Source organism: Martes martes, assembly GCF_963455335.1.
Source record: "Martes martes genome assembly, chromosome: 17".
Classification (NCBI taxonomy): domain Eukaryota; kingdom Metazoa; phylum Chordata; class Mammalia; order Carnivora; family Mustelidae; genus Martes; species Martes martes.
This window is the reverse complement of record NC_137905.1, coordinates 50,383,734-50,523,765: the sequence shown is the minus strand read 5'-3', so window position 1 is coordinate 50,523,765 and position 140,032 is coordinate 50,383,734. Positions and strand designations below refer to the sequence as shown.

General features: G+C 55.4%; 4 protein-coding genes across 7 annotated transcripts; all 4 read right to left on the bottom strand.

The window, feature by feature from the left end:
• Positions 1–1,689: 1,689 nt before the first annotated feature.
• SELENOW (selenoprotein W) lies at positions 1,690–6,096 on the bottom strand. Its single transcript, XM_080829306.1, has 6 exons — positions 5,735–6,096; positions 4,288–4,312; positions 4,128–4,181; positions 3,876–3,950; positions 3,662–3,760; positions 1,690–2,093 (listed from the first exon to the last, which is right to left on the bottom strand). Exons 1-5 carry the CDS (start codon positions 5,779–5,781, stop codon positions 3,680–3,682), a joined length of 282 nt encoding a protein of 93 aa, XP_080685432.1. The 5' UTR covers positions 5,782–6,096; the 3' UTR covers positions 1,690–2,093; positions 3,662–3,679.
• Positions 6,097–19,901: 13,805 nt separating this feature from the next.
• On the bottom strand, positions 19,902–28,410 carry NOP53 (NOP53 ribosome biogenesis factor; the record flags this gene model as incomplete). 2 transcript variants are annotated; one of them, XM_080829430.1, is made up of 13 exons in its annotated part: positions 28,162–28,410; positions 27,626–27,690; positions 25,854–25,965; positions 25,028–25,227; positions 24,593–24,663; positions 23,369–23,464; positions 22,075–22,179; positions 21,782–21,985; positions 21,344–21,519; positions 21,125–21,191; positions 20,435–20,511; positions 20,273–20,329; positions 19,902–19,981 (listed from the first exon to the last, which is right to left on the bottom strand). In XM_080829430.1, exons 1-13 carry the CDS (start codon positions 28,383–28,385, stop codon positions 19,975–19,977), a joined length of 1,461 nt encoding a protein of 486 aa, XP_080685556.1. In that variant the 5' UTR covers positions 28,386–28,410. The 2 variants fall into 2 exon arrangements, with proteins under 2 accessions (XP_080685556.1, XP_080685557.1); XM_080829431.1 differs by lacking the exon at positions 19,902–19,981 and having other exon boundaries at positions 20,269–20,329.
• A 1,951-nt stretch (positions 28,411–30,361) lies between these two features.
• Positions 30,362–47,161, bottom strand: EHD2 (EH domain containing 2). 2 transcript variants are annotated; one of them, XM_080829252.1, is made up of 6 exons: positions 47,053–47,161; positions 44,800–45,265; positions 44,203–44,300; positions 40,101–40,513; positions 33,995–34,159; positions 30,362–32,189 (listed from the first exon to the last, which is right to left on the bottom strand). In XM_080829252.1, the coding sequence occupies exons 2-6, from the start codon at positions 45,201–45,203 to the stop codon at positions 31,638–31,640; spliced, it is 1,632 nt and encodes a 543-aa protein (XP_080685378.1). In that variant the 5' UTR covers positions 45,204–45,265; positions 47,053–47,161; the 3' UTR covers positions 30,362–31,637. The 2 variants fall into 2 exon arrangements, with proteins under 2 accessions (XP_080685378.1, XP_080685379.1); XM_080829253.1 differs by having other exon boundaries at positions 44,800–45,230.
• A 6,252-nt stretch (positions 47,162–53,413) lies between these two features.
• On the bottom strand, positions 53,414–128,332 carry BICRA (BRD4 interacting chromatin remodeling complex associated protein). Of its 2 annotated transcripts, XM_080827882.1 has the most exons (15): positions 128,167–128,332; positions 77,593–77,693; positions 76,387–76,432; positions 76,258–76,300; positions 74,330–74,395; positions 70,502–72,493; positions 69,754–69,930; positions 59,841–60,473; positions 59,481–59,661; positions 59,061–59,170; positions 58,111–58,172; positions 56,673–56,821; positions 56,400–56,494; positions 56,053–56,155; positions 53,414–55,495 (listed from the first exon to the last, which is right to left on the bottom strand). In XM_080827882.1, the coding sequence occupies exons 3-15, from the start codon at positions 76,425–76,427 to the stop codon at positions 54,408–54,410; spliced, it is 4,740 nt and encodes a 1,579-aa protein (XP_080684008.1). In that variant the 5' UTR covers positions 76,428–76,432; positions 77,593–77,693; positions 128,167–128,332; the 3' UTR covers positions 53,414–54,407. The 2 variants fall into 2 exon arrangements, with proteins under 2 accessions (XP_080684008.1, XP_080684009.1); XM_080827883.1 differs by lacking the exon at positions 69,754–69,930 and having other exon boundaries at positions 59,841–59,903.
• Positions 128,333–140,032: the final 11,700 nt, after the last annotated feature.

Sequence of the window (140,032 nt, the reverse complement as noted above, 5' to 3'; positions counted from 1 at the left end):
TAGAAATCACCTAAGTGCCCAGCGGCGGAGGAGCCGACAAACAAAAGGGGGCGGGTCCCTACCGTGGAATATTATTCAGCCGCGAAAAGAAAGAAATGCTGATCCATGCTACTAAGGGCATGAGCCTCGACAACGTTACACTAAAGCGAAAGCAGCAAGACACAAAAGGCAACGCCTTGAGAAACAGAAAGCAAATTACTGGATGCTCGGAGCGGGGAGGGGAGGGGCTTCCCTCCGGGGTGTCCATATTCTCAGATGGTGGGTGCTGATTGCTTGTATCTGTGAATATAGTAAAGCCGTCAAATTAGGACACTTTAAAGGGGTGAGCTGGGGGTGCCTGGGTGGCTCAGTGGGTTAAGCCTCTGCCCTCAGCCCAGGTTGTGATCTCGGGGTCCTGGCATCGAGTCCCACATTGGACTCCTTGCTCAGCAGGGAGTCTGCCCCTCCCCCCCCCCCCGCTTGTGCACGCGCGCGCGCTCTAATAAAATCTTTTTTAAAAAGAAGGGGGAACAAGTTAACAAATTAAGCTATTTTTTTATTTTTTTATTTTTTATTTTTCAAATTAAGCTATTTTTAAAGGGAAAGAGTAACATTCGTTGGGCTGTGATCTCTTCTGTTTCTCCGGCTCTTTTCCTCTTGTCTCCACCCCCTGACCAGTCCCTAACATGGTTTTGTGGGTGTCTCCAACTCAACAGCCTCAGAGACTGGGACCTTTGCATCTAGATGCTTCTTTGTGGCATCTAGTGGGGTGGGTGTCCTCACCTCGCCCGTGCCACCCCATGGCCCGGCTCAGATGACCTGAGAGAGGAATTGAGCGTAATTCGGCGTGACCCCGTCTGTTTCATCACGATCCAGAGTTGGGCTCACAGGATTGCCAGAGCTCCCGCTGTCAGCCCACAACGAGGGGTCGAGCAACATCCTTGTTTGGGGGCTTTTGTAAAGATTCTGGTGCATTGTACACAAATGAAATTTTGTTCGCGTGTTTTGGTGATTTCACTTTTCCAGGACACGTACAAACATTTATGGTAGAAATGGGCCTCCATGAAAGGGGTTCCAACATATCAAGTGGGTGGTCTGTTTGAAGCAAGACTGGAGAGCCAGCCTCCCTGTGGGTCTTATAAATGGTCCAGTCCCAGGAGGAGTTCCCAAGTGGGCTTCTGAGACTCCTGATCCCTCCCCCTCCCCCCCCACCCCGACCCCGACGGTCCCAATGCCGTGGTCCGAGGGGCACCCGAGTCTCCAACCTCCCCAAGTGGCCCTAACACCCAACCCAGCACACAGACAGCATGACGGCTGCCCATGGGGTCCTCAGCAAGCTTCGTCCGCCGCCGACATCCGCTCACCTCTCTCTACCAGGGGCTAATCCAACTCAACCAATTCCTAATTCCACCATCAAGGGCGAGAGCCCACTTAGGATCCCAGTCCCCTGGCCAGTGGGCTCAGCCCTGTGACTTGCTCTAAGAGCCAACAGAACAGAGCTCTCTGGGCTCTGCTGTCCCAGGACTCCCCTGCTTTCTGTCCCATCGCTGCCGGAGTCACCAACACACCCAGATGGGGGGGGGGGAGCCCTGGCTCTCATGGGAGCCCCTTCATCATGGGCTGAAATCAGTGCCCCCCACCCCCTGCCTCAAGCTCACACGCTGACGCCCAGGTTCCAAGAGCAAAATGGAAACTCGCAGACACGTTCCATTAAACTCACCCCACGTTTAATGAATAGTGAACCGTTAACAAGTCTGCCGAAATCTGCAACTCACTCACCCGGATCTCTCTCTCGCCACCCCTCCCCACCCCAAGAAGGAAGCCAGGAGCAGGACCACCCCAAACGCCAGAGTAGCCAGGGGGCTGGGGGATGCGGGGAATGGGTAGGGAGAGGAAGGAGCAAGACAGGGTTCGAAGTTACACTCCCGGGGGAGGTACACGCGCGCGCGCACACACACACACACACACACACACAGGCAAGGACCAGGGGCATCAGTCTCGGCCCCCACTCAGCGGCCGCAGGGACATCAGGGAAAGACCAGGCGTCCACGAGACATTTCAGTCCTTCCCATCATAAAGCGTCTGCCACCAGGGGCTGGGCCAAGGTCACTGGACTGTGCAGAGAAGAGGTGGGGGAGGGGTGAGTTGACAGGGACCAAGACCAGTGGGGACCCCAAGATAAAGAGAAACAAGTGAGAGGCAAAATGCAGTCCCAGGGAGAAACTGAGGCACAAGGACAACGGGATGCCCGTGAGAGAGAAGCTGTAATCCAACGGGCAAGGTGGACCAAGATTTTGACCTTAATAAATCTGGGGGTAGGGATGTGCTTCTGGGCAGCCACTAGCAGAGGTGAGAGTACACGTGTCACCTGTGCCCCATGGGGACACAGCTCTCCAGACAAGCTGCCCACTAAAATGGGGTTTTGGGATGCCCGCGCCAGCTGCAAGCCCCAGAAAGACCTCTTCATGGCCCCCGACCCACAAGGAGGATCCACCTGGCCGCAAGCTCCTGAGAGGGGGGATCTCAAAGCACCGGGAATCGAATGTCCTGCCTGGGTGACATCCCGGTTCACCTGGGGCCCTGGGCTGTGGTGCCCAGCTACGCTAAGGACATGATTTACAGTGGGGGGCCTTGGACCACAAGATAGCAGCTCCAGCTTCTGGTGGGGCCAGAGGCCAAGGTCAACCAGGGAGGGTGAGCTTCCCTGTGGTGATACTCCCAACCACAGGGACAATGAGGTGTCCTGGTCCCGCCCCATACCTCTCCTCTTCACTCACTTTCAAGGCTACCCTGCTGCTATGATCATCCATACCACCCTTATAACTTGGTGAGTCCCAAGTGTCCTTCTAGCGAATCCCTGAACCCGAGGGTGGTCTCAGGGACCCCGGAAACTGCACCCACAAAACACGTGAACAAGACCCACTGCTCCCTCTCTCCTTTCCCTAATGTTAAGTCCCATGTTTGCTCATGTGGGAGGAAAGCATCCACTGTCGGCCCTCTCCGGAACCCCAGACAACGGCGGGGTGACGCCGGGAGCCACCTGCCAGTTCTCATTTCCAGCTTGAAGAACTGAAAGCCCCACCCCCACCCTCACAGCCGCCAGCACGAAACTGAGTCAGCTCAAGCCGCTTTGGAATTACATAATTCTTGACTTTCTCTGCTTAGGGGAGCCCTCCGTTTCAGAGCTGCACGGGAGGCAAGATGCTGCTCTGTATCGCATGAATTCAATCTTCATGTTCAAGTTCACAGCAAAGGTGACCTCGCTCTGCGAGGAACGGAACTTGAGTTTCAAGCATTTGAAAACCAGTTTTCTGGATCCAAGTCTCCTGGGGACAGGAAATTGGGTCCACTATATACTGACAGAAGGCGGGGAGTAGGGATTGATGCTCAAAGATAGAGAAGGGAGAGTGCTTCCAGGCTCTGGGGCGTCGGGAGCCAGAACCTGGTTCTGGAGCGGGCTAGCATGGGGTGCCCAGTTAAGCGGGGCGGGGCGTGGGGGGCTCATCTGGAACACACTGGCTTGGAAATGGGAAACCAGACTCAGGAAGTTCTGAAAAGCAATTCCGTGATCTAGAGAATAATACGGACAACGCTACCCATTCTGGATGGTATCGGGTTGGAAATGAGTCTTAGGTTCGGGGTATACGCGGACCACATTGTGTACGAGCCGGGACCCCCTCACCTCTGCCTTCAGGGCACATTAGCCCTGAGCCAAGGCGGCCTTGACGGCGGCCACCAGCTTCAGAAACTTGCTCTCCGTGTCCACGTAGCCATCACCTCTCTGGGGAGTGAAGAAGAAGGAAGAGGTGAGATCCCAGTGCCCAGCCAGCCTGAGAGTAAGACGAGAAGGATGGATGGATGGACGGACGGACAGACAGACAGACAGACAGCCATACCTTCTTGGAGTGAACCAACTTCCCGGCTACCATCACTTCAAAGAAGCCGGTGGCCTGGGGAGTCCCCTCGCCACACTGGGGAGAGAGATGATGTTGGAGGGGTGGAGCGGCCCACCCGGGGACACCTGCACCTATGGGGTGAAGGGTGGGGCCAGCCCGAACCACCTGAGATCCTGGGATCCCGCCCCCTCTGGGCTGAGGGACACACAAGGAGACCCATCTCTGATTCTCGTCCCCACCACCAAGACTCACGATGTCCAGGCATCCCGGGAACTCATCTTCTAACTTCTTCTTGAGCTGAAGATACTGGGAAGGAGGTGCGGGGGTCACAACAGGGGTCAAGAGGGGCCACGCTGGCTCGCCCTCCTCCCTTATCTCCAAGGGACACCCTGGGGCTGGCCAGTCTGCTTACCTTGGACTTGTAGCCTCAAGCGCCACTGGTGGGAGGGAGTCCAAGGGAGTCCAAGAGAGGGAGTCCAAGAGAGTTCCAGAGGAGAGAGGGAGATGGTGGGGATCCAGGAAGAAGGAAGTGGGGGGAAGAGGCAGGTGGGTGGCGGGGGGAGACACAAAGGGAAATGGAAGGGGGCCCAGACAGACAACAAAGCCAAAGAGGGGACAGACAGAGGAGAGGACAGACGCACAGAGAATGTTGGAAGTGGCACGGGGACAGGGAACAGGAGGCGGACACCCACACACACAGAAAACCGACACCGAACAGAGGAGCCAAAAGACAGAGAGGGGGCGCAGAGCAAGGGGGTGACAAGGAGAGACCACAAGCATGAGACGCAGGCGGGAGGAAGAGAAACAGAAAACGGGGTTAGGATGAGAACCAGAGAAACAGCATCCCCACCCACAGCCCGCGGAGAAGGTGTCCTGAAAACCTTTACTCCTGGATCCCCAGGTCCTCCCAGCCCTGAGGCCAGAATCCAAACGCCTCCCCAACCCCCACAGCAGGCTATTTCAGGAGTGGAGTCTGGCACAGGCCTCCCGGGGGCCTCAAAATATCACTCCTCTCTCCGTTTTGCGGAGGGTGAGGGGACATTTCTAACGCGCCAGCAGATCTGAGCCTTTCAAAACCAGCCGCTGCCCCAGGGCATTTGACTCACGCTGGGACGTGACCCACCCCCCACCCTCCCCTACAGCGAAGACGGAGCTAATATTCTCCAGCAAGCACTTTCTGGGAGGAGAAAGGCGCCCACAGGCAGGCCTGCCTATGCAATTCGGGCGGGGGGTGGGGAGGTGTATGGAGCAGCCAACGAGAAAATCCCCTGTCCACTCGGGACGTTTCCACGCTAGCGGGGAAGCTGGATCGAAACATGCACTCCCTCCGCGGTCCCTACCGAGATCACTCTCTCTCCCTCCGCAGATGGGGAAACCCAGGCCCGAAAGGGAGGAGGATCACTAACGATGGGCACCCACAGTCTTCATTCCTTTCAAACCCACGCTGGAACCTTCTCGAACCTTCCCGACTCTCGCCGTCCCCACCCCATGACTGTTCATGGTACTGGGGGAGGGGAAGCCTAAACGTTCAGAGAGGTTCCGCTCCCGTTACAAAAGTGACCGCCACCCCCCGGCTCCGCAAACGGAGCCCCCCAGAGTCGGGTGTCTTAAATGGCCTCACACGTGTCTCGGTTCCACCTTCGGACACCTGAGCTGTCCTGAATGCCACGCACCCGGGAGGTGGACCAACGCCCTTCCTTCGCGCCAGTCCCCTCACGCCCACCCCACCCGCAAGGAACCCCTTTTCTCGGGCAGGGAGCCCCGTGGGTCCAGCCCCCAGTCCCCAGGGCCCAGCACCGTCGGGCCGAGGAGGGGTCCGGGCGGGGGTCGCGGAGGGGGCCCCCGGCCGTCGTGCTTACCAATAAACGACTCGGATGGCGAGGGCCATGGCTGGGGACCGCAGCATGGGCGGGACGCGGACGGCGACCCACCTGCGGCTGCGACGGACGCACTCCGCGGCTCGGGGACCGCCGCACAAAGGTTGTTACTTCGCTTTCCACGGCGCGAACCAACGCGGGGGGGGGGAGCGGGGCCGGCGGGGGCCGGCGGGACCCCACGGCGGGAGTGCAGGGACCCTGTGGCCCGCCACCCTGAGCCCCCACGCAGTCCCTTCCCTTCCCCCACTGGGGTCAGGCCGCGTCCGACAGAAGCCGCCGGGGATGCCTCTGCGCGACCCCTCCCGGTCCCCCCTCCGGGCCGGGATGGTACGGCCCCGCGGGGCGGGGTTGGGGACCAGCGGATCCGCCAAGAAAACTGAATTGGAAAGGCGGGTGGTGGTTTTCCAGTGTGGGCCGGGAGGGGGCGGCTCTCGGGCCCCTTTTCTCCCTGGGAGAGGGTGGGAGGGCCGAGCCCGAAAGCACTGGGGGTGCGCAGGGACCCGCCCGGGAGGCCCAGATTTCCTGCGAGCGCAGAAGGGCCGCCGCTGCCTGATTCCGGCCGGGCCGCTGGACCCGGGCCCGCCTGAGCGGCGAGGCGGGGAGTTCAGGAAAGTGCTGGAAGCGGGCAGCTAGTTAAGGGATTAATTAGAGCGTGGGCACCTCTCCGAGCCTCAGTTTCTCTGTCCGGAAGATGGGCGTAATCGCCTTCAGGGACGACTCATTCATTTGCCAAATATGTAGTGCGGACCCACCTGCAGTCCGCGACGAAAATATAGACAAAATCCCTTGCCTACTGGGAGTGATTTAGCCTGCGGGCTGGAGGAGATAAGGGGGTTGATGTGCGAGTGTCTGGCACGTGCAGAAGGCTCAGTAAAGACCAACTCGGCTGCGATCTTCCTGCCCCCACTTCTGTCTCTGCCTCTTGGTCTTTGGTCCTCGCTTGCTATAACCCTGGCTCAGGGAGGATGGCAGACGAGGTTCAAGTTCCACCCCCCCTCTGTTGTGTGACTTCTGATCCCCCTGGTCTTGGAAGGATAATAATGAGCCTGGGATACAAAGCACCCAACAGGGCGGGTGCAATCAATGGCCCCTAAACAGAGCTCTTCCAGAGCCGTCAGAACAAAAACCCAAATCTTGGCACCGTCTGCCCCCTGTCTGGTCCCATCCTTCCCTCCTTGCCCCATCTCCCAGTGCCCTAGCCACACCAAATCACCGCAATCCCATTGTTGGGTCCCCAATGTTGGGTCCCCCAATAATGGGTCCATGGTCAAAGGAGCGAAACTGATACAAAGCGGAAGGTCAAGAAAAGCTTTATTTTGCACCAAGCATCAAGAATCAAACCGACCGTCAAACAGACCGGTGGGGGCCGCCCCTTACAAAGAGGGCGACCTCTCCCTGTTTCACAAACTAGCTTTTAAGGGCAAAAGCCATGTGGTTGGGCCTGACCACACACAGGTGGCCAATGAAACTGTAACACACAGAGAAAGATGCACAGTCATGCTAGGTCACACATAAGTGACCAATTGAATTACAATTCGCCCCATAGTAGCTATTTGAACTAGCCTATCACCTTAGTCAGAATTGGCGCCCAAAAGGCGGGGCCCACACTCCTTGGTAGCTAGGGAGACGGTATGCACGCTTTACTGATTGGATGTCTCCACCTGACCCCACTCATCCCTGCATTCTGGCTGTTATCTCCACCTGACCTGACCCACCCTTGTATTTGGTGTATTTGGGCTTTGTTACCTGGGACTGGTTTCCTGGACTTGCTTTTAAGTAAGTTGGGGGGTGGGGGGCAGGGTCAGATTAAGTTTTACTGCATAAACAACAAAATGGCCGTTCAACCAAGGTGGGGCCGCTCTGGCTAAATAGGTCCTTACACCATCTCAGACCTCACCTGCTTTCCTGCCTCTCGGCCTTGGCACGGGCTGTTTCTACCCTCTCCTGCTGCCAGAGTCGTGCTCATCGACAGGTATCAGCTCCAATGTACTGTCGACAACTAGAACCCAGGACCTGACCTTGACTGCCCACCTGCTGGTACTCATCATGGACCTTTGTTCCACATTTTTTCCTAAGCTCCTCTTTTCAGCTTGTCTCTTAACTCAGGCAGATGGAAAGCAAAGCCCCTCCACCAGCCATAGCAACTGCCCTAAAAAGACCTCCAGACCCCCCAGACCACCTGGGGTGGGGTTAAGCTCCCCAGACTCACACCTGAGCAGACGGTCGGAGGATGGAATGATCCCTAAAATGGCAAGTACCTTTATGTCATTATAATACTGAAATCTACGCGCAAGGAGGAGCACAAGCCTCATTTACAGAACAGCCAATGCGTGTTCCGGCAATGTTGCCTTAAAGCGCATGCGCGACCTTGTGCCCGCCTCTAGTAGGATGAACTGCTCATCCTAACCCTACATAAAAGGAACCCACCCAGCCTTGCCTGGGAGTCCCTTTTGGAAGCCCTTCTCCGTGATCGTCTCTTATTTGCTGCAAATAGACTTGTCCTTGTCCTAGTATCGTTTCTGACTCACCGAGGAGAGAACTCAGGTTGGTTCTGTTACAATATCAAAAGGAAAACGTTGTGCTTCCGTGGAAAACTGTGCCTTCTCCATAGTACATCTGTATTTGTTTGTCTGTCATCACAACGCACGTGGCTTAAGCCACTGAGAGTTGGTTCCCGGTTCTAGAGGTCGGAAGCTGGGAGATCCAGGGGCGTCTGTCTAACTCAGTTTGTGGAGCGTGGGACTCTTGATCTCGGGGTTGTGAGTTTGAGCCCAATGCTGGGTGTACAGGTTACTTAAAAATAAAATCTCCCGCCCCAAAAAATAATAATAATGAAATAAAATAAAATCTCCAGGCGCCTGGGTGGTTCAGTCACTGAGCAACTGCTTTAGACTCAGGTCGTGTCCCAGGGTCCTGAGATCGAACCCCGCAACAGGCTCCTCGCTCAGCAGAGCGCCTGCTTCTCCCTCAGCCTGCTGCTTCCCCTGCTTGCGCTCTCTCCCTCTCTCGCTGACAAATAAATAAATAAAATCTTTTAAAAACTTTAAACATTTTAAAAATTAAAAATCAAAATAAATAAAATGAAAATCTAAAAAAAAAGAAAGAAAGAAGTTGGAGATCAAGGTGTCCATACAGTTGATTCCCTCTGAGGGCTGGGAGAGAAACTTAATGCTTTTTTCCTTGCTTGTGGTGTTTTGCTGGCCATCTTGGTGTTCCTTGTAAAAGCGTCACTTGGCTCTCTGCCTTCATCTTTACATAGCATTGTGTGTGTGTGTGTGTGTGTCTCCAAATTTCCCCATTTTATAAGGACATAAATCATGTCGGATTAGAGATACAACCCCACCCCCCCCCACCCCCCCCCCCCCGGTCCAGTAGGACCTCATCGTACCTACTTACATCCACAAAGAACTTATTTCCAAATAAGATCACATCCTGAGGTCCTGGGGGCTAGGACCTCAGCATACATGAATCTGGGGCAGGACACCATTCAGCCCAGAACAAATCCTTCCAAGCTGTGGGCTGTTTTATAAGCCTGTCCACTGGGGCATTTGGGTGGCTCAGTGGGTTAAAGCCTCTGTTTTCGGCTCAGGTCATGATCCCAGGGTCCTGGGACCGAGCCCCAAGTCGGGCTCTCTGCTCAGCAGGGAGCCTGCTTCCTCCTCTCTCTCTCTCTCTCTCTCTCTCTGCCCGCCTCTCTGCCTACTTGTGATCTCTGTCTGTCAAATAAATAAAAAATTAAAATTAAAAAAAAAAATAATCCTGTCCATTGCGGATACGTGGAAGCAATACACAGTAATTCTCCGTGTGGCTTACAAACGACAAACATTAGTGGGGGGAGGGGGGACACAAATATTCAGGCCATAGCACCTCCCCAAGTGTTCTGCCTCCAATATTGACTTAACCTTCCTGATCTGTAAATGTGTCTGTTCTTCGAGCGTCCTCTGAACAGGGGGAGCCCAGCCTCGAACTCACGTTCAGTTTTAGATCTGCATGCATCATGATTTTCCCAAAACCCGTTTTGTAACAACTGTCCTCCAGCAAGGTCTCCTGAGCCTGGGTCAGGGTCAGGGTCCCCTTGACTCTCCCCCTTCTCTGCTGCCGCTGCCGCTCTGGTTCTCACAGGTCTGGTGACCCCCCCACCCCACCCCGCCAGCTTTCCCAGCGCACCCAGCCAGTGGCCAGGCACAGCACAGAAGCTCTGAGAGTGTTTTGTTGGCCAGGCTCGGGGCTGAGACCTTGCCAGGAGCTTCAGAGAAAAGGAACACCAGCCCCCCTCTTTTGCCCTGAGAACAAAGGGGTCTCTTGTCCAGAAGTTGGGGAGGCTGGAAGAATTAGTGGTGGTTTTGGGGGGCTGGGACTTTCCCTCTCTCTCTCACACACACATGCACATAGACCAATGGTAACACAAGGAATCACCCCCCCACCCTGGTACACAACTGCACAGCCAACCAAACGGCAACCCAGCCAGAAACACAATAACACAACAGCCTACACCTCTCTAGTCGGCCACACAATGACACCAAAGGCACACCAGGACCTCTGTAGACCACAGCCGAGCCCGGGCCACCAAATGTGCCAGACCCAAGGGCAGCCACCTCCACACACACACAGGGGACACACAGCCACATTCCAGACACACAAGAGCGCAACACAACGCGCTCCAGCCAGTGACTCAGCAGCTCAGCCCCAGATCCAGCTCACTGGGGACGTATGACCGCAGACAAGGCACCGCCTGCAGAATGAGGCCCCAGGATCTGACACACATCGCAGGGTCACTGAGGCCGGCTGGCATGGCCTCCCCACCCCCAGCAACACACAACTCCACCCGCCTGGGGGACAGAAACAAATATGTACTACGTGAGGGGTATCGTGAGCGCTGGGAAAGAAAATCAAGCCAGGAAGGGGGGCGGGCAGGGCTGGGGCAGCAAGTTTTATAAACAGAGCGAGGAAGCGGCTACATCCTTCATGAGAGCATCCTGCCCTGGAAGAGGCAGGAACGGTGATGGTCCCATTTCACAGATGGACACACTAAAGGCACTCACCTGAGGCCGGGTGAGCCCAGCGTCAGGCTGCGGAACCAGCTTCCTGTGGGCAAGATGAGAAAGGTGGGGTCAGGTGGAGCGGGGCCCAGGGGTGTTCTCAGGGACCCCGAAAGCCCCGGGGGTAAATGAGGCCTGAACTTCTGAGGGTCCAGGATGCCCAGCCTCTGCCTATCCCGGCCCCAGGGAAGATGTTGCTCAAGGCTTTGTGTCTGATGTGTTCCTGGAGTGTGACACGCCAACCCCTGCCTGTTCTTCGATGTCTTCAACACCGGGTGCAGGCGAGGCCAGCGGCCGGGCCACCTCTGTCTGTCTGTCTGTCGTTCTGCAAGGGGTCAGGGCCTCCCTGGGGCTCCTTTTCATTCCCCTACCTCCATCCAGGGAGAACCCCTGAGCCCCGAGCAGACTGTGCCCCAGAATGGGAGGACCCCGTCTCCTCCATTCTTGGGACCCACATGAGCCAAGGCCCCCTTTTTATTGGGGTTATTGATCTTCTAGGTTATTAGTTTGTAAGAGTTCTTTACATATTCTAGCTCCGAGTCCTTTGCTGGAGATAACGTTTTGCAGACACTTTCCCAGTCGGCGGCATGCCCTCCCGGTCTCACGGTGGCATCTTTTGGAGAGCAAAGGATTTTAATTTTGATGAAGTCCCATTTGGTTTTGCTTTAATCATGCTTTGTCCCTTTTTGGTGTCACATCTAGGGTATCTCTGTCAAACCTAGGGCCACTAAGATTTCCTCCGATGTTTTCTTCTGGAAGTGTTTGTGGTTTTTTTCTCTTCTTTTAGATCTTGTGTTTTCTTTCCCTCGCCTGGCTTTTTTTTTTTTTTTTAAGATCTTAATTTATTTGTCAGAGATAGAGAAAAGAGCACAAGCAGGGGGAGGGGAGGGCAGAGGGAGAAGCAGGATCCCTGCTGAGCAAGGAGCCGGATGGGGGGCTTGATGCCCGCACCCTGGGATCATGACCTGAGCGATGGCGGACGCTTAACTGACTGAGCCACCCAGGTGTCCATCCCTTGCCTGGCGTTTTATCTTGTCCAAACCAATCACTGCCACCAAGCCTCTGAGTAGTATGAGGCGGGGGGGGGGGGGGGGGGCGGGCGGGGGGGGCCGGACCGCCGGTGCTAACCTTCCGGAGTTTTGAGCTGGGGAGCTTGGCCCTTGCCTTGCATCTGGGAAATTGCCTGATAAACATTTCCCTCCGGTGATATAAAACTTCCCTAAATGATAAGTGGGCTCACTGAGCCTCAGCCCTTGTACAAAACAATATGGTTCAAGCTGACACCTGCTGTCCTTCTGGAAGCCTGGAGTTGGGGTACAGGCCAGGCAGATGGTGCCTATGTACCAGTCCTCCCCCAAAGCCTGCAGCTCCGAGGATCTAGTGGGCTTCCGTGGGCAAAAGCATTGCACGCAGGTGGCGTCATGTTCGCCGCTGGGAGGGAGCAGGCAGGTGGATCCCTCCGACCGCAACTGTCTGATGCACCGTGTGTCCTTACTATGTCGCTGTAATCGATCAACTAGATATGGACTCCTACGGGTCCTTCTAGTGATCTTGAGAATGCGGCGCAGGGGTGTGGGGGTTTGGGGCCCCCATCCCCACTGGGGTCCCTGGCCGGACGCTGATGGAGAGGAAAGAATGTGGAAGAAAAAGTCGGTAAGACCCAGAATTTGACACGTTGTTTGACTGTGTTTGGGCTTGAGGGACCTGACCGGAATCACTCTAGGAAATGAAAATTCTAACTACGCTAGGTAGGGAGACAAGGGGCCGTTTGCACAGAGTTGGGATCTAATGCAAATTCCAAATGCCTATCTCCAGCCCCTCATTTCCAGATTTTTACAACCAACTGTCCACTTGGCACCTACAATTGGGTGTCTAACTGGCACCTGAAACCGCGACTCCGGATTCCCCCACCCCTACCTCTGGACACCCCCTTCCCATCTCAGATCGACAGCTCCACACAGGGCATAAACCTTGGCTTTCTCCTTGTCTTCGTACATCAGCTACTTATGGTGGATTTGGTTTCCAAGCGGATCCCGGAAGCACCCACCCTCTCCCCACCGCCACCTGCCTGCCCACCTCCTGCTGGAGGGCAACGCGGGTCCTCCCACTCTTCCTCTGTCCCCTGCAGCCTGTCCCCCTAAAGGCCACCAGGGGGCGCCAGACCCACGTCTGGCAGCTCAGAACCCTCCATGGCTCCCACATTACCTGATCTAACCAGAGTCCTCACTGGGGACCACAAAGGTGCACATGCTCTGACCCCCTCTGGCATCTCCAGACTTACCCCCTCCTTACAGAGTTTTTTGGTTGTTTTTTTAATTTTTAGAATATTTTATTTATTTATCTGACAGATGAGATCACAAGCAGGCACAGAGGCAGGCAGAGAGAGCAAGGGGGAAGCAGGCTCCCCGCTGAACAGAGAGCCCTATGCGGGGCTCGATCCCACAACCCTGAGACCATGACCTGAGCGGAAGACAGAGGCTTAACCCGAGCTTTTTGTTCTCAATTAATCATTTTAGAGCGTGCAATTCAGAGACTTTTAAAGCTCTTCAGAGCTTTTCCCTAATTTTTAAAATGATCCTTAAGATTCTTAAGTTTAAAAGATCCTTAAGGGCGCCTGGGTGGCTCAGTCAGCTGAGCACCCAACTCTTGATTTCAGCTCAGGTCATGATCTCCGGGTCGTGAGATCAAGCCCCACATCAGGCTCCACACTCCGCGGGGAGTCCACTTCAGGGGCTCTCTCTCCCTGTTCCCCTCCCACCATGAGCACGTTCTCTCTCTCTCTCACTCATAAATAAATAAATCTTTTTAAAAAATGAAAAAACAAAAAATGATCCCAAGTCATTATTTCTTCTAGAAAACGACAGTGATGAGGGATGGGAGGTGTGTGTATGTCTTTGGGGGGGGCGGATTTTATTTACTTATTTAACAGAGAGAGAGACAGAGAGAGAGGGAACACAAGAGGGGGAGTGGGAGAGGGAGAAGCAGGCTTCCCACCTGGATCAAGATACAGATCATTTCCATTTTCCAAGAAGTTCGCTCATGCATCTTCCTTGTCAGTTCCCAGTAGCCTGACCCACATCACCACACATCAGTCTGGCGCGTCCTGGGGCTTCAGGTAAATGGAATCGGAGGGCCCGCGCTCTTTATATCCGGACGCACAGGGATGATGCCCTGATGGGTGGGGAAGGGGACGGGTGGATGCGTCAACAGATGGAGAGAGAGACCCACTAATGGAGGGGTGAACTGACGACCGCCGGCCACTGGGGGTTCCGGGTAAGGTCTCCACCTGGCAATAGGGGAAGACAAAGGGCAGGGGAACCGCGTGGGATAGTCAGGCGTGAGGCTTGACGCCCCTTGCCCACAGCAAAGTGACAGGGACCTCTAGAGCAACTGTCTGCGAGCTTCTGGCCTCATCCCCAGTGTGACCTACACACGGATCGGCGGCCGTCCTATCCTCCCGCTGGCTCTCACGCTTTAACCCTGCTCGCCCGGCCGCCCCCTCCAGGTCTGGGACCCCTGCTCACCCCACTCCCTCTCTCCACCTGGTCCAGGCCCAAGTGGGGGTTAGTGACCAGTGTGGACATGTTAATCAAATTTCATCGGCTGACACAGACCTTCGAGCCTCCAACCTCCGCTCGGGGACCCGCAGACCCCCGGGAGCCCCTCTGGGCGGACTTACAGAGACTTCTCGAATCGGCTCCTTCTCATTCGGAAAGCAGCAGCTTTCTCCCACTCGGGTCTAGCTTTTATCCCACTTGTTGCAGTGTGGCTCTTTGAGGGGTCCTGAGTGGGGGTGATGCAGGAGTTAGGGTCACGAGGAAACCCACGGCTGGTTCCAGGCGCAGGCTCTTGGCGCCCCCTGGCGGCCACCGTCTCTGTCGCATCTCGGCGCGCTTCCCCTTTGAACTTGGGAGATGCTGCATTTCGGAGGGTCCTTATCAGTCACTCAGAGGAAGACGTTAACTTTCACTCAGAATCACTGGCGGCGCCACGAGACCCCTCCCGGCGCGGTCACCAGGGGCATCCACCCCCTGCCCTGGATCCCCGGGCAGGTCTCAGCAAATCCAGCCTCCCGAACCCTTCCCTCCCACCTCTGCAGGGCACCGCCATCCATCCAAAAGTTCTGCCTGGAATATCCTTGGTGTTATCCTTGATCTCCCTCTGGCCTTCCCACCCACACCAGCCTCTCACACCACCTGTGCACGCCACCTTCAAAACCTATCAGGATTCTGGCAACTTCTACCTTCACCGATTCCACACCTGTCCGGCAGCAGCGTCTCCCGCCTGGATTACAGCGGTTGCTTTCTCACTGGGTTCCCTACTGCGTCTCTGGCCCCCTAGAATCTGTTCCCCACCCACAATCAGAGGGATCTCTTCTCACGCGGTCCCTATGACCCAGCACAATCCGGCCCCAGGGTGCATCAGGGAGCTCACCTTCCACGCTCTCTCCTCGGTTCACTTGGTTGCAGGTAGATGAGTCTCCCTTGTCCTTCGTGAAGTTCCCAACCTCAGGGCCCTTGCAATGACTGTCCCAGGCCCCTGAAAATTTTTCCCTGCGATGTCCACAAGGCTTCCCCCCGGCCTCTTTTATTCCAGTCTCTGCTCAAATGTCAGCTACCAGGAGAAGACTCAGTATTTTGGCTTAGTACTCAGGTGGCTAAATGGGCCTGGGGACTTTTATAAATGGTATTATTGCTGTTGAAGTAAAGGGAGGAATCCATCATGGTGCCAGGTTTCTGACCTGGGGGGGCTCATGTGTCATTCTAGAGTTCAGGTCATGGGACTTTCAGTCATCATTAAACATTCCCCGCACCCGACGCCCCAGATGCCGTGGACATGTAGAAAAGGTAAGGCACAGAGTGGTGATACTCAGCTGTCTGTGCTGCTGCCTCATTCATGAAAGGCTGGGCTCTCCAAGGGGAATGGAGAAATTCCTGGCTGGACCCAGACTCTCAGCAAGTCTGTGTGGCCCTGGGTAAACCTCTTGCCCTCTCTGGGCCACCATCTCATTTGCTGGCAAATGAACACAGCAAAAATGTCAGCTCTTCACAGTAGTTTACACTCACACAGACCTTAGAAAGCTCTTAGAATTTTAAACATGATTTCCCCGAGTGTGAGAACAACACATGGTTGCGTGGGGCGGGGATCAGAGCCTGGGCCCGGCCCTCAGGAACGACCCCCTGGACGACAGCACGGAACCCCGAGGCCACCGCTGCCGGGAGCGCTGGGTGCAAACATGCCCGGCCCCAGTCGTGACCTCAGGGTGTCTTCTGACAACATAGGAGGAAGCCGAGGAGGTGCAGGAACATGACGGAAGGAGGAAGAACCCCCCGCGATCCACCTGTGGGGGCACAGCCTCCAGCGTCCTCCGCACGTGCGTTTCCAGACAGCTACAAACTGGTCAAGGTCCTGCAGTGCCCTTGGCCCCTTGGACGGTTCTGGGAGACAGATCCTAAGTGTTCTTCCCCGGCTCATTGCACTTCCGTCTGAAAGCGAACTCCTCACGAATGGCAGAGCAATGGCCCGAGTGTAGACACCCCACTCGTAAATACCCGTGTCCTGCCCTTGCTTGTCTGGACTGTTTCTGTTTTTAATTTCCCAAATAGCGCGACAGCAAACACCTTTGTTTGCATCAGGGTCTCTCTGTCTGCTTCTGAATTCCCGCTTTTAAAAAGGCTTTCGCTATTATGGAAAATTCGGGGAGGCTGGAAATAGAAGGGGAAAGAATCCAAACCAGGGGGTTTGGATCCTGTCGGCTTCTTTGCACAGAGCATCTGCACAGACACAGGGGCTGCTTATCACCTGCGCGTCTGCCCCCTCCATTCCCTTGGCCCATGGCGGGGCCCGCCCGGAGCCATGAGCCGCTTCCTTCCATTCTGCACCGCGCTCTGCTCCCCCCACCCCTGCACACCGTGCCTCTCCCCCAGCTTCCGGCTGCTTCCTTAGGGCCCTTCCCGAGAGAGCAATTAGTCGGTCAAAAGGTAAGAGCATTTGTGAGGAGTCTTTGGCACGGACTGCAAGTTTCCACTTTAAACAAAAAATGTTTTTGTTGTTTTTTCCCTAACATTGTTACAAGAGCAAACACTCAGGGAGTGCTAACTCTGTGCTCCGAACTTTCCCCGGGCGGACTCCCTCAATCCATGTCGTAAGGCACAGTGAGGTATCATTATGCCCGTTTTGCAGATGGGGCCTCGGAGGCACAGAGAGGTTGAGTAACCTTCACAAGGTCACGCAGCCAGGAAACCAGCTCCCACATCCAGGTTCCTGATCGCTCTCCCATTTGTTGGTGTCGGGACGGTCAGGGGCAGATGGAGATTTTGCAGTGCCTGGAGCTTTCACCATTTGGGGGAACCCGCTGCAGGGAAAAGGATGTTGCAGGCTGAAATGCAGGTGCAGGGCCGTGGGAGGAACCCCGGGGGCGAATCCGTGGCCCTGACACTTGAGCTCCAGCATCGCGCTGAGGTGCCCCCCCCTCCCCGCCCAACTATGCCCTTTTCAAAACATGTCACTGTCTTTGTTTTATGAGGCATCCAGGCGTCTGTCCACTTAAGCCCCCTATTGTTCTACGTGTTTCGAAGGAAGTGGCAGACCTGAGCGTGGCCTTCAGCTTGCAAATCTTCAGGAGCTCAGAGTTCAGCATTTTTTCCACCTTTGATGTAAAATTCAGATGCGGAGTGTAATTTACGTGCAGAAAACCGCCCCCATGTACCTTTGCCACAGACCCGTGTTCCGTCCGCAGGGGAACAGACGCATTTCCCCAGGCGATGGAGGGGCGCGAGCTTCCGGAGGGCTCTGCCTAGTCAGGGCTGCGGGGCGCGTCCTGGAACAGCGGTGACCAGCCCACCCCCAAGTTCCCTCTATTTGACACAGGAGCTGGTGGCCGGCTCTGGGCATTAAGAGTTTCCTCCCCAGAATGGGTTTCTGGGATTTCGGGGTCAGAGGCTGAGGCTTAAGGCTCCCTTCGCAGAGTGGCTCTCGTGCTCCCCGCAGCGGACCGTCCCCGGCGCCCTCCCCAGCCAGGCGCGCGGACAACCACTCTCCTGTCTGCACATTCCTTATTTTTACGAGGGGATGCAGGGGAGTAGCTGCTCCTTGAAGCCGTGAGGTTCCCCGGGATGTGGGAGGAAGTGGGGAGGTGGGGGCCCTGGCTTTGGTCTCTCCCTTCCACCCACTTCTTTCATAAACCGCTTGCTCGACTTTTATAAACATCGTGTCCCCGTGAAACGTCTCCAAGGGCCACAACAAAAAACAGGGAAAGGCAAACAGAACACGACACTGTCTTCTGACAGGTGATAACCGGATGCAAAGTAAAAAGGCAACGGCCTGGGGGAAACGTCTGGAACGTGCAGGACAGACTCAAGAGCTGTAACACACAGAGCTCCTCCAAGTCAACAAGGAAAGGACGGTCTAGGAGGAAAATGGTCCGAAGGTTCGCGCCAGCAGGGAGTGCCGGTGAGGGATCCGGACACACAGACTCAACCTCACGGACAGCCAGACGGGGTAAAAAGAGAACCGGGAGACCCAACAGCTGGAGAGCTCCGAGCCGACAAGTGGGCTGTTGCGCTGCTGGCGGGTAAAAACCAGCCCGTCGTACGCGGAGAGGATTTCACGGAACCTGTCACATGAGCTTTGCCACGTACTCTCCCTCACAGCCCAGACATCCGCTCCCAGGTTCCCGTCCTCCGGATACATGTGGCGCGGCCCGGTACGACCCTCCTTCCCGTTTCCTTAGATGGGCCAGTGGGAGCCAGAGTCATGTCGTGACACACTCACACCCTCCAGTTCTAAGCAGCTGTAAGGAAGTAAGATAGAGGAGCGCCCTGCACAGACACAGAAGTTCTCCCAGGCACGCTGAAAAAAGCTGAATACAGACCCACTTACAGTGTGATCGTTTCCAAGACACAGAAAGATTAAAGAGCCGTTTGTTCGATTTTTCCATGTACATGTATGGAGTTCTATGGACTCGCACACGGAACATACCAGAATCGTTCAGCCTGAACTGCAGGGACAGTTACTTCCGCAGAAGAGGGGACGGGCTGGACTGGCACACTAAGGCTCCGGGCAACACGGTGCCGCGGTACCTTCACACATGGCGTCAGTGACACAGCGGGAATGTGGGCCTTTGTTACTTGAAGAAAAAAGGTTTTTAAAAAACTCCCTTTTAGGGGCGCCTGGGTGGCCCAGTGGGTTGAACCTCTACCTTCGGCTCAGGTCATGATCTCAGGGTCCTGGGATTGAGCCCCGCATCAGGCTCTCTGCTCAGCAGGGAGCCTGCTTCCTCCTCTCTCTGCCTGCCTCTCTGCCTACTTGTGTCTGTCAAATAAAATCTTAAAACAAAAAAATCCTTTTTAAATTGGTGTGGGGAGGAGGGATCAGTTCCTTCCGATGTGCCTCAGGTCTCTCACCTTTCGGACAGAGAGGAACTGGCCCCCTCTTGGGGGGGAATCCATCCACTTGAAAGTACTATAGGTTTGGGGCACCTGGTCTGAAGCTGAAGCATTTGTCTTTGGCTCAGGTCATGACCCCGGGGTCCTGGGATCAGGTCCCGCATGGGGCTCCTTGCTCAGTGGACAGCCTGCTTCTCTCCCTGCCTGTGCTTGCCCTCTCTCTAATGAATAAATAAAATCTCTAAAAAAAGGACAGCAATGGGGCGCCTGGGTGGCTCAGAGGGTTGAGCCTCTGCCTTCAGCTCAGGTCATGATCCCGGGGTCCTGGGATCGAGCCCCGCATCGGGCTCTCTGCTCAGCAGGGAGCCTGCTTCCTCCTCTCTCTCCACGATCTCTGTCAAATAAATAAATTAAAAAAAAAAAAAAAAAAAAAGGACAGCAAGTGCTCGGCGACCATCAGAACCGCCCGTCGCCTGTGCAGCAGGACGGCAACCGAGATCTGCCTCTCAGTCACCCGGGCAGAGACGTGGGCCATTTCCCTCACCCCCAGCTGTGATCCCCACTCCCCCTCCTCGGCTCCCCACCAGCCGGCGAGCCCCATCTCCTCTGCTCCCTTCCCCGAAAATCTTGCCGCTCCAGGCTTTGGTGGAGACAAATGTTCTGGTACCGGCACCCCCAAAGTGCTAGGGAGGGACAGAGAGACGCTGCCCCCAGGAGGGGGACAAGTCACACGTGAGCCCGAGGGGTCAGCCAGCAGTGATTTATTGTGGGGTAGGGGCTCCGGCATCCGTGGTGGCTACAACCTGGGGACAGAGGAGAGGGGGCTGAGGGTGCGGGGGCGGAGGAAGGGCCCCACAGCCTCACCCCCTACACACCGGCCACCTCCGGTTCGGGCCTTTCCATTTCCCTCTGGGGACCCTCCCCCGCCCGGACTCTGGGTTCAAAGGCAGCTAGCGTGGTGCCCCCTCCCAGGTCGGACCAGGGGTCCCACCAGGAAGGAGGGGCAGACAAGGGCTCCTCCTCAGGCAGCTTAGAGGGGTTCCTGCCACAGCCCGGAGCCCCGTCGGCCGGGCAGGGAAGGGGGCGCCACTCACTGGATCTCGCGGAACGCGCGCTTCTCCACGAGCTTCACTTTGTACTTGCGCTTGAACCTGCAGAAGGGAAGGGAGCGGTCAGTGGCCAGCAAGCCCACCAAGCACAGGGGTGGGAGGTTTCCCGAAGCCCTCACTCCCCGCAGCAGCCCCGGGGACCCTCACTTGGCTCTCTCCCGAGGCTCGATCATGTTTCTCTTCTGGAAGCTCTTGAAACGGTCGCGGAGAATGTTGCCTTCCGGCTGCGGGACACAGAAAGGGAGGCCTCAGTTGGGGGGACCCAGCCCTGGGCTGGTGGGGTGATGTGGAGGGACCCCTGGACTAGGTCCGCAGCACCAGCGGGATGGAGGCTGAAGAGGCGGAGAGCTTGCTGGGCGTGGGGCAGCAGCGGCACGGGCTGGGCTCAGACCAACAGGGCGCCCGGCCGGCCCACAGATGAAGTAGAGTTGGCTGCAGCCCGGGAGCCGGGCCCAAACCGCAAGGCCCACAGCCGTGGCAAGGCGCCCAGGGCCACCGAGCAGGTTCTAAGTGCGCATGGGGCAAGACCCATGCTGAGCTTTAGGGAGACCTGCCTAGCATCAAAGGGGAGAAAGGTGGGGCCGGGACCCCAGTGGCTGCTTTGGGACCCAGCTGGGAGGAAGGGCCTTCCACAGGCCATAGGCTCCAATCATACCAGCGGGCCCCTCACCCCCGAAGACCCCGTGCCCTCAGCCCCCAGGCGTCAGCCCAACCGGCCCAACCCGGGGGCAGCCATGATGTCGCCCACAGCCCCTGCGGGCACGGGGAGCAAGGATGGGTATCATCACCGGGCACGGGGGTCTCCCCTACGGCACAACACCCCAGGCGGGCAAATACCTTCAGGGTCCTGAGCGAGTCAGACAGCTCTGAGCTGAGCTGCACGTCGATGTCGGGGGCCTGGTACCTAGAGAAAACGGACAGGGGTGTTCAGGGGGTCGGCCTCGCCCAGGGCAGCAGGCCTTCCAGAACAGGGGGCTCTGTGGGGAGATGATCTTCCAGGAGGCGGCCAGGAGGGAACCGGGACCCCAGATCCCCACTCCCCACCCCAGGCCTCACTTGAGCCGCCCCAGCCTGCGGGGCCTGTCCGCCTCGGCCAGCCGCCGCGCCCGCCGCTGCTCCCGTCGCCGCACCAGCTCCGCCAGCCGCCGCGCCACCTGGGACTTGATCCCGCGTAGCCTGAAGAGCTCCTGGTGCCGGAGCCGGGCGGCCCGCACCTCGGCCTGCTGTACCCGCTGCAGCAGGACCAGGTGGAGTCAGGGGCCCGGCCGAGCACCATCCCCTGGGAGACCTCCCCCCTGCTGAGGCCCTTCCAATGCCACCTCCGACTCCCCAGCAGTTTCCCAAAATCACCTTCCTCACCTACTGGTGGTCTGTAAATCCCACACCCCCAATATAAGCATCAGGGCAGCAGAGACTCGATCTAGAACATGCCCGGTCGCATCCTGAGCCCACATGCTGCCGGAAAAGCAGCAGGCTAGAGCCCACGGCGCTCACCATCTTCCGCGCCGCCTTCTCCCGCCGCCGCTGTTGCTCCGTCTTCTTCTCCGCGGCAGCCAGGCGCATGGGCGCCGGGGAGGCCTCCGCTCCTTCGGCCGGCTCCCCTCCTGCCTCGGGCCCCCTGTCCTGGCCCTCGCCTGGCTCCCCCTCCCCGTCTGACTCCTCCAGCAGCCCCTGGCACAGCTCCTGGAACGCAGACTCCTGGGGTGGGGGGTAGCGGCGTGTCAGGGGCAGGGTGGGGGGCACAGGGCAGGCAGGGGCAGGGCGGGGGCGGGCAGGTGTGGGCTCACCTGGGTGGCAGGCTGCTCCGAGGCGGGCAGCGCCAGCTGCCTTTCCAGCTTCTCCGCTGCCTTCTGCCGCTGCAGTTCGACCTCGTGGGCCGCCCGCAGCAGGGTCTGGGAGGGGAAGGGGTCAGGGCTGAGGACCCAGGGACTTACAGACAGACCCAGCCTCCCAGCACTGTGCCCCAGGCCCTCCTCCACCCCACCCCACCCCCGCGCTGTTGGGGGTGCTCCCTCCTCCCGCGCTCATCTGCTCTGCCAGTTCTCTTAGAGGACGGCCTGATCCCTGATCTCTGATGGCTGATGCGCGCCAAGTTTCTTTTGAGGGGATAAAGGCATTCTAACATACTGGGGAGGGCCACACAGGCCGCACAACTCTGCAGATATGCTAAAAACCATGACATCGCGCGTGGCGAGCGGGAGAGTCTTAAGGCGTGGGAGCGCTCTCTGTGACACGGTTCAAAGAACAAGAGACACAGACCGATTTTCCCACGTTCTCCCCACACAGCCAAGCCAGCCCGCGGGGGACGGCCTCTGCCTGTGACCGGCCTCCTCCCGCTCCCGCTCGGGGTCGTGGCGCTGGCTTTGCCCACACCGTGTATCGGGCGCGGAAAACTGCTCGCTCCGCTCCAGGTCGGCTAAGGGGCCCATTCGTCATGAACGAGGCGGAAGGGCACTCGCTCGAGCGTCCCGCATCTGCTCCACGATCTCAATCTGTCTCTGGGAACCTGTGCTCCCCGAGGCCAAAGAGTGTCCCCTCTGTTCACTATACCCGCGCTCAACAGACATCACCGGCGTACAGTGACTCTCACGGCCAGGTGCCACTGCCGACCTAGCCTAGACCTTAGAGAAATCTCACCGGCTCAGACTACTAGCATTTCTTTGAGACCTTTTGCATCTAAGCCCGTGGACTCCCTGCAAAGTGGCATGGCATGGTCTCATACACCCCCGGGCCTTTGTACACACTGTCTCTGGCACACGCCTGAAAACACCCATTCCCCTCTCCCCACAGCAAACCCCTCCTCAGACCTCTGGTCTAAGCTCTGATATCCCCTTCTTCCAGGAAGCCCTCCCTGACCCCTAAGGCTAGGCGTGGCAACTCCTGTGGGTACCCTCATCCCAGCCCCCTGGGTCATCACTGTCTGGGAACAGGTCTGTCTCCTCTGCTGGACCATGAGCCCCAAGAGAGGAAGTGGGGGGCCGCCTTAGTCACTGCCGACCCCCCAGCAGCCGGCGGACATAGGAGCCCAGTGAGGCCAAGCCAACCAGGTGGCCAGGCCACAGCTGAAGAAAGGCTGCATACCTGGTGGTCCTCGAAGGACGGGTTGTAGGAGGCTCCGGCTGGTGTCACCTCCACGGCAGGGACCTGGGAAGGCTTGGTGTGCAGATGCGGCGGCCGCTGGAGGAGGACAGGACTCATGAAGCCTGGCAGCCCCATGACTCGAGACCACACACGCTCTGGAGCCGGTTCTCCAGGCGGGGCAGGTGGCAGAGGCCTCGGCAGGGCCCACGGCCTTCCAACTGGGAGGTGCCAGTGGGTCTGGCATCTAGGACAACGGACACCTGCTACCCAGCTGCTGTGCTACCCAAGGGAGCTACAGCCCTAGGACGAGAAAGCTCCCTGCGGGGGCGGGGGGGGGGGCCCTTGCCTGCCTTTCCTGAGAAAAGTCCCCGTGACCCCCGTGGTGGGCACCACTGGTAAAAACACGGGTACAGAGCACCTTGACTCTAGTCCCCATCGGTCATCCTGACACCTGCAGCAGCCTTGGCAGAGGGTGTGAGGAGGTCTCTGTCATTCAGAGCAAAGGACAAGGGACAGAGGGCTGGCAGAAACCCCTGGTGCGTCCTGGCCCCTGCCGGGAGCTTGTGACAAATGCAGAAACCCGGGTCTACCTGGCCCAAATCTGAATCCGATCAAGACCTGTGCCTCAACAAGACCACGACAGGGATGGGGGGGGGGCGGTGGTGGCTGTCCCTCTGGCCTTTGCCCAGAAGCCTGGGGGTAACCCCGGAAGCCCCCAGCCCCCACCCACTCCCCACACCCAACTGCCCACCTGGTCCCAGTGCTTCTGTCCCAGGGCATTGTCTTGGGCCCCCGCCCATCCTGGCACGTCCACCCCACCCCACCAGGATCCCGCCTCCTCAGAGCTGCCACCGGGACCCTACTCTTCTCCTACGCAAACCACTCACGGGAAAACTCCAAAACCCAAGCTCCTTCCCACCAGGCCAGCCTCCTCTGAGCCATTACTCAGCCCCGCCCTTGTATTCCCTAGTTCCCTTTCCCAGCCCGCGTGGGGAGGACCTGTCGGCACAGGCCCCTTCTCGGGGAAGCTTTGCTCATCCCCCAAAGCACCCCCGACCTCCAGCACGCGGCCCTCTCCTCCGGAGGCACCAGCTCGAGGCCTGGCTCCTGTATGCGCGGTCTTGGCCCCTGGCAGAGACCAAGGCCCTAGGGCCCTAGTGCAGCGCCCACCACCCCAGCCCTGCCCCAACCGGTCGCCAAGGACCCCCTGTGCCGCAGTCTCACCTTCACCCCTTTCTTCTTGGTCTGCTCCAGGAAAAAGGTGTCCTGGCCAGCCAGGGGCCGCTCCAGAGGGTCTGTGGAGGCAGTACGGGGTGGCTGCTGGGGGCCTGCCAGTGTGGCCTGAAGGGCTCCCTCCCACCCCTCCCCCCAATAAGACAGCACCAAAACATGGACAAGGGAAGGACAGACTCTCAGACCCCAACAGGTTTTGAACGCCAGGCAAAAGAGCATACGGACAGGTCCCAAAGCAGAAGGGAGCCAAGGCTAAGGGGCGGGGGGTGGCCCTCAGGAAAGGGAAGCCCAAGACACTGAACTCTGCTGAGGATCATCAAATCGCCTGCCAACACCTTAGACCCTGTGCTCTTGTGCAACACACAACCTGTAAAACTGTGCATGGCAGCCTTGTCCCCACCCACAAGTAACAGCAGGGGCACTCACTGTCTTTGGCCCAGAGATCATAGAAAGGCCGCTCGACGGTATCTTGGGGCCCGGGCTTGGCTTTGGTAGCGGGAGGGTTGAGAAGCCGGGCCTGTGCCCTGCGCACCTCCCGGGGCAGCTCGCCCTGCTTGGCCAGCTTCTCCCATAGCTGCTCCTTCCGTTTGAGCTTCCTGGCGTTGGGGACCTGGTGGGCAAGGACGCTGGGTGGAGGAGAAGTAGCACACGTGGAGTGAAGCAGGGGCCTGAGAAAGGGCCCAGCTCCTCCCAGTCGAGCTCTGCACCCCCATTACCCAGCAGCTCCTCTCCCAAGCACTCCGTACAAGGTAAACCTCCTCTGCACTCCTCCTGCCTCTCCCACCCAGCCTCAGAGCCCATCCAGCCAGGTCCTCTCCCCTGACCCAAGAGCCAACAACACAGGAGCCTCTGCAGGTCTCCCTGCAGGTCCCCCACAGCCGCTCCTCCCATCACCCCATCTCAGGAGTCCACCCCGTCACCCATCCAACCTCCCCTCCTTCACAGCTGTCACTAAGCCAGCCTGCTGGGACTCCTGATGGCTCCCAGCCATCCCTCCTCTCCATCCCCAGAGCTCCTGGCTGGGCCAAGACCCTGCACTTGTCTGCCTCGGCCACAACACCCCGGCCCCCACCTCATTTCCTCCAACCCACCCCAAAGCCCCTGTCAGATCCCATCCCTCTCCTCCAAGTGACGCTCACCTGACCTGACCCCCTACCCCCCAGAAGTGAGTGGCGGCTGTTGCACAGGAGGACAAGATGCCAGAGCCCAGCAGGAAAGACGGGTCTGGGGGTGGGGGGAGGGGAACACTCACTCTTTGGGGGCAGGGACCTTGGATGTGTTCTCTAGGATGAGGTCGACACGAAGGGGTTTCTTGAGAAGAAGTGATCTTTTCTGGCTTCTGGTCCTCTTGTTCGGCTCTGGGGCTGGGAGAAAGGAGAGCAGTCGAGGGCTCGGGCCTCCTCACTTCCCAAGAGCAACTCCCCACCCTCTGCGTTTCGGCTCCACACAACCATCAGACCCGCATCCCACGGCAGACGAGGAGGCCCTGGGCTGGCCCCAGGCTTCCACCTGGGGAAAGAGGTGCCCAGGGTGTCCAAGCTCTGCCCAGCCCCCCTCCCCCCCACACCCATTTCCTGGGCCACCTGGAAGCAGCCCTGTACTGGGAACAGAGAGAGGGTCAGACCCACAGCCCTGCCCTCGAAGGCCTTCCAGACAAGGCAGGAAAACCAAGAATGCTAACGAGAAAGAAGGCCACCAAGGGCCACTGAGGCCCAGGGAGCTGGACTCAGGACCCAAAATGGCTGATTCTCAACACGATGCTTTTCCACCTTCTTTCACCTGACAGTGAAAAGCAAACTCCAGGCCCAAACGCGCTAGGACAGAACCCACGTCCTTCCATTTCCTAGGCTACGTCCTAAAGACTTCACTCCTCTGCGCTTCCAGATGAGAACCTTAAACGCCTAACTCACGGGGTTGTCTGGAAAGGTCATGACTGCAACAGCATGAGGCACCGTGATCCCCTGGGAAAGCCCGCAGTCACTGTTACCTTTCTTTTTCCTCCCTGTGTCCCCAGGACCTGAAACTGAGAGCCACGAGTCGGTCAGTCACGTGTCCCTGGAGCTGCTTTGGCACCGGAATGGAGCCCGTAAGCCACGGCCAGACTAACAGGCCACGAACAGTGCCTCTTTCTTTTTTAAGCCAAAAACAGAATCTATCAACTGCTTCTCCTCTGTTCCCAAAGAGACGTCATACTCGCCAAAGCAGGCCTTCGGGATTACCCTACCGGTCCCCTGGGGCAGGTCCTGCCTCCCCCTTGCTGTTCACACGCCCATCGGCTCCCTCCTGTGAAAGGTGACCTCTTCAATCATCGTCTCTCACTCGCTAGCTTAGTCCCCTGCGCCTCAAAGCAGGTCCTTTTCTGCTCACGGAAACAGACCCTCTCATGTTCGTTGGAACAGACCCCTGGACTGAACCCACACACGCTCCCTAAGGGCACCCTGCTGTTCAAGCAGCTTGCCATTTGCTCATTAAAGAAGACCCTTAGCTTGTTTTCTAACCCCTGGTTAAAGCGATCGTCTATTTTTGGTCTGTTCTACTTACCAGTGGAAAACCCATTATTCACTCAAACCATCCCTAACTCACCTCTGCTGCACTGTTTCAGCAGTGCCCCCGCCCCGCCTTTCAGCAAATAAAAGAAACCAAATTAAGACCAGCTTCTTACCTACTCGTTAAACTAGATCTTACTCGTACTCAAGCATGTCTTACTAAAACAGGTCTCATCCCTTCCAGCTTTTCTGCAAGTTAACGAGAGGTCTGCTCATTTCCGTCTGATCTACTCACAGGCAGACCCCTGCTGGCTTCCGTGCGCCAGATGGAGACTCGATGAGAATTGCCAGATTGAAGACTGAGAGCTCGGATACCGCAAAAAGAAAATCTGACTTGTTCGTCTTTCATTCCAGATTCTCTTGTTTATAGTAAAGACCTTTCCTAGCGGATGCCTGCCACCCAAACCCTGTCAATCATAGAGACCAAGACGGACTATACAGAAGGACCAAGCGGGCACCACCAAAAGCTCTTCCTCACCCTTTTTCTTGGAGCCGGTGTCCACGAAGAAGAGTTTCTCATCCGGGGCCTCTGATATCAAGCCACTGGGAGACAGGAAGGAGAATGTCAGCCAGAGATGTGGAGGCTGCAAGCTGCTAGCGAGGGAGGCTTAACCTTTCAGGGGGCCCGGCTTTCCTCTACTACTATGCTCATTCAAGCACCTTCTTCCCGCCATAGGATTCCACCAGGCTAAGGCCTCTCCCTTCAAATCACAGAACTCAGTACTTAACAGATCACAGCGCTTAAAATATCCTAATAATTAATTCTCAGCATTACGCAAAGGTGGGTGCACGGGACGTCCTTAGGCTACAATTACTAGTCACTTGCCTGAATTATAATTTAACACTGGGGGTCCTGTATCTGGTAACGCAACCAAGACCCCCAACCTCACCCCAGAGGGCAGAGGTGCCCGATACAGACACGCGCAGCACCCCGGATGTCCCCCCAAGCACGCTCGGCCTCGCACCCCGCCTCGCCGAACGTGGCCCAGCTCCCGGAAGTCCCGCCCCACGCACCCGCTCGTGCGCTCCTGCAGCCGCACGTCCTCCAGGAACTGGTCAACTTCCAGCCCCAGCGGCTCCTGAGCGAGCCGCCGCCAGCCTCGTTTCCTGTTTCTTGGGCCTCGCCGACGCCGCCTCAGCGCCGGGTCCACCGAAGTGGGACGAAAGCCCAGGAAGCCGGAATCGGCCTCGCTTTTCAAGCACTGCGTGCTGCCACGGCCACTGCCTCCCGGCGCCATCTTGCCAAAGGAAGCTTTCGGCCGCCGGCGCCCCGAAAGCCGGTTTCTGGCCTGCGCGCGCAGATCTCCCGCCCCCTCCCGTGACCTACTTCCGGTAATCGCCATCTGGGTAAAGTGACAGGAGCCGCCAAGGGGCGGGGATAAAGGGTAAATGTCTCCTCCCTCTTATGCAAATTCCCGTGGGCCTCCGGTCGTGGGTCGGCGGCTCCAGCCCTGAGCAAACGCCTCTCCGGCCGCCTAGGAAAATTGTTTAAATCTGCGTATATTTTTAGTCTTTAACTTACTATTTATTATTTTTAATCCAGTTGTCTTAAAAAGGAAAATCAGAACGGTCCGTGGCGGATTCGGCGAAAGACACGCTCCAGTCTCAGAACATTTGGGTTTTTAGTGTTCCGATCCTAGAATCTTGGAAATCCAAGGGCTCTCCGAGTGTCGAGTTGGGAGCACAGAACCTCATATGCAAAGAGTGTTAGAAACATACAGGGTGGGGCGCCTGGGTGGCTCAGTGGGTTAAAGCCTCTGCCTTTGGCTTGGGTCATGATCTCAGGATCCTGGGATGGAGCCCCGCATTGGGCTCTCTGCTCAGCAGGGAAGCCTGATTCCTCCTCTCTTTGCCTGCCTCTCTGCCTACTTGTGATTTCTCTCTGTCAAATAAATAAATAAAGTTAAAAAAAAAAAAACATACAGGGTTGGCAGTGCAGTCTGGGAATCATGAATCCTGGACAAGCTGCATAGCTGTGCCTCACTTTCCCCATCTGTGAAATAGGGACAATAATGGTACATCAGCCTTAAAAATTTTTCAGGAGAAGAAACGAAATAATAAACCCATAACAGTGTAAGATTGTACCTGGCGGGGGGCGGGGGGCGGGGGGGGGGTGCCTGAGTAGCTCGGTCGGTTAAGTGTCTGCCTTCACTGCGGTCATGATCTTGGGGTCCTGGGTTCAAGCCCCAAGTTGGACTCTCCCTCTTCCTCTGTGCTTTCTTTTTCTCTATCAGATAAATAAATAAGTCTTTAAAAAAAAAAAGAAAAGAGTGTGCCTGGTATCCAAATGTTAGCTATTGTTACTGGCTCGCCCCCTGAGGTTTCATCTTAGAATCAACTAATCCTTGCTGTTTACAAATAAGGAAGGAAGCTTGGAGGCCCTTAGGCGCTGGCAACCATTCATAGGGATCCAGGGCTTCCTACAGGCCCTTCTGGAGTCTTAAGGGAAGAAGGCACAGAGAGGGAGGGGGCCACGCCGGGGATCGCACAGCGGGATCCTCGCGATCCGCCCTGGAGCCCCCCAGCCGGGACTGAAACCCGGGATTCAGCGCGCAGCCCGTGCAGCTCCCGAGTGCCCGCCAGGGGGCGCTGGGAGCCGCGAAAGCTGGAGAGCGCGCGTGGGCGGCAGGAGCGTGAGGTCAGCGTGCCCCGGCCGCGGTGGGTGTGGTCGGGGCGTGGGTCCGGGGCTCAGCCCGCGGGGTCCGCAGGCCGAGGCCCCCGGGAGGGAGCGCGCGCGCGTGCGCACACATGGTGGTCCCTGTGGACAGCGTCACCTCTCCTCCAGGAGCCAGCTTGTCTCCGGTGTTACGTGTCAGGGGTGGCGTCCCAGGTGGCGCACGCTGGCGGGCCGGGCGGGGGCGGGGGGTGTTGGCGGAGGCACGATGTGCCCGAGCCCGCGCGATCACAACCCCACGCCCCAGGGCTTGGTTCCCAGGCCCCCGCGGCGGGAGGCGGGAGAGAGGGCTGTCCCGGAGGGAGGGCCCCAGAGTAACTTTTCTTCGGAAAATATGTCGGTCTGGCCCCCAGCCCAGGCCTGAGTCATCAGACTCTGCCGCATTGAGTCATGGCCTCCAACCCCCCGCCCCGCTCCTGGGACGTTGGAGGGGAGACCCCCCCCCAACCAACCTCAAGCCCTGCCCAGGGCTCTCCTTCCCGGGGAGTCAGGGGGAGAGCGATCCCCGCCCCCCCATCCCAAGACAGCGTGACTTCCACGTGGAAAGAAGCCTTGGCTTTATTTGCTCTGTGGGAACGCTGTTCGCTGTTCGGTTCACAGGCCCCTCCTAGGCATGGGGTCGGGGCGGGGGGGATGGCGTGCTGATGGGTGTGGGAATCCCCAAGAGCATGGGGGGGGGCATCATCCCCACCTATGTCACCCTTCCCCATCTTTTCCATGGCGTCCCCCACCAGGGTCAAGCACTAGTATATGGTGAAGGCACGGAAGGGTGGAGGGCGGGGCGGGAGGGGTCCCTTTAGGGAGGAGAGGGGAGGGCTGTAGCACCAAGAGCCTCTCCCCCCAACACATCCCCAAAAAGGGGACTAAAATAAAGCCCAGGCGCCTTTATATCTGATAGGGGTTCTACTTAAATATGGGCTGTTGGCAGACAGAGCTGTGCCTCAGTCTACAATTCAGGCCACCAGTGGTGGGGAGCCTGGGGGAGGAGGCGGCCAGGCTGGGTTTTCAAACCAGGGCCGGTGGGCGGAGGCCAAAAATACCTCAAAGTGGGCACACAGTCTGGGCGAAGCAAAGCTCCGAGGGGCTTTTCTGTCTGCTGAGAATCCTTATTAAAAAAAGGGGTGTGCCCAGAAGTGGGCAGAGGAGCTGAAGAGGGGTCCCTTTGAGGAAGTAGTGTCTCCCCTCTGAGCCCCCAAATCCCAAGGCCTGAGAACAGGGTGGAGTTGGGGGCCGGATGGGCAAGAAGTGGGGAAGGGGGTCTTTGTGTTGGTTATTGCAACCGGATGGCCACTGAACTATGGGGAGAGGTGAGGGGTCCCACCCAGAATTGGGGCTCAGACTGGTTAGGGCCGGGTGTGTGTGTGTGCGCGTTTGTGTGACGGTGTGGGTGCTCTCTCCTGAGGATGTCAGCCCCCTGAGGGCAGATGCATGTGTCTGGGTTGCTGTCTACTGTAAGGCCCGTGGCCCAGAACAATCCCTGCCCATCCAAACGTAGTATGCACTCAATAAATACTTGAATGAACAATGATTGAATCGATGCCTCTGTGTGTATGTGCACGCGCGCACGCACGTGTGAGTTAATTTCCCCGTGATGTGCCTAAGTGTACGTGAGGGTAGGGGGCATGGGCCAGGCAGAGAAGCCTTGCCCCTCCCCTGATCCCCATGGTCTGGCGGAGGGGAGTGGAGAGAGGCCCAGCCGTACAACTGAGAAGGTGGGCAGGTGGCAAGCGTGCAGGCTGGGGTGGGGATGTGCGTGCAGCCGGCTGGCACTCGGGAGCCACAGCAGGGCAGGAGGGAGGGAGGGAGGGCCACTGGCTCACTCCGCAGAGCCCTTGTGGCGCCGCTTGGAGGGCGGCACGAGGCGGCGGGGCAGGTTGGCGGGCAGCCCGTGGCCCTCGAGCTTGGCCTCGATGAGGTGGCTGGCCAGGGCGAACTCCTCGTCATCCAGCATGCCGTCCCGGTCGACGTCGCTCAGCTTCCAGATTCGGCCCAGCACCGAGTTGGGGAGCTTGGTGCCCACCATCCAGGTCTTGGCCTTGGTGCCACTCAGCTTGCCGTCGGCCGGCGCCAGGTTGTAGAAAATCTCATCGTACTTGGACTTGTCCTTGGTCACCACCCACTCGGCCTCGTCGTCCGAGCCCTCCTCGCCGTCCTCCAGGGCCTCATCGGGCCCCCGCTCCACGAATGGGCCCATGTGGGTGCCCTCGAAGGCACCGCCCTGCACCCCCACCTCGGTGCTCTCCAGCTCTTCCTGCCGCAGCAGCGGCATGAGCTTGGCAATGTCGTGGGTCAGCATCTCGTCCAGGGATTCCAGCAGCTTCGGCTTCAGCGAGTGGAACTTGGTGAAGTCGTGAGCCATCAGCATCTCCTGTTGCGGGGGAGGGGGGAGGAGAGAGGAGCCCTGAGAAGTCAGGAGGCTGCGGAATCGTGGGCGGCAGGTGTTGATGGAGGGGTGCGCACCCGTACAACCCGCCTGTCCCACTCGGACACCCACCGCTCAGAAGAGACTGGGGCAGTGGGGTCCCGGGGGCCCTCCCCCTGAGCCAGGCGTGCCCCCAGAATCACTGGACGGTGGGGACACGAGCGGCCCTCTGATGACTTGCCAGCTGGTAGAGAAGGATTTCAATATTCCGATATCGGTCCCAGCTTTCCCGAGCACAGCCCTGGGTCCGCCCAGGCTCTGTGGAGCCCCAGGAGGCAGCTGGCCAGCACCCCCACCCTGGTGCAAATCCAGAAAATTCCATTCCTGCCGTTAGTTCCGTCACCCCACTTCACAGAAACGGGGGAGTGTGGCTTGCTGCCAAGTTTGGAGGTTTAGCCTGGGATGGCGAGATCGTCAGGAACTTGGGGGACACCCTGCCCCCAGAAGATGACTTCTAGAGCAGCCGCGCGGCTGGGTCTGTGGTCCTGCTGCTTCTGTCCCGTGGCCCCTCTGAGTCGCCTGCACCAGGAGACTCACAGCACAGACCGATCCGTTTCATGGACCACACTGATTTCCAGCACCAAGGCGGAGAAGCCCGCTGATCTGGACATAAAGGGGTGGGGGTGGGGGGGTCTGGACTCCAGGGCCTGCCTGCCCAGGTCCCAACCCAGTTCTGCCACCTAGGAGCTGTGTGTCCTCAGGCAAGTGACATCACCTCTTTGGGCCTCGGTTTCCACACGTGTGAAACGGCTCAATAGCATTAGTGCTCCCCTCCCTTGGGGGGTAGGAAAGGCTAAATGAATTCATCTGGATAAAGCGTTCCAGAACTGTCAGCGTAATCATATTAGCTGCTGTTTATCTAGCCCCGTGCTTCCCAACCACAGGAGATGGTGCCCTTCCCCAGTGGACGCTTGGCAAGATCTAGAGACATTTTTGATTGTCACAGCTGGGGGACGCTACTAGCACATAGAAGCCAGGAAGATATGAACATCCCGCAATGCCCAGGACACCCCAGACCACGAACGCTCTGACCCCAAATGTCAGTAGTGCTGAGGCTGAGAACCTTGACCTAGCCCCCCCAGCTCGGTGCCACACACGGGTCTCTAGAATTGTCCTTTCCAGTAGAGGAGCTACGTGTGGTTATCTAAATTTAACTGAGCTAAAACTAAATAAAACCTAATGGGGCTAGCGGCTACCATACTGGAAGGCAGAGTACAGAACATTTCCACCATGGCAGAAAGTACTATTGCACAGCACCATTCTAGAAAGTGTCCTTAGAGAGACTAGACCAGTAGCTTTCCGCCCCTTCTCCCTCATCCCTTCTTGCTGGCTGGAAGGCATACAGAATGGCTGGAGTTTTGGCAGCCGTTCTGTACCATGCAGGGATCTTGGAACTGGAGGCCAGGTATGGGAGGAGAACCGAGATACAAGGGGACGCTGTCCCTGGCGCTGGAAGGCACCAAACCCGACCACCTTCTAGGACTTTATGGAGAGAAACAAACTTCCATCCTAAAGAAGCCGCAGTTCCCTGGGGTTTTGTCTTCATTCCCTTGTCCTAACACACAACACCGTGCCCTCAGGGAACCATTTGCAGGAGGTGCTTTACAGAACCTGCCCTGCATCCCTTCTGTTTTCAAGGTCCCACCCTGAAGCCCACAGAAGCTGACCCCTTCCGCCTCCCCCCACCTCCGACGCCCCCCCGCCCCCCCACCCCCTCCCCCCCCCCCCCGCTCCCGGGGACAACCTCCCACCTGCATCTTCTGACAGTCCGGAAAGTCGCCGGGGGATATGTGATGCTCCAGCTGGATCTTGGCAAAGATGACGGGCAGCTTGAGGATCAGCTGCTTCTTCTTGTTCTCCTTCCCGAACACGGAGGGCATCTCCTTCTTCAGGTAGCTGATGATGTACGCGTGGACCTGCGGGAGGACAGTGCCGTCACCCGGGGCCCCACACCCAGAGCTCCTGATCCGCGTGGCCCGGCCTGGAGTGGGGCCTGAAAATGTGCATTCTGACCCTTCCAGGTGAGAAGCTGCTGCAGGGGCAGAAGGACCCCCCCTCTCCCAGGCAATCCACTCCCCACCCGCCATCTACATACCAGCCCGAGCCTCTGCCTGGATTGCCTTGTCCACATTCCTGGACAGCTCCGCCTTTTGACGCCCAGCAGAATCCCGGCCCAGACCCCATCTGTTTTCACTGCTTCCCACCTCGGGGGCCAGCAACCCCATGGCCCCTGGCAGCACCGCCTGGCTGGGGAGACACAGCAGGCCCCCCACTGGTATTCTGGCTTCTCTTGTCCCTACCATGCCTTCTCCAGGCAGCAGCGGCTGCAGAGGTCTTTCTGATTTTTAGGAACAAACACCAGATCATGAGACGCTGCTCCAAAGTCTGCATCTGCTTTTTATCCAAGTACAAAATTCCGACCATAGCTGACAAGTCCCTACGGCAGCAATTCTCAAAGTGTGGCCCGGGGAACCCCAGGGATTCCCTCCCCTCCCCAGCCTCTTTCAGGGGTTCATATAGTCAAAACTATTTTAATAACAACACCAAGGTGCTATGTGTCTTTTGTGCTCCCATTCACCCTCCCTGGGTGGGGGGCAGTGGAGTTTTTAAAGGCAACAATTCGTGATACTGTAACCAACTGAGTGCACGAACAGATGTGAAAATGCAGAGGTCTTCTCAGAAGCCAGACATTTAAGGGACTTGCAAAAATGTAAAACCAGGCCACCGTCCTCTGTAATTTTTTTTTTCTGGTTTGGAGATAATTTTCATAAAATGTATGGGACTTAGCCCATGTCCTGGGCTTATGGTTATTTAAAAACTGATCTTCTGGGAACCTGGGTGGCTCAGTGGGTTAAAGCCTCTGCTTTCGGCTCAGGTCATGATCCCAGGGTCCTGGGATCGAGTCCCGCATCGGGCTCTCTGCTCAGCGGGGAGCCTGCTTCCTCCTCTCTCTCTGCCTTCCTCTCTGCCTACTTGTGATCTTTGTCTGTCAAATAAATAAATTAAAAAAAAAAACTGATCTTCTAATATCTACTATCCTTATTAATTAATATAAATTGAACTATCATAACTCATCCATTACATTTATAATCCACAAACTGGTACTTACTAATAGTCAATGGTTATTGTTGGTTCAGCGATAATACTAGATGAATATTGGGGCACCTGGGTGGCTCAGTGGGTTAAAGCCTCTGCCTTCAGCTCGGGTCATGATCCCAGGGTCCTGGGATCGAGCCCCGCATCGGGCTCTCTGCTCAGCAGGGAGCCTGCTTCCTCCTCTCTCTCTGCCTGCCTCTCTGCCTGCTTGTGATTTCTGTCTGTCAAATAAATAAATAAAATCTTAAAAAAAAATACTAGATGAATATTAAACATTTTCTTCAGTTTTAACTGCTGGTATGGCCAATGTAGACAGATTCAACCCATGTACCTATACAGTCTTTGGGGCACTCAATCATTTTCAAGAGTGTTATCTGCTCCTGTGACTGGAAGTTTTGAGAACTGCTGCCCTCCAGGATTTGGCTCCTAGTGTTTTATCCCACATCCTTCCCCCTTCCCTGTGCCCCCATGTCAGCTTCCTCACCTGCCATCTTTGTACCAGCATGCTAATCTTTTTCTTGCCACAGGGCCTTTGCACATGCCACTGTCTGCCTACAACTCTGCTCTGATTTCCCCAAGCTGGTTCCCTCAGTATCTTTTTTTTTTTTTAAATATTTTATTTACTTATTTGTCAGAGAGAGAGAGAGAGAGAACAAGCAGGGAGAGGCAAAGAGAGAAGCAGGTTCTCTTTTGAGCAAGGAGCCCGATGTGGGACTCGATCCCAGGACCCTGGGATCATGACCTGAGCCGAAGGCAGTGGCTTAACCAATTGAGCCACCCAGGCATCCCATCCCTCAGTATCTTTTTGGTGTCAACTCCTCACAGAGGCCATCCTCTGAGAAGCATGTGCCCCAACCACTGCCATCCAATTATTTTCTACTGTCACTTCCCTGGCCCCCATGATGTTTATTGCGACCCATCCTTATTTTGCTTATCTGGTGGCTTACTTATTCTGTCTCCTTTCATCAGAATGGAAGTTCCAGGAGGGCTGGGACCTTATCTGTTCCCTCTGTCCCCAGTACCGGCAAAATATGCACAGAAAGCACTCAAGAAATACTTGTGGAGGGTAGCAATGAACTTGGGAACCTTTGAGCCCCAATCTCCAAAGTTATCAAAAAACAAACAAGAAGGGCAGAATCATGAACATTCGCATTTTTGAGCAGGAAGCTCAGTAATTAACTGCACATGCTTAAATAAAAATAGACTATATCTGAATAAAGACACAAGAAACTCCTCATGGGGGCTGCCTCCAGGGAAGAGGCCCTGCGAGGCTGTGGGGGGCGATCAAGGCTGGGAGGGAGCATGTTTAACCCAGCTTAAATGCTTTACCATGAGATGGTCTTAAAGGTTCAATGGAAAACATTCGTTTGAAAGTTCTCTTAATGAATCATAGGTTTAGAATGCTAAAAATTTTGGCGGTCCCTGGCTGGTTCTCAAACCTCATGTCCTCCCAACTCCACCATTCTGCCTCCTCCAGCCACCCTGGGCTCCTCCTTCAAGGCTGTTCTGCCTCAGGGCCTTTGCACTTACTGTTCCCTCTGCCTGGTAGGGCCTCCCTCAGATCTCCACTCTCCCTCCTTCAGGTCTCTACTGGGAGACCCTCCCTGACCTCCTTAAAACAGTCCCTCGCCAATCTCCTTTCCTCTGCTTCATTTTCCTTCCTGATTCTTATCACATACAATACTGTGTGATATTATAGATTCATTTGTTTAATACCCACTTCCCCAGTAAAAAGTAATTCTACAAGAAAAAAAAAACAAAACAAAACAGCATTAACTCATTTGTTCCCTGCTGTAACTCCAGGGCTCAACAGAGTGCAGAAGCACGTTGTAGGTGCTCAGTAACTGTTTGTTGAATGAATATCACGGGGCTGCCTCAGAGAAGCTCGGTATGAAGGTTCATGGCATCTTGGCCTCTTTGGAATCAGACCCGCAAGATCTTGGCCTCAAGTATCGCAAAACAGTGAAATCGCCCCTTCTCGCAGCTATCACTTCAACCAAAGGGCAGAGCCGGGTGACTCATCCACTCCCTATACGTACAGACGGGGAAACCGAGGCACCGAGGGGTGGCTACTCAGAGTCCAGAGCGTATGGGAAGGTAAATGGTGTGAACTGTTGCTCGATGGCCAGACCAAGTGTGGCGGAATCACACGTGGGGAATGGGTGGGTGACACGACGCAGCGGAGGGGCACACGGAGGCTTGGTCATAGTTGCTCACACCCTGTGTGAGGGGCACTGGGGAGCCACAGACGGGTCCGAGGGAGGGAGTGGAGGGAATGGTCCCTAGGTGTCAGGGGCCAATGGGGCAGGGGCGTGGTCAGGCTGGTGGGCGGGGCCTTGAGCGCGGGCCAATTGGGGTGAGGGGCGGGGCCTAAAGCGGCTCCTCGGGGACCCAGAAGAGGGAAGGCGGGAGGGCGCTGATGGCTTTTCCAGAGAGGAAGCGGGGGAAGGTGCCAGGAAGAGATAAGGTGGGAGGGCGGGCTGGGCCGGGGCGCGGGTCCCGGACTCCGGGGTTTGTCCGGGTTTCCGGAGCCGCCTCCTGCCCGGCGGGGGCACCAGGTGTCCGGCCCGACCCCGCCCCTCTATCCCACGGCCCTGGGCCCCAGCTCCCGCCGCTGTCTGCATCCCCGAGGGGCCGGGGACCAGGGCAAACCGGAGTAGGGCCTCAGAGAGAAAACGGAGGAAGACAGAGAGGAAGAGGGGAAGAGACAGAAGGAGAGAGCGAGGAGAGAGGGACAGAGAATGAGGGAAGGGGAGAGAGGAAGAGCCCGAAAGAGAGAACGAATACGAGGGAAAGAGATGGCCGCTGGGAAAGAGGTAGAAACGAGGAGAAACACACACAGAGACAGACACAGAGACAGCGCAGAGCCTGGCTGGGGGAGGAGGGAAAGGTGGATTCCGAGGCTCAGAGCTGTCCCTGCTGGGCCGCTCCCTCCCAGGGAGGATTCCTGGGGTGGGGGTAGGGGTCCTGACTCACCCCTTCTTTGCTGCTCCTTAAACCAACACCTCGGGCTCCTCCACCCCCCATAGCCTTCTAGGCCTCCCTGCCTGCCCGGTTTCCTGCCCCACCTCCACCCTGGCAGCCTCCCCTGCGAATGTTCCATTTGGCCTCCAAAATCGCTCTCAAACCAGTGCTCTCCTCCCCCTCCCAAGGCCCTGCTCTGGATCCAGGCTCCTCTCTGTTCCTCGGTCCCCAGCCTCCTCCTTGGTCTCAGGCCTCAGTCTAACAGCCCTTAAATTCCCCTATCAGAAGGCAGCCTGAGTGAGACCCTGTCCCTCCTGTAATCCGAACCCTTCCATGGCTCCCCAGTACCCTCGGGACAAAACGCAGGTTCCAGGCCACAGCCCTGGGTGGTCTGACTCACGTCTCCCCGGGCTCAGATTCAGTTACTTGCACTGTCTACACAGGGCTCAACACTGACACTTTCCCTCTTCCTTGAACTGGCCACCTTCTCATCTCTGGCCCATGCTCTTGTTGGTCCCACCGTCTAGAATTTCTTCCCCTCCTCATCCTCCCTTTCCTCCACTTTGCAGCTCAGATGCCATCTCCTCCAAGTAGCCCCCCACCCCCATCCCCCCTGGGCGCCCCAGTAGCAGCCCGGCCCATGCTGGGTCATCACTGTCTGGGGATGAGTCTGTCTCCTCCCCTGAATTTCCTTGGTCACTGTTGTGTCCTCAGTACCACCTAACACAGGCTGGGCCATAGGGGAGGTTTTGTCAAATGAAGAGCGTTGGTTCAACGCCATTCATCCAATACATATTCACTGAGCACAAACTCTGTTCCAGGTGCTGGGGATACAGCAGCGAACAAATTCCGACGTCTGATTCAGTGGAGCTTTCAGGCGAGTGGAGACAGGCAGTAAACCCAGAAGCCCAGTGAATGGACAATGTCCGGCCAGGCAGCAATGAATGCTATGACGGAAACTACAACAAGGATAAAGCAAGACTCAGGGGCGCCTGGGTGGCTCAGTGGGTTAAAGCCTCTGCCTTCAGCTCAGGTCATGATCTCGGGGTCCTGGGATCGAGCATCGCATTGCATCGAGCATAGCCTGCTTCCCCCTCTCTCTGCCTGCCTCTCCGCCTACTTGTGATCTCTGTCAGTCAAATAAATAAATAAATAAATAAATCTTTGAAAAAAAAAAAAAAAAGGATAAAGCAAGACTCACATGATGGGAGCCGGGAGAGAGTTACAGTCATAAGAAGGGAGGGCAGACAGGGAAACCTTACCCAGCTTGTTGAGCAAAGACCTGAAGGAGATGGGGAGCGAGCCAAATGGGAGGGAGGCAAGGAAGGGGTGGTTTCCGGGAAGAGAGAACAGTAAGTGCAAAGGCCCTGAGGTAGAAGCGAGGAAGCCAGCGTGGAGTGCAATGGATGATGGGAAGGGAGTGGAAGAGAGGAAACGCAACATGGAGGTGGAGGGGGAAGGGGACGGCTGTGGGCCTCACTGGAGGCCCAGGTGGCTGGTGTGCAGAGGTGGGCCATGCATGCTACAGTGTGACTGGTGGCGGGACGTGGATGAAGAGATGACAGGACACAAAGGAGACAGGGAGATGCAGAAACAGAATGACAGAGGCCCAGCAGCAGGGGAACGACTCTCCATGCCATCTGGCTTCCCCTGCTCTACCTTGCGCCAGAATGACCCAGCCCGGAGGACCCTCCTGGACTCACTCATCAGAGAGCCCATAAGCCAGTGACTCCCGGCCAAGGAGAAGGGCAGGTTCTGCCCCCCACCCGCAGCCCTGCCCGCCCATGCCCTGCTCACCCGCACCAGCCGGGCCCTCTTCACCAGGTCGTTGAGCTTGCGCAGGGCGGCGTGACGTGGTAGGCCCTGGATGTCGCGGAAGAGGTCCTGCTCCTCCAGCTCAAAGAGGCGCCGGTTGTCCGGCACCAGGAGGGGCTGGGACCAGAAGGAGCCGATGTAGACGCGCAGCACCTCGGGCGTGCCCACCACCTTGCCCAGCGCCCACATGAGCGCCCCGTAGACGCGCATCAGCTGCTGGGTCTCCACCATGTCCGCCTTGTTGAGCACCACGCGGATCTTGTCCTCATGGCCCCGCAGGGCGCCGATGGCCTCGGAGAACTCGTCGGAGATCTCCAGCTTGTGCGCATCGAAGAGCAGGATGATGAGGTCCACGCGCTCCGCGAACCAGCGCAGCACGGCGGGGAAGTCGTAGCCTGGAGGTACACAGAGGAAGCGGTGGGAAGGGCTGAGGTCAGCCTTTCGCAAGCATTCATTCCTTTGGATGGACAGTGGACTGTACGGATGTTCAGGTTGTTAACTTTCGAAAACCTTCTCTGGGCGAAATAGCCAAGGCCCCAAGAATATCCTGCGGCTCTGCACCCACCCCCACACCCAGGCCCCAGAATTACCCCATCCCTCTGGCCCCAGGCCCTCAGGACATCTGGCTACAGAGGGCCATCACCTGCCCCCTTTTCATTTATTCCTTAGGCAGGTATTAGTGGCGTGCCCCCGTCTGCATGTACAGGTTGTTAAAATACTGAAGTGTTTCTTAACAGACTCCCTGTGCCCCTGTGAACCTCTCCCCACCCCGGGGGTCTTCCAAGTGCTTTCATCACCCCAGCCCCTCCCTAAGGCTTCTGGATCTCCCCACAGTCCAGCAACTAAAGAGTTCACATTGGCTCTGGTTCGGCTCTCCCCAGAGATGGTAAATATTTTGAATTTATTTAACAATATTTACAGAGAGTCTTATGTGTGCCAGGCCCTCCCCTGGGCACCCAGAGATACCACAGAGGACACAGAGACAAGTCCTGGCCTTCATGGAGTACCTGTCTCAAGTGGCTTCATTCATTCATTCATTCGTTCCTCATTCATTCATTCATTCACACCCTTAGCTTTTGCTGCTCACTCATGCATTCAGCAAGCCAGGCTTAGGAGAGCAGAGAGGAGCCACGGTGGGGGTGGGCGGAGGGGGTGGGGGCGGACCTGACTCGCCGGTCAGGAAGTCCTGGGTTTGAATTCCACCTCTGCCCAATCCCCCCCCCCGCCAGCTGTGTGAACTTAAGCAAGTAGGAAACCTCTCTGAACTTGTTTCCTCTTCTGTAAAATGGAGGTCCTAACAGAATGTGACTTGGAGGGCTGCTGTGGAGATTAAATGAGTATAAATGAGCTAATACATAATATACCAAAAAAGCTTATCTGTAAAGAGCCTAAAACAGTGCCTGTTTAAACTGCATGAGCTTGGGGCGCTGGGGTGTCTCAGTCGTTAAGTGTCTGCCTTCTGCTCGGGTCATGATGCCAGGATTCTGGGATCGAGCCCTGCATTGGGCTCCCTGCCCAGCGGGAAGCCTGCTCCTCTCTCTCCCACTCCCCCTGCTCATGTTCCCTCTCTCACTGTGTCTCTCTGTCAAATAAATAAATAAAATCTTTTTTAAAATAAAATAAATAAAAATAAATAAAATGGGCAAGCTTTAGGCATGTCAGTTTATACCTGAATTAAACTGCTAAAACAGGGGCGGTCTGGGTGGGCTCAGTGGGTTAAGCCGCCCACTCTTGGCTTTTCGGGTCGTGCTCTCAGGGTTGCGGGATCGAGCCCCCCATCAGGCTCTGAGCTCAGTGTGGAGTCTGCTTGAGATTCTTTCCCTCCCCCTGCTCTCTCCCTCTCGCTCTCTCTAAAAATAACTAAATAAATAAAAATAAATAAATAAAATCTATAAAAAATTAAACCGTTAAAACAAGGAAACACAATCTGGGAACTCGGTAAATGCTCAACAAGATTTAGTTGTGACACATGTGGGACGCAGGGAAGGTCTCCCTTCAGGAACTGTCCCCAGAGCCATCCCGGTCCTGTTGTCTCATTCAGCTCAGGCATCGAGGACACAGACCAGTCCCCAGAGTGGTCAGGCCAGGGAGGGGGAGCCCAGAGAGATTTAGGAGCCCCGGGGGGGGGCACTTGACCCCGCCTTGGGGGGGTCAAGGAAGGCTTCTCAGAACGGGGGACACGGTGGTGACCTGGGGGACAAGGTGCTACCTGGCAGAACAGGAAGCCGCCGCTGACTCCCCTGCCATCACTACTTTCTCTCCCTCAGTCATGGAGTTGGATCTCTAAAACACCCTCGGGAAACAGGCGCTTTTGTGATCCCCATTTTCCAGATGACGAAACTGAGGCACTAACAGGTTGACGGATTGACTCAAGGCACACGGGTGGGAGGTGCGGAGCAGGAGTCTGCATGGGTCTCTATGCTCTACTGAGGAGTGGGTGCTGGGGGCATCCCGTCCGGCGGGAGCAGGGTCCTTGTGGTCCCTGGGGACTGGATGGGGTGGGGGAGGGGGAAACTGCTTGCGGGGAGGAAGGGCCAGGGAACCAGGAGCTCCTTCCCTCCCCAGCGTATACACACACACACACACACACACACACACACACACACGCCAGGATTTGGAAAGTGTGTCTCATGCGAGGCGGGAGGAAGGGAGGGAGGTTGAGTCAGCGCGGGAGCGGGAGACGTGGCAGAGTCCCCGGGGTGCACAGCTACGACACTCACCAGGGACACAGTCGACCGCACACCCAGAGCGCCTACTGTGTGTCGCACACCGAAGTGCTTCACAGGTCTGACATTGAACGTGAACCCTCCGTGCCACCCACAAGGCTGATGCCGTTATTACCCCCTTTTACCAAAGAGGAGACTGAAACAGGGAGATGAGTGGCTCGCCCAGAGCCCGTGGTTTAAAAATAGCAGAGCACAGACTTGAACCCCGCTAGAGACCCCCCCTCTTTGCTACAATCACACACGGAGAGGCAGCCAGCCACGCCTCCCACCAATGCACACACATGTGCGCACACATCCCGACACAATCACAGCCACAGGCTCCAAGCTGCAGACTCCCATACACACCCTTGTGCTCTCTCCAACCTCCCACACACTTGCACACACATAGACCGACAGACTCTCCTCCTCTTCCTCTACCCAACCTGCCAGGGAAAGAGACCCTGTTCCCTTCTTTCTCCTCTTCCCACAACCTCGGGCCCCTACCCGGCTCCCCTCACTGCTCTCCCCTCCCGTTCCCACAGGCCCAGCTCTGGGGGCGGTGCCCCAGGAACTCCCCGCCCCCCCTCCTGTCTTCCCCGCCTTGGACTGGCCACTCGCCCTCCCACTGCTTCAGCAGCTGCCCCCTGCTTGTCTCCCTGGGGGACCCGCGCCTGCTGGGCAGCGGCCAGGGACGCTGTCACCCTCCGCGCTCCCGCCCTGCCTGGTGGCTCAGGCTCCTGTCCCCTCTGCCCCACAAGGCAGACTCCTTTGCCCCAGTCCCAGGCTGGCCAGGCAGACACTGCGGGGTGGCTGGTGGGGGGGGGGCGGGGTGCAGATGCTGAGCGGGCTAGGGCAGGGGTGGGGGCCGGCTCCCCCGGAGGCCCCCGCTGGAATTCACCCTCGGCCGCTCCCCCTGCACAGCTGTTTATAAATTCCAGGCCCGCTCTTGGCCTGGGCCCAGATTCCCCCTCCCAAGCCCTGCTCAGCCCCATCTGTGGCCCAGAGGTGAAGCCAGGAACATGCCCAGAGCCCAGGGCCTCCCTGCTCGGCCTCTGCCTCCTCCCTGGGTCTCCTGGGTCTCTCTCTAAGGCTGCCCACACTTGGGATCTCTCTCTGACTTCGCGTGCCTCCCTCCGTCTCTCTTGATCTCTCCCTGCCTCATCCTCCAGACCAGCCCAGACACGGAGCTGAGGCCGGCTCACACGTGTGCATGCCCATGCCTCCCCTGTCCCCTTGGCATGCACGGACACGGAACAGCACAGCCTTTCACGGGCTCCCTCCTGCCACCCAGCCAGCTCCGCGCCAGCTGACGCAGGCCCATGTCCGAGCAGAGAGCCAGCCGCCGCCTCCCTCAGACCCAGGAGTCCGGGCCCACTCACCCCGGCTCACTCTCTGTTTGGCGCCTGACAGGATGCCCGGGGTGTCGATGATACTGATGCTCTCCAGGACCTGATTGGGGAGCTGGGCGCACATGAACCTGAGGCAGAGGGAGAGCGCAGAGGGTCAGCGCAGGGAGAGGCAGGAGAGGACCCATAAGAAGGGAAAACCAGGACGGCACAGTGGGGGCCTCAGGTACAGAGAAGGGAAGAATCTCGAAAAATCGGGACAGAGAATAAGAACCATAACCAAAATCAATCAATCAATCAATTAACTAATTCAGAGCTGATGTTTACTGAGCACTTATTCTACGCCTTGTGCTGTGCTAATAAGCACCTTATACGGAAGTGGGGACTATGGTTATCCCCATTTTCCAGTTGAGGATAAGAGAGGCACAGAGAGGTGAAGTCACCTGCCCAAGGCCGCCCAGGTAGAGGGCAGGTGGACTGGGGCAGGCCGGCCCCACCAGCTCCACGGCTCCCCTGGAGGAGGCAGGAACGGGGAGGAGAGGAGGGAACTGGGGTGGAAAAGAAAGAAACGAAGGCAGGGGTGAGGGGGCCGAGGCGGGGAGATGCACCCCTGCTTCCCAAGGCGCACACCTGTTGAGGAAGGTGTTCCCGAAAGGGTTGAGCTTGCGGAAGGGCTTGTCCGGGTCAACCACAAGGGCGTTCCCCGGCACGGTGCCCTCGGTGTCCCCATGCATGACCGCCACGAAGCAGTCGGTGGTGGGCTCGGGCCCCACGCGGGAGCCTGGCACCTCCTGCTCCAGCAGGTACTGGATGAAGCTGGTCTTGCCCGTGCTGTACTGGCCGGCCACCAGGACCATGGGCTTGCCGTCGAAATCGGCGTCCTCCAGGGCCGGCGAGTGGAAGGCGCCGAATCGGTAGTGCTCCTCCAGGGGCAGCAGCTTGGTGCGGTAGAGCTCCTTGAGGGACGAGGTCACTGTGCGGATGGCCTCGGGCTGCTGGCCCCGGGCACCGCCCCGCTTCATCCAGCTGAACATGGTGGCTCGCGCTCCCCACCGGGCTCGCTGAGGGAGATGGGCGCGGGTTGGGGGAGAGCTGCCTGCGAGAGGGGGACAGGGTGTTGTTGGGGCCTGCCTCACAGAGGAGGAGGGAGGAGAAGGAAGGGAGCCGGACGGTGGACCGGGTGGAGGAGGATGGGAGAACTGGGTAGGGGTGGGGGCAGCAGAGAGCACGGGAGGGCGGGAGGCGAGGGTTCCCGGAGGAAGACGGTGATTATTTCAGTTGGAGGAAGAGAAAGAGATGAACGGGGGGATGACGGAAGTAGCAAGACTGATGGTGGGAGACCAAGGGATGATGAGCACCAGATGAGGACATAGTAAACTGACCACGGATCAGCAAACTGTGGCCGAGCTGACTTTTGAACCGCTCCCTTCCACGCACAGCAAGGATCCCGTGCAAGACAGGCAGAGAGGATGGTGTGTGCCAAGGCCCCGAGCTGTGAACTGCATGCAGTGGGTTGCGGGACACAGGAGGGGTGAGAAATAAGGCTGAAGGGTTGGCTGAGTGCACTCAGGTCCTGAGGGGTCTCAGGTGATCCCCAAAATATGAAGATTTCTGATCACCGCAGGCCAGATGCTGCTCTAACTCATTTAATCTTCCTAACAATGTGGTAAGGTAGGGCTATTATTATCCCCATGTTTCTGATGCACGAAGGGGGCTCACAAAGATAGTAATAACTTGCCCAAGATCACTTGGTTAGAAAACGCTCAGTCTGGGACACCAGGCAACCTGACCTCGGAACATGTACTCCTATCATAGGTCTGTGTTAGGAAGAGAGAATTACCAACTCAGTAGCAACAAGCACCCCCACCCGGACTGTGTTTTCAATATTCCCTTACTATCTTTTCATTCTCTGTAGGACCTGTAGTGATGTCCCCTCTTTCATTCCGGATATCAGTCATTTGTGTCTTTTTCTTTTTTTTTTTTTCTTCCTTGATCGGTCTAAGTAGATGCTTATAATTTACTGATCTTTTCACAGAACCAGGCTTTGGTCAGATTGGAGTCTCCAAATACCATTTTCCATTAAAAAACAAACAAACAAACAAACAAACAAAAACTGAGCTTCTTGTAGAAATGGCTGATTCCAGGGCTGGAGCAGGAGAACAAATGAGCCTGATGAGGTAGAGGGAAGGTGGGCAAAGATGTAAGGGACATGCTACGGGGACACAGGGGCCAGCCTAAAGGAGCTCCCACTGGCCAAAGTTGGGATGATTTGAGCATCAAAATTAACTGTATGTCAAAAATGTTAAAATCCATAAAATCACAATGATACTTAAAGAAAAATAAGTATATAGAAAGGAAAAGGAGTAGAGGGGAAAGAGTGTCGGAGAGGTAAAGGAGAGGCGGGAGCTGGGAACTGGGATGTTGGCAGAGAGGGGCAGGCCTGGGTGGTGTCCTGGGCAGGGATGGGTCCGAGGGACATTTTAGGGTTAGCTGGACAGGCCCTTGGGTTGGTGAAGTAGCAGAGGAGTTCTTGAGTGGGAGGAGGGGCCAAATAGGACAGAGATGGGTGAGGTCAGTAGAGGGAGACTCCAGGGAAGGGATCTCTTCTGGCTGAGAGGATGGGGAGGGGACTTGGGAGTGGGGGCAACTGAGCACGACGGGAAGGAACGAGGAGGGCAGGGGGCACTGTCACAGGCTGGAAGGAGCTGGAGGGAGACAAGGAGGTTTCACGGAGCGGGGTGCTGGGGACACTGGGGACACCGCTACACACTGCGGGGGGTGGGGACTGAGAGTCTTGGGGGCGGCAGGGGAATAATCAGGCTTCTAGGCTCCGCGAGCCGGGCGGGGGTTGGGAGGCGACAGTGGCGGTCGGGGACCACTCACCGATGGGCGCGCAGGCGGCTGCACCGGGCGGCGGGCTGGACGGGGGGGGGTCCCGCGGGGATCCGAGGCGCCCGCGGAGCGGCCTGTGCTCCAGGTCCTGTCCCGAGCCGTCTGAGCCGGGTGGGGCCCAGAGCCCGGAGGAGGGAAGGGAGGGGCGGGGGGGCGGGACCAGGCGCCCCCCCTCCCTAAACCGGGAACCCGGCCTCTGGCGCCCCCTGGTGGACAGTGGCAGGGCGGCTTCTCGAGACGGGCGAGATCGGGGCTTTCAATCCCGGTTCAAAATCCAGATCTCTGCCGCTCCTCTTAACCTGGGAATGCTAATATTAATACTACGACTATCAACCACAGCAGCAGCAGTAATAATAATAATAATAATAATAATAATAATTTTAAAACTTACCTGACTTCATGAAATTCCTCTTCTCACAACCCATCCTGGCTTCTTTCCTGAGAACTCAAAGTAAAAGCCAAAGCCCTCAATGGGGCCCACAAGGCCCTACGCGCATCCTCCTGTTCCCTCTGCCCTCCCCTCCCTCCTTCTCCCCGCGGTTCACTCTCCTCCCACCACACTGGCTTCTTTGCTGCTCCTCAAGCACACCAACAAGCCCGCCAACCTCAGGGCCTTTGCACCTGCTGTTCCTGCCACCTAAACGGCTCTTCCCCCAGGGATGCGAACAGCTCACTCCCTCCCCTCATTCGTGTCTGCTCAAATGTCACCTCTTCACAGAAGCCCTCCCTGATCTCCCTATTTAAGGCTTCCCCTCCCCTCCATCCATCCATTTTCACTGTTTTATTTTTCTCCAGAGTTCGGATTATTCCATATTTCTCTGCCTAAGTGACTGTTTCCCTAGCAAGAGCACAAGCCCTCCGAGGACTGGGATTTCCAACCGGGTGGTTTCCTGCCATGTCCCCAGGCTAGTACCGTGCCAGACACACCAAAAGAACTCAGTAAATATTTGTTGATTTAATCTTTCACGATCACTGAATGCCTCCTTACATGCAGGCTTATTAGCTAAGAGCATTAGCTCATTGAGTTCTTAGAATGTCCCTGAGAAGTGGCAATCGTTATCCCCATTTTAGAGATGAGATAAACGAGTCCCGGAGAAGTGAAATCAAAAAGCACAGAGAGATCGTTCAGGGCTTAGAGCTGCACCTGGCCTCTAGCAGATGCTTTTAAAAAATCAGGTCTTATAATCCAGGTCTGGAGCTGAGTTTTCTCTCTCAGCATGGGAGTCAGAGCATACAAAGCCTCGAGTCAAATCCTAGCCCTGCTACTTGCTTGCAAGAGAACCTCAGAGAAGCGATTTTGCCTCTCTGAGCCTCAGTTTCCACATCTGTCTTGCTACACAGGACCATTTCCTTTGGGTCTTTGTTCAGATGGTGCCTCCTTTGTGAGTCCTACCCTGACCTCCCCCAACTCCCCCACCCCAGTTCCTACTTCCTTTTCCTTCCTAGCACTCAGCACCATCAGCCAGAAGAGAGATGTTCTTTATTTTTACTTTTATTTTTACTTCTTTCTGAGATTTTATTTTCATGTATTTGTTTTCAGTGTGACTTATTTTGAATCTTTCCCTGCAGGAATGTCGGCTTCTCACGGGCAGTGGCTTGGGTCTGTTTTGTTTACTATTGTCACCCCAATGCGTAGAACAGGGCCCAGCACCCAGCATGCACTCAGTTAAATATTAATTGGCTGAATCCAATAAGGTACATAATGGGGAGGGGGGCGCCTCGGTGGCTCAGTTGATTAAGCATCTGTCTTTCTGGCTCAGTTCGTGATCCCAGGGCCCTGGGATCGAGCCCCGCATCAGGCTCCCTGCTCAGCCCAGAGCCTGCTTCTCCCTCTCCCTCTGCCTGTCACTCCCCCTGCTTGCGCTCTCCACCTCTCTGTCAAATAAATAAATAAAATCTTTTAAAAAAAGGAGTCAACTGTATTCCATAAAGAGGTATATGAAAATAATACATTTTGTACATAATTATAATATATAATTACAGTACACGATCACATTTAATGCATAACGGAATGTATATTATAAATATTTAATAACAGGCCTGAGTATAGTGGTGACTAACGTTATTACAGCCAAGAGCAAGGTCCTCTTCTAGAACCTTCACACGGGGCACCTCCCTTCCCCCTCAGAGGCAAGCCCTCAGATGAGTTTTGGGAGGGTCCATGAACTTGGACATGGAGAGAAAAATGACATCTGGATCTTTTGCTGAGATTTCACGGTTTCCGTCTACCATGAACTAAACAAAGCACAATGACATCAGCGGGACTTGTATCACTGCCATGGAAGGGAATGTGGCAGTTTTCACCACATCGTGGTTGTTTTGGAGATTCCCAGTGATTGTTTACTCGCCGCTGATGAGACCACCACTAGCTCTTTCTAATTAGTGTCTTGATGCAAGAGCTCTCATTACCGGGTCACAGATTCATGGTGGGGGGAGCAGGGGCTTTAAATACACTGACAGCTGGATTTCAGGATAATTGGTCCCCTTGTCATCTGCCCTGCCTCCTTTTATTTTTATTTTTATTAATATTTTATTTATTTGAGAGAGAGAGAGCGAGCCCATGAGTGGGGGGGGGGAAGGGTAGAGGGAGCGGGAGAAGCAGACTCCCCGCCGATGGGGGAGCCCGATGCGGGCTCAACCCCGGGACCCTGAGATCATGACCTGAGCCCAGGGCAGAGGCTTAACAGACTGAGCCACCCACGTGCCCAGGATGATCCTGCCTCATTAAACATGCTTTGAGCTCTCAGTTACTGGGGCTACTGTCTTGTGTCCCTGGGTCACTGATCTCTGAATCAGGGAGTCTCCGTGTGACAAGTCTCCCTGTGCTCTTACAGCCTCAGGAGCCCTCTTTCCAAGGCACAAGCTCACAGTTTTGTGGGGCTTTTTTCCCCCCAGCTCTCTCCCTCTTCAGCTGTCAAAACCTGGTGGAGAAATTCTGGCACATTCTACAACATGAAACCTTGGGGACATCGTGCCAAGTGGAATAAGCCAGTCACAAAAGAACAGATACTGTCTGATCCCACTGGGGAGGTGCTGAGAGCGTCAGAGCCATGGGGCCCGGATGCAGAATGGTGCTGGGCCGGGCTCGAGGAGAGAGAGATGGGGTGTGTGGGGTTCGAGTTTCAAGTTCCGAGGATAGCCAGTGGTGTTGTTGGCACAACGTGAAGGGAGCTACTTAATGCCACTGAGCAGTATACTCAGAAATGGTTAAAGTGGTCACTTTTATGTCGTGTGTATTCTCCCACAATCAAAGAAAAAAAAAAAAAAACCAGATGGATGAACTTTGGACGCTGTCAGTCTAGGGTTCCAACCCTGCTCTGTGCCCAGGTCTCTTTTTTCCCCAGATGCCTCAGTTACAGAAAAGGGGACGCCATAGGCACCCACCCAGCTGCTTCTGGGATCTGGGAGCAAGGGTCTATGAAGTTTGGTCTCCAGTTTTGGTCTCCTCCCCAGTGAGAGGTGGCCCGGGGCGGGGGGGCGGTTCTGGATCCCTCACTGCCCTCTCGGAAAGGCCTTGTTTTTGCCACACACACCCCCCCCCCCCACCTCCCTGGAAGCGCGGAGTGCAGAGGCCAAGATCATGGGCTGGCGGCCAGACCGCCTGCGCTGCAGCCCAGCCTGCCACTGACTGCCCCGGGGCCTCAGTTTCTTCATCCGCAAGGTGGAGCTATCAGTCCCCACGCAGGGCACTCTGGGAGGACCAGACAAAACATCCTGGGTGAAGGGCTTGAAACAGTGCCCATGGTTAAGTGTTCCATAGCTAGTCATCGCTGATCCTCTGCTGGGGCTGCACGGAGTCAACCTTCCGGAACCAAGACCCCAAGCCCGGAGAAATCACCGGCAAGCTTTTTTTGCGCAACCACGTGGGGGTGTCCCGGAGCGCGCGGGGATCCAAGGATGTTAAGAACTGCGTTTTCACGTGGGGAAGTAGATACAGAGCTAGGAAGGGGGACCGTCTCTCCCCCCACCCCACCCTGAGACCCTACATACCAGCTTGCCCGCCACCAACACCCCCAGGGCCTGCAGAGAAACTGGGAGCATCAACCTGGTGCAGCCGCGTCACCGGGCACCTGGACCTTAGCAGGCGCCTCTTGGTGGGGGCTCCCGTTCCGCACTCGCCCCACCCGTTTCCCAAGCGGCCGCCAGAGGGCGCTCAGAAAACCGAGTCCGCTCCAGCCCTAGGCTTAGCACCTTCGGGGTGGTTCCCCCCACCTCCCCCATCGCTCAGCAGAATCATCACCAAGAAGCACAGGGTCCCACACCACAGGCCCGCTTTGCTCCCTCCCTCCCACTCTCATCCCCCAGCTTCCAGCCACGTTGGCCTCCTTGCTGTCCCTCAACGCTGTAGACATTCTCCTGCCTCCTTCCCCCCCAAGCTCTCCCAGTGGCTCCCTCCCTCACTTCATGTATGTCTCTGCTCACATGTCACCTCTTCAAAGAAGTCTTCCCTTCCCACCTCATCGCGGGTGCCTGAATGTGCAGTTACACAGGTTGTCCACTGCACAAAGCACTCACTGAAGGGGTGAGAGATGGCTGGAGTCCACCTTGCATTCTGTCCTTCAAAACTCAGTGCCCAGAAGAAAGGGGAACTGCTTTCTAGTTCGCACAAAGGCGTTCTGCTTTGGGACTAGCCTCATCCATTCTTCTACCCCTTGTTATAAATTGTGTCCTCCCCCTCCCCCAAGGAGATGTGCTGAGGTCCTAAACTCCAGTGCCTGTGAATGAGATCTTATTTGGAAATAGGATCTCGGCAGATGTAAGCAAGTGAAGATGAGAGTATACTGGAGCAGGGTAGGCTATTGTTCCATATGGTCTCTTTTTAAGAAGAGACACCAGAGCCAAAAAAGGATGTAGCCACAGACTAGGAACACCTGGAAAGTGGAAAGTCAAGGACGGATCCCCCTACAGCTTTTCTAGGGGGAACATGGTGCTCGTGGTGTCTCGATGTGGGATGTCCAGTCTCCAGAACGGGGAAGAATAAATCTCTGCTCTTCTCTTCTTTTTTTTAAAGATGTATTTATTTATTTAGAGAGAGAGAGCAGGCACATGAAAAGGAGGGGTAGAAGGAGAGAGAGACTCTGAAGCAGACTCCCTCCTGTATGGAGTCCAAGGTGGGGCTCGATCTCACCACCAAGAGATCACTCCACAAGCTGAAATGGTGGCTTAACCAACTTCGCCATCCAGGCGCCCCAAATCTGTCCTTGGAGGCCACCCATTTCCAAGGGCACCCACAGGGAACAGCCTGCTTTCCTCCCTCCATCCCACGCTGTTCACGTTCACAGGCGATCCTCATTCTTTGTGGATGCCCTATCTGTGAACTCATCTGCTTGTTAAAATGTATTTGTAATCCTCCCCAAACTCGAAGCACCTTCATAGATCTGTGCAGAGCGGCAAAAAATCTGGGTCACCCAACATGTGTGTTTCCAACTGAAGTTGAACAAAGCAACGCTCTACCTTCTGGTTTCTGCTCTCATGCCCGACAAGCGTCCTTCTCAAGGCCTGTTTCGCGCAATGGTTTCACCTTTCTGTGCTTTTGTTTGGAGACTTCACTGTTTAAAATGCCCTCGTGCTGAAACGTCGTCCTGCGTGCCGAAGGGGGACAAAGCTGGGATGTATCTTATATAGAACATATATAAGGGCGCTTGGGTGGTTCGGTCCGTTAAGCCTTTGCCTTCGGCTCCAATCATGATCCAAGGTCCCAGGCTCCAGCCCAGAGTCAGGCTCCCTGCTCAGCGGGGAGTCTGCTTCTCCCTCTGCCTGCCTCTCCCCCTGCTTCTTTCTCTGACAAATTAATAAACAAAATCTTTAAAAAAACCACACGTGTTAGATGAGCTTCGTTCAGGCGTGAGTTATAGTGCTGTTGGCCGTGAGCCCGATGTGCACTAATCTAGAATATATTATTAACAAGGTGTCTTTACAGAAATACACGCAACACAAGGTTATGTATGAAAACAACTTACAAAAATGTTGTGACTGGAGGTTTGTAGGAAGCTAGACCTGTATTTCCTCCAGGAGCGGTATTTCAGTATTGGTGAATTTTGAGTTCGCGGAGACCACAGAACATTATAGGGGAATGGTGAGAACTCCCCATTTGGTCTCGATGTTTTCCATCTGGTTTCTCCACTAAGAAGTCAGCTGCCCCCCCGGTAGGGACTTCCATCTGCCGTGTTCAGTGGCACCTATGAGCCCAGACCAGAGCCTGGCAACCCGAATATGTGTTTAACAAATGATATGTGCAATGAACCCTCACAACCTCCGCCCCCCCCCCCCGCCAGTCTGGACCCAACCCCCAGACTTTAAACAACTCCCACCCCCTAAAGACCCAAAAGCAACGGGGCTGAGACGGAGTCAGTACAGTTTTAAAAAAAGGATCAGTTTTTAATTTACAAGAGTTCTAAATGTACAGAATTCTCCTTTAAAAAAATCGTTATACACAATAAATACAGTACAAAAAAATTTATCTTACAGTACTAGTTTTGTCTCCGAGATTTCAAAATCTGGCGCGGGCGGCTGGCGACAGGAAGAACAGAGGGAAGACTGGCTGGGGAGGGATGGCGGGGTGGGAAGACCCCAGTTTCCTGTTTTGGAGGTGCTCGGATTTCAGTCGAGGGGCCGGGAGGGTTCGAAATCTCACTCTCTCTCTCTCTCGCTCGCTCGCTCACTCGAGCACACACACAGGGACACGGGACGCGGAGCTGGACGCACACACGTGGATGGGACACAGGTGCCCGCGGGCACAGCCCTCCGAGGTGGGGGTCTGGGACGCTGGCTGACGCCCGCCCTTCCCTGCATTTCCTTTTACAGCCTATGGGGGGCGGTAGGGAGAGGCTGAGCGAGGCTCGCAAAGGACCCTCCAGGCTTTGAGCGCCTTCGACGCGTCGATCTGTGCAGCCACACGGACAAGCCCAGTATCGGGACACGCGGGAGCAGTGGGAACGACCAGGTTACCCCCCTCCCTGGCAAACACACACGTGTGTCCCCCCCACCCCGCCTCCCCCACGGAGGGGCGGAGCGTGGCCGGAAGCGGGAAGAAGTAGGAAGTGACACACCGGGATTACCCCCACCTTTGGCAGGGGCACATTTTACATTACAGCCTCCTCCCCTCAATCCACGACCCCCACCCAACAACCCGGCTGACGCAGGAAGTGGGGGAGGAGGCCTTTGTGACTCAAATAACTTAGGCAAGAAAAACTGTCGGGGATCCCCGGCTCACGTCCCCCACGAGGCTGAGGTCAGGCGCCCAGATGCCTCCCCGCCCCCGATGTCCGCGCGCAAACACACGCGCACAACTTGGGAGGTGTGTGGGGGGGGGCGGGGGAGACAGGGAAGCGAAGACCAGCCCGGTGTTATCTGTTCAACGTCCTGGCGCCGAGGCCACCGTTGTGACTGGAGGGCGGGTACGCCTCTGGCCTGTGCAGGGGCGCCGGGGAGGCAGGCGAGACGGCCGTCGGGGCGGCATGGGGGTACGGGGGTGCAGGTGTCCGCCCCGGGGCCTGCTGGAGGTTCAGGATGCTGTCGATGGCGCTCTGGAGGTGTTCCGTGAGCGTGTCGTCCTGCGGGCTGTCGCTGGAGAAGCTGGCCTGGTCCACGTCAGGCGACTCGGACTTGCGCCGCTTGGCTGGGGGCGCCTCCCAGCCGGGGTCCCGGCTGCCGCTGCCCTGCCCGGCGCTGGCCGCGGGCTCCGGGGGCGCCCCCTTCAGCATGCGCTGGTACAGCTCGTCCTCCACGGCGGCCAGCTCGCGGATGAGCCCGCTGGTGGCCTCGTCCACTTTGGTGGGCAGCTGCGCGGGGCTGCTGCCCCGGGCCCTGCCGCTCCCGGCCCCCTCCCCGGCGCCGCCACCCAGGGCCTCCACGTTCTCGCGGTACGTCTTCCGGAGGGGCAGCCGGGGGCAGTGGGGGGCCTGGGCGGCGGCGGGCTTGCGGTCAGTGGTGGCAGGCGGCGGGTGGTCCACTGTGCCGTTCATCTGACCCGTGGCAGGGGGTGGCGCGGGGGGCCGGGGCGGGGGCTCCGCCGCCTTGAGGGCGGCAGGGGGCGGGGGCTGGTGCACGGGGTCCAGCGCGGTGTTGTGGACGACCTTGCTGAGCCCGGCTTCCTGCTTGATCTTGAGCTTGAGGCCGATGCGGCTACGGGCCTCGTAGGTCTTGATGGGAGGCCGGTTGCGGGAGGGCATGGGGCCGTCCTCATCGGCGTCCAAGGAGGAGGCGGCAGAGGAGGAGGAGGAGGACAGGGAGGAGGACGCCCGAGCCCAGGTCACCGAGGGGGAGCCACCCGCCCCACCGTGCCGAATCACCAGCTTGGTTGGCAGGTGCAGAGGGGGCTGGGTGGGGACCCCGGACACTGAGGACGGTGCTGGGCCGTGGCCAGGGAGCCGGTGTCCCTCGGAAGAGGCAGCGATGGGGAGGCCAAGAGAGCGCGAGGAAGACACATACTCGTCTGCAAAATGGGGGACGGGGGCCGGGCAAAGAACAGCCACAGGGGCGGGGAAAGCATGAGACGCCTGGGGGAGCCCAGCTAAGAGGAGCCCCAGCGCAATGGGCATCGACCATCTGTCAGGTCCAGGGCCAGACCCTTGACTCATCAGACTCTCAGGACGCTTTGCTGGGTACTGCTCTACTCAGCAATTCCCAAACCCCTGAACCTGCAAGCAGGAGCTCACGCCTGAGAACGGCCCTTAAAATCTGCAAGCACCCCAGTCCTGACTCTAGTCCCCCGCTTTTCTGTCCCCCTGGGGGTGGTGGAATGTCCGAGCCAGGAGACGGCGGAATGGACACACAGGGACAGAGGAGAACAAACTCAGCTCTCTCCAGTCCCGGAGCCCAGAGGTCAGGGTAGACCCCTGCCACGGCAGGAAGGTGGGGGCGCGGGTGTCGCCCAATGGTGGAGAAAGGTCGGGCCCAGGCACCCGGTCCTCCTGCACCCAGATCGAATTCCTCGGCAGGGGCAGGAGCTGGGGACCCCTCTCCCGCCCCTCCTCTCCCCTCCCCTCTCACCGGGCTTCTCCTTGGCTAACTGTTTGTCCAAGGCAAGGGTGGTCTTCTCCTCCTGAATGAACATTCGGTCGATCATCACCATCTCCGCGGAGGGGCTCACCCTCTGAGGGGGAAGAAGGGCGGATAGGCCGGGGAAGGAGGCAGGCGGGGAGGGCACGCAGGCAACCCAGAAGGATGGGAGCGGATTCCGAGCTGTCCCTCTTGGGATCCGACTTGCACCAGCCTCCTTCCCTTCCTCCCGGAGCTCTGAGGAGCAGCGCCCCCCACCCCCACCCAAATGGGCCCTGAGCAGGGCGAGGGGCGAGGGAGGGTGGGGTCTCCCAGGGAAGAAGGGGCCGGCACCCTACCCGGGACTCCTCCAAGAGCAGGAGGCGGTATTTATTGAGCATGGCCTGGGTGCGTTTCAGCAGCTGCGTGGACACGGTCTCAAACTCCTCATCCACTGCGGAAGAACAGAAAAGGTCCCGAGGCACAGACACTGGGGAGTGCGGCTTATCCGGAGCCGAGGTCTAGAGGATGCATTGGAGCGGCGCACCTACCCCCCCCGCCCCCGCACCCCACACTAGGGACCAGGGAGGGAGAGTCCTGGGGGAGTGGGGGGGATGGGGTGGAGGGCTCACCTTTGTGGTAGTCGCTGGGGGAGGGGAGTGCACCCTGGTAGACATGGTAGGGAAGGAGGCGATGCAGGGCGTCCTCGAAGGAGGGGAAGGCTGTCTTGTAGTCAGGGTGCAGGACGGAGCCCTGATGTTTGTGCAAATGTTCCAGGAAACTGGGGGGCAGGGTGGGGAGAGGTCACACACATACACACAGCTGGTGGTGAGGCTGGGAGAAACCAGACCCTGACCCCGACCCCCCCCCCCTCACCGGGGCCCCAACGCAGACAGCAGGGAAACGCGCTAACGTGGGCCAGACGCGCTCATTCTCTCTCATGGACGCTGGTGACAACCCAAGGGAACGGGTGCTATCATCATCCCCACTCTGCAGATGGGGAAACTGAGGCCCAGCAGAGTGATGTTCCTCCACCCAAAGCACAGACAGAGTGGGGAGGGGGCCAAACTGGGAGCGGGCAGAGCCGGAGGCCAGGGTTTGAAACTCATCCTCCTCGTGCTATACCGTCTCCCACCACCTGGGGTCAGCACGTCCTTACTCTGCCTCAAGCAGGTCACCAACCCCAGGGAAGGTGGGAAGGGACAAGGAACAGAGGGAGGGAAGAAGGGAGCTTGGTCCGCTGGGTGGTACAACCCAGTTCTCTCCCGGGCTGTTTTCTACCACATCGCGGGCAGTGAGTTATGTCTCTTTATTGTGTGATTCTCTCTCTCTCCCCCCAGATATGCTCATCTCCACCCTGCGCTGAAGACCGGCACCCCCACCACACCACTGGGGCCAGAACCCTGCCTTGTTTCCAGAATCCAGCAGGGCACTGAGCATTTGATAAACACTTGCCGTAGAAGGAAAGCACGAGAGAGAGAATGCAGGCAAGCACCCAACATTTACCTACTGCCCACCCAGACCCCACCCATCCAGATATCCCTCTCTCCACCCAACACCCAGCCAGCCAGCCAAGCACCTACCCCAGACCCCATCCATCCAGTCTGCATCCATCCATCTAGCCAAACACCTGTCAATCCGTTTATCCAAATCTACCCATTCAACTACCCAATCACCCATCTATGCAAACACCCATCTGTCCACCCAAACTCCCTTCTATCCAGCCATGCACCCTCCCCAGACCCCCCCCATCCATCCATCTAGCCAAACACCCCTCCACCCACCCAGGCGCCCAGGCAGACCCACATTCATCCATGCACCTTCCCGGACTCGCCTCCACATCCATTCCCCCAAACACCCACCCATCTTACCCCAGTCACAGGCGATCCGCACCTGTCACCCTATTGTCACTACTATCCTTGCCCCACTCTCTAGAAGGGAAACTGGGGGTCTTTGAGGGAAATTATACTGCCCCAAAGCACACAGCTAACAAGAGGCGGCTCCCAGGCCTACCGGAAGGCGCGGGGGGGCGGGGGGGGGACGGACGGGGCGCACAGCGCTGCGACTCACCAGGCTTCTTTGCTGGGCTGCAGCGTCGGGGTTTTCTTCAGACCGCCCATCTTGCTCTCATACTGCGGGGCGGAGAGGTGAGTGAGAGACGGTGCCACCGAGAGGCCTTCCCTTGGCACCCTGACCCCCCTCCGACCCCGCCTGTGACCAACAGGAGAGCTGGCCCATGTCTCCCACCGGGCCCCCCCCACTTCTATCCCGGGGTGGGGTCCTGGCCCCAGCTGCCGGAGGCACTGTCTGGCACACTTTGCCCGGCTCCATGGGGCTTGGCTTCCACCTGACTCTTGGTCTGGACACCGCGCAGGCTCCCTCCCTGCTCATCAGACCAAGGCCTCGGCTGATGGTCCAGCGTCTGGCCCACCTGGCTACCCAGGTTCCCTCTTTCTGTTCCTGACTCCACCCATCAGGCCACTAGAGGGGATCTCACCCCGGAGGCTGCCGGCATTGGGTCCCTCCACCAGCTGTGTTCTTGTCTTTCTGCCTCTCCCTACCCATTTCCCTGCAGAAGGTCTCTGCCTCAATTTCCCCCACACTGCCTGTCCCCTCCATTCTGGGCCTCCCACCACGTGACTTCCCAGCCCTCCCCCCTCCCCCTGCACGGTCTAGGCTCTCACCACCTCCTTTCTCTTGCCTCCCTGGGCCAATGGTCTCCCCACGTCCCTCCTCCTCCAGCCTCAAGCTCTCCCTGCTCCCACCTCCAGTGACGGCCTCAGGGACCCAGGCGAGCCACTGCTCCTCTCATCACCCTGTGTCTTGGTGTCTGTGGGTCCCCATCTGACTCGCTCTCTGGAGTGCGCCCACCTGGGCTGTCCTGGTGTTTGACCCACCGCCCAGTCTGCTTTCTGATAGCCTTTTGGTTGGCCGCCTCCGCCCTGCTTGGCCCGTCCCCAGCTCCCCTGTGACATCGCTCTGACCCTAGGTGCCCCGCCCCCATGCTGGTGGCCTCTTACCTGCAGCCCGGAGGACTTCCCTGGCCCAGCGGCGGTGGCCTTGGCCACACTCAGGGTCGGGAGGCTGCTGGCAAAAGCTTTGCCCTCGGCAGGAAGCAGGGGAGGGAGGCCTGGGGGGTGGGGTCGGGGGCAGACAGGGCTCAGGGTCACTGGCACGAAGGCCCCTCCACGATGCAACCCCCAAGCCTACACCCCGCTCTCCTCCAGTCCTCTGGCCTCAGCAGTGCCGCTAGCCCTGAACTGAGTGCCCCCCTCGGATCTGGGGCGACAGCCCTTCCTCCTCCACCTTCCCTGTCCTGTGAGGTCTTGGGGAATCCCTCGGGCTCACGCACCCGCAGCTCTGCCCCAGCCCGTCCCCCTCCCCGCGCCCACCCACCTTCAGGCCCCCCGCTTCTCCTGCGTGGGCTACCTCTCCCCTACCTGCGGTGGCCATGGGTGCCGGGGCAGGGGGATGGCTGGGGGCGGTGGGGGTCCCAGATGGGGCCTGCCCGCTGACCAGCACAGAGGCAGTGGGGCTGGCGAGGGGCCCCAGGCTGGCGGAGGTCTGCGGGGCGGCGGGGGCCCCCCCGGCCTTGTTCTGGAGAATGATTCCGGACGGCACCTGAGGAGGGGGACAGGTGGTTGAGGGGTAGGGGGCACACACGAGGAGGGGCGGCGGCCAGGCACCAGGGCTGGGGACGCAGAGACAGCTGGACAGCTGGAGCGTGGGAGGGCCTCCCCACGGGACCGGGGGGCAGGGCTGGCGGGGCGGGAGGGGGGCTGGGCCCCGCCTCCGATTACCTGGTGAAACCTCTCCAGAAGAGCCTTCGGCTGGGGCAGCGCCGGGAAGGGGGCGGTCACCATCTGGAAGGTCCGAGGAGGCGGTGGGGGGGGCACAGCGGGCTCAGGGGCCAGGTGGAGGGTCGGAGGGGGCGTGGGGGACTTGTGGGGCCCCTGGCCGGGCGGGAACTGCAGCTGGAAGTCGGGGGGCGTAGGGGCTGGCAGCCTGGTGGCCGCATCCGTGGAGGCCGCGACGGAGGACGTGGAGGCGGGAGGGAGGTGGGGAGCTGGGGGCAGCGGCCCCTCGGGGGGTTGGGATGGGGGGCGCAGGGGGGGCTGGGGTGGGCCCGGGGCGGCAGGGGCCGGGGTGCTGGCAGGTGGGGGGACTCCCAGCTGGTTCTGGATAACAAAGATGCCAGGCAGAGTGGGGGGTGCCTGGGGCGGGGGGCAAGGGTGCAGGGTGGGCTCTGAGGGTGGGCGGGACAAGCTCTGGGGCTGGGAGGGAGGGCGGGAGTGGGGTCGGGAGGGGGGTCGGGAGGGAGGCCTGGCGGGATGTGGGGAGGGCAGGTGAGGGCTGTCTCCCAGAGGGGCCTGGTGAGGTAGTGATGGGGACGAGGAGGGGCCTGGGCCCTTCAGCGGAGCCGCTGCCGGGATCTGGGCAGGGGAGGGAGGTAGAGGGGAGGGGGCGGGGGTCAGAACCAACCTTGGCTCCCACTGCCCCAAGACACTGGGGACCCCAGCCACGCCCACCAGAAACCCTCCTTCTTAGTCACCCCTGTCTTGAGAGAAAGGACCCCGCCATGGCTTTCCTTCCCACCTCTCATTTCTGAACTCCCCACTTTGCCTGTCTACCTCTGCCCCCCAACCCCACCCCGGCCCCCATCTCTGCCTCACCTCTGCACCTGTTCCCGCCTCACCCCTCCACTTGCCCCCGCCTCATCTCCAGACCTTTCCCTCTGCTCTCGCCCCCCTCCCCACGTGCCCCCCTCCTCCCCCACCCCCAGATGAAGGGGAGCTCTGCAGGATTTGGGGAGCAGCGAAGGAAGCGGTGGCGGCGGCAGGGGGCACCACACCAGCTGCCCAGCAGGGAGGCAGGGGGCTGGGGAGCGCGAGCACAGTAGCGGAGGGGAAGGAGGTGGCTGGAGCGGGGGTGGGGGGGCAGCATCCCCGCCACCATCCCCACGGGGCCTGACTGTCCAGGTCCCCCCCACCCCCCCGAGAGTGGACACCAGCACGGATGGAGCGGCTGCAGAGCACGGGGCTGCTGGCTGCGGATGGCAGGGGGCGGGGGTGGGGGCCAGAGAGCAGGGCTCGGGATGACAACGGAGGGGCGGGGCCGGGTCCTCCTAAGTGTCCGTGACCTCTGCCTCCCTTTGCCTATGTGGCTGTGGCTGCGACTGCAGGCCTCCAGGTCCCCTGTGAGCATGCAGGTATGGGAACGTGTGTTTGTGTGTGATCAGACTTGCACAAGACATCCGGGCACTAGCCTGTGATCCGTCCCCCGTGACCTTGCTGAAAACACACCCTAGACCTGGCACCTCCGTGCTGCTCTCCTGCAGAGTCCTGACCTCAGCAGCCACTGTTGCCCCAGCGACTACCAGCCAGCTAAGTCCCTGACACAGGGCGGGGTGGGTACCTTTTGACTGTCGCCAAATCCATACCCCGGGGACAGAGGAGAAACTGAGGCCAGGGAGCCAAAATGGCTGGTCCCGAGGCTCCCCCTTGACCTCCAAATTGTCCAAGGATGACTGAGGCTCACAGGCCCAAGGCCACCAAAGCTGCCACGCTCCGAAGCTGGGGCTCTTCGCTGTGAGCCCCCAAAGGGGGCCGACTCGTGATATCAAGGTTACGACTTGCCTGATGCTTCCAACACCCCGCCTGGGGCTGCCCTTGAATAACTCTGGCAATTCAGAACAAAAGCCCCCAAACCAATCCACCCACACGCATGCCCAAAGGCCAGCCCCCTCTAAGATGAGATCGGAGGTGCCCTTGGCTCTCGGAAGGGCTACGGAGGTTGTCGCGGGGACAGCACTCTGGTCTGCAGACCGAAAGGGTCGCGCACTCCTAGACCTGGTAACCCGCCCTCTAGGATCAGCGATGAGAAGCACCACGGGGCTCCTCCGCTGTGGGAGCATTTACAGTCGAGAACGGAGGAAAACAACAGGTTTCGGTAAGGGGAAGGAAGACAGCCGGCCACCTCACGAAGCCCCGGGCAGTGTATGGTGTGGAGAAAGAAATGCGCCCAAAAGCTAAGAGCAATCAGGAGAGAAACACACGACAGGACCGCAGGACGACCGCTGAGGTTAGACTGCGCGCAGCGGATCACGGTATTGTCTCAGGGCTGAATGGGCTGAACCTGATGACTGTGCCGTGGTCAACTAGGAGAATGTTCCTGTTCTCAAAGGTTGAGACGTTAAGGAGTAAAGGAGCAGAATGTCTGCAATTTACTCTCCAATGATTCTGAATAAAAATGTATACGTATCGAGAGAACAGAGGAGAAAGTGAATCAGCCAGACATTGACCGTGGAAATATCCGGGCGGCAGCCTCCTTCCCAGGCAGGGGGGGTGGGGTGGGGGGGGGCTGCCGATCCCCACCTCCTCATTATTCGGTCTCCCCCGCACGATCCCCAGGTTGGTCCCTGGGACCCACCGATTTCACGGAAGTGATTTGATACTACTTCCAAGATTCAGTTCTAAAAAAGGGTGGGACTCTCCTTTCCGGTAGATCATTTCCTTTGGGGAAGCCGACTGTGGAGCATGTTACAAGCTGCCCTTTGGAGAAGCCTGCAGAGGGAGGAGCTGGGGCATGTTCTCCAGCCCAGTCGAGCCTTCCGACGACCGCAGCCCTGGTTGACTAGAACCTCACAAGGGATGACGAGGCAGCACCTGCCAGCTAAGCTACTTCCAGACTCCTGATCCTTACAAGCTACGTGAGAGAAGTTAAAGCTTGCTGTTTAAGGCTGCTAAATTGGGGGGGGGGGGGCATTTGTTACACGGCAACAGATAACTAATATATGCGCGTAAAGAGTAAAGAATTCCCATGAGTTCTCTGTACCATTCCTACAACGTTGCTGTTTGAAATTCTAAGTGTTTAAAAATAAAAACTGAAAAAAGTTAAGCTCGCACTCATTAAAAGTATAGACTAACACCCCTCTCCCCCAACCACGTCAAAAACCCAAATGATACACTGGGGATAAACAGCTGCAATTCACAGCACACATAAAGCCCATTTCCGTCATATATAAACAGTCTCCAGAAATCAACTAAGAGTAATAACTGGTGAGAAAAAGTGGCCAAGGACATGATCGGACAGTGCAGAGAGAAGGAAACACAGAAGCCTTCGACAGTCTGAGCGACACTCCACCCTCATTTGTAATATGAGTAATGCCCATTGAAAGCACCCTCTGGAACCTTCTTCACTCATCACATTAGGAACAAGCCATGTCTCATAAAGACACCCTCTTCTACTGCCTCTGAGGGTCACTGGCACAATTTGCCACAACTCCAGGACAAGGCAATTCAGCAGCAGCTGCACAAATTACAAGTACACATTCGCTTTGATCCAGCAAACCTGCTTCCAGGAAATGACGTAACAGACACACGTGCACATGTAGGAAATGACGGGTCAGCAAGCTGTTTACTACAGCTGTGTGGGGAGGGACGGAGCCCGGACTTGGCTGGTGTGCATCTAAATAGCATTTATGGGGGAGAGGAAGGACACCACTCTAACGCGATCAAGGAAACTCTCCACATGCCGACAAAGCTAGCACACAATGTGAAACAGGAGAGAAAGGTAAACCCACTTTTACTCTAGGCTTTGCCTGCGCGAGGAACTGGAAAGATAGATGGCAGCTAAGTAACTGGTTTTCTGGAGGGGCAGGTGGGCTGGGAACATAGGCACGGCTTTGGGCCACTTTCCCCTTTCTAAAAAATTTTTTAAAGATTTTATTTATTTATCTGACAGAGAGAGAGAGAGTGCGAGAAAGAGCACAAGCAGGGGGAGAGGCAGGTAGAGGGAGAGGGAGAAGCAGGCTCCCCACTGAGCAGAGAGCCCGACGTGGGACTTGATCCCAGGACCCCGAGATCATGACCCGAGCTGAAGGCAGATGCTTAACCAATCCCCTTACTTTAAAAAATGCTTTTTGGAGCACCTGCGTGGCTAGTCCATGAAGTGTCCAACTCCTGATTTTGACTCAGGTCATCAGTTTAGGAGGGTCGTGAGATCAAGTCCCATGGTGGGCTCCATGCGTAAGGTCCTCTCTCTCCCTCCCTCTGCCCCTCCTCCTGCTCATGCTCTCTCTCTCTCTCTCTGAAATAAAAATCTTTAAATAAAAAACAAAAAACAAAAAACTACCACACGAGGGAACTGTGCACCAGGAAATTCCAGCTGCCCAGCTAGAGCTGGTGAGATGTGTTCGGATTCACGCAGAATTCAACAGAAAGCGCAGAGGGGTGCTACCCCGCAGCCTGGCGGGGAGCAGAGCGCGTGCTGATCTGGGGCTGATGAAGCTTCCAGAAGAAGCCTGCATAGGCATAAACCCCAAGGAGGCGTGACGGGGTTCGCACTTTCCATAGACTGTCCGGGAAGCGCTTACACCCACTGAACCAGCCGTTCTGTTTCTAGAAATTTACCCACACGTACGTGCAAAAGCCCGGGCAACCGGAGTCAGAGGAGGCTTATTTGTTGACACACCTGGGAAACCACCTGGAGTGCTCTCCCTTGAGTAGGGAACCGAGTCAGTCAGTCACGGTGGGTCCGTGTAACGACAGACAGTAAGACGGCAGCAAACTTTCCAACTCCAGCCGGCCTGGCCTGCCTGGCCTGTCATTTCGCATGGCCCACAGGCTGAAAGCGGGTTTTACCTTTTTAAATGCTGGGAGAGAGGGGCGTCTGGGTGGCTCAGTCGGTTAAGCACCCGACTCTGGATTTCAACTCGGGGCATGATCTCAGGGTCGTGAGATCGAGCCCCGGGCTGTGTTCCGCGCTCAGCAGGAAGTCTGCTTGAGTTTCTCTCTCTCCCTTTCCCTGTCTCTACCCCCTTTGCACGCTCACTTTCTCTCTCTCTCTCTCTCTCTCTCTCAAATAAACAAATAGATCTTTTTTAAAATGGTGGAAAAGAAATCAAAAGAATAGACTGTGGTTGGTGACAATAATATGAAATTCAAATTTCGGTGTCCATAAGTAAAGTTTTATTGGAACAGGTCTGTGCTCACTCATTGATGTGCGGTCTGGGGTGGCTTGCGTGCAAAGCCTAAGATGTTTACCCACGGTCCTTTGTAGTGTTTCCCTGGCTTCCTTTGGGTTGAGGCACTTTCAATGTGCCTGACCCCATTCAAGCACCTTAACCTGTATTAGCTTATTTATTCCTCACGACGACACTGTGACCTAGATGCTGTTTTCCTCATCCTCATTTTCGGGGAAGAAAACTGAGGCACACAGAGGCAGGGGACTTGGCTAAGGTCACTGAGCCTGTAAGTGGCAGAGTTGGGATTTTGGAGTCCCAGTGCCTAATGACTACCCCGGACGGTGGCTTTCACATCACACCTAGTGTCTGTGAGTAATGGTTCCTGGCATTTTGGTGGGTCACGATCAGCATTTAAAAAGAACAGAGGAGGGGCGCCTGGGTGGCTCAGTAGGCTAAACATCTGCCTTCAGCTCAGGTCAGGATCCTGGAGTCCTGAGATCGAGTCGCGCATCGGGCTTCCTGCTCAGCAGAAAGCCTGCTTCTCCCTCTGACCCTCCCCCGCTCGTTCTCTCTCTCTCAAATAAATAAAATCTTAAAAAAATAATAAAAAGAATAAGAACAGAGAAAACCAAATACAAAATATCAGCGTGCATTGCACACGGTATTATCCTGTGAAAGCTGTTTTGGTGACATGCACATGTATACACACACAGACACACACACGCATGCGCACGTCCCAGGGGGTGATGTAGAGTGGAATTCTCATGCAAGTCAATGGTCCAAGAGATCTGGCCGATCCAACAAAGCGTGGTACGGAAGAATGGGACAGTGTGCTTCTGCGTGTAAGGAGGGAGCACATGCACATGCAGGCTGTCACGTCTGGCTGGCTCCGAGCTCAGACAAGGGAGGTCTGTCATGTGCACAGAATGGCGGTGCCCCACCCAGGTGACTCCGTCTCTCAGGCGACACCTGGCAATCTCCAGCGATCGCCATGGCTGTCCCACCTGCAGCAGGGTCGCTGCCGGCAACAAACGGTTGGAGGCTTAGGGGTGCTACCGTGCTCAGGACAGCCCCCTGACAACACAGAACGACCCGGCCCCAAGTGTCCCTAGTGCCTGTGTGATAAGGACACGGTGGGGCTCCACAGGGAAATCCATGGGGGTGGGGGGCCAACGGGGTGGGGAGGGGGGCAGGGCCAGAAATTCCACGGACAGAAAGACTCACTTTCCCCGTGTGCCCTTTGTTTTTAAACCCAATTTTTAAAACCACGTCTCTTTGAATCACAACAACAAAGCACGTGTGTGTGTTTTAAGCCTACTGTAAGCCACACACAGCAGGCCTTAAGCCTCCTGAGTAGGATGGTCAGTGTTCCCTCCCTGAAAAGACAGTCGGGGGCCCCATCGAGGGCCAATTTCAAGAGCTGGGATATTGATGATAAAACCCATCCCTGGAGCGTAAGCCCGGAGAGGGCAGGGCTGCCTCCCTCTTACCTCCCTGCAAAAGGCTGGGTACGAAGCACGCGCCGGGGGAACGGGGGCTGCACGAAGGACCCAGCTCTAGTCTAGGAGCGGCTCTTATGCACACGCGCGCATGCACGCACGCACACGCACACAAGTTCGTACCTCGCTGGTATTTAGGTGCATCTGTATTCTTTGGTCAATCCACTCACCCACCTGTCCACCTGTCCGTCCGTCCATCCATCCATCCATCATCCAATCCACCCCCCCCACCCCCACCCCTCCATCCACCTGCTTCCCCAACAAACACTCATCAAGAGCTCCCGTCATGCCGTGCAGGGTTGCAGGCGCGAAAGGGGCAGCAGGGTGACCATGTGTCCAGCCCGGCGCCGGCCTGCAAGGGGGTGACCAGGATCAGCTCATGGGCACAGCTGACCTTTCCTCTAAAGACCATCTGCAGCTTCGTTACTACTCTTACTGCAAATGCCAGGTATCTCTGCTCATCGAAATGCTGCCGACTCTGTGCAGAGCTGCCGTGAGGTCGGTGGCTCTACTCCTACTTGGCAGACAGGTAGACCGTGTCCTGGGAGCGTCTGATGCTGAGCTGGGATTCGTGCTCAGGTCTGGCGTTCTCCAGACCTCAGCTGTTCCGGCCACTAACCATTCAGGTTCAAATCCAGGCCCTACCAGCTAGGTAACCTTGGGTAACCTACTTAATCTCTGTGCCTCAGTTTCCTCATCTGTAAAATAAGGAGAATATCTTCCACCTGCCTGATGGGAGCTTTCAAAGAGACAATGCTTGGAAAGGGTTCTGAATAGCACTTAAAACAGAAATGTTATGATGCACTTTAGTTTTTACCATGATGCACTTAGTTTTCACCGTGATGCCCTCCTCTTCATGCCTCCAATCCCTAAAGCAAGCTCCAGATTATGGCCCGAATCCTCCAGCGTCCCTCTGTCATTGCCGTGACCACCCTGGTCTTTGAAGCCCTGTCATCTTGACCCACGAGGGTCTCTGGACTTCATTCTTTTTGCCCACCAAACCATTTTCCGATGAAAGCCAGAGGGATTGCTGAAAATCATTACCACCAGCCCGTGCCACAGTCCAGCTGAAAGCCCTCCACTGGTTTGGCCAAGAGGCACTGCCAACTTCTCTGACCCAACCTCCCTCCACTCCCCTCCAACCTACTTTCCATTCCTTGACATCCCAAGCTTGTCCTTGCCTCAGGGCCTTTGCACATGCTATTGCCCATCCCCACAATTTCTCTTTCTTGGGGCCTGGGCTTAAATACACCCCCCCCCATCCCTGAGGCAGTTCCTCCCCACTTTCCCTAGAGTGGATTCCTCTCCTGTCCCCTCATGGGGACCCTGCTCCCTTCAATGCTTTCATCTCCTGGGCTCTTTCCCTGCAGCTGACCCACATCTCCGAGAACATTCTCTCCCTTTGATTGCACTGCGGCATACTCAGCAGGGAGCGTCATGTGTTGGGCAGACTCCTGGGAGTGTGCTTGATTTCATCAATAAGTGATTTCCACACTGATTTACCCAGTTCTACAACCCCCTGGTACAGATGACTGTGGGAGGCTCAGGGAGGGGAAGCTGTTTGCCGGAGGGACCTAGGCCGGCACTGGACCCACTCTAGAGATGCTGCTTCCAACTTGAGTCACTCAAAGGCCAGGCAACTCCTGACCTCTTGTCCCTCCACTTCTGCTTCTTTCTCCTCCTGGGGGAGAGATGGCCTGAGGCCACCTTGGCCCCATGTCCCTCTAGACTGTGTGAATCTGGACCAGATCCTGTTCTATCCCACAACAATAATAACGCTAATAGCAAGTATTTCTTGAGGCCTTCCTCCGTGCTAGCATATGTTAACTCACTTACTCCTAATAAGCCTCTAAGAAAGTATTATTCCCATTTTCCAGATGAGGAAATCAAGGTCCAGTAGTTACGGGGAATTGCTCTGAGTCAGCACAAGGCCAGGCACATACTAAGTGCCCTCCTTCCCCAAAGAATCTGTTTAAGGAAACAGGAAACTGGTTGCTTGAGGTCACATGGCAAGTAGCAGAACTGGAGAGTGAAATCATGCTGTTTAAGGCCAAAGCCCATGCTGCTTTCTGCTGCTCTGACCTTGCTGACGTCATTCCCTCTTCTTCCTTTTACCTACCTCCTCTACCTATCCACCAGTCCTTTCTAAAAGAGTATATAAAATCCACCCCTCCAGAATAAAAGGGGCTCTCCCTGAACTCTCATGTGCTTATGGCTCATATGAGACAAAGGCGAATTTTCCTAATATGTAAAGAGTTTCTATAAATCAACAAGAATAGGACCACTCACCCCAAGTTTAAAGTTGGCAAGGGGTATGGCTGATGATTCCAGAGAAAACAGAAACAGCTCCACATCTAAGAAAACCTGCCCCACCTCATTCACAGTAAAAGAAACGCAAATTAAAACAGAACAAGGAGCCGCTTTTCACCTTACAAGATCGGCTAAGTTCAATACACTGCGGAGGTTAAGGAAGAACAAGCACAGGCAACAGACTACTGATCAAGGACAAACCCAGCAATCTGGCAGCATCCATCAACACTGCACGTGCAAATGGCCTCCGACGGACCCAGCACTTTCCTCTTCAAAAACAGTGACATATGTACAGTCATCCTCCGTGGCTTCGCTCATCACAGCTAAAGACTGGACGTGACCCAACCATCTGACAGCGGGAGTACCGTGCGGTCATACGGAAGAAGGAAGAAGGAAGTACCGTCTCCAAGATGAATCTTTCAATGATCAAAGGCACAGAGCTGCCTAGTATGCCAACGCGTTTGTAACAACGGGAGGGCAAAAATCGGTGCCATTCGCCTTATCCGTGTGTGTGTGTGTGTGTGTGTGTGTGCACGTGCGTGCACGCAAAGGGCTGCAAGAAACCGCCCTCGGGGAAAGCAGGGGGCTGTGGTTCAGGGGACTGGGCTTTTCAGCGAGACCTCTGGTAGCTTTGGAGATAGGAGCCCTCTGAATGTCCTGCTTACCTGGATATGAAAATGAGAATTCTAGCAAACACCTGCCTGCCGTGTGTCCCTCTGCCTAGACTGTGGGCTCCCCCCATTGTGGCCTGGGTCCTAGGAGTCCATGACTGCAGAAGACCCTCGGGAACTATCTGGGGAGCGAAGGAGCACCCTTCCCAAGCCAGCAAGACAGAGAGGCAAGGCAGGGCAGCCAGAGCGGGGAGGAGTGAGCGGGAGGAGGGGTCGCAGGGGCAAGGCTCCGTCTGAGCTGGGACAGAGGCTGCTGGGATTTGTCTACCTGGGGGGCCGGCGCTGGGGAAGCCTGGCTGTCGGGGGCCTGAGGGCCGAGGCCAGCTCCTTTGGCGATGGGGGTGCTCGGGGCTGGGTCTTGGGCGGGAGGCGGGGCGCTGACTATGACCGAGGCGGGCACGGAGAGGTGGGGGCCGTCTGCGGAGAGGGGCTGCTGGCTCCTCTCCTGAAACGGGGAGCCCGCACCGGGTCAGAAGGCCACCCTGTGGACCCGCGGCCTCCCTGAGACCCCAGCCTCCCCAAGGCTCCAGAGAGCAGGGTGGTGGGAACTGGGCCGAGGGGCACCGAGAGGCTGGGCACAGAGGGCAGGGCGGCCGGGAGCCCCGGGATCCAGGCACCAGGGAGGCCGCAACCCCAGTTCCTTCGGCCCGGGGCCCCGACCATCTTCCAGCCCGCAGCCACCCGCCCCATCTGTCTGTCCGTCTGTCCTTGTCTTTCCCGTTCTCTCTGTGATTCTTGTGCCCTCCAGCAGGAGGACAGATGGTCAGTCTGTGAGCCAGTCGGGCCCCCTCCTTGCCTGTGTCAGTCCCTGTCACCCTGTGGCTTCCCCCAAGGGGACGCACGCACTGGGCATAGGGGTGCCACCTCGGAGATGCTCTCCCGACCCCACCAGACCCTCCCCAGTCGCTGCCTCCACCGCACATGGTTTCAGCTCCAGCTCTGGCCCCTCTCTGCAGCACACCCCCGTCCCCTGCCCGCCCCCCTCCCCACATCCCTGCCAGCCCATCCCCAGTTACCTGGGGCAGGAACATCTGCAGGGAGTCCTGAGTGAGGATGGCCGTGGTGGCGGCAGAGGGCGGCTGTCCCAGGACGATCTTCTCTGGGCTGGACGCCAGGCCTGGGCTGGGCTGGGGGGTGGTGGCCTGAGGCGGGGCGGCGGCCTGAGGGGTAGGGGCCTGCGGGGGCGGCGGCGGCGGCGGCTGCTGCTGCTGCTGCTGCTGCTGTGCCGGTGGCTGCTGGAGGCCCAAAGGCAGCGGGGTGCTGACCGCCGGGGGCGCCTGGGGGGCTGTCTGCACCGCGAGAACAGGCGTGGCCTCCCCCGTGGCGGCAGGGGTGGCCGGCTGTACCAGCCCATCGGGGGTATTGAGCATGGCCACGGCGCTGGGGGGCAGAGTGACCCCCTGGAGGACAGTCGTGGCGGCGGGGCCGGTGGGGGCCGGCTGGCTCTGCGTGGGCAGACTGCCCGCGGCCAGCGACACAGGCATCTGGAAGAGCGCTGGCTGGCCCACCTGGATGGGGGCGGCCGAGAGGATGTGGGCGGCACTGTGGGCCCCGGAGTGGGGGGCCAGCACGGGGCCCAGGCTCAGCGGCCCCGCCAGGTTCTGGTTGGTGAGAATGGGGTTTGCGATGAGCTGTCCGCCCGCATGGGGGGCCGCGGCTGCCAGGATCTGCCCGCCAACATTGGTGGGCAGGGCCGAGAGCGTCTGGGGGAGCTGGACGGCAGGCGCGCCCGGCAGCAGGAACTGGTTCTGGCCCGGCAGCATGTGCTGCGCGGGGATGACGATGCTGCTGCCTTGATTCAAGAGGTGGACGCTCATGGGCTTGCTCAGGGCCCCGGGGGGCTGGGGCGGGGCAGCCCCGGTCGTGGTGGCAGGCGGCTGCTTGAAGACGTTTGCCTGCAGCGCGGGTGCGGGGAAGCCTGACAGCACCACATTCTGGCCGGCCTTGCCTGCCGCCATGAAAGTCAGGTTCTGGGGGGCCTTGGGCTGCTGCGGGAGGCCCCCCGCCTCGCCCTGGATGGTGAGCGTGGTACCCGCCGGGGCGAAGGGCTTGGGCGTCAGCTGGTAGAGCTTGGGGGGCAGCACGCCGGCGGGCTTGGGCTGGATGGGCGTGGGCGTGCGATGCAGGATCACGTTGGGCGCTGGGACCAGCGGTGATGTGCCAAGGCCAGGGGCCACCGCCAGCGGTTGCCCCGAGGGCGCACCGCCGGCTGCTGCCGTGGCCGCCCCTGCCCCTCCAAACACCGAGTTCCCGTTGAGCGTGGTGGCCACGGCCGTGGGGAGGTTCTTCTGGATGACCAGGCCAGCCCCCTGGGGCGAGACGCCAGCAGACGCCAAGGTCACGGGCTCTGAGGGGCCGGCTGCCGAGGCCAGATAGCCGCTGACAGGCACCTGCTTGGCGAGGAGCTGGGAGGTGGGCGGGTTGAGTGCCATGACAGGCTGGCCCACCACTTGGATGGGGGCCAGGCCAAGCGTGGCCGCCGTGGCGCCCCCGGGGCTGCCGTTGGGCAGGCCCTGGAGGCCTGGGATGGGCTGCAAGGTCACGTTGCCCAGGCCCACGGGCTGCAGGAAGGGCTGGACGCTCAAGGCCTTGTTGACCACGTCTTGGGGCGGCACCAGGGCCTGATGGGTCAGCACGGTGGGCGGGGCCTGCAGCCCCAGCAGGTCAGGGCCGCCCGGGAACAGGGCCTGGGGCCCAGCGGCCACGGCAGCAGCCCCTCCGGCACCGGCCGGGCCGGCTCCACCATCCGCAGGCTGGAGGGTGGGCAGCTGGAAGGGACCCAGGTCCAGCTCGGCCTCAGCCTCAAGTGTCTGCTCAGTGATGTTGGCCTCTTGGAGGCTCTGCTGGAGGATGTCACAGGGCTGGTCGGCGCCGCCACCGCCCCCGCCGCCGCCCCCCGCGGCCGGCGACCCCAGGATCGCATCCTCCAGGAAATCTAGGTCCACGCTGGGGGCCGGCTGTGTGGGCTCTGGGCTCAAGTGGTTGCCAGAAGCTTCTTGCACGTGGAGCTGGAGGCCGGGTAAGATGGAAGGGAAGAGCGGAGGTTAGCGAGGGGCTGGCTCCCGGCACGGCTGAACCAACAGGACCCGCGCTGCCCGAGCAGTACGAGCAGAGAGAATATTCCATCTGGAAGGGGCTGGACCTAGGTTCAAATCCCAGCTCCACTGAGCGGTACAACCTGGCCTCAGTCTGGCCTGTCGCCCCGTATGTACACATCCATAGGACGAAATAAAGCCCATCCTTTAAAAAGCTAGAAGGGCCCATAATACTTAATCTACAATTCCAAAGCAATTTGAGACTGGCAAATGTCACATTTCAAAGCAATCTGAAAACTACAAATGTCTTCCTAACTCTTCCAGAGTAAAACCTGACCAAAAGTGACGTAGCGCTCTTGGGGAAGGCCATGATTTGTCCACGTGACGGGACTCTTTTCGGCCACGGGAAGGTGAGCAAGCGTGCTACGTGACATTCTGTATCACCGTCCTGGCATCTGGAAAATACCAAATTCTGAAATGCACCTGGCCCCAAGGGTTTCGGATAAGAGACCACGGCTGTGTTAACGGCAGCTGCAGCTACCGCCGTGAACTTGGTTTTGTGCGGGCGGCGCTAAGTTGGACCCGTCTCAGGACCCCCACGCTGTCCCAGATCGCGATCCAGGAGGAGCACAATTGATACGCGTGTGACTATTTGAACAAATACCGCATGAGCGATAATTATGCTTTGAGCACGGAACCCCCGCTGCTATTTGACCAGAGAATAGATCAAAACTTGGGAGTTTAAAAGGACGGGAGGTCAATCTCAGGGAGGGCTGACCGTGGTACCTGACACTCGCAGGTGTGCGAGAACCCTCACCTAACATGCCTTCCGTGTTGTCGTTGTCGGTAACAAGCTCAGTGAGACGGGCACTACCCCATCCTCCTTTCCCAGATGGAAGGAGGGGAGTGCTTGGGAGGAGGGGGTCCCTACTCGGTCCCCAACCCAGAACCAGGCGGTTCTGAGTTCTTCACCGCTAAATGGCCACAACCAAACCCGCCTCCCAGGACGGGTGTGACATTTGCTGACCTCACATCCGGGAGAACCTGACCAAGGACTTTACAGGTGTTTATACAACGAAAAACGAACTGTTCCGCATATATTATTAGAGTTGTGGGCACTAAATAAAAAACACTGAAAGGGACTTGGCGGCACATAGTAAGTGTTCAGTGAATCCTAGTTATGGTGACCATGAGGGAGGGGGGAGAAGAGCTGAGTGGGGGGGGCGGGGAGGCAGGAGAAAGGAGGTGGGGGGAGACAAGGGAGAAGCAGCAGAAGGGGAGGAAGGGGGGAAGGACAGGAGGCACAGGCAGGCATACAGTAGGTGCTCAGTTAATGTCCACTGCTGTCCCCACTCTGGGCTCGGCTCATCACCACCCCCATCCACCGCCCCGCCTTGGTTTTCCAGATGGAGACGGAGGTCTGCGTTACTTGATCCCCTTCCCCTAGGTCACACCCCACTGTGGCTAAGCAGGGACAGGCCCCCAGGCCCCCACACTCTCTGCTCCCGAGAACAGTGGCCCCCAGTGAACCCCAGAGCTGGCACCTCCCAGGACCCTCACCTCTTCCTGAGGAGCCCGTGGGCAGAGCCAGACCATCCCACTGTGGCTCCCCTCTTGCCCCACACTGCTGTCAGTGACTGACCCCCTCCCTTACCCCAACCCTCCACCTGGCAACATGCCCCAGGGGGACAATCATGAGCCCTACCCTCTCCCCATTAGGACCTCCCTCCCTCCCGCCCGCCACCTCCAGGGGCAACATGAGCCATGACCAAGAGCCTGGGGCCCTCCCAGAACCCCTGGGCCACTTACCCCAGGACCTTCATAGAAGGCACTTTGGGCTTCCCCGGGGTTATCCAGGAGGTCATCACCATCGAGCTGCAACAAGACCCGCCCCCACCCAAGGTCAAAGGTCAGCCAGGCAGCCCACAAGCCCTGCTCTAGAACAAAAACCAATTTAAAGTTACACTGGACCAAAGGACAAAGACGGGGTCGGGGTGGGGGACGCAGAGTACAGGACACTGCCCCTCTAGAACAGAGGCCCCAAAGAACGGGGCTTGGCAGCGTGTTCGAAACCCAAGAATCTTGCCTTCACGCCTTTGCCCAAGCCATGCCCCGTCTTCCCCCTTCACCTCTCTGGCAGCAGGTCTATCAGGATCTGTCACTGTCACGGCCTCCTCCCAATAGCTGCCTGTCCCCCCTAAGTCACTCCTTCCTCCGGTCGGCCCAAGTCGCCGGCCTGCCCCACCGTCCGGGCACCCAGCGTGCCATGCCACACCCGTTTCCGGGAGGGCGAGACCTGGCCAATTCCCGGGGACGTCTCTCGTGCCAGAACAGGGCCTGGCGTCCACACGGGCGCCCGCTGAACGTCTGTCCGTAGCGGAGCCTGCCTGCTTTCTCTCTACATGGACGTCTCCCCAGAACCCGAGCTGGGCACGGCCAACAGCCTTCCTTGGGGAGTCTGCCCCAAACTCCCCACCTCTGGGGACCCAACCCACTCTGCAGCTCAGGCCCAAATCCAGGGGCCAACCTGACACCCTCTCCTCCTTGACATCTCCACCACCCGCACGTCTATCTGACTCTGCCCCCGGACAGACCCCAGAGCCAGTGCCCGCCACCCCCTCCATGGCCCGCCCTGACCACCCTCAGCCCACTGCACTCGCCCCCACTCCACAAATCATCGACCGCTTCTCCTTCTAAGACTCCGTTCCCCTCCCGGGGAGTGTGGGCTGACTTGGTGACCCACTTCTAGTGAGTACAAGGTACAAAAGCGATGGTGTGTGACTTCAGAAATGAGATCATAAGAGGCACTGAGCTTCCTCCTGGCTCTCTCCTTTGGGTCCCTCACTCTGGGGCAAGCTGCCTGCCCTGTCGTGAGGACGTTTGAGGATCCTGTGGAGAGGCCGCTGTGGTGAGGCCCCGAGGCCTTCAGCCCGCAGCCGAGGGAAAGGACCATCGGAGAAGCATGGCCTCCGGCCCCATCCGAGCCTTCAGATGACGGTGGCTCCAGCCAACATCCTGACTGCAACCTCAGGACAGACCCTGAGCCAGAGGCACCCAGCTGAACCGCTCCCTGAGTCCCGACCCTCAAAACTGGGAGAGTGCCACCAAGTTGTTATAAGTCACTAAGTGCTGGGATCATTTGTTACACGGCCCTAGAGAACCGATACACTTCCTCGTGGCTCAGCACGTCCACTCTCCCCCGCTTTGTTCCAGGCCCTCCATGTCCTGTGACTTCTGTTCATGACACTCTCACCACTACTAGTTTCCCTTCTGTCCGGCCACACCTGCCTTCTTTCCGCTCCGCGAATATGGCAAATTTTCCTGCATTTCTACCTGTTCCTCCCCTGCCCAGAGCACCATGCGGGCCTCCATCAGATCCTTCAAGGTCGCCTTCAAGGTCACCTCCCTGCCCACGCTAGCTAAAGAAGCCACCACCCCAGTCCCCCATTCGTTTGGTTTTAAACCATTTCCATGGTGTGGGTGACATTCTTATCTCTTATCCTGCGCCGCAGGGTTCTGTCTGAGATCCCCTTGAGCAGTTACTGCTCTGTTTACTAAGGACACGTATAGGGCGTGAGGGCAGGGATTTGTCATCTCTTCTGCTCTTTCCATAACCCAAGGGCCCAGTTCCCAGAAGGCACGAGGCAGATGTGTACTGAACCAGGGCACAGGTCTCTTAGCCCCCCAATTCCACAGCCCCCTAGCCCGGGGAGGCCCCTGCCTACCCCCACACTCACCTTCTCGGATCCATGTAGGAAGTCATTGAGGGCCTGAGGGTCACTGAAAGACAGAAAGGGAGAGACACTGAGGAGGAGAGGGGTGGGGAAGTGGGGAGACAGGGAGGGCAGAGGGAGTCCGTTACTCACCAAATCACGTCTAGTAAGCATCTCCCATCCTCATCATCCATCGCCACTGAACCGGGGGCGGGGAGGGGGGCAGGAAGGGGGCAAGGGAGACAAGGTTAGACGTAGGCAGCGTGCCAGGACCCTCCCTTTCAGGACTGCTCCCTGGGACCAAGGTCTCCGGAAGGTCAGACTTTCCGTTCCCTTGAGCCTATGGCTGTGGCTGGGGCTGGTGACCAGCCAGAGAGCGCTGCCTTTCCCCTCTCCCCCCGCTTCTTCCCCAGCATGTGATGCCCACAGTGAGGACATCCACCAAGACAGAGTGAGCCCTGATCACAAGCAGGCCCGTGCTCAGTGCTTCACACACCCATAAATGGGGGCCCAGAGCCTGTCATTCAGATCCCAGCCAGCAGGGGGCAGAGCCAGGCCTTAAATCCAGAGTCCCGGCTGCCCGGCCTCCCTGGGACTGGGTCTGGCTCAGAGCGAGAGTGTGACAGGGGTCTGCCCTGCATACCAAGGGTCCTAAATGGTTCAGGTCATCTCTGAACAGTACCTTGGAGAATCTGACGAAGGCAAAAGACTCTTCTGCCAAAAATGTGCAGGTGGGCCAAAACTGTGACACACTTTCCCAAGGGCCGTGGGACACACACGCACACCCTGGGGGCCTTGGGTCAACAAGCCCAGTCTAGAACATGCCATGCAAAGCTGGCGGGAACACCCCCCGAACACACACACCAGTGACTCTCCCTTCGAGAGTTGGCCATGGGGACCGTCCTTAGAGGTCCTTCCCAGGCTCTGGCTGCACTTGGCAGGGGTGACAATAGGCTCTCTCTGGCTCCAGATCCCAGCCCCACCTATGCTTCCTTCTTCCCGAGTCACCACCAGGTCTGTGACCTACAAGCCCTTCCCTTCCCGAAAACAGCCCAGGGCAGGGGTGGGGTGGGAGGGGCAGGCCCAGCCCGGGGACAGAGAGGCTAGACCTGCAAAGAATCTGGAAAAAATGGAAAAATGGGGAGAAGATCCCACCTGCAGTGGGCAGGGAAGCAGGGGAATGGTCCAGATGACCCCGGGGGTCCGAGACCGGAGGGGGAGGGACAGAAGAGCGTTTCTAAGCCAGGCTCTGCCAAGAAGGAGTGTTCCTCCCTCCCCCGGGGGTCACGGGGGGCCCAGGGAGGAGCAAGGAGGGGCAAGTGCCCCTCCGGGCACCAACTGGGACCCTTGGCCGGTTACCTGCGCTACAAACGAATCATGAAGGGAAGGAGGGGGTGTCCACTCCAGGTCTACGCGGGGCCCCCAGCTGGGGACTTGGGGAGTGTCCTTTTGGGGGCCAGCTGTGGAGAGAATAAGAGGCTGTAAGAAAGTCCGTGACAAGAAGGATGGGGGGAGGGAGGGAGTGGGGAGCCCAGGACAGGGGCTGACCAGACCACGTGTGAGGAGGTAAGAAAAGAAGGAGTCAAACTCAAGGTTAAGAGGAGGTGAGACGACACTACATGGGACCCCATGTGTGACACGCACACACAGAGCGCGGGGTAGAGTGCTACACAGTCCTGTGCTACGGCAATGTGGGACGTCCCATGACGTAATTTACTGACACCTGGACCTCATAAAACACAGTCAATTCTCGTTACCTGAGGCACTTGCATTCCGCACAGTTGCCGTGAGCGTGTGGCCGTGGATTCCGGGCCACTGATCCCGGGAGGGGAACACAGGTGGCCTCCTGCGAGCCTTTGCTCACATTGTCATCAATGCAGCGATACACAGCCTTAGTCTACTGTGTCTCCGTTTATGGACACCTCGTGTAATATAAACTGTTGGTTCCTTAACACCGAACCCACCGCCAACAGCTCTGTGACTCAGGCCTGAAGGATGTTCCTCGAACACACGCGCTCTCTCCAGAGGGCGCATCCCGGCCTTCCCGCACTTGGGGACACCAGGGAGCACTTCAGTCCTATGCCAGGAGCTGTTTTCCGCAGCAAACCCGCACCAAGAGCACAGACGTGGAAAAACCACGGCACTCGACAATACGGGAGCTGAACCAAGACGGCAAGGCATGGCCGTGTTCCACCCCGGCAGGTGCATGCACTCAGGGCCACTCATATTTCTCACAAGTCCCCCAGGGACCATGGAAGTGCATCCGTATTGATCTGCAAGTTACATGTGTTCTCGAGCAGGCGACTTCGCAAATACAGAATCGCTGGTAACCACCACGATGATGGTGCCCGCCCGCCACTGTTTTTTTGTTTTTTGTTTTTTTTTAAAGATTTTATTTATTTGAGAGAGAGAGCACAGAGTGAGAGAGAGAGAGAACAGGGAGAAGCAGATTCCCCACTGATCAGGGAGCCTGGTGTGGAGCTCGATCCCAGGGTTCTGGGATCATGACCTGGGCTGAAGGCAGATGCCCAGCCACTGAGCCACCCAGGCGCCCCTCCAGCACTGGCTTTAGGTGCTCTACCTGTAGGAACCCGTTTCACCTTCTCTAGACCCCTGCAAGGCAGGCACTTTGATGAGCCCTGTTCTGCAGATGGGGAAACGGAGGCTCAGAACAACGCCCAACACACCCAAGAGCCCTCAACTGGCAAAGGGGCCAGGCTGGGGTTTGAGCCAAGGCAGGCTTGCTCAGAGTCCCTGCCCTTAACCACTATGCCGGGCACAATCCTCTCATCATGCTGCTTCTCTCTAAAATCTAAAGCAAATACAGCAAAAATGTCAAGATTAGATGAAGCCGGGTGGCAGCCTTTGTTATCATTGCAGGAATGCTTGGAATAGTTCAGATTCGAAAAAGAAAAAGCGAGAGGAATGGGAGCACCCAGGGCTTCCCCTCTTACTTGGCAGGCCCAGGCCCTGGAAAGATCTAGAAACGATCCGCCACAGGACCCAGGAACACGGGATCCTGTCCCAGCTAGATGCCGGGTGCACTGCCATGGCCTGGGGGTGTCCACGAGCTCGTGAGGTGGCTTTGCCTGAGCAGCCGGCTTTGTGTGGGGTCTTCCCACCCCTGCACTGAGTTTCAGGTGCGGCCAGGCTCTGCAAACCTCAGGCCAGCAGAATTAGAGCCGGGAGTGGGTGCTTCCTGACCAGGACACTCCACATGAAGCCTGTGGGTGAATGTCCACTGGGAAATTCCTGACGTCTCTGTGAGAATTTTTTTATTCGTGTGCGTATATGTGTGCGTGCGCGTATTTCTAAAATTTCTTTATTTATTTGAGGGAGAGGGGCACCGAGAGGGCAAGTCCTCAAGCAAACTCCCGGCTGAGCGCAGAGCCCGACGTGGGGCCCGATCTCACGGAGATCACAACCTGAGCCGAAAGCAGGAGTCGGCGCTCAGCTGCGCCACCTGGATGACCCCATTCGTGCATTTTCATTCCACCGGGAACAGCAGAGAAATGAAGGGGGGGGCTTTTAGGCGAGAGGAAAACGCTCTGCCTCACGATGGGGTGCCCGTTCCCTGAGGGTTTAAAATGTCACAGCTCAGATCTGCACATTTAAGTTCAAAACATTTAAATCTGATCTTAAAAAGCTCTAAAAAAAAAACAAAAAAAACAAATTGTCACCATCAGGTGGTAGTGGGCAGGGGAGCGGGGAGGGCCGGGTGTGGCACGAAGTTGATCATGGTTAAGACTGGGTGAGGGGCACCTGGGGGCTTCATGGTACCGTTCTTGTCGGTCTGTACATTCTGGAGAGCTTCCACAATAAAAAGAAAACAGTATGTCAATGATTAGCAGGTCTGGTACCTCGGCCTCCTGTGTCTCCCATCGGGTTGATGCCAAGAGGTTCAGCGTGACACAACAGGGGCTGGAGACCAGGGTTCAGGTCCCCACCCCACCAGGCATGGGCTGTGGGACCTTGGGCAAGTGACTTCACCTCTCTGGGCCTCCCTGTGTCCACTGGTCAAATGAGTGGAAGTGTAGTCTACATGGCAGCTACTGGCATCGATACCAGCCTTGACCTTGGTGTTTTGGGAGTGGCTAGCGAGAAAAGGTCAGGGGCGCAGTGGCCCCCAGCTTCTACCCTCTGCCTCCCTGACCCTTGTCTGATCTCCCCTGCCATGGCCTTCACACTGATTCCCAGGACCTACCCTGGATCTCAGAGGTTGGAAATTGGGAGAGGGGCCAGAGTTGCTACGTTTGGAATAAATGCCCCAAATTCCAGTGCAGCCGGACACCAGCGGCCCACCAAGGGCTCACGGCGGGTATCGGGTGCCCCCGGACTGATGAAGGTCCCTTGTGGGATGGCGGGGTGGTATCCCAGCCACCCCAGTGCCCAACCCTGCACTGCCACCCGCTAGCTGTGTGCCCTATGACCAGTCACTCAAACCTCCCCCTGCCTGCCTCAGTTTCCCCATCTGGAAAATGCAGATAAAGGTACATACATCCCCCCACCCCCCACCGTGGGACTGTTCCATAGGAACGCCATTAATCCTCACACATGGTAAGTATTTTGTGCAGCAAATATCCCACTGTAACAATTTCAACTGCCATTGTGAACATGATCTCATGGGGCGACCCTTAAAGCTTTCCGGCCAGAGCCCAGAAAAAAGCTGGGGAAACTTGGGGAAAAAAGTCCCCAAGCTTCGGCTTTGCTACCTGCTGCCAGGTGCCCCGTTGTCACCCCGAGCACCTCTGGAAGGCTTTATATACCACCTGCTTTGGCCCTGGGTTGTGCACATGGTCCTACTTAAACCGCCAGAGACCACGTCTCCTCGATCCTTCCAAGCCTGTTCGTACCCCCATTTCTCAGATGAGATAAATGAGGCTAAAGAGAATGGTTACGGAGAAGCCACGGCCAAACACAGCCGAGGAAACACGGCCACGTGGGGTTAAGCAGATACCCTACAGCCCTCAGTCCAGCAGGCAGAGGGAGGTTTGAAGGACACAGATGAAGCTGAAAGAGAGAATCTGAACGCTGCCTGGATATTTGACAATATTAAGAAATTGTGATTAAGGTTCAAAGCGGACAGGGTGCCTGGGTGGCTCAGTTGGTTAGGCGGCTGCCCTTGGCTCAAGTCATGATTCTGGGGTCCTGGGATGGAGCCCCTGTGTTGGGCTCCTTGCTCAGCGGGGAGTCTGCTTCCCCCTCTCCTCCCCGCTCATGCTCTCTGTTGCTATCTCTCTTGCTATCTCTGGCTTTCTCTATCAAATAAGCAAACAAATAAAATCTTTTTAAAAAATGATTCAAAGTGGAGGGGTGCCTGGGTGCTTCAGTCGGTGAAGTGTCTCTCTCTCTTTTTTAAAGATTTTATTTATTTATTTGACAGAGAGACACACAGCAAGAGAGGGAACACAAGCAGGACATGTGGGAGAGGGAGAACCAGGAGTCCCGCTGAGCAGGGAGCCTGATGTGGGGTTCGATCCCAGGACCCTGATATCATGACCTGAGCTGAAGGCAGATGCTTAACCGACTGAGCCACCCAGGTGCCCTGAAGCGTAGGACTCTTGATCTCAGCTCAGTTCTTGATCTCAGGGTCATGAGTTCAAGCCCTGCAATGGGGTCCACAGAGAGTGTGAAGTCTACTTAAAAAAAAAAAAAAGGTTCAAAGCATAATAATGGCATTGTGGTGGTGTTTTTCTTTCCCTTTAGGGCCCTTACCCTGTAAAAACATACCCTGAGGGATGCCTGGGTGGCTCAGTGGGTTAAGCCTCTGCCTTCGGCTCAGGTCATGATCTCAGGGTCCTGGGATCGAGTCCCGCATTGGGCTCTCTGCTCAGCAGGCAGCCTGCTTCCTCCTCTCTCTCTCTACCTGCCTCTCTGCCTACTTGTAATCTCTCTGTGTCAAATAAAAAAAAAATAAAATCTTTAAAAAAATAAAAAACCCTGAAATGTTTAGGGATGAAATGGTAAAATGTCTGGGATTTTGCCTAAAAGAACCCAACTGTGGGTGTTCGGGGCAGGGGTGGGGGCGGGCACACAGACTCACGCGCTGACCAATACAGCTGACCCCAGCCACATGTGGCTACGTAAAAATTCAGGTTAATTCAATGGAACTGGGACAGAGGACTTCAATAAGACATTTCTCCAAAGAAGACAGACAGCCAGCCAGCCACAGGCACGTGAGAAGATGCTCAATATGGTTCATCGTTAGGGCAATGCAGCCGGGACCGCGAACGTCAGCTCACACCCATTCCGATGGCAACTATCAAACACATACAAAGTAAAACCACCCCAGAAAACACGCATTGCTGAGGATGTGTGGACACTGGATCCCTCATGCCCTGTTGGTGGGAATGCAAACTGGCGCAGCCGCTGTGGAAACCAGTCCGGCGGTCCCTCCAAACAGTCACAATACCACTGCCTCATCATCCAGCAAGTCTGTTCCTGGGTATATACCCCTGCTGTCCCCCTCCCCCACAAGAACTGAAAAAGGAGGGTCTCGGGCAGATCTCGGGGCACCCCTTGTCACAGTAGCGTGCCCCACAATCACCAAAAGGTGACAACAGCCCGCGCATCCGCAGACAGATGCACGGAGAAGCGAGACCGTGGTGCCGATTTACAATATTATTCAGGAAGGACACCCGGACACAGGCCCAATATGGATGATCCAGGAGGACATCGCGCTGCCTGCAACGAGCCAGTAGACAAAGAGACCCACGCTACACGATCTGACGTGTACTGTGCACAGAGGCAGAAAGCAGAATGGTGGCCGCCAGGGGCCAGGGAGAAGGGGGCATGGGGAGTTACTGTTGAGTGGGTGCGGACTTTCAGTTCTGCAAAGCGAAGGGTCCTGGAGGTGGACGGGGGCCGCAGCCGTACAACAGGGTGAGCGTCCCAATTCCACTGAACTACACGTTGCACAGGGGCTGTAAGGTCGGGGGGGGGGGCGCCCGGCTGACCCGGCGTCACAAGTTCGAGCCCCACGATGGGGGAGAGAAGACTTAGATACAACTTAAAAAAAATTGGCTAAGGTGGTCAATTTTACGTTATGCGTCTTTCAGCATGATTAAAAAAATAAGAAAATTTTTTAAAAGGACAATGAGGAGTATCGGAGATTTTTTTAAATTCCCATAAGAGAGTTCAATGACTTTTAAGATGTAGCCTCAATCCCGCTCACCGCGTTTCGAGTGGCTGGGGCAGCATGGATTGGGAACATTTCCTTCGAGGCAGCAAGCTCTCTCACTGGTAAGAGTGGCAGCAACTGAAAAGGAATGGAGGTGGCTGATGGACCGGAGGGGGGGGTCCCCATGTGGCTGTTCTCTCTACTTGGTGCACATTTGAAATTTTCCACAATGAAAAATGCTTAGTTTTTTTTAAAGAAAAAGACAGTTTTTAACACCAAGTAGCGAACGTCTGTCTGACCGTTTATTGTCTGTTTTGTTCTCTGCGGGATGCCGGTGCCTGCTCGGGAGCGGCTCTGTAAATATTTGGGGAATGAAGAAATGAACATACAGACGCTCTCAGACATATCCATTCACTTGTTCACAGCAGCCTGGTGGAAAGGGCAGTTATGAAGTACGCACGGTGTGTCCAGCCTGGGGATACTCTAATGAGCAAAAGCACACTCAATCCATGGCCCTGGGCGGGGAGGGGAGCCTGACCCGTGGTTCTCAACCAGGGGTGGTATTACATGCCCCTCTCCTCCACACACACATACCCGAAAGCTATTAAAAAAAAGGTGACTGGTGGGACACCTGGGTGGCTCAGTTGGTTGGGCGGCTGCCTTCGGCTCGGGTCATGATCCCAGCATCCTGGGATCGAGTCCCGCATCGGGCTCCTTGCTCAGCGGGGAGCCTGCTTCTCCCTCTGCCTCTGCCGGCCTCTCTGTCTGCCTGTGCTCACTCTCTCTGACAAATGAATAAATAAAATCTTTAAAAAAAAAAAAAAAGGTGACTGGGGGCCACGGTTAGTGTGCAAACTGTCCACGTGGGAGTGGAGCGGAAGCTTTAAGAGCTGTCTCACGGCTCTGCCTGAGTCCCACAACAAAGGGGACAGACACATGGACAGAGCCACAGCCAACCCACGAGGGCGTGACACGAGCCTTTGCCACTGAAAGCCCCGGGGGAGTGGGGCGCCTCTGTTACCGCACAAACACAGCCAAAACCAACCGAGGCACCCCAAAGAGTCCGGACCACCCCACTGCTTCCCTGGGACCGGGCCTCGTGCTGACGTCACATCCCCTGACTGACCCCTCCTGGTCACGTGAGGTGGGAGAGACGCTGCCTTGAGCATTACAGCTCAAGCAAGATGCAGGGACTCAAGAGGGGTCAGGACACTTGCCCCAAACCACACCGGTGGCCACAGCGGTGGCAGGGGGCGGGGATATTCAAGATTCGAACTCAGACCCTGTGATTCTGAAGACCTCATTCCTCGCCACCGCGCTATAAAAAGCAGGACAAGCCGGGACCGAAAACCACACGCAGCTCGCGAGAACAGCCCTGACGCAACAATGACAAAGTGTCCTTCCAGAAGATCGTGTGAGTGCCTCCTGCGCTGGTGAGGCGAGCGGAGTTCTGCATTGTCATCGGGAGCCAGGCACGAGCCAGATCGCCCAGCAGGACGCGGGAGTCAGAGTCTGGGCTCCAGAAACAGGCTCCTTCGAACGGCCCAGCGAGGGTTTTTAAGCAACCCCTGTGGGGGATGGACAGACAACCACACTGAAGTCCACAGCCGTCTCCTCCGCCGACGGGGACGGATAGGAAGAGAAACTCATGTGGCAAAGCCCAAGTGTCGGTTTCCAAGCCCCACTTCCCCAGCCCTCCCCTCCCTTACTCACAGAAGCCTGAAGCCGAGCAGGGTAACACTTGCCAATTCTGAGATGTAAACAAAGCCTGCTCTGAGTCAGTCTCTCTCTCTCTCTCTCTCTCTCTTTTTTTTTTTTTTTCAAAGGACGGGTCACGCCTTGGAGGGTTGTGAAATCAAATGAGCAGGTTGCGACCAGGAATTTTTTTTTTCCTCTTAATTAAATAGTATGGGGCAAAACGGAACGGGACTGCATAGAAAATATTAAAAGGCATCATCCGTGGTTAAGTGTTAAATATCAGTTTGTGAGATTGGTTTCAATTATGTGTGTCTGTATGTGGACGTATTTCCTACTGTGGGTTGAGGTCCAAACGGCTTGAAAATAATTAGACTACACGAGGGACACTCTTATCCCCTGTATCATGTGTTCATTTTCCTAAGCTTCCTTGTAGCCAGGGCTGCCACGGTTCTGCAACTAGGAAGAGCCAAAGGGCACAGACCTGGGGAGAGTTTTTCTTCCAGAATATAAAGACAGAGCTCCTCTACGGAGAAAATCCTCTGCTCTCCACTTCCAGCTTCTAGTACAGTTGAGAAGACTGGAGCGGTCGTGGCTATTTTGCAACAATGAGGCAATAAACCTAGGGCAGATAAGCCCACCAGCAGAGGAGAGCCATTGGGAGGACAGAAGAAGCCTGGGTTCTTAACAACTCATGACCCGACCACTTAGCTTGCATTTCTAGGTATCTCTGCAACCCACTGCAAGGACTTTCTCTACCTTCCACAGGTCAAGGACAGTCCTCTGTGTGGGACTGACTGAGAGGGCCCCAGCAACATGGAACAGGGCTGGTGGAAAGGGGATCTGAAAAAGAGATCAGTCTGATTGCAAAAGCAGCCAGATAGTCTTCTCCCTGGTCCCATACTCTTTGCAGCTCCTCCCCCTAAAGGATGGGCTCTGTCACCCCACCCTCAGACGTCGGGTTGGCCTTCTGATGCGCTTTGGCTAACAGAATGTGGCAGAAGTGATGGTGTGTCTTTCTGAGCCTACACCTCAAGAGACCCACCAGACTTCTGTTCTCTGCCCAGGCGCCGTGTGATGAAGCCTGGGCTAGCTCACTGGGCGACAAGAGTCACGTGCCCATCACCTCCCATCGTCCCAGTTGACATCCAGGCAGGTCCCAGAAGCAGAGCCACCTTGCTGGCCTTTGACTGACCACAGACACCAAGGCAAGACTAGAAGTACGCAGCTGTACCCAGTCCAAATTCCGACCACTGGGAGCATGGCTTTAACAGTGAGACAAGCAGACTTCCTGCTAAGTGGGGAGTCAGATGCGGGGCTCGATCCCAAGACCCCAAGATCATGACCTGAGCCAAAGGCAGACACTTAACGGACTGACGCACCCAGGCGCCCTGTGGCTAATCTGTTAAGCAGCAATAGTTTGGGGGCTGTTTGTTATGTAGCAGCAGCTCACTGATACAGCCCTCTCCAGAAATGAAGGACCAACCTTGACCCCATACCTCTGACTCCATCGAAGTCTTATCCATTCATTTACCTCCCAAACCTCCCCAAGCCCTCTCCTCCTCTCCATGGCCACTATTCCTACTCACACCGAGACCCCCATCATTTTTTTCATCTATTTATCCACGCAGCCTGTGCTAACATCCCACTTGCCCACAACTGACTGCACCTGTGGTTAAAATACTCAGACACGGGATGCCTGGGAGGCTCAGTGGGTTAAAGCCTCTGCCTTCAGCTCAGGTCATGATCTCAGGGTCCTGGGATCGAGTCCTGCATTGGGCTCTCTGCTCAGTGGGGAGCCTGGTTCCTCCTCTCTCTTTGCCTGCCTCTCCGCCTACTTGTAATCTCTCTCTCTGTCAAATAAGTGAATAAAATCTTTTTTAAAAAAAGTACTCAGACATCTCCATTCTGAAACACCTCTAGGACCCAGCAACTGCAGTGTGACACCTGGCCCGCATGGCCACCCTCTACACCACGCCAGGCACCACCTAATCTATGCTAATGGTCTACTGCTTGTTACGAATTTTAAATTTATTTATTTTGAGAGAGAGAGTGAGTGGGGGTTTGGGGTGGAGGAAGAGAGAGAGAATCTGAAACAGGCTCCACACTCAGCACGGAGCCCTATGTGGGGCTCGATCCCGCAAAGCTGAGATCATAACCTGGGTCAAGATCAAGGGTCAGACACTCAACCGACTGAGCTAACCAGGTGCCTTGCTTGTTACGAATTTTAAATGTTACTATATTCATTCATTCATTTGTTCAGCACCTCCTCTATTTCTGCCGGGCACCGACAGACTGCAGTGGGCAATGACAGCTCAAGTGCATCAATAAAAACATCAGTCAAACCACACACAGACTTCACCACCCTCTCCATCACCAAAGCCAAGGTTTGCAGAGCACTTACGAAGTGGCTAGTGCTGATCTAAGCGTTCCATCTTCCTACATTTCATTCTCACAACAATTCTTGTACTAGATGCCATGACCCTCGTGCCCATTTCACAGCTGATAAAACCGAGGCAGACAAAGGGGTTAGGTAACTCGCCCAAGGACACTCAGCAGAATGGTAGAGCCAGGATGTGAACCTAGGCCAACGGGCTCCCAAGCTCATGGGAACTATGCGAGAGTGCCAGGCTGACAAGCTGCTCCCACCCCAACCCTCAGGGGAACATTCCCTAAAGTGAACTTACAGCGCCCCACCTCTTATGCCTTCTTCCCCTTACGCTGTCCTGAAGCGCCGTAGAAAATTCAGTTCATATCCCACACAGCTGGGTCCAACACTGAGTGATGAGTTCCCGCAGTGGACCTCACCTACCAGAATGCCCAGATGCTGCCCTCTTCCGATGTTTCCCATGGCCTCTGTAGCACATTGAATAGTAGTTCACCCAAATGATAGGTCTACGACCCCGGAGCTGTGAATATGGTCTTCCCCATTTGAAAAAACAGGTCTAGATGTATCCTGGGTATACAATATATATATACACAAACCACCACGTACAGTTGCACAAGTTGTTCACTAAACAAAGGAATTAAGTCATGGGGACAAGTGCGGCCTCAAATGCAGCCGAGGCTCTGCTCACACCAGGGAGACCCAGAGAAGGGCAACATCCACCTGGAAAAAGGACTCTCTTCTAATTCACACAAAGGAGACGAAGGGACTGTGCCCTCCCAGAGAAGGCACCTCTTTCAATTCCACTGGAAAGCCCAATAAGAGCTAGTTTGGCCCGGGCTATGTAGCCACTGGCATGCTGTGTCTATTTCAAAGGAAAACAGGGAAAAAATGTTGATTCCTCGCCCACTCCCACCCCTCTGGGGAAGAGAGAGAAAAAGCAATTTGAAGAGCAATTAAAATCTACACCATCTTTATTTTCAGTGACCTTTAGAGCTCTAAAATCATTGAATTAGTTTAACAACATAAAAGTGTGCCCTATAAAACTTGGATTGCTCATAAAGCGACTGGTGTCTAGTTCCTAAAAGCCTAGTTTATACAGGTAGTTACACACTAGAATGTTCTGCGCCTCCCCCCGCCCCCCACTTTCTACCATCCACCGCTGTTCTAAATGCAGCTATAAAGCTGCGGGCTTGCCAAGAAAACCAGGTATCTCAAAAGGTTTTACATTTTCTCCTGAACACTGGTTTATAAAAGAACAGAGGAAACTCCAAGAAGGAGGGAAACAGGCAGTGGGGTGGGGGAAGGGAACAGAAGGAATAATTACACTGACTGGACACAGGGCCTCCCATGGCATTGGGCAACTGGGAAGGCTTCGAGGTCCGGACCAAGTGGAGCTCGGAGGAGCAAAAGGGAAACAGAAACTCCAACAACACTGTGCGTGCTTTAGGCCACTGGGTCCTAAACTTGAACCTGCACCAGAATCACCCGAAGGGTTTTTAAAGTAAGGACTGGGTTTTGCGCTCAGAAGGGCTGGGGCAGGGCCTGGGAATGTGCATTTTGAACAACTTCCCAGGTGATGCAGATGCTGCTGGCCCAGGGTGCACACTCAGGAGAATCTTCTGTTCTAGAAGCTTCTGTTTCTTCATTTTCCTTCCAGGACTCTTGTTCTCATACTGAACACAAGCCACTGGTTCCTAGCTAGTGACAGGGTTGCCTTTCGGGATCAACGGGCCTAAAGAGGTGGCCCATTATCCAAAGCCACTCCCAGCCTGACTTCCTGGTCAACAGAACTTGCATTTGGTTTCATTCAGCAATGTACCCACTCACGAGGATGAGTCACTACAAGTGTAGGCCTTTGCCCCTTGGTCAGAAACATCCTTCCTCACCCTCTTTGCAGTTAAGTTGTGGACATGGGAAAGATTTTTACATTTGGATAAAGACAGCCCTACATTGGGAAGACTATTTGCCCCTGCTCCTTCTTCCTGCTTGAAAAACTGATGTGAAGCATGATGACAATGGCTGGTGCTGTGGCAGCTATTCTGTGCCCCAGAGGGGAGGTCAAAGAGTCAGATCCCAGCAGCCTGGCAATCCTGAGCTGCCCCAAATCCCTAGAATGGCTTATTAGACACCTCGTTCCAGAAGAGAATGAAAAACCTGGCTTAACTTAAGTGGAACATACACCTACTCTACGACCCTAGTGAAAAGACTGTGTACGAAAGCATTTCTGCAAAAAAATTTCACACCAGCCATCTTCACGAAAGCCCCAGACTGGAAACAGCACAGATGTACACTGCCTGGTAAATGAAAAAACAAACCATGTAACAGCCCACACGGTGGACAGTAAAAGGGACTACGCCACCGTTACCGTACAGAAACACGGATGAATCCCAAATGCATCCTGATGGAGCAAAGGAAGCCAGACGAGGAAGACCACCCATGGTGCGATCCCGTCACGTGAAGTTCCGAGTCAGTGACACCCGTGGGAAGAAATCAGAGCTGTGGTGGCCTCAAGGAGGCAGGCGGAGGGACAGAAGGAGGGGGAATCTTCCCCGATGGAAATGTGCTGGATCCGGATCTGGGTAATGGCTACATGAGTAAGATCTGTCAAAATTCATCACGCTGTGTACTGAAGATGTGTGCATTTGGTTGCATGTAAATTATATCCCAATAAAGCACAGCCAGGATATAAAGGAGAAAAAAAAGGCTGTACAATCGATTCTTGTTATTCATGGTAGTTATGTTCTATAAAGTTACCACGATCGCTGAATTAGGGAATCCTGAACTATCGCTCCTGGGGGAAATCAAGGGTTAGGTCCCTCTGAGCCTCTGGTCACATTTCCATCAGGCGATCAATACGTAACCTTGTTTTATGTGTGTTTCCATTTAAATACACCTTATTTAATAGATATTACTGATTGGGTCCCAAGGAACTCATGGCCCACAGCACTATAACTCACGTCTGAAAGAAGTTCGCCCTGCACATGTGTTTTCTACATGAGGCACTTTCCAACCTCCTCGCCCTAGGCTTGGGGGCATTTTTAAATGGGGAAATCACCACCACCAAGTACACTGATGTGAAAAACAGGGCGCTAAAGGTTAGACCACGAAAAGGGCACTTGTTTGCAGCGTGGGAGCGGAAACGAGAGGGCAGAGTGTTTGCTTTTCTGATCTGCACTAGGAACGGGCACACACGGAGACTCGAAGTTTTCCCCCCACCGCTCTGCGCATGTCTGCAGACAACCGGGACAGCGCGGGGAGGACCAATGGCTGGGTTGCAAGGATGAATACAGAGCAAGGGGATGAATTCATGAATAGGGCATCTGTAAATCAAGAGGCTCTCCAGATACTAATGCATGTATCCCTTACTCACAACTTCACTTACGTACCAATCGCACTTCCGTATCCTGCAGGTACAACGTGAGGTGTGCAACCTTGTAAATGTCCCTGGCTGTTGTTTATAACAGCAAGATACTAGAAACAATCCACTGGCTGAGCAAAAAACTACAAAAAACTACAGTCTATCCAAACAGGGGAAGACATTTGTTTTAAAAAGTTTTGTTTTTTGTTTTTTTTTTAAATAGGAATATTATTTAAGCCATCGCCGGTCAGGTAAACTGTTACTTGCAGCCAAATGCATACAGACAAAAGCTACTCCATGGTAAAAGGAAGTGCTGGGATTTGAACCCAGATTTCGTGGACACCGTGGCCTGGATGGCTTTCTGATGCCTGTCAAAAGCCCGGACGCCTGAGGATCTGCTGGCAGCGAGCTACTGTCCTCCCCTCCACCCTCCTGCAGCGAAACACTTTTCTTCCTGGATTCGAGCACAGCTTTCTAATTGCTCATCAGAGCGGAGCTGTCTTCAGGAACCAGCTAAGCCCAGTGGCTCCGAGACACCACACTTCCTCCTGTTTCTTAATAAATCCGCCATCCTTCCCTGGGTATGGAACGAGCACCGTCCGTGTAGAGATGCCCGTGAGTGCCGCCTGGAGTGCTGCGGGGGAGTCGCTCACTGCCTTCCTGCTTCCTCTCCAGTTCCTTCTAAACTCGGTTTCCCACTCAGTGGCCAAAAAAATGATTCCATTTTATTTAAGGTTGTGTCGTTCCCAGCAGCACCGGGGAGGCAGCAGCAAAGACAACAGACGTCCCTGCTCTCCTGGAGGGGACGCTCTGCTGGCAGAAGTCAGACCGCAGAACATAAGACATATAGCAGAGCGGGCAGGGGCAAGGATGGAGGAGAAAGGTGGCGGGGGAAGGGGGTAGGGAAGGAAGGGGGATGCACTCTTAGAAGTGGTTAGGATAGCTTCACAGATAAGAGGAATCTGAGCATATGTGGAGAGAACAGAAGAAACGTGGACACACGGGGAAAGGCATCCGAGGCAGAGGGTACAGCAGATGCAAAGGCCCTGAGGTGGAAATGCGCCGGGGTGCCTGAGCAATGGTAAGGAGGTGAAGAGGGGTCAAAGAGGCAAGTTCAAAGGCCAAACAATGGGGGGCCCAGTGGGCCAAGGTGAGGACCTGGACTTTTATTCTGGAGGAGCCCAAGAGATGGGAAGGCCCGCAACAGTGTGGGCCATGATCTGCCTCAGGTTTTCACAGGATCCCTCTGGCTGCTGAGTGGCAAATGGATTTTAGAAAGTGAGGACGGGGCAGGCAGCCCAGAGGCGAGACGCTGGTGGTAGGGGAAGAAGGGAAAACCGGCCAGATTCTGGATCTGACTGTAAAGCAGCAGAGACTACAGATCCACGGCCCAGGGGATGGCAGGGAGAGAGCAGAATCCAGGGCCCTGCAGAGCTGAAGAGAGATGGGAATAAACAGGGGATAATTGAGAGCAGCCATGTAGGATGTGCAACACAGCCTTATACAAGCTGCCTTGTTTGATCTAGCACCTTCCTCAGTGAAGACATTTCTGTCTAAAGTATTCTGATGGCCCCAAAGCTACTAATTACCTGGGTTAACGCACCCTACCCAGGACAAGGGGTGGATGTGTGTGTGTGCGTGTGTGTGTGTGAGAGAGAGAGTGTGCACGTGCGTGCATGCTTGGAGCCTCAGAGAGAGAAAGGGCTGCAGGGGAACACACAGGCCAGAGCTGCGCAGGCCCCCAAGCCTTCCTCTCACAGAAATGCCTTTTGTATCTTGTTTCAGGATCTGTCCTCTGCCCCAAATCTAAAGAGTTTCTAAGTTTATATCTGACTTTGAATCCGTAAACTATCTTGGGGTATACGGTGTGAGGTAGGGATCCAAAATCATCTCTTTCCATACGGAGGACTACTTTTTTGGCACCAGCTCCATGTACTGTGTCTCCCCCTTCCCCACCAGTCTGACCAGAGCCCACTGCATCTCATGATATGCTCACACATGCCTGCCTCTCCTCTTGGGCGCTCTGTTCTGTTCCATCAGTAGAACGTCAATTTCTATTTATTTCCTAACCTCAGAGATAAAACAGATTCAGCTGGACAGGTAATCGATATATGGATGGACACTGGGCAAAGGTGACAAGTGGTCAGGAGAGTGAGGTGTCTCAGGGAAGGGCACAGGATCCCCAAAACAGACAGCGTGATGTCCCTTAGCCTGAGAATACACTCCAGACTAAGTTGACTTATATATCTTACACCACTGACTTTAAACTAATCCTCAAAATAGAGACGGAAGGCACAAAAAAAGGGCTCATAAAGAGACCAAAAGATTAAAAATAAAGTATAGACACAAAAGCTCACATATCGTACAATTCCACTTAAATGAAATTAGATGGAGGTGATGGTCACATAACGTGTGTATATGTACTTTATAATAAACAGATGACAGCAAAGAGCCCGGACTTTGCAAACAGACCTCTTGGGTTCGAATCCCACTTCCGTCACTTAACTGATGTGTTACCTTGGGTGAGCTACTACAACCTCCTTGTGCCTCAGTTTGCTTCTCTGTAAAATCAGGTTCCAAGTTGCACCCACCCCAAAGAGTTGTGAGCACAGAAATGAGTCGACACGTTAAAATATATCTACACTTAGTCGAACGCTTAGCATTTCCACAGCCAGGAGCAGTAAATCAAAAGTACTGTGTCCTCAGTCACAGCGATCAAGGTCAATATTACCAGTAATAAATTAAGCTGACAGTGTGTAGTACCTTTAATATAATGTGAGGAGAAGGGTACTTCACCGCTGTGGTCTTCCTTTCCCAAACCCTAACTGCCAGTCTAATCACGAGAAAAACATCAGACAAACCCCCAAGTGAGGCACAGTCTTCCAAGACGATCGACCGGTACTCCTCAAAACCAACAAGGTCATCAACGGTAAGGAAAGTCTGAGAAACTGTCACCGCCGACAGGAGCCTCAGGAAACATGATGATTAAACGCAGTGTGGTTTCCTGGACGGGATCCTGGACAGGAGCATCAGGGGAAAACAAGGGAGATCTGAACACGTTCTCGCGTCGCGTGATGGCAACGGACAGTGCTGGTTTCTCGGTAACACCGTACAATGTGAACATTAGGGAAAACCAGGCGCGGGCTACACGAAAGCTCTGCACCACTTCTGCAGCTTTTCTGATCTAAAATTATTTGAGGGGCGCCTGGGTGGCTCAGTGGGTTAAAGCCTCTGTCTTCAGCTCAGGACATGATCTCAGGGTCCTGGGATCGAGCCCCGCATCGGGCTCTCTGCTTGGCAGGGAGCCTGCTTCCCCCTCTCTCTCTGCCTGCCTCTCCGCCTACTTGTGATCTCTGTCTCTCCGTCAAATAAATAAATAAAATCTTTAAAATTATTTGAAAATTAAGACTTTATTACAGAAATAAAAAACCTCAACGGTCTTCAACGAACCTGAAAGTGTTGGGGGCGCAGCTCTGGCCAACTTCCTGAGGCCTGAGCTGCGCCCTTGAGGGTCCGCTTGAATGAAGGTTCAGACACGCTGGGATCTGCTGGTCCCGCACAGCTCTAGAGCAAGGCGGGGCAGCCCTTGCCTTCCTGTGTGGCCTTATCAGCTTCTGTCCCCTCTGTCCCTCTAACCCTGCCTTCTCATCCCCACATGGCAGTTAAAGGGCTTGCATCAAAACCCCAGTCAGACTGTGCCCCTCCTCTGCTCAGAGCCCTCCCGGGGCTCCTGCCTTCCCCAGTAAATCTGCCCCCACTTCCTGTTGCTGTCTCCCACCCTCTGCCCCTCATCCACGCCCCTCTGACCACACCAGTGCCCTCGCTACGCTCTACCACACCAGGTGCATGCCTCCCACAGGACCTTTGCACGTGCTGCTTCCTGTCTGGTAGGCATCTGCCCTTACCTCCTTTTCTCTGCTGTCATCCCAGCGAGACTCAATCCAATCCTGTCTACAGCTACAATCCCTACCCGCCCCCTGGGCATTTCCACCTCCTTGCTTTGCTCTCCTTCACAGCGCTGATTACTATCTGACATGCTGTAAATGTGATTTATCTTATCTGCTGTCTGTCTCCACCAGGAGGGGGTGAATGCCGGGTCTGTTCTGTTCACTTTGTGTAAACTCTGACGGAATGACTGAGGGGGACCATTCTCAGTGACCGCAGCAGATGCTGAAGTGTAGGCGCCTGATTCATCACTGACCGGGGCTGGGGGTGGGGAGTGGGATTGGGGGAGACCCATGCCTAGGCTGGCCAGAGACCCATGGGGCTGGGCTCAGAACGGGGAGGACTGGCCACTAGGATGGGAGGGAGGCCCACGGGACCCAGAAGAAACCTGTCAGTGTGAGCTGGAGAGGAGGTGAGAGGTCTTGTGGGGGGATGTCACAGCTCGGGTGACAACTGTGGGCTCCTGTGGGCTCCGATGAGTCCAACCTGTGGGGGAGGGTGGTGAGACTGGGCTTCAGCACAGAGAGCTGCTCAGAGGAGGGGAAGTGAGCAGAAGTAAGCTAGGGTGGAGGTGCGGGAAGGAAGGGCACTCTGGAGAGACAGAGGGCGAGTGAGAGGAAGAGAGGTGGGCACAGCTCCACACGTCAGTGCAGGACACTCCACAGGACCTGTTTGCGTCTCCCACCCTGCGCACCAACCCAGGAGGCAGATTACTCCAGTCACAGTCTACACCCGTGGTTCTTGCCCACTCAATGCCAGGAGCCACCACAACAAGGAGGGCGACCAGAACTCTGGGCAAATGTGCAGAACGCCCCCTAGGGGGCGACAGCACCCCCTGTGAACCAGGTCAAACCCAACAGGACCCCCAGGCAGTGCCTCCCCATCTACACTGACCGCAGGGGTGTCCAGCATCCAGGTACCAAGAAAGAGAACAACTGTTAAGTCTGTAGACCCAGTGTGAAAGAGCTAAAACCAGCAGCGAGGACCACAACCAAGGCTTTCAGTCCTCAGTGAGGAAGGATTCTACAACACATGATGTGGGACATGCAGGCGTCCAGAAGGGAGGGGAGCCTGCAGGTAAGTTCTACCTGGTGTCACACAGATCCTGGGGCTACTCTCCGTGTAATTCCGCCCTTATGAGTAACGGCAGATGGGGACCAGAGGGCGCGTTCTAGAATGTTCACAGCGCCCCTGAACTGGAAACAACCTAGACGTCCCACCAGTGGGAGGATGTGCAAATGCCCTGTGGTATAGCCACATAATGGAATACTACACAGCAGTGAAAAGGGAAGGACACACGACTGATCTACTCACACGGAAGGATCTCAAAAACACGACACGGGGGGCGCCTGGGTGGCTCAGTGGGTTAAGCCGCTGCCTTCGGCTCAGGTCATGATCTCGGGGTCCTGGGATCGAGTCCCACATCGGGCTCTCTGCTCAGCAGGGAGCCTGCTTCCCTCTCTCTCTCTCTGCCTGCCTCTCTGTCTACTGTGATCTCTCTCTGTCAAATAAATAAATAAAATCTTTAAAAAAAAAAAATAAAAAAAAAAAAAAAAAAAAAAAAAAAAAAAAAAAACACGACACGGACTGAAAGAAAACACCACCATAGGATTTGATACGTCAGGTACAAACCCAGGCAACACTTATCTGTGGAATTATAATGGGGATGGAGGCTCCCGGTGGGGTGGGGTGTGGGACAAGGAGGTCAGGGAGCAAGGTAAGTCATGCTCTGTTTCTCATCTGGGCGCCAGTTCCATGAGTGCGTCCAACCTGTAAAAATTCACCCAGCTGCATGCTTAGGATGTGTGCACCTTTCTATACAATTCAACAAAAAGATCCCCCAGAAGAGAAGAAAACACTCTCACATCCTCGTCTACTCCTGATAGGATGCAAAATGGAGCAACCGTGTGCCATGCTGGTTGCTCATGCAGACGTTAAATGTACAGCGACCGCATGGCCCAGCGATCTCACTCCCAGTGGACGCCCAGGAGAAGTTAAGAACACACGTCTGCGGACAAACCAGCACGCGTATGTTCAGAGCAGAATGCTTCGTAACAGCCCCAGAGGTGGTTAACAAACCAAGTATGCATCAACGGATGAACAGAGAAACCAACTGCGGTTCATCCGCACAGCGGAGTATTAGCCGGCAAGGAAACGGCAATGACATCCTGACTCATGCTACGACACAGAGGAACGGAGAAACCGTCGTGCATAGTGAACAAAGCCAGACACGGAAGACCACCTGTTCTATGACTCCGCCCACACACGATGTCCAGAATAGACACGTCCACAGGGACAGAAACTAGATCAGCGGTTGCCAGGCGTCGGGCAGACGGGAGGGATGAGAGGACAACCAAGGGGCTCATCAGGGCTTCTTTTTCAAGAGGAAAATGTTCTAAAATTGACACTAGGGATGGTTACACAACCCTGCAAATGTAGGAAAAAAACATAGAACTGTATGATTTACATGGATGAGTTGTATGGCATGTGAATTTTATCTCAACAAAGCTGTTTGGTTTTTTTCTTAAGTATCTATGGGGAGGTGCGCCTGGGTGGCTCAGTCAGTTAAGTGTCTGCCTTTGGCTCAGGTTGTGATCCCAGGGCCCTGGGATCAAGTCCCACATTGGGCTCCTGGCTCAGTGGGGAGCCTGCTTCTCCCTCTGCCTGCTGCTCCCCCTGCTGTGCTCTCTTGCTTGCATGTGCTCGCTCTCTCTCTCTCTCAAATAAATAAAATCTTTAAAGAAATTACAAAAATAAAAGAAGTATCTATGGGGTAAGGGTGGGCAAAATGGTTGAAGGAGCTCAAGAGGTACAAATTTCCAGTTCTAAAATAATTCACAGGGATATAACACACTGGACAGTAACTACAGGTAATAATACACTGAATATTTGCAAGTCGCTAAGACAGTAAAATCTAAAAAGTTCTCATCACAAGAAAAAAAAATTATTTGTATGGTGACGAATGTCCAATAGACGTACAGAGGTGCTCATTTCTCAGTACACAGAAATAACGAATCAATACCTTGCACATCTAAAACTAATATTTCATGTGTCAAATATGCCTCAATATAAAAAAAGAAAAAGTAGGGGTACCTGCGTGGCTCAGTCAGCTACGTGACTGGATTTCGAATCTCAGGGTCATGGGATCAACCCCTGCATCAGGCTCTGCCCTGGGCATGAAGCCTGCTTAAGATCCTCTCTTTCTCCCTCTGTTCCTCCTCTCCCTCCTCCGTGCATGCAGCTCTCTTTCTCTCTCTCAAAAAAAATTAAAAAAAAAAAAAGAAAGAAAGAAAGAAGGAAAAGAAAAGAAAAAGAAAAAGTAACATGTATGATAGTATTCGTGGACCCTTTATTTCACAATTCAAAAAAGGCAAAGTAGCAAATACGTACTGACCACCTCAAGGCCCCTGTTTATCCTGTGTTACACAGTGAAAACTGAGCATGCCCCTGGTCATGGAACGGGTCTGCCTGGAAGCTGGGCTCCCAGCTCTCTCATGGCTGGTTCCTTCCAAGATCCCACTCTGTGCCCAGAGGGAAGCCAAGGAGAAACCAGCATGGGGGGCGGTGGTGGTGCCTGGGACAGACCTTCCGACACTCTCCTTTGAGCCTCTGCTACAGCAAATGCCTCCTTCCGCTTCGCTGAAAGCATCCTTTCATTCACTCAAAATTCACATTATGCCTGAATTTCTTGGATGATCTCCCCACTGGTCTCTCTGTCCCCACCCCACCAGCATCTGGTTAGAACCTGAGTCGGCTCATGTGCCTCATCAGCTGAGAACCCTTAGGTTCCTGTCTCCCTCATAGCAAAAGCAAAGTCCTCTCTGTGGCCCACAAGGCCCCATTAGATCTGCCACCGTACTCTCTGCCCTCATAACCTGCTTTCTCCCCTTGGTTTGCTCAGCTCCCACCACATGGGCCTCCTCAATATTCTTCAAACACACCAGGCACCGACCTGTCTCAGGGCCTTTGCACTGGCTCTTCCCCCTCCCTGGACTGCTCTCCCCCAAAACCTTACACAGCCTATCCCCTCACCTCCCTCAGGTCTCTACACAAACTTCAACCTCAGTGACCTCACCTTCCCTGACCACTCTATTTAAAAGTGCAGCCCAATCCCCTGCACCATGAGCCCTCTTCTCCTGCTTTATCTTTGTTAAGAACACTTACTGACATCTGACATAGTAAATATTTTACTGGCTTATCTTGTTTACTGTAGATCTCTGAAGTAGACACTTGAGAAATATTTGCTAAATATTGGGTAACTGTGAACAGTTGTGCAGGTTGTACACTGCACAATCCCCCCCGGCCCTTCCCCTCCCACCCCTCAGGGAACCAGTCCCATCTTAGGACACTGTAGATTTGTGTATACATATGACCACAATTTTCTGGCAGATGGCAGAAAAGGGTCATGAGAAAGGGGCATCTGTTTTTAGTTCCACAAAAGCACCACATGGGCTCATGGAGGCCTGAGTTAAATAAATAGGCAAACTGCTGCTTCAGACGCTGCCAGAAAGCACCACACACTCCCAGACTCCGTGGGCTGAGATCCCCCTCTGCTATTCAAGGATCTGTCTGACCTTGGGCGAGTTACTTCTCTCTGCACCTCTGTTCTACTTTGGGTCTAGGGAACTGTAACACCCCCACCATACGGGTGTGAGGCTTAAACAAATCAATATGTACAGAGTACACGACCTGCGGCTCAGAGGACGTGCTGGAGAAGCGTGCACTATTATCACAGCAGCTATTGTTCCCAAATCCCCAGGCTCAAGCTTCAAAAAATACAACCCCAGGTGGGGGGTGGGGACCGATCTTAGATGCAATGCGCTTCCGCCTGGTTTGTGCTGGACTGGGCCGCCCCTGGGCTTTGGTTTCGGAGCCACCTTGAGGGGCTCTGGGGATCCAGCCCTACTCACTGAGGTTCTGATCTCCTCCCAGGGACAGCGGGGGACACTGATGTCCACATAGTGGGGTGGAAACCCCAGCTCCAGGGGCACAAGCTCTCAGCAGGCATCCCTGACCCGTGATGCGCCCGCCTGGCCAGTTCCCAAAATCCCCCTAGACTGAGCTCGACCTCCTGAATGTTCCTCCCGTCTTTAGCTCTCTTTAGCTCTCAACACATACGTCACTCTACTCAACTGTGTAAGAATGAGTGCCCCGAAGGCAAGGGGGATAAAGCAGATCGATCGGGAGGAATTATGCCAAAACTTACACTAACGAGGCTATGCTACTCCAAGTGACAGAATTACGAGTCACTTTTGTGTTCTCAGCATTTCTAGAACTTGTATATTCCAATGTCGCCCCCCCCCCACCTTTGTTCCTTCTAATGATCTTGTACTGGCTTTTTTTTTTTCTGTTGAGAAACTGTGTTTTGCTTTCACTTTTTATCGAAACCGCATGCCCCCCAAACGCACACGTTGTAAGTCCCACAGATCGTCCCCAAAATGTGCCAGCTGCTGGGATGTGACCAAGATGAGCTCAGGCCGGCCAAGAGTCCCTTTGACAGGAAGAACCTCACGGTGGTCAAGAGAGCAGGTTCCGACAATCCCAAGCAGGGATCTGTAACCTGAGTGTCTGAATCTCACCAGGAGGAACCAGAAGGCAACGGAGGTGCCTCCTGCAAGACAACTGTTCTGGATCCTTCCAAAAGGCAATGTCACAGAACACAAAGAAAAGCTGAAAAGAGCCTCCCAACTGAAGGGAAAGAGAAAGACAGCTAAAATGCACTGTGTGATTCCAAACAGCATCCTGTGGGTGGTTGGAGCGGGGGAGTTCCTAGGACAACTGACAAAACCAGAATACAAAGACTTGTAGACCAGATAACAGTGCTGGGTCAATGTTCAACCAGGAGCACCTGATCAGTATTCTGGGCTTACGTAGGAGATTATCCTCCGTCTTCCGAAACACACATCAAAGTGTCCAGGGCCAAAAAAGCACGCAGTCCTGTTCCTAATCTCCAACGGTTTAGGAAAAGAAAGAAGAGCGTATGTGTGTTGTGTGTGTATGTGTGCAGTTCTGGTCGGACTGGCCCATTTTCCAGATGAGAGCACTGAGACTCATGGGCAAAACAACTTTTGTGCCCCTGGCCTGCAGAGCAAAAGAAGAGAAAGGTGAGGAAGGAAACATGATTAATGCTACAAGCCAGTAAATCTGGAGAAAAATTTCTCTGCATTTTTTTTTAAAAGATTTTTATTTATTTATTTGACAGACAGAGATCTCAAGTAGGCAGAGAGGCAGGCAGAGAGAAAGGAGGAAGCAGGCTCCCCACTGAGCAGAGAGCCCGACGCGGGGCTCGATCCCAGGACCCTGGGATCATGACCTGAGCCGAAGGCAGAGGCTTTAACCCACTGAGCCACCCAGGTGCCCCGCGTTTGTTGTTTTTAAAACTTGTCTAGCGATTTGAAATGTTCTTCAAAATAGGAAGTCCAGCTGGCTCTAGGGCCACACTGCTTGGATCTGCCCCTGGCTCTGTCCTTCTAGGCTGTGCAACCTCGAGTCAGTGACTCCCCCTCTCTGTGCCTCAGTTTCTGCGTCTATAAAATGGACCTCACGGGCCAGCAGTGTTCTGCGTGAACATGCATAGTGGTATTTTGCTGCCAATCTACATTCCAACGGGGCTTAAACAGTCTCACCATCACTCCCTGTGTATCCTGTGTATGGGCTGTTTTAGGATTTCATGAGTCCACACACCAAAGACATCAAATGCTCAACGTTGTTACCACCATGAGTGAACCAAGGCCACGAAAATGGATGCCTCGTTTGCTTCTCCCTTCTCTCTCTGTCCATGGACACCTACCGGGGGGCTGGCCCCTGTCTGGTGCTAGGGAGCTTGGCAGAGCACTATGGACCATGAGATAGGGCCCTGTGTCCTCGGACATGGGTGCTCCTGCAGAGCCTGAACCGAACCCCATTCAACTGTGTCCCTCTGACAGCCACTCTGACAGGACACTCTGAGAAGCCCCAGACACAGATCTGGTTTATACAGAGTCCCCCTGTGGCCAAATTTTAGAAAGCCAGAGACATGTTCTGTAAGAGACACCCAGGTTTCCAGCTCTCCTTCAAAATCAGCCCTGGAACGAGAAGTGAGTGGCGCCCGGATGACCCCTTCAGACAAAGGACAGGGGTGCAGGAACATGAAGAAACTGACCACCCGATAAAGAAGATGACGAACAACCCGATTTCAGAACGAAGTAAGATCAACAAGGGGCACAGAAGCCAACAGAGAGGTTCAACCTCTGTAGTCAGCAGGGAGATTTAAACTGCGACCATAATGAGACAGCACTAGGTGCCCAACAGAATGTCTAAAATGAAACGGACAGACGCCAGCATGCAGCGGCTAACAATGTGGACGGAGCCACTGGAACTCTTCCACCTTGCTGGGGGTGACTCAAACCATCACAGCCTCTTTGAAAAACAGCAGGGGCAGTTTCAACTCCCATGAAATACATCCTTATCTGCCTGAGCCCTTCTACACGGAGGTATTTACCCAAGAGAAATGACAGCATGTGTCCACACAGAGGTTACTACATGAAAGTTCACGGCAGCCACCCTGGTCAGGGCCAAATGCTGGAAACAACCCAAAGGTCCACCAACAAGGTGAGCGGATAAACAAATCATGATCTCCCGGCATGCTGGGAGTCTGCTCGGCCACGAACAGGAGCCAACGACTGACAAAGCCATCACAGATGAAACTCAGAATCACTCTGCTGAGTGGCAGAAGCCAGAAGATGGAAGAAGAGTCCAGGCTGTGTGAATCCATTTTTATCAAATTCTAGGAAAAGCAAATCAAATCTGTTGTCACAGAAAGCAGATTTCGCTGTCTGAGCTCAGGAGGCGGGGAGCACTGACTGCGAAAAGGCATGAGGGACTCTTTGGGGAAGGCAAATGTTGTGTCCTGACTGTGATGGTGGTTTATAGGATGGTACCATTTGTCAAAATGCAGCCGATAGTACTCTCAAAATGGATGTATCACAGTGTACATAAATTATATCTCCATAAAGTTCATGAAAAAAAAAAAAAAACCCAGACTCTGACTGGTCTGTCTGGTTTCAATCCTGGCTCCATCACCTACTTGGCTGTGACCTGGGGCAAATGTCTTCACTTCTCTGTCTCAGGGCCTTTGCACTTGCTATTCTTGTTGCCGGGAACACCCTTCCTGAAGACCACAACAGGGCTGGCCCCCCGGCTTTCAGGTCTTTGCTCCAATGAGAGCTTTCCGGGGAGGGCTAGTTTAAATGGCCACTCACACCACCAGCCCTCTCCTCCCACTTTTCCTGTTTTGTTTTTTCCCCACAGCACTCAGCACCTTCTGAGGGGTCCTCGAGTGGGTCTCCCCACCCTCCCAACAGGCCAGCTCCCCAAAGGCAGGGAGCTTCATCTAGTTCATGGCAGCGCCCCCTCCTAGAATACTGCCTGGCACATCGGAGTCACTCTGTAAGAAACTGTAGAAGTAAACAAAGGGATACATATTACTCCCTCGTGGGGATCTGAATTATAAACAATGATAAAGGGGAAAAGTGCACCTCAAATGGACAATCAGAGAGGTGAAGACACTGACTCCAGGTCACACAGCGAGTAAGGCAAGGCGTGGAGCTGGGGTCCTCCCAGCCACCCCAGGGCAGTCTGACTCCATCAAGTGCCTTCACTGGATCCTGCCGTCTGCCCCAGGGGAGGGCGTGATCGAGGATCTCCAAGAGACCCAGATTGCATCCCCTGAATAACAGGGGCCAAGAGGGATTGGGGATTTCTGTATCAGAAGACTAGTTCCTCAAGACCAGGCACTGTGAGGCTGAGACCAGGGCCAGATTGGAAACTGATCAGAATTCATGACACACACGGGCCCCCCCCCCCATGAAAAGGCGCCCTACATCATCCGCCGTCAGGGCCTCGCAAATCAAAACCATAATGAGCCACCACTTCACACCCACTGGGATGATTATAATAAGAAAGATGAAAAAATTAGAGTCCTCGTGACTTGTTGATGGAGAAATGTACCACGGTGCAGCCGCTGGAGAAAACATCTGGTGGGTGGGTGGTTGCTCAAGGAGTCAACAGAGACTCGGCCTATGACCCAGCAATTCCGCTGGCAGGCATACACATCCACGCAAGAGGGAAAACGCAGGCCCACCCGTGCGCTGGTGTCAGAACATTCACAGTGGCACGACCCGGAACAGCCAGAAAGCAGAAACAGCACACGGGCTCCCTGACCGCTGGGTGGGGAAGCCATAGGCGGCAAATCCACAGTGGAATATTATTCAGCCGGGAAAAGGCAGGCAAGTACTGATCCACTGCTACAGCGCGGGAAAACCCAGAAACACCACGCTGAGCGAGGGAGGCTGGGCTAGAAAGACCGCATGTTGCAGGAATCCACTTATATGAAATCTCCAGGACAGAGGCAAATCTACAGAAATGGAAAGCAGATTTGTGGCTGCCAGCAGCTCCCAGGGGAAAAAGCAGGATTGGGGGAAATGAGGGCACCATTCGTGAGTGTGGGTTTCTCTCTGGGGTGATGGAATACTCCAGAATTCGATGTGGTGATGGCCACACAACCCTGTGACTATACTAAAAAAAAAAAACCCCACTAAACTGTGTACCTCAAAAGGATGAATTTATGGCATGTGCATTACATCTCCATTAACAAAATGTAAAAAGCAAAACAAAACAAAAGAAAGCACATCCCTTGATGATACCAAACGATTTTAATTTTCTCAGATTTGGTGATGTCATGGTGGTCACGGAAGAAAATGCTTATTTTTGTTCTTTAAACACATACTAAAGTATGTGGCATTGAAATGACAGGAGACTGGGATTTGCTTTAAAATCCTTCAACAACAACAAAACAGAGATCAATAAAGCCAGCGTGGCCAAATCTGGATGTATGTGGAACTCAGGGATATAAGTAACAGGAGTTCATTACGCTGCTGTCTCTACTTTCCGGTACATCTGGAAATTTTCATCATTTTGGTTTTTTTAAATTTGCTCCCAGCAATTCTAGCTCTGGGGTTTTAACTTAACAGCTCTACTCGCATTCACGCAAATCAATGCTGCACAGTTACTCACGGTCGCCTTGTTTGTAAGAGACTGTAGCTAACCTAAGTATCCAGCAAAAGGGCACTGGTTCAGTAAGTTAGCGCCCTCCAATGGGATACTATGCAGCTCTGACAGGCCCTGAAGTCAATAGGGTAGAACCTCCAGGATATATATATATTTTTTAAAGATTTTATTTATTTATTTGACAGACAGAGATCACAAGTAGGCAGAAAGGCAGGCAGAGAGAGAGAGAGAGAGGAGGAAGCAGGCTCCCTGCTGAGCAGAGAGCCTGATGCAGGGCTCGATCCCAGGACCCTGAGACCATGACCATGAGCCGAAGGCAGAGGCTTAACCCACTGAGCCACCCGGGCGCCCCCAGGATATGTTATTAAAAGAAAAGAGCAGAGCAGTGTTTGAATACCCTGTTATTATTGCCTTAAAAAAAAAAATGTGTGTGTGTGTCCACACGCCTGTGTGTAATGCTCACACATGCATGGAACGTCTCTTGGGAAAGACTAAAAACTATAACCATTTTACCTCCAGGAAGAGGATAGCTAGGAGTTGGAGGGAGAGAGGGAGACTTTTCACTAGAAATCTTTGAGACCATTTGAGTTTTGTACTTGAGCATGTGTACCCACTGCTCCCAAAAATACATAATAAACACATACATTTTTAAAAAGCCCTCAAGAAAAGCTGTTTCCTAAGTGTGGCTGTGTCCCCACACATCCCCCCCGGGGCTGGATTAGAAGGATCAGGTTGTCCCTTCTGCTCCCTCCCTTGGGGTGGGCAGCGGGCACCAGGCTGGGGCCGAGGCCTCCCTCCAGGAGGAGCAAAAACAACCCATGGGCCCACCCAGGGCTCCCCAGGAACGATTTCCAGACTCATACTCCCTTGGCTGAGGCTGGGGAGAGGGAGATACAATACAAAAAGAACTGGAGGACGAGAAAGCAGAAGAAGAAGGAGGAGGACGAGGGAGGCCTGAGCGCCTGTGAGAACAAAGCAAGGACAGGCCTGGGCAGGAAGCCGCTGGAAATACCAACCCCCACCTCGGCAGAAGAAATGACCACCAAGACTCTTTATTCATAAGCAACAACAAACTGGAAAACAATCCAAACGTCCATCAACTGATGAACGGAGAGACGCAATGTGGTAGGTCCATACAACGGAATGTTATTCAGCCATAAACAGGAGAGAGGCCCTGACACACGCTCACAACACAAGTGAACCTGAGCACGTCATGCCAAGGGAAAGCAGCCAGACACAAAAGGCCACATAGTGTAGGATCCTGTGTATAGGAAATGACCAGGGCAGGCAGATCTGCAGAGATGGAAAGTAGATTACTGGCTGCCCAGGGCTGAGGGGTGGGGGGGGGCGGGGGAAGAAATTAGGTACAGAATCTCCTCCTGGGTGATGAAAATGTTCTAGAACTAGATTGTGGTCACAGTTGCACAACTCTGTGAATACACTAAAAACCACTGAGTTGTCCACTTGAGAAAAAAAAAAAAGGAGACATTTATGGGAAGCAGATAGCTCAACTGTGAAGAAGAAAATGAAAAGAGAAAAACAACAACAGTGGGAATGAACTAGGGATGAGAGGCAACCGTATGGACGGACCTTAAGAACGTTCCGTTGAGTGAAAGAAGCTAGGCGCACAAAAGGCCACATAGCATGGTGTTCCACGAAATGTAAGCTTTACATGAAATCTCCAGAAAGGCAAATCCACAGAGACAGAAAGCAGATCGGGGGGTGAATGGGGCTGGAGTGGGGACAAAGAGGGAGTCATGACTTCATGACTGTGGGATTTCCTTTTGGGGTGATGAGAATGTTCCAGAAACCGGAGAGTGGTGAATATCCTAGCCAGTGGATGGTACAACTTTAAGTGGATGAGTTTTATAGTATGTGAATTATGTCTCAATAAAGCTGTTTAAAATTTTAAGCAAGGGGAGAAAAAAAAAGAAAAGAAAGAGAGAGAAACTGGTCACGTGAACCCCTCACCACCCCAACTCACTTGGGGGATCTCCCATCACCACGGCCCCCAACCCCCCAACAGGCTTGGTTAAGAATGGCAGAACCGGGACTCCCACCTCCAGTCCCAGTTGTATTTCCTGGGACCCCCGTACATGATGCAGAGCCCCCTGTCCCCCCAACCCCTGGAGCCATCCTGGGTTGCTTTCATTCCATACCCACAGCTGGATGGAGGCGCCACGACGGTGGGCATCAAGTTTTGGCTTCATATTCTCCTCCCCCCACCAACCCGAGCCCAAAATGGGCAAGACGACATAGAAACCACAAAGGAATGTGAAATGTGCAGGGTTTGTAGAATTTCCTAAGTGCAAATTGCTGATTTCAGAAGCACAAACGCCTTTCTACAGCAACAAAACAAAACATGGACACTTTCGTACTTCGCTAGAAAGTAAACACACACACAGGAAACCAGCCTCGAGGGACAAGATCAGAGGGAACCCCCCCTCTCCCCCCTCCCTGCTCTTTCTGGGGCCTCAGGAGGTTAAGCTGGTAAGAGGTAAGGTTTAGGTCTGGTATCAGGCAGGGTGGAAGGAACAACCACATTGCTTGTAAGCAGTTCTTTTTTCCAGAGCTCCTGGGAAGGGTTTTCCCGGCCCCAGTTTCTCTCCTCCCCAACGGGCCCCCCCCACTTTGTCCTTCCAGCGCAACACTCGCGCTTTCCAACTTTGGGGAAAACACCTTTGACTCATTCCCTCCACAACACGTACTTAGTGAGCACCCACCGTGCCCTGGGAGACCCGTCCAGTAAAGAGGAGCACCATACCTTTGTAAACAAACTGATCTATAACCTAATCTCCACTGGTGGTGAATGGCTAGGAGGCGATCATAATACAGGAGGAGGGAATGATGGGGAAGGGGAGGTTTCTATTTTAAAATAGGGTCCTGGACAGAGGTGACACTGAAGCAGAGACTGGAATGAAGTAAGGAGAGAGCCATGCAAATACGTGGGGCAAAGCACCTTGGAGGGCTGAGGGAATGGTGCAAAGGCCCTGAGGCAGGACAGTGCCCAACAAGATCACTGTGTGGTGAGGACAGGGCATCAGTAATGATGTTAGAGAGGGAGTTGGGGAGGGGAAGAGGCATGGGAGGGCCTGTGGATTTTGTTCTAAATGCTCTCAAACTGGGGTTGGGACCCATGGGGGCATCGAGGTGGTCCTCTCAGGAGCCCAGAAGTTAGTTGCCCATACAGTTCAAGTCAAACAGCTAATCCAGATGCCTCATCTGCTAGTACTGAGTCCTTCCCATCTAGTCCACTGGCTACGCTAGCATCAACAAAAACACACCCACTGGGTGAAGGCTGTTGCATGTTCCCCCCAAACCAGGTTTTCCTCCTAGGCGCACTGTGGGACTACATTTCCCAGCATTCCTTGTAGCTGGGTGTGGTCACGTGATTACACTCCGCCCACAGGAAAGCAGGCGGAAGCAACATGGGCGCTTTCCAGGCCTGGCGCGTGACCTATTCCGCCATACTTCCTTATCTACGGTGCACCCCACAGACTCAGGGGAGGGCAGAACCACAAGAGGGAAGGAGTCTGATTCCTCAGTGCCTCACAAGAGGCTGGCCGACCAGAAACACCCTCGCTGGTCTATAACGTGCAAGAAGAAAACTTTCATGCGAATAAGGGCTAGTTGTCACAGCAGCTAGCAGGACCCCCGCTGACTCACACACCCACCTAACAAAGGCTAGTCAACTTGGCAGCCTGCTCGAATGAGGAGCCTCTTGCAGAAGTTCCAGAAAGGGAAGAAAGGAGGGGGGAAACTGAGTCTCTGCGTGCCTCGGGGTCTAAGAGGTGTGCCCAACTCAGAAGAGACTAGAGCAAAAGTTCAGGGCCGCACCCAGGGCCCAAGAGTTTGTGTCCCCAAAATGCTCCCGGCCACGTCAAGTTCGTATCTGGAAAAGAAATGCCAGCTCCACAGTCAAGGCTCAGCCTCCATTCCAGCCTGACCCCACATCAAGGATGAGAGCCCCAATTTATAAACCACGAGGACCATTCCCGAGGTGCCGGGCCACCCCGATGTCCTGCACAGTAGCTCTCTTTATCCCACAGATGAGGAAAGCTGAGGAAAGCTGACACCCACAGCTGCTAACCCAACAACCGGAAGCGCAGGCCCCTAAGAGGTTGGGAGCCTAGAATAGAAGCACCTCAGTGATGCCAAGGACAGTGCCTGGCACACAGGAGGTGTGTAGGGAATACCTGGTGAATAAGTGAACAAACACTTCTTATTTTCCCTTTTTCCAGATGAGGCAACGAGGCTCAGAGAGGGCATGTCACTGACTTGAGGTCACCCAGCAAATGGGTGAGGGGACCAGGTTGTGGGTCAAGATCCAACCCCCCAGCACTCGCCCTCCCTACTCTGCCAGCCTGCTCCTAATGCCCCTCACCCCCAGCCCAGAGCCTGAACCGGACCAGCTAAAAGCCTCAGGGCCTTTTCTCAACTGTTCTCAACTCCCCCCACCACCCCCGCCCCTAGTACATTTTCCTTCAGCTCATTCACATCCTCCCAAGTTCCTTGCTTACTCAGTATTCATCCATTCAGCAATTAAGGATGAAGACGCATGCGTGCCAGGCTCTGTTCTAGAAACCGTGGGGGGCGGGGGTGAAGGAGGAGGATAGCCATGAACAAAACAAAAATCCCTGTTTACCCAAAGCTTACGCTTTTGACCGGGGTTAGGGCAGAGACACAAAAGGACAATATAACCTATCATACTATGTATTTACAAATTAAATTTCCATGTATTTCATTTCTATCTATTAAATAAAAATGTAGGGTGCCTGGGTGCCTCAGTGGGTTGAGGCCTCTGTTTTGGCTCATGTCATGATCCCAGGGTCCTGGCATCGAGCCCTGCGTCAGGCTCTCTGCTCAGTGGGGAGCCTGTTTCCCCATCTCTTGTCTGCCTTTCTGCCTACTTGTGATCTCTGTCTGTCAAATAAGTAAGTAAAGTCTTTAAAAAAAAAATGCAACATGCACTCTAAACTATATCTATAAATGTTAAAATAGAAATGCCATGTTATGTACGGAATTAGTTCTATTAAAACTATTTACAAATATTGTCAAATATTGATATATATAAAAACAGTAAAATATCAAATAGATGGTAAGTCAGAAGTTGCTAAGTGCTATGGAGGAAAAGCAGAGAGACAGAAGGACCAGGGGTTTGGACAGTTTTAAATAGGTTGATGAAGGCAGGCATGTATGAGGAGGAGGGACCCAAAGAACAGGGGGACAAGCAAGTGCAAAGGCCCTGAGGTGGACAAGTCAGGACATACTGCCTGACTTGAGGAAGGAGGCCAGTGTCGCTGAAGCAGAGTGAGCGAGGGTGAGTAGTCAGTGGAAGACGAGGTTAGATTGTAAGCCAGGGACCAGACTGTGTATAATAACAGCCAAACTTGCGTATGAAACAACCCCAGTGCCCATCCATAGAAGAATGGATGAACAAAACGTGCTTGATCCATGCAATGGAATACTACTCAAGACTCAAAAAAGAATGGAATTCTGATCCGCACTGCAATCCTGATGAACCTTGAAAACATGAGGCCAGGTGAAATAAGCCAGACACAGAAGGACAAACACTGTAGGGTTCCACTTAAATGAAGTGCCTACAATAGGCAAATTCACGGAGACAGAAAGGAGATTAGAGGTTACCAGGGGCTGGCGGGAGGGGGAATGGGGAGTTCCTGAGTAATGGGTACAGAGTTTCTGTTTGGAATGATGAGAACATTCTGGAAATGGACAGGGATGATAATTGCACAACACCGTGAAGGTGCTTAGTGCCACTGGATTGTATACTTAAAAAAGGTGAAAATGGTAAATTTTATGTTAGGCGTAACTTACCATAATCACAAAGCAGCTGATGCTGTACTCACACTGGGTTGGCTATATTGGGCAATGCTCTAAAAGCTGTATGGATCTTAATTCATTTGCTACCCCAATGACTCTTTTAGAGAGGAACCTTCTAGACCAGGGCTGCCCGAGAGAAATATAATGTGAGTCACATACGTCATCGAACATTTTCTAGCAAAAAGAGCATGTGAGTTTCAATATGTTAATTTAATTTAATTTAACTGGGGGGGAGTGGTCGGGGGAGGGAGAGAATCTTAAGCAGGCTCCATGCTGCCCGGCACGGGGCCTGACACAGGGCCCGATCTCACCATCCTGAGATCCAGACCGGAGCCGAAATCAAGAGTCGGAGGCTCAAATAACTGAGCCACCCAGACACCCCTGAATATGTTAATTTTAATAATATAGTTTATGTAACCTGAAATTTACAACCATGATCATTCCATGTGTCATCAATATAAAAACATTCGTGAGGTCATTTATCCCCCCCTACCCACTTCATGCTAAGACTTTGAAATCTAGGGTATATTTCACACTTGGCTCAGCTAGTGTTCAAGGGCACATGTGGCCTGTGGCCGCTGCACCGGACAGAGGAACTCGGGGCCACTGTAAGGACTCTGGCTTCCCCTAGGAGTGATGGGAGCCACAGGAGGGACGTGAGCAGCCTCAGGTTATAGCAGGGTCCCTCTGGCTGTCTGGGGGGGCTTGGGGTGGTGGGAGCACCAGGAGAAAGAGAGGCAGTGTTGCAGGTGGGAGGTGACAGGGACTGGACCAGGCTGGGGCAGTGGAGGTGGGGGTAGATGAGGCCAGATGCTAGAGACATCCTGCAAGCAGAGCTCCCAGGCCAAGCTGTGGGACTGACCAGGGACAGAAGACAGGAGAAGAAGAAACCACCAATTCCACAACGTGAATATACGTAACGCTACTGAATGGTACACTTCAAGAGGTTTAAGACGGTAAGCTTTATGTTATGTGTTGTTTCCTAGAATAAAAAAAAAAAATTCCATTTAGGGGTGCCAGGGGGGCTATGTCGGCTAAGTGTCTGCCTTCGGCTCAGGTCATGATCCCAGGGTCCTGGGATTGAGCCCCAGATCTGGCTCCCTGCTCAGCGGGGAGCCTGCTTCTCCCTCTCCCTCTGCTTCCCCTGCTTGTGCGCGTTTTCTCTCTCTCTCTCTCCAATAAATAAATAAATATAATCTTTTAAAAAATAGATTTAAATTTAAAAGAGAGAGAGGAGAGGTGTCAGAGATGCTGCCGAAGCACAGAGCCCAGGCCACTGGGAGCCTCGTGCTGCCACTGAGAGATGGGTGACAGCTGGGAGGGAGCAGGCTTGGTTTCAGTTTTGGTTTTGGGGTGGGTGGGAGGTGGGGAGCTTGGTGCTGAGGACATTAAATCTGGGGTGCCTAGTAAACAAGCCGGGGGGGGAGTTCAGCAGAGGGGTACAGGCTGGACACACAGTGCCAGAAACCAAGGGGAAGAGGGAGTAAGATCCCCACCCTGGCGTGCCTGCCCTTCATCCCCGCTCCCTGACATTTACGGGACTTGGCCTCTCTCGCCCAGTTCCCACAGATCTGGCCCCGCAGGGAGCATCGACCTCAAGGGCAGGCTCCCATCCTCTGGCCCATCCCTCCATCCCCCACCCTCCCTTCCTCCCCCAAAGCCAGCCGCAGCCCGACACAGACTCCAGGCTTTCGGAGAACGGGTTTCCAGAAGCCTCGCCACCCACTCGTGCCGCCCACCCTGCTTCCTCGCCTGCAGACCCCGTCAAGGCTTGACACGCCTGCTCATTAGATCGTCTAGCAACGAGCAGAGGAACGCAAGTAGTAAATATAATCCAGCAGACGGCTGGAAGACGCCAAGCTTTCCGTGCACTGCGCGACCCCTACACGTGGTTGGGTAGCTCCCAATCGCTCCTTCCAAACCCGTGGGGTGAGATGTGCCCTGAAATGCAGCTTTTTGGCTGCCTCTACAGGCAGATAGAGCGCACACACATCTCTCCTCAAACACCCTCGGCTCCATGGGGGCACCCTGGGATCGAACACTGATCCTTCTGCGGCCAAACGTGTGAGCAGTCGCAAGCGGCACGAGAAAGACAGACCAGGAACAGCCTGGCTTCGGGTCAGGTCCCGCTGCCCACCGGGGGCTGTAGGGGTGCCGCCGTGGGCGTCGCTGAGCTTGGGGGTGGCGCGTGGATGGCACATGGATGGCTCGCCAGTTGTCCTAAGTGGGGAGGCATCTTCGTGTGCCAACCGGGGAGGCTCCCCAAAGGCCTAGAAGGAAGCAGCCCATGGTTTCTGGGTCGGACAAACCCAGTTTCAAATTCCTGCTCTGCCATGCTCTTGACCCCGGGGCAAGCGGCCTCATTTCCTGGGGGTCTCGGTCCTGGGGGACAAGGAAGGATCTGGCTGGTGCCCTATAGGCCTTGAATGAATGCTGGCGACAGCACCGATGAAAGCAAGAGTAAAGGGGGCTCAGCTTTACCAAGCCTGACTGTGGCTCTGGGGGAAACCCTGCTCTGTGCTGATAGCATCTCAGTGTCGAGGACCCTCTCGTCACGCTCCTGAGAGGCAGGTAGCGTTTACTTCTAGCTTTTTTTTTTTCTGAGAGAGAGAGCGAGCGAGCGCAAGTGGGGAGGGGCAGAGGGAGAGAGAGAATCCCCAGCAGGCTCCAAGCACAGTGTGGAGCCTGATGCGGACCTAGATCTCTCAACTCCAAGGTCACCACTTGAACCAAAGTCAAGAGGGGGATGCCCAGCCGACTGGGCCACCCAGGCGCCCCTACTTTTATCCCCCCCCCTTTTTTTTTTCTTTTATCCCCTTTTAACAGAGATCTGAAGTAACCCACCTGAGGAAGGAGCAAGCTGGGACCCCAAGCCCAGGTTTACCTGACATGGGCTTTAAACATTGTCCAAAACTTGGGTCAAGCCCGTTGGGTCCACCTGTTCTGATGCTGATCTCTCCCCTACTCTGGTAATAAGCTAGTCAAACACCAACGCTTATGCTCTCTGCCCTCCTGTGAAATCCTCCCAAACAAAGCCCCGCAAGGGAGGTACTGTTATTTTACCCGTCGAGAGCACCCCCAGTGAGCCCCCGCACTGATGGGGAGCCCACACATGGGGTCCCCAGACCGCTACAGGATGTCTCCTGGTCCAGCTAGCTTGAAGGCCACCTGGGACGTGCCAGACCTCCTCCACCATCTAGAATATCCTCAGGCCTCTCCTTTCCTTTTTTGGTTCCTGTGAAAGCTTCTCCTTCCTTTGAGCTCAGAGGCAGTTCCAGAAGCTGGCCTGGGACTCAGAGGACTGAGAATAATGTAAGCAGCAGGACCCAGGCCATTTCTCACCAGTGTCCCTAGGGCCCGGCATGGGCCCGGCATGGGCCCGGCACCAAGCAGCCACTCAATAAATCCTGGCTGCTGTTTGCAGGGGGTGCGAATGGTAAAGCCTTTCTGGAATGCAATTTGGCAGGACTCGCCCAAGTCTAAATGCACGCTTCCCCCCTGCCTTAGCAATTCCTCTTCCAGGAATCTGGCCGGTAGAAACACTCTAACACAAGTGACTGAAGAAGTAGATACAAAAATGTTCGGTCGGGTCACTCCCCAGCTCAAAAGCCTCCCATGGCTCCCACCTTAGTAAGGCACAGAATGAACACTCTAGAGCAACAAAGAGGTAGCATGAATCAGCTAATAATGGAGAAAAGACAGGATACTAAAACACTCATTTAATCTAACAGCAGCAGGGGATCAGAAGAAAAGGCACCAGAACACATAGGCAATAAACAGAAAACAAACGGCAGGACAGGATATTTAAATCCAGCCGCGTCAATAAGGACAATAAACAGAAGTGGTCTGAAGGGGGCTGATCGAGCCGAGCAGGTTCATGTGACGGCTGAGCACGTGACATGTAGCTAGTCTAAACACGGAGGCACCACGTGTAAGATACACACTGGAGGGGCGTCTCGGCGGCTCCGTCTGTACGGTACTCAACTCCTGACCGCAGGGTCATGAGTTCAAGCCCCACACTGGGTGCGGAGTCTACTTAAAAAAAAGAAAAAGGAAAGGAAAAAGAAATTGGAATCCTCGTGCACTGCTGGTAGGAACGAGAAATGGTGCAGCCACTGTGAAAATCAGCAGTACTTCCAAGTTCAATACAGAATTCCCACAGGATGCAGCGGCTCCACGCCCAGGTGTATGTCCAAAAGAACCCAAAGCAGGGACTCAGATGTACATCAACGTTCACAGCAGAGTACTCGCCACAGCCAACAGGTGGACACAACCCAAAGGGAGGAAAAATGGGGTGTATACAGACAACGGACTATTATTCAGCCTTAAAAGGGAAATAACACCGATCCAGGCTGTAGCACAGACAAGCCTTGAGGACATGACGCCGAGTGAGAGAAGCCAGACACAGAAGGATGACGACCGTATGATTACTGTTCTGTCAGGTGCCGAGGGAAGGCAAATTCAAGGGGACAGAAAGGAGAACAGAGGTTCCGAGCGGGTGGGGGGAGAGGGCGTATTTAATGGATAGAGAGCTTCTGTTTGGAACGAAGAACAAGTTCTGGAATGGACAGTGGTGATAGTTTCACAACTCTACAGACAGACGTGCTACTGAACGGCAGACTTAAAAAAAACAGTGAAAATGGTGTGTGTGCGTGGGTGGCTCAGTTGGTTAAGCATCTGCCTTCGGCTCAGGTCGTGATCCCAGGGTCCTGGGATCAATCCCCGACAAGTATGCTCTCGCTCTCATAAATAAATAAAATATACTTACAATGGTAAATTGTATGTTCCATGTATTTTACCTCAATAAAAAGACTATAAATATCCCAGTGACTTCTACATTGATCCCATGTCGGTATAAAAGTATTTGGGATATATTAGATTATATAAAATATACTCCCTTTAGTTTTCCGTTTCTTTCTACCATAGCTACTAGAAAATTTAAAATAACATGTAAGGGGCGCCTGGGTGACTCAGTGGGTTAAGTCTCCAACTCCTAATTTCGGCTCAGGTCACCATATCAGGCTCGTGAGATCAAGTGGGGGGTGGAACCTGCTTAGGATTCTCTCTCTCTCTGTCCCGCCCCCCCCCAAGTCCCCTCTAAGGAAATAATTTAGTAATTAAAATACAAGAAAATAATGTGTAAGTGGCTAGCATTTCATTTCTACTGGACACCGTTGGTCTCAACATTGCAACCATCCAATGGACATTGTTAGACTGCAATGGTATCTCCAAGAGACACACTGTCAATGTAAAGATACCTATAGGCCCAGAGCAAAAACTGGAACTTAACTATAAAGGGCATCCTCAGAGCGGAGGTTAAATAATTTAGGGAAGGCTTCTTAGGTGCTAAAAGAATGGGATTCTAGACTACAGACACTGAACCAACTCTAAGACGTCTGTTCAATTTAAAAAGTAAGATGTAGGGGAGTGGGGGGGCAGATGAAATAAAAGAATTATAATATGGTAACTACATTTCCTGTAATGAGTGGTCCCTAATGCGCAGAACTGTCAAATTGCTACATTGTACTAATACAAGCTGAAACTCCTAGGATATTGCACACAGACCATACTCCAAGTGGAGAAAGAGGTTCAGATCAATGAACACATAAAAATAAGGTGTGGAGGAATCCACATAGTCTGTGCGATCAAAGGGACAAAAACGTATACACAGAGAAGAGCAGCGGATGAACCCCAAATTCCTTGCAGAGGCTCCCGTGGAGAGGAAAGGAAGAGGGGGCAGGGACAAGACGATCCAGTAAGCAGTGTTGTTACTTACATGCCTTTCTTCCTTGTGTAGTAATTCATACACGGCCACCCTCAAAACCCCAAAAGCTAAGAGTTAAGGAATCCCATTTTAGCCTTGGGGCCCCGCGTGTCCACCCCATTTGCAAGCGCCCTGGAAGCACGCTTCGGTCCGGTCTGATATCCACCAGGCACCATGCTGCTCAAGTGTGTGGTTCCCCCTGCCCCAAACCCGGGTCGTCCCCTGCTCACCCCCAACCCCCCCACCCCCGGAGCAGCAGTGGCCTCAATAGGGCGCTTGTCAGGTCCAGACTACAGGCTGGCTGGTGACAGTCACAGCCCAGAGCAGGGACGGCAACAGCGAGCGGAACTTACACCGGGCTTACGAGGCACCTGACCACACGTGAGCTCAATCAGACTCCACGGAGGGCTCCCCACCCCCCACCCACCCCCCCCCCCCCGCTAGGTATTTCCCATCTCTGACCCGGGATCTCTGGTTCCAACCTTCAGAGGTCTCTGACAACCATCCTTCTCCTTTCTTCCTGACTCCCGTGGGGGCACCGCCAGGCGGCCGGGGGTGTTTCACGTTACCCGGTGTGGGCTCCCGTCTGAAATAGTCAGCATTTCCAAACACCTACCATGCCTACCAGGCACTGCCATGAATGTGGCGCTGCTGCTGACGGTGAGGTCACCGAGCCGGAGGGCTTGCTGACTGATGGGGAAACTGAGGCTCAGAGAACTGGTGGGGGCGGGGAGCCCTGGCTCCCCGTCCCCGTGGGTGGCTCCAGGCCAGCGCTGCCTGCAGTCCTGACCCTCCAGCCCTCGCAGGCCCGGCTGACTCACACCAGCTCACAAGCAAGCTCACACACACATCCGCCGTCTGGAGGAAGCTGGGCGGCTGCCTCGCTTATGTTAATGAAGACACCACAGAGGGTAAAAAGGGAAAGAGGAGGGAGGGATGGAGCCCCGCTGAGCCCGGGCTCCCGATGGCTCAGCTGAGGCCCAAGCTGGATCTCAGGGCAAACCCAGGGAAGGTTGAGGGTAGTGGTGGGGGGGAAGGGCAGCTTCCGGGATTGTGGCTTACTCATGGTGTTGGGGGGGGGGGTGCTGGCTGTAACCAGGAAGTGGCAAGGTTCACGGCTAAAGACCTGGGCTGCAGTTGGGGGGGGGGGAACCACGGGCGGGGGGGGAATCCCCACTCTGCCCGTTAGCAGCTGTGTGACTGGGCAAGTCACTTAACCACTCTGGGCCTTGGCTTTCTCATCTGTAAAATGGGGACGCTCACTCACTTGCCTCTGCATGTTCTCTCGTGCAATGAGTCAGTCCTGGTAAAGGGCCTGGACTGGTGCCTGGCACAGTGCTGCTTGTTAGGCCTGTTGCTGCACGGACAACCTAGGCAAAGCTCCCAACCAGGTCCACATCCCCCGAAATCTTTGGCCCGATGCTGCGATGTGGCGTCAAGTGTGCGGTTCTCTGGGGAAAGGTCTGTGGTAAAAGGTGACTCTCCCAGGCAGGAAGGCTGGCCCCCAGCCACCAGCTGGCAGTACTGCGGGGCACCCCGCACCCCACCCCAGCCACCTCTGCTCCTGTCCCCAGGCAGCCCCACACTGCACCACCCCCCACCCCCGAACTCCGTCCCAACTGTACCACCTTTCTTCTGCCTTTACACCCGGCTCCTCACCTTTTGACCTTCAAGAAAAGGTCACTCCTGAGCCCCACCCAGTACCACCCCCCCCTCCTGCTCTTCTAGAATCTTCCTTGGCTCCTTTCCTTTCCTCTCCTGAGACTGAGCCTACTCAGCTCCTAAAAAAAAGATCCAATGTGCTCGTCCCAACACCCACGGGAAGGTCGCCCGGCCCTCCCTGGGTCAAGAAACCGTGATCACAGGCTTATTCTCAGTCAGGTGCTGGCGAGGAATCCTAACCCATGTACGAGCTCAGTGAAGTGAAGGCAGTGGGCCGGCGCTGACAAGGAAGGCTTCCTGGAGAAGGGGGGATGGAAGCAGAGGCCTGTTGGACCCAGGAAGGAGTTGGGAAAGATCACTGCAGGTGGCGGGCACAGCCAGGGCAAAGGTGGGGAGGGAGGAACAAGCTGGGGCACGAAGAAGCCAAGGGGGAAAGGTCAGGGAAATTCAGGCCACCAGACCAGGGTTTTGCCAGAAGAGGGAAGGGGCAGACCTACCTGAGGGCACTAGGGAGCCAAAGAGTGTAGTAAGATTTTATTTTTTTAAAGGTCTGGCTGCTAGGAGCTCTCGTCTTCCTTCCATCCATCCATCCATCCATCCATCCATCATCCATCCACCCATCCATGACACCATCCTTCCCCCTCCTCTGGCTCTTCACCCTATTCCTGTCTGGGTTCTGCCCCTACCTATTTCTCAAACCCAGGAAGCCCCCCCTCAAGTCCATTCAAGCTAAGACCTTTCTGGAAGCTCTCCCTTTGCTCCTGAGATGGGGACGACGGTGCCTGATCCCAGCCCTCCTCTTCCCGTCCTCTGTTTTGGCCACAAAAGTTCCACCAATACACAGTCGGGCTGATTCTCCATTCACTCCTGTCCTCTCCCTGGGGAACGGTCCCCATCCCAGGGACGGAGCACTCAGCATCACCGTCTCTCTCGTGACCCCAACAGCTCATCCATTCTGCATCTCTCTCCCCTCTGCGTCCCTCCACCCTCCACGAGGGTGTTAAAGCAGTTCTCCTGGGGTCTGGGAATAGCCTTGAGCCCAAAGCCTGCCCTCAGAAACCCCCTCCTCCAGGAAGCCTGGCCTGATGCCTCCTCCTGACCTCCCCAAGCTCAGCAGCATCCCTGAGAGGAATCTCACCTTGCAGGGAGGATGGGTGAGCTTGTGGCTTCCCTGGAGATAACGCTCCCCCTGCTTCGGAAAGGTCTAAATGAGACAGGACCATGGAAGGGAAATCGCAAAGGGCTGGTGGCCATGGTCCAGATGTGCCCCACGGGCTCCGACTCCTGCTGGAGCGCACACGGGGACCACAGATAGGGCAGTGGGGAGGCAGCGAGGGCAGGATAGACAATGTGCATGGAAAGGGCGTCCGGGGTGGCTGGAAGACCCATGGCTCCCTGTGCCAGGGGAGGGGACTGCAGGCTGAGCCCTGGGACTGCAGGCTGAGCCCTGCGACTCCGAGAGGTGGCCTTCCAGAGCCAACTGGGGCCCTGAGGTGAGCATTCTTCACAAACACCTCTGGTGATTTGGAAGCAGGTGGGTCACTGCTGGAGAACCAGCATACGGATCCCAAACACAGGCTCTGACCTCCCCTTTCTCTACCCCTGTGATACGTCCACCATTCGGTCGTCAGTCAGTCAACAAACATCAGGGCTCAAGTGCATGCCGGGAGCTCAGAACACAGAGCACACTGTTTCTCTCCTACTGCAGTTTAGAGTCTAGGGAAAAAGCCGGGCCTGACGAAGAGCTCCCAGGAGACCCACTACCCCACTATGGTGGGGGGAGGGGAGGGCTGGTCAGTGAACTGGGAGGGCGTCCCCAGACCAGGGTGCCGGGGGCCCAGGTAGAGTAGCCAGAGAAGGGGTGTTCGGAGGCTGAGAAGACTTCCTGAGGGAAGGGGGGTAGGGTCTCTCTCTGCTGAGAGAAAGAAGGTGACAACCTTCCCGTGCACGCCTGCTCCGTGAGCAAAGGGAAGGCCCACGACCCGGCTGAATCTGAAAGCCGTGCCGCCGGGCCAGAGACGCTCAGCGCGAAGGACCTCGCACCACAGTGTGTAAAATTCGAGAAGAGGCCATGTGGATCCATCTCGATGGACACAGGCCAGAGCCATCGAGCGGCCATGGGCAGGGGAGGGCAGCGAGGGGACTTCTGGCCCACGCTGCGAACATTCTGGATCTTGACGGGCGTGTGGGTGACACAGGCGACCACGTATGCCGAGACTCACTTGGACTCCACATCTGATCACATGTAAATTATCCTTCGAAGACGGGACGGGGGGGGGGCATCACTCATACATATGTATGCATCTTTCCCTGAACACAGGAGGGAGGTCACTGGGCACATTCTGGGGACAAGTCAGGCTCTTGTGGCAAGAGCTTGCCAGGGGAGGGTAAGGAGCTTAGAAGGCCCCTCACCCAGCCTGGGGGGGTGGGCGCAGTGTTCAAGGATGGGTAAGGTCCTACAAAGGACAGGAGGGAGGTGTCAGTGCGGCAAAATGTCACAACCCCTTTGTGAGCCAGGAGCTGGGCAGGGGACAAGAGGCAGCACCCATCCTCTGGAAAGGGGGCTCCTGGGAGCTACCACTGCAGGTGTCCTGGGGGGATGGGCAACCCTTTGCCTCCAGGTTGCAAAGCACTAGGGGCTCCCTCCAGGGCCGCAAGGGTCATGAATGAGGATCCGGGAGCCACAGACAGACCGTCTCCTCTCGCTCTGCTTCCAAGCCAGCCTGAGGCCTAGGGGACCCAGGCTGGGAAGGAAGGGGGCCACCCGGAAGTCAGCAGCCCCCTCTAGCTCCTCCAAATACAAGAAGCACTCCAAAGGGGACGTACAGAGGGACGGAGTGGTCAAGAGGAGGGGACCAAGGCGGCTGAGCCTGGCCGGGGCTCCAAGGACACTTCCCCTGACTCTCTTTACCCTAGAAAGAGCATTTGGTTACACACAGTCCAAGTACACACAGAATGACTAATGACAGTGACTGTGACAATGACCGCCACCAGCTGCTGAGCCCGTCCTCTGAGCAAGGCACTGGTAAAACGCTTTCCCGTGCGCGAGTCACAAAACGGATGCCAAGGCTCTCAGAAGAAGGTTCTCTTATTATTCTGTGTTCCTGATTCTCCAACCTGGGTTTAGAGATGGGAAATAACTTGCCCCAAGTCATAAGGTTGGAAGGGGCAGCAAGAGGACACAAACCGGGACAGCCGACCCGGCTGCCCTCATCTCCGGGGTCACCCTGTCCATTACCCTGCACTGGCCCAACTTCTCCGACTCGCCCACTACAGGGACATTTCTGGGCGGAACGGCAGAACCAAGGCCCACACTGGACATAACTTGCGACAAATCCCAAACCCGTGTCATCGGAAACACCCCCAGGGTCCAAGCCCCAGGGTAGCCAAGACCAGGACCTCACCAAGGTCCCAAAGAAGGGAATGCAGAGAAAAGACAACCTGCCAAAGCCCATTCCCTGCCACCTCCGGGTTCCCAACCTGGGAAATGGGCTTCCTGCCTCCTCCCTCACAGAACAGGACAGATCCTGGAGGCACCGGAACAGATTCTGGACCCCAGAAACAGCAGTACCATCAGTAATGTAACTGAAACGATATAAAGTCTGGAATTTGCTTAAAAGTATCTAGCAGAAGAGAACAACAACAACAACAATGCACAGTAGGGGGTAGGGTAACAGACAAAAAGAAAGATCAGCAGAAATTGGCGGAAGCTGGTGATGGGCACAGACGGGCCGATTATGCGGTTCTCACCACTTTTGATGGGTGCTTTAAAGGGGCGCCTGGGGGGCTCAGTTGATAGGGCATCTGAGTCTTGATTTTAGCTCAGGTCATGATCTCAGGGTCATGGGATCGAGCCCTGCATGGGGAAGGGGGCGGCCCACGCTCAGCAGGAAATCTGCTTGAGATTCTCTCTCCCGCTGCCCCTTCTCCCTGCCTCGTGCTCTCTCTCTCAAATAAATAAATCTTTAAAATGCCAATATTGATTGCCCACGGTTTAGGGGGAAAGCAGTATGAACCTGGGTATCAGATCTCACGGAAGATTTTCCTACTTCTCTTAATCACCATCATCATCACACTTTTTTTTTTTAAAGCAGGCTCCGTGCCCGGTGTGGGACTTGAACTCATGACCCAGAGACCAAGAGTCACACGCTCCACCAGCTAAGCCAGCCAGGCACCCTAGGGCTAACATTTTTTGAGCCCCTACCATGTGCCAGGGACTGTGTTCAGCACTAAACGTCCATGAGAAGCCAGAGGCAGGTCTCCTTCATTCGCAGTCTTTCAGTTGGGGAAACTGAGGCACAGAACAGGGAAACCCAATCCGTTCCCAGGGTCACGCTGCTACGCCTCATGCCGGAGCAGTGTGCTCTGTGCCCTCTGCTGCCATGCGGCTTCCTATGCCAACACTGTTCCCCATGTGCCTTCAGGGAAGACAAGGAAGACCTTTCAGAGCCCAGAAGTCAGCCTGGGTCTCGCATCAGAACAGTCATCCCAGTGACTATAACGGCAACGTCGGTTGCTGGTTTCTGAAGCCTATGCCTGCCCAGCTGGGGGGAGCACGGCCCCCATCCGGCCCTCACGGCAGACCCTACAAGGGAGCCATCATGGGCCCATTTCACAGAGAAGGCAACCGAGACTCAGAAGAGGGCTTATTTGGCCTGAGTCCCACTATAATTAAGTGGAAAAGCAAGCCTTCCCTCCCCTGCCTGCCAGTTGGGGTTCACAGCCAAGAATCTGGCAAGTCCCCACCCCAGGAGAAGGAACTGCCGAAGAAGGACAGTTAACACCACCGAGGACTGACAAGGCTACCTCTGCACTCTATGCATGTTGTGTGTGTAATCCTCAGGACCTTCCGAAAGTTGGCACTGAGATGAGCCCATTTAGTAGAGGGGAACACGGAGGCCCAGAACCAGCAAGCTCCTCGCCTGCAGCCATCTGACCAGCAAGAGGTAGGAGCGAGGATTTGAACCCACAGATGGCTGGCTTCCAGAGTTCATGCCCTTGACCTCCATACCAAGTGGCAAGCGCACAACGCAGGCCACAGGCAGAAAGGAAGACGCCAGGAGGTCACAAGAGGCCAAGACACCCGAGCAGGAGAGGAACGACTTCGTCCAAGCACAGCGGCAAAAGTTACCTCCAAGGAAAAACTAAATGACAAACCGCAGACTCTTAATCCAGGGACCCCCACCTCCAGGAGTACATTGCACGGATATACCCAATTCCCACGAAGACACGGGGACGCGTGCTTCCAGGCCGGTGCGCTGGGAAACGCTTCCGCATCCGTGTTAAGGACGCGAGGGTCCACCCACACCACAGAATACCGCGCGGCCAAGAAAAGATGGACGAAATCCTCCCTCTGCCGTGCAACCAGGGAAATAAAGTGAGAAAAAGCAACATACAGGGCAATGGGGAAAGCATGGGAAAGATACCTTTTTTTATTTTAAGATTTTATTTATTTATTTAAGAGAAAGAAAGAGCATGAGGGGAGAGAGGGGCAGAGGGAGAGGGAGAAGCGGGCTCCCCGCTGAGCAGGGAGCCAATGCAGGACTCGATCCCAGGACCCTGGGATCGTGACCTGAGCCATAGGCAGATGCCTAACCAACTGAGCCACCGAGGCACCCCAAGGAATATTCTTGAAGATATACACATGATTATAAATGTGTGTGCACAGACCATCAGGACTGGGGAGCTGCCTCGGGGTGGGGAGGGAGAGGGAAAAGCCTTACTATGTTTGGTATTTTGAACTTCTCTCCTGTGCCACTTGAGGGGCGGGGGGGGGGGGGAGACAGAATGAAGCTGCTTCCTCCTTGGAGCCTTCGCAGACCACCCAGACAGAATCACTCAAATCCCACAGCAGTGAACCAGCCCTGGAGACAACACTTGCCTCCAGCCTCCTCCTGGACGGGGTCCCTGGCACATAGTAGGCCCTCAGGAAGCTTAACTAGAAACCATTAAAGGAACAAAAGCATTCTCCCCTGTCTCTCATGCCAACAGATCCCACGCCACCATGAAGCCAAAAACTTGGGACACGAAACTAATTGTCACCAAACGAGAAATGTCTGAGAAAACTCTCTCCACCGGGGGACTCTTGCATGTCACCAAGACACAAAGGCTTCAGCCGATGGGGACAAAACCATAATGCCTGGTACGCGAGGCAGGGGAGGATTTGGAAGGAAACGAGCGAGGAGGGAATCCCTGGGGACAATTCAGCCAAACATCTCCCATGGGTCTCTGGGGTGAAGCGTCCTACTCTGGGGAGCCGACTCCAGCCGCCCCTTCGTGTTCCAACAGGGGGGACAAAACTCAGATATGAAGAGGGAATTAGTAGGGAGCAATTCATTCTGATGGTGGGGGGGGGGAGTTGTTTCCTTCCCGGACGAAGCTCAGGTCAGTTGCTTCCATGGAGCAGGTGCCCAGCAAGGGAAAGACCCAAAAGAGACCAGAGCAAGATAACTATGCCCCCTACCCCTCTCCGGGCCGGGCGGGGCAGGGGAAAAGGCAGCCCCTCACTGCTTTCCAAGCCCAGGCCCGCTGGAAAGGAATGCCATGTCTTCCTGTTTCCAATTAACTACCCCCCCCCCCCAACCAGCGGCCCTCTGCATTCTTGAGACCAAGAGTCAAGACAGCCACAGGGGAGAGCTGGGAGTCCTGGCGGGAACTCCACTGGTGGCTGGGCCTAGGGCTAAAAGGCAGCCCCCCCCACCGAGAACCTGGGGAACCCCACCCCCACCCCAGAACCCTCCTACCAGGCCTCAGGGCTTGCCTCTGACCCCATCCACAGCTCTTGGGGGTGGGAGGGGAAGACCCCAAATCCTGAGGGAAGGCTGGGGAAGGCCCCAGAGGCCTCTGGGAAGGAAGTGGGGGGGCGGAGCCCAGGCCTGTCCCTCTAGGGCCTTACTCATGCTCCTCCACTCAAAAAAAAAAAATCAGTTCCTATTCTCAGGAAACACTCAGGCTCGAGGGACCGACCTGGATGTTTCCCACAGCCCCTCTCCTCCTGCCCCAAAGGAATTATTATGCCTCAGGAAGGAAGATATTTACACATCAAGGACGGGACAGCCAGATAAGGGACCAGGGCTCTCTCCAAGCATGGTCTCCCCAAGCTCTGCTGACACATGGGGAACCCCTCTCCCACTCTCTTCCAGTCCCTGCAGTCTGGGTTGGGGTCCCCTCCCAGCCAAGGAACGGGCTTTCCCCAGGCTCAGTTTTCTCATCTGTAAAATGGCGAGATCATCCATGTTACCCTCTTCACTGGGCGGGGTGGGGGGGGGGTCCCCAGCCCCTCTCCCTTAGCAACCCCGCCCCCCATGTTTATGCAGCACCAGTCTGTCCTGTAGGGGAAGGGTCCTGTTCAGAGAGCCGGCAGGGGGAATGTCACTGATTTTCAGATGGCCATCACCGCTCCTCCTCCCCCCTCCACCCCCAGAGCCACAGAGACCTCCTCCAGGCCTTTTGCTACTGTCCCAACATCCCTCCCCATCCCCTACAGGCACGCCTATCCCATCTGCTGGAGGACAAAAATAACACATTTGGATAACTCCTTCACCCACCTCAAGGTCAGCTAAGGGAACTGTATTTATCATCACCTGCAGATGAAGAAACTGAGGACTAGGGACTCAAGGGACCCGCCTAAGGCTACACCGTGGGACAGGGGGTCTGCCACCAGCCTTGGGGAGGATGGGAGAGAAGGTTCTCTGCCAGGGCACCATGGAAGGTGGCAGCACAGAGTGACCACGAAGGTCCCCAACAGCAGCTCGGCTTGCCTGTTGCTGGGGCTAAGTCCCAGCTCAGCAGGTGGAGGAAGAGGATGACGGTGGGGCCAGCTCCCAGGTGCCCCCCAGGCCCCCCACCCAGCCAGGCCTGCGGCACCCCTTCCCAACCGACACACCTCCAAGTCTCAGTTCTTCCCAGTAAGCGCTCTGCTCCAGCCACGTGTGAAATGATTCTGCTCTGAGCCCGGCTGCCAGGTGTCTTTACCCCTTCCCAAAAACCAGCAAGGGGTGGAGGTGGCGGGGGAGACACTGGGCGACCAGACACACACACACACACACACACACAGAGACAATAGTTCCTTCCAGGTTATTATTACATTTGAGACCCAAGTCAAGTGAAATCAACAGTACAAAGTCCCAAAGAGGGGTACAGGAGAACTTAACAGTCTTGAGCTCAGTTGGAGAAGCCAGAAATGGTTGCAAATTGGCACTGTGTGACCCTGGGCAAGTCACTGAACCTCTCTGAGCCTCCATTAGCCTGTCTGCAAAATGGGAATAATCACTGCCCCTACTTCCTTCGGGGGCTGTGGCCAGTGTGTAGCAGACGCCAATCCATAAGGCTCCCTGAGGTAGAGAGATGTTATTTCCGGCTTCTAGAAGTGGGGGATCTACAGGGGAGGGCACGGTAGGTAAGCCCCACCAGACATATCAGCACAAGGGAAGGGGATCATTCCTGAACTGTCCAACTCCCCCTGTTCTCACACCACCCCACAGGTCAGAGTTGTCCGAGCCCCTTACGCCCACCCCGGGTGAAAGTGCACAGAGAGAGGAGCGAACTATGTCCCCGCCACAGGCGCGGGCAGAAAGGAGATGCAAAGGGAACACACACACTCAATCCATCCCCAGATGGTTATTATTCTATCGGAGGGCCGTGTGACAAAAGGGGCTGATTGTCCGGACTTGAGGCTGGGCTCGGACTGCAGCCCACAGCCTGGGAACACCAGAGGGCTGGGACCTGTCACCCCAGCCTCCCCGGGAGAGCTGACACGGCGGCCTCTGACCCCACCTCCCAGGAAGTTCAGCTGCTCAGAACCACAAAGCAAAACAAAGGGGCGCGGAGAGGAAGGAGCCACCGTACCTTCCGATCAACCGCTGGCCCCAGAGCCCCGAGCCCCGAGCCCGGAGCCAGAGCCCGAGCAGGAGCCCCGGCGCGGCTGCTCGCCCGGCTCTCCGCTGGCCGCTGGCCGCGGACTAAGGCCCGGGCAGCCCGTGGTCCCTTGTCTCCCCGCGGCCGCCCGTGACAGGAGCCGGGGAAGCAGCCGAGGGGCAGCCAGGGATGGGAAAACCAGATGGCTCCATCCCTCCTCCCTCCTCCTCCTCCATCCCTCCCTCCGGGTGCCCGCGGGCCTGGCCGCCCTCCGCAGGGGCCCGGGGAGGCCGCGGGCCGGGTTCGTCCGGGCTCACCCCAGGGAAAGGGTTGCCTTTGTCTAAAGGTCACCACCCGAGCGCGGTGCCCGGGCTGGGCCTGGTGCCTCCCATTCCCAGGCCGAGGGGGTGGAGATGGGGGGCCGCCCCAAATCTCGGGAGGTGACAGGGGTAAGGCTCCCCTCCCTCCCCTCCCCCTCCCCGTAACGGCCCCCTCCGGGACCAGCCAGCTAGCGGGGGAGGGGGTCAACTCCCTTCCTCGCTGGGGGTTGGGGGACCAAGTCAACTCCTTTCATTGTTTAGGGGCGGTGGGGAGGGGGAGACCCAACGGCCTCCTTCCGCATCCATCCCTCCCCAGCCTGGCGGAGGCCCCGTTTCTTCGCGGCACCCCCGGCAGGGATTTGGGGAGGGGGCGCAGAGGACGGCGAGAGGGGGAGATGAAGGCTCGCCACCTCCGGCCGGGAGAGCACCAACCGCTGCCCCATTGCCCTCTTCTTCTCCGAAAGGCGGGGAGCAGGGTAAGGGGAGGGGGCCCCCGGGCCGGGGGAGGGGGGTCTCCCCGCCCCTCCCCCCGTGGAACGTTAGGTCTCGTTTTTCCGCCGCTCCATTGTATCCCCGGCAGCCGGCGGGAGGGCCGGGGAGGCACCGGGCGCCGGGTTTGGGCAAGGGAGCCCGGGGGGGGGGTCCCCGCAGGATCGGGGCGGCGGTGATGGTGGGAGAGACGCGGGGGGTGGGGGGGCTGCCGGGGGTGGGGGGCGCCGAGCAGAAAAAGAGGCAGCGGGCGCTGCGCCCCGGTTGGGGGGCTGAGTGTGTAAGTGTCGGGGGGGTGGGTTCGGCCCCGGCTCCGGCTCCCCCCACACACACCCTCGCCGCCAACCCCCACTCCCCCCTCGCTTTTGCGCCCTGTCACAGCCCCGACTCGCAGGTAGAGAGAGTTAAGAGATTTAAAGAGAAATTGCTACATTGTGAGAAACTCACCCTGATGTTTGAGCAGCCGTCGGCGCGGGGTCTCCGAGACGGCCCCGCACGGGCTGCAAAGGGAGGACCCAGAAGGGGCCGACCGGCCGGGCCGGTCAGCGCACTGCCTGATCGCATGGCGGCCGCCCGGCAGCCTCCGCCAGGGCCCTGCCGCCGCCCCGCGCCGCGGCCCGGGCGCCCCGGACCCGCGCGCGCTCCGGGGAGGACCCCTCGGGTTTGAAAAAAAAAAAAATTAATTAAATGCAAAAGAAAAAAAAAAAAAAACCTTGCAGGTTTTGTGTCCGCCCCCCCCTTCCTCCTCCTCCTCCTCCTCTTCCCTCCGCCCTCGCCGGGGGACGGGCTTGGGGGAGGCCCCGCCCCGCGCTCCGCACACCAGCCCGGGCTCCCGACGCCGAGCGGCGGGCCCGTGAGCGAATGGGAGGCCGAGGACGCCCCGGGGGGTGCCTTCCGCGCCAGCGCCGCCCCCTCCCCAGCCCCAGTCTCGGGGGTTTGGGGTCGCGCCTTCTCAGGCTCTGGTAGAGTCGGCCGACTGCCGCGCACGGCGCTCCGGGTTGGGGGAAATGGCTGAAGGGATTCGCGCTCCCAGACCCCGGGCGCCCAGCCCGCTGGGGAAAGGGGTGCCGTACGCCCGGGGCGCGCGCCGGACGCGGGGGACAGTCGCCGGGCGGGAGGACGCGCCCAGGGCGGGTGCCGAAGGTTCGAAAAGGTAGCGGGAGTAGAGGATAAAGAGGGGGCGCCTCGCCGTTGGAACCGCGAAGGAGCCGGGAACCGGAGCGAAGAGGGTGAAAGGCGGCGGGCAAGGGGGGTGTTTGGGGCGACCGGCCGGGACCCCGGGCATGGCTTGATCACTCACCTCAATCGGTCTTTGCTGACCTGCGACGGCCCCGGGGTGGGGGGCGCCAGGAACGCGGGGTCCAACTTCAGAGCTTCCTCGAGGCCTCCCGGCCCGCGCTGATGGGATTCCCAGAAGCCCCAGGACGTCTCGGTGGTGTTGGGTCCGTTTCCGCCCCACCAGCCCGTGAACGCCTTGCGGGCGGGACACTTAGATTCCCGCGTTCGTTCAGGGAACGCTTGGTGGGCGCCTACTGTGTGTCCTGTGCGGTGCTGGGGACCCAGATGGCCCGGACCGGCCTGCCCTTAAAGGGTGCACAGGCCTGGGAGACCTCTCTATAGGTCTTTTATTACCTTCGGTCTCCTCAGTGCCCTAAAAGCTCCGTGCACACAGAAACTGCTTAATAAATGTGTGTTGAATGAATTAATGATGGAGAACTGTGTTTGAAGCTTTAGTACTTATTCTAGTATCTTGGTGGTGCTGTTCATATTTTTTAAGATATCACAGAGGTAAAGGGCCCTGACTCAAACCGGTGAAGCCCCTGGTTCCCGTTCTGCGTTTGCCTCGGCCTTGCTGTGTGACCTTGGGCGAGTCACTTCACCTCTCCGTGCCTCCATTACCTCATCTCAATCATAGGCCTCACTTCACAAGGTCATTAGGACCAGATACGCCCTCGTGAAGATCTGCACCTGGTAGGAAGGGCCAGATCAGTGCTGACCGTTTGTGATTATTATGTAGAAAGTAAACTTAATCAGCTTTGGGTTGCCCCAAACAGGAGACAGTGGTGAATAATCCGTAATAATAATAAGTTACGAAATAATACGTAACTTATATGGGGATCATACTGGAAGTATGAGACCCTTTGGAGAAGGGCCACATACACTTGGACTTGTGTAGCTTGCCCTTCTATTTGCGATTGAGCTCTAGGGCCAAGCACAATGTTTTCAGACCTCAGTAGTGCCCACCAGGAAGAGACCTCTAGCCACCGCCATCTAGAAACCTTGAATCCCAGTTCATAGCGTAGAGAAGTAAATTGGCTTTGAGAGGGGAAGTATTTTTGGCCAGTGTCACATAACCAGGAAGTAGGACCTGATTTGAGCTGGGTGGCACTTGGGTTTGTCAAAGCTGCCAGCCCCCACTGGGAGAGCTCAGCACTTGAAGACTGGTTAAAAGTTAGTAGATTGCAAAAAAAGACCTAGCTTCACTTTCCCCCCTGCATTGTACAGCAGGGGAACACTGGTATCTGCACCGCCCCCCAAGAACACTGCCTGGTTCTTCATGCTCAAGAAAAGTCTTTGGAACAAAGAGAGAATACCCACCCTCCGGCAGACACACCTGACCTTTTTGGAAGACAGTCTTGAGGCCATGCCACTTGGAATGGGCCTGGCTAGATGTGAAGGAAGCAAAGAAAAAGTCAACCCCAAACCTAGCCATGGCTGGCTAAGCCCTGGGGGATCAAATGTCCAAGGCCAGTGTAGGGGTCATTATTGGCCCAAATGAGAAGTGACCTGCTGTCTTTTGGGGATGGTACCCATCATCCTTTTGAGAATCCCACACAGGTCAGGAGTTCTAGGTTAAGGGCTGAGTTGGTGGTGAGACCCAGATAGGTTCAGCTCCTTGTAGGGGTCAAGCCAGGACACCCAGGCGTTTGTTCCATCACCAACTGGCTCTGAGTCATCAGATGAACTTGGGGTGAGTCACTTTTCTTCCAGCTCCTCCACTTTCTCATCAGTCCAATGGGAGTGTATAGTCAGACACTGAGAACCCCCCACCCCAGCATCTTATCATGAAAATTTTCACACGTGGGAAAGGGGTGAACACCTAATTATCCACCACTGAGATCGGACTGTCAGTGTGTCACTCCGCTGACTTTATCACACATCTGCATCTGTCCTTCCATCAAATCCATTTTATTGGTCCATGTGTTACAGACACGTGTTACCTCCCCCTTAACTCTGTTAACCAGGTAATGCTAACTCCCCACTCTGATCAGTGCTCTGATGAGCAGAGTAACCCTCTGGGCCAGGTGCTGACTCTCTTTTAAACCTCAATTCTAGGGGCACCTGGGTGGCTCAGTGGGTTAAAGCCTCTGCCTTCGGCTCAGGTCGTGATCCCAGGGTCCTGGGATTGAGCCCCGTGTGGGGCTCTCTGCTCAGCAGGGAGCCTGCTTCCTCCTCTCTCTCTACCTGCCTCTCTGCCTACTTGTGAACTCTCTCTCTGTCAAATAAACAAATGAAATCTTTAAAAAAAAAAAAAAAACCCTCAATTCTATTCTCTACTTTTGTGAAGGAGAAACAGATTCGGAGAGGGTAAAGACACCAGATCAAGGTTACAGAGCCTGGGCTTCAAACCTGACTCCGTGTCCCCTGGGTCTGAACTTTGTATGAGGATCACAGAGAGGCTGAAACGAGACAAGGATCCCGAAGGTCATAGGGACAAAGCAGTGTACAGATGTGAAAGATGAGGACCAGACCTATCCTCAACCAGCAAATAGGCTACATCTCTGTGTTCTGCTGCCCCTCCTCACCCCTCCCCTCCCCTCTCCCCCCCCCCCAACCCAGGGTCCTTGCCTCCCAAGTTGGGGGACTTAATCCCATATGGGTCACAGTATCTCCTTTTTTTTTTAAAGATTTTTTATTTATTTATTTGACAGACAGAGATCACAAGTAGGCAGAGAGGCAGGCAGAGAGAGAGAAGGAAGCAGGCTCCCCGCAGAGCAGAGAGCCCGACACGGGACTCGATCCCAGGACCCCGAGATCATGACCTGAGCCAGAGGCAGACGCTCAACCAACTGAGCCACCCAGGCACCCACACAGTATCTCCTCTTTCCTAACATAAGGCTGGGCAGGTGACAGACACCTCATAACGTTTGCTGAATGAATAAGGGGGTCCAAACAAGTTTTCTGTAAGGAAAACGGCTTCTGTAGGCCCTTGTGGCCCTCTCAACAACAAGCAAAGCCCTAGACATTGGACCTGAGCTTATTAAAACGCCACAGCCCCAACACAAACTTGGATTTCTGCCCTTCATCTCAACATTTAATGGGACTGTTTTCATTATAATCGAGCAGCTGAAAAGGAACAGCAGGAAACCCACTATTGGCCATGGAAGGGTCCAGTACATTGGAGGACTAAGCCGCCCTAACCCAGGGTTTTTTCCACTTTAAGCCCACTGGCTGCAAGTCCTCCTTGCGTTCCCAATCCTCCAGCCAGGACAGCTCTCCCTGCCCCTCAACGCCCTCTCGCCCAAGTATCACAGCATTTTCTGTCTCATCCAGTCCCACTGCTAGTCTTTCCTCGCCCCACCCTCAGCTCTGCCAACCGGATCGCAATCCCCTTTACCTCTAACTGAGGCCTGCCCCTCCTACCAGCCCTGCAGTCCAGCTCCCACCTTGCAGGACCCTCACCGACGTCTGGCCTGATCGCCATCTCCCTACAGAGAAGGGGTGGGTTTTCTCGGGTTTGTCCCTCTGAAAGTCAAAACCCGGCCCGTTGCGGCCCCTCCCTCGCACGGGCCGCTGCAAAGTTGAAAACTTCGCCAACCCAAGTTGTTTCTTGATCTGGGAGGATGCTGGTGTTAATGGGTGTTCTTGGTTTTCGTTTCAGCCGCACACTTACGATTCGTGCACTTTTCTGTATGTATGGAACACTTCAGTAACAAGAGGGAACAAAAACAAGAAGCCTTGCCCGATTCTAAAACACCCTGCCGTCCCTTCAGGTTTCGTTTCAGTGGGGTTTGAGGACAGAAAGTTTCCATCAAGGACCTCTCCAAGGACCCGGGTTTTAGCCGCGAGGTGAGGAAAGAAGGGGGAATCAGAGGGCACTAACTCCCACCTCTGCCCTCTGACCGCGCCCTTTAAATATGGCTCGTACAGGGGCAGTGCGCTGCCCCTGCTCCCGGCCCTACTGGCCCGCTCGGAAGGCAGACGCCGAGAGCGAGAACGAAAACGAAATCAGGCAGCTGCGAGCCCAACCCGGACTCGGGTCCTCAGCGCGGCAAGTGCGGGGGGCGGGGTCTGATCGCCCATTGGCCCACGCCTGGGGGCGGAGCCACCTCTCTGTCCCACCCCCAACCCCTACCGGGTTCATTGGGCCTCGCGCCGGCTCGGGGAATTATTCATCGAGGGGCGGGGCTTAGGTTTGTTTACACGCTGCCATTGGCTGGATTTGAATCGGCCCGACTGCGGGCCGGCCGCGGGGCGGGGCTTTGGAGGGCCGGGGCCCGCGCCTGACAGCTAGGACCCGCGCTGAACGCGCCGCGGGTGCAGTGGGGTTCGGGCTGTGGGGGTACCCTGGGCAGATGCGGGTAGCGGCGGTGGGTAAGTTGGAGCTTCCGCTCATTTCTCGACATGCTAATCAAGGATCGGGTTGGGGAGCATGGTTTTTGTTTTTATAAAAACGCCTGAGAGGTGGAAAAAAACCACAGAACAACACACGAACCAGGAAACAACCTAACTGTCCATGGATGGGGGACTCGTTAAATAAACTGTGGCCTGACCCATAATGGGACACGAAGTAACCCTAAAATGAGGAAGTCATACCCGAATCGACACAGCACAAGCTATGTATCCGGTCAAGAAAAAAAAGCCAAAGAGGGGAGCAGAGTGTATAATGATTTAAAAGTGGGGGCATGGGTGAAAAGAAATACAAGCTTTTGCTTCTCAAAGGCACAGAATATCTTGGAAAGCGAAAACAAACTGGTAACAGCATTTGTCCCTGGAGAGGAAGACAGGGTGGGGGAGGGTAGATCTTTCTGTACTTTTGCACAAAAGTTCGAAACTTGTATCATCCATTCAAAGAAATACATACACTGTAAACCAAAATACTGAGTTCTGAGAACTCTCTCTTTGCACCCTCCCACCTTGCCCCTACTGCCCCTGGGGAAACTCTTGACTTGGCTATAGAGGCTGTGGGCCCCAGACCTGCACCCCCTGTACCCCCACAATGGCCTTGGGGGTTGGGGAGGGCCTGGCTGGGAATGAGTGTCTTCAATAACTCCTGTACCACCGCATAGCCAGACCCAACGAAGAGAGTGCCTTTGTTGCTTTAAGCAATTTAGTAATCACCCCGGGGATTTAACATCCTAAGCGGCTGCCTTAGCTATGCTTGGGGGACCATGAGGAGAAACAAGCCTAACCAAGCCCTTTTAGGAAAGAAGCATAAGACAAATCTAGGAGAGGCCCCTTTAAGGAGGGTAGTCTGCCTCACTGATAAACCCCTTCCGAGGTTGTAGGGATCCACAGACTGAATGGGCAGAGGGGAGCCTTGTCCCTGGTTTTGACTTGCATGAAAACTCCCGTGTTCTGGGAGATCTAGAGAAGAGGATGAGAACAGCTTCTGGCAGCTAATGAGTTTGGGACTGTTATAGTTCTTACTTGGGAAGATTTCCTCTGTATAAATTTCGATGATCCGAGTTTGTGAAACATTCAGTTTGCCATGAAAGTCACTCAAGCCTAGAGTGAAAATTTGCCCATCTACAAGATGTAGTTATGGCCAGTCCTGGTGTTTAAAGTCAGCGAATGCCCGATCAAGTCTTAGCAGATCAGACAGTCTAATATCATCCCTGGTTTACAGACATGGAAACTGAGTCACAGCGAGGTTACAAAATTGCCAAGATCAGGCTGCATGGGAACTCGAACCCAGGCAGCCCTGCTCCAAACCTCATACTCTTAACTGCTTTATTACACTTGCCCCTAAAAACTGTTCTGTCCTTGTGGAGGTGAACTGTTTTGCATCTATCTTCTGTAGTAGAGAGGTTTTTTGTTTTTGTTTTTAAAGGTTTATTAGTTTATTAGAGAGAGAGCATGGGGTGGGGGCAGGGAGAGGGACAGAGCATCATCACCATCACGGGGGCCTGATCCCACCAGGACCATGAAATCATGACCTGAGCCCAAATCAAGAGTCGGATGCTCAACTTAATGATCCACCCAGGCGCTCCTGTTTTGTTTTTAATAAAAGAATTCCAGGCGGTTCTTTCTAAAATTCTCCACTAGGGCAAAATTTTTTTAAGTACCGTTCACGGAGAAAATGTTTTGCCCTTGGCCCTTTTACCCATTAAACATTTATCTATTGCTTACTATGTGCCAGGCACACTTCTAAGCCTTTCATACACATCAGCTCACTGAATCATTGCAACAACCCAGAAGTCAAAAGTGTTACCACTCTCCTTTCATGGATGGAGAAACTGAAGTACAGAGAAGTGAAATAAACTGGCCCACATCCCCACATCTCCCAGCAGAAAAGAGAAAAAGAAGAGCAGGAAGAATGGGCAGGACATGGCTGGAGAGAGAGGAGGGTGTCCAAAGTTGCTAGGAGAGAGGAAAGAATGGGGGCTGACAGGTTGTGATGTCAGGGATCCTGGGATTGAACCCCACATCGGGCTCCATGCTCAGTGGGGAGTCTGCTTGGAGCTTCTCTCCCTCGGCCCCTCACCCCCTCAAATCAATAAATAAATCTTAAAAAAGAAAAAAAGAATGGGAGCTGAGAGAAACCTTTGGATTGGCAAACGTGGAGGAAATGGCTTTTAGGGGAGATGGGATGGGGCGGGGGAGGGGAGCTGTGCGTAGTTTGCAAAAGGTGCCCAAAGTCAGCAGTCACCAGGGAGATGCAAATGAAAGCCACCGTAAGACACTCTTCCGCGCGGTAGAATGGCCATGGTGAGGAAAGGGGACAAGAACAGGCGTCAGGAAGGATGCGGCAAAATCAGAACTGCCGTACACTGCTGGTCGGTAAAGTGGTCTAGCCAAGAGTTCGGTGTTTCCCTCTGTAACCAGCACACAGAATCACCACAGACCCACTTCCAGTTATACACCCCCAAAGAATTGAAACCACACGTTCAAACAATAATTTGGACAAGACTGTTCATAGCGGCACTACTCGCAATAGCCAAAAGGTGCAAACTCATGCATCCATCAGTAGATAAACGAATAAACAAAATGTGGTGTAGCCATGCAATAGAGTAGTATATGGCCCCAAAAAGGAACAAAGTGCTGACACCCGATATAACGTGGATGCACGCACGATGAAAATATCAGGCTAGGCTCCTGGATGGCTCAGTCGGTTAAGCTTCTGCCTCCAGCTCAGGTCCTGATCTTGGAGTCCTGCCATCGAGCCCCACGTCCAGCCCCCTGCTCAGCGGGAAGCCTGCTTCTCCCTCTCCCACTCCCCCTACTAGTGTCCCCTCTGTCGCTGGGTCTCTCTCTGTCAAATAAACAAATAAAATCTTCAAAAAAAAAAAGGTTAAAAATTGTAAAATGCAAAAAAAAAATTGTAAAATGCAGCTAAGAAGGAAAGCAGTGGTGTTGAGCACAGACGGCTTTAAAAGTAATTCACGTGGCGGTGTATTCAAGGAGAGAAGCCAGAAATAGCGGGAGAGGGGCCAGGTGGAGGGAAAGAAGGGGGGCATCGGGGGAGGTGGAAGGGAAGTGGGGTCCAGTCAGTGCACCTGCTCTGGAGGGATTAGAGAGAACCCAGGGCAGACCTCATGAAGCTCTCCCAGGTCTATAGAGGATACAGACCCATCCCCAGTGTCGTCAGGGCTGACATGGGGGACGAAGGGGGCTCTGGGAGCCCGGAGCAGCTGCCTGCCCCAGCCTGGGGTTCAGAAAGTCTTCCTGGCAGAGGAGAATTGATAAAGAGGAGTTTGATAGGAAAACATAGTGCGGGGAGGAGTGTTGATTTTCTGGGCCCAGAGTGGAGAGAGAGCCCAGAGTTCCCAAAGCACAGATGAGACTTGACATTCCCAATGGAAACGGTGCTGGGCTCCCTAGTGCCCTTGGCAGAAGGGCTCCACACCCTGAGGCAGCTCAGCACTGTTCAACACAGGTTCCCTGAGCCCCTGCTCTGTGCCCCACCCTGTGCAGGCGATGCTGGGGACACCGGTGATGGGGACAGGCCCAGCCCTGCCCGACCCCAGCAGGGGAGGGGTGGGAAGGGGGAACAGACATAAAGCAAACCATTCCCCAAGTGATAGCTATTAATTAGCCCGGTGGCTTCTGGGGAAGGTCAGGCAGAGTTAAGCCGGCCCCTGGGGACTTCTCAACTTCTGGGATTCCCAAAGGACTATTTCACAATTTGTGCCGAATACCGCATTTACTGTTTATATTTTTAATTTGTTCTTTCAACCAGCTTAGGTTTTTTTTCTTCCTCAAATGGGTTCCCATGGGGCTACCTTAGGCTCATCCTAAGCACCAATAGTCATGAAATTGCAGGTGTGATGGACTGGTTCCTTCATCCCCCCCCCATGGCCCCGCCTCCCTGGCATGCATTAAAATAAACGCATGATCATGAAAATAAGTCACCTGGAAAGGATCTCAAATGCTACTTTGGGAGCCCAGGACCTGATCTCCAGGGATTAAGGGTGACCTTCCTGCAGGAAGTCAGTTGTAAGCTAAAACTCCAAGGTGATAGAGTTTGTGCAACAAGGGTGGAAGGGAAGAGCAGGTGCAAAGGTCCAGAGGCAGCACTGGCAGGGTTAGAAGTCAGGTCAGGCTGCTGGAGTGTTGGAAGCTTAGCTGAGCGAGGCCAAAGGACTCTTTGTAGGTATACCATGGATTTGCGGTCTGATCCCAAAGACAGTACACAGTCGTTGAAAGGCTTGCTGTCAGTATCGTTACTTTTAGTCACTATGCAATTCACATACCATAAAACTCACTCATTTTAAGTGTACAATTCACTTTTTTTGTGAATTCACATTCACAATTTAAGTGTGCAATTCAGTGGTTTTCCATACATTCCAGAGGCTGGGCAACCATCACCCCTACCTAGTTCCAGAACATTCCATCACCCAACAAGAAACCCTATACCCAGCAGCAGTCACTCCCCATTTCCCTTCTCCACCAACCTTAGGCAACCACCAGTCTGCTTTCTGTCTCTAGGGATCTGTCTGTCATGGACATTACACATAAATAGAATCAATCATACAAAGGGGGCCTCGTGTGGCTGGCTTCTGTTACTTAGCATAATGTTTTCCAAGTTCACCCATGTAGCCGGGATCAGTAGGTCATTCCTTTTTATGACTAAGTAATATTCTGCTGACTTGGTACACCACATCTGGTTCCCCTGTTCAGGTGATGGTCATTGGGGCTGTTTCCACTTTTTGGGTATTGGGAATAACGCTGCTTTGAACACCTATGCCCAAGTTTTTGTGACAACACAGGTTTTCACTTCTCTTGGGTATCGACCGAGGAGCGGAATGAATGTTTTTGCTCTTGTTTTTGTTTTTATTTATTTACTTATGTGTCTTTCTTATGGGTTTACTTATGGGTTTTTCGTTTAGATGTTATTTATTTATCTGAGAGAGAGACAGAGAGAGCATGAGCAGAGGAGAGGAGCAGAGGGACAAGCCGACCCTCCACGGAGTGCAGAGCTGGACATGGGTCTCAATCCCAGGACCTGAGATTATAACCTGAGCCGAAGGCAGACGCTTAACGGACTGAGCCATTCAGGTGCCCCCTGTGTGGTTTTGTTTTGTTTTTTTAAAATAGACTGCACTGTGCTCGGAGTTTGAACTCTTGCCCCTGAGATCAAGGCCTGAGCTGAGATCAAGAGTCCAGCCCTTAACCGGCTGAGCCACCCAGGCGCCCCCTGTTGTCTTATTTTTCACCTGAAATAAGATCGAACTATGGAAAACTAACAGGAAGGGTAAAAACTCTTCCCTCGATTCATTAGTCAACCACATTTTGCCACATTTGCTTTACGTCACGCCTTTCCGAACATTTGAGGTGACTGTGGACCCTGTGTCCCTCGATCCCCATAAACGCTTCGGCATGGAGCTACAGAACAAAGAGATTGTCTTCCGCAACCCCAGGACCATTACTGAAATCGGGAAATGGAACACTGCCGCGCTGTTTAATCCACAAACTCAAATCTTTCCATTCATATAGCAATGTGCTGCCTGGTCCAGGATCTCGCCCCAGATCCTGCACTGTTCAGGGTCGCATCTCCGAAGGGTCTTAGGAAACGGGGAGCCTTGATCAACTCCCCCCCCCCCAGTGTATCCCTTTGACTGTCGTGGGGGGAGGAGATTGGAGCAGGGAGAGAAGAGGAAGCAGGAGGAGAGGGAGAAGGCGGTGCTCACAGTCAGAAAGAGAAATTGAGGAACCAGAAGGATCTTGGTTCAAATCGTGACCCAGTGATTCAATGACTGTGGCCCTGGGCAAGTGACTGAACCTCAGTTGTCTCATCAGAAGAATGGGACCAACCCGTAGGCTCGCTGTGAGAGCAGAGCCCCAGCACCTTGGACCGAGCCAGCCCCCCACGCCTCCTGTCATCCCCATTCTTTCCCCGCCAATTACCAGGACTCAGAACAATCCCAGGTGCTCCCGATCTTCAGAAGTCCTTTTTGGGGGCACCTGGGCAGCAAAATCGTTAAGCATCTGCCTTCGACTCAGGTCATGATCCTGGGGTGCTGGGATCGAGCCCCACATCAGGCTCTCTGCTCAGCAGGAGGCCTGTTTCTCCCTCTCTCATTCCCTCTGCTTCTGTTCCCTCTCTCTCACTGTCTCTCTCTGACAAATAAATAACTAAAATCTTTAAAAAAAAAAAAAAAAAGAAGTCCTTTTTGGCTCCTCATAAAAAACAACAGGTTAGAAGCAGGTATTACCATCATCCCCACATTATAGAGGAGACGTGTTCGTTCTTTCCGGCCGCTCTAGCAGAACACCCCAGGCTGGGTGACTTCCAACCAGCTGGGGTCTCTTCCTCACAGTTCTGGAGGCAGGTTAAGTCCAAGATCAAGGGTCAGGCAGACTCGGCCTCCAGTGAGGACCCACTTCCTGCTTCATAGACAGTCAGCGTCTTCCTGTGTCCTCCCGTGGCGGAAGTGGTGACGGGTCTCTCTGGGGTCTCCTGTATGGGGTCATTTACTTCATTCAGCAGAACTCCACCCTCATGACCCCAATACCCCCCCCACACCAAAGGCCCAGCCTGCAAATACCATCATTCTGGGGAGGTGGGGAGGGTTTACCCTATGGATTTGGGTGGGGGGGGGACGCAAACATTCGGTCTACAGCAGGAGGAAACTGAGGCACAGAGAGG

Coding starts and splice junctions, on each gene's coding strand:
- BICRA (XM_080827882.1), bottom strand. CDS start 76,427: ATGGATGATGAGGATGGGAGATGCTTACTAGACGTGATTTG. Junction 76,301..76,386: donor TGCTTACTAGACGTGATTTG/GTGAGTAACGGA, acceptor TCTGTCTTTCAG/TGACCCTCAGGCCCTCAATG. Junction 74,396..76,257: donor TCCTACATGGATCCGAGAAG/GTGAGTGTGGGG, acceptor GTCTTGTTGCAG/CTCGATGGTGATGACCTCCT.
- EHD2 (XM_080829252.1), bottom strand. CDS start 45,203: ATGTTCAGCTGGATGAAGCGGGGCGGTGCCCGGGGCCAGCAGCCCGAG. Junction 44,301..44,799: donor GGGAACACCTTCCTCAACAG/GTGTGCGCCTTG, acceptor CCTCTGCCTCAG/GTTCATGTGCGCCCAGCTCC. Junction 40,514..44,202: donor CAAACAGAGAGTGAGCCGGG/GTGAGTGGGCCC, acceptor GTGTACCTCCAG/GCTACGACTTCCCCGCCGTG.